At 54.7% G+C, this 137462-nt stretch overlaps 6 protein-coding genes across 16 annotated transcripts; 1 reads left to right on the top strand and 5 right to left on the bottom strand.

Moving 5' to 3' along the window:
• The first annotated feature begins 17461 nt into the window (after positions 1-17461).
• DNAJB5 (DnaJ heat shock protein family (Hsp40) member B5) lies at positions 17462-31047 on the top strand. Of its 4 annotated transcripts, none has more exons than XM_050328901.1 (4): positions 17462-17614; positions 21766-22010; positions 24265-24863; positions 29019-31047. In XM_050328901.1, the coding sequence occupies exons 1-4, from the start codon at positions 17577-17579 to the stop codon at positions 29250-29252; spliced, it is 1116 nt and encodes a 371-aa protein (XP_050184858.1). In that variant the 5' UTR covers positions 17462-17576; the 3' UTR covers positions 29253-31047. The 4 variants fall into 4 exon arrangements, with proteins under 4 accessions (XP_050184858.1, XP_050184856.1, XP_050184859.1 ...); XM_050328899.1 differs by lacking the exon at positions 17462-17614 and adding an exon at positions 18223-18789; XM_050328902.1 differs by lacking the exon at positions 17462-17614 and adding an exon at positions 18911-19439.
• Positions 31048-37410: 6363 nt separating this feature from the next.
• On the bottom strand, positions 37411-59148 carry VCP (valosin containing protein). The gene is made up of 17 exons (XM_050329070.1): positions 58993-59148; positions 54046-54157; positions 53505-53677; positions 51543-51685; positions 48298-48428; positions 46839-46970; positions 46338-46440; positions 44478-44611; positions 44143-44278; positions 42984-43096; positions 42197-42361; positions 41970-42092; positions 40672-40884; positions 39694-40002; positions 38681-38836; positions 38242-38396; positions 37411-37872 (listed from the first exon to the last, which is right to left on the bottom strand). The coding sequence occupies exons 1-17, from the start codon at positions 59007-59009 to the stop codon at positions 37767-37769; spliced, it is 2421 nt and encodes an 806-aa protein (XP_050185027.1). The 5' UTR covers positions 59010-59148; the 3' UTR covers positions 37411-37766.
• Positions 59149-60739: 1591 nt separating this feature from the next.
• On the bottom strand, positions 60740-70743 carry FANCG (FA complementation group G). Its single transcript, XM_050329852.1, has 14 exons — positions 70567-70743; positions 70376-70472; positions 68719-68850; positions 67708-67901; positions 66929-67082; positions 65675-65805; positions 65176-65322; positions 64227-64387; positions 63917-63983; positions 63141-63478; positions 62931-62986; positions 62253-62390; positions 61274-61397; positions 60740-60986 (listed from the first exon to the last, which is right to left on the bottom strand). The coding sequence occupies exons 1-14, from the start codon at positions 70741-70743 to the stop codon at positions 60869-60871; spliced, it is 2034 nt and encodes a 677-aa protein (XP_050185809.1). The 3' UTR covers positions 60740-60868.
• A 444-nt stretch (positions 70744-71187) lies between these two features.
• PIGO (phosphatidylinositol glycan anchor biosynthesis class O) lies at positions 71188-88601 on the bottom strand. 3 transcript variants are annotated; one of them, XR_007630549.1, is made up of 11 exons: positions 87251-87821; positions 85263-85406; positions 84051-84174; positions 82666-82825; positions 82095-82268; positions 78729-80301; positions 78044-78247; positions 77577-77779; positions 76740-76810; positions 75532-76146; positions 71188-71336 (listed from the first exon to the last, which is right to left on the bottom strand). XR_007630549.1 is itself a non-coding variant. In XM_050329348.1 (11 exons), exons 2-11 carry the CDS (start codon positions 87741-87743, stop codon positions 76026-76028), a joined length of 3267 nt encoding a protein of 1088 aa, XP_050185305.1. In that variant the 5' UTR covers position 87744; positions 88579-88601; the 3' UTR covers positions 71376-76025. The 3 variants fall into 3 exon arrangements, 2 of the variants coding, with proteins under 2 accessions (XP_050185305.1, XP_050185307.1); XM_050329348.1 differs by lacking the exon at positions 71188-71336 and adding an exon at positions 88579-88601 and having other exon boundaries at positions 71376-76146; positions 87251-87744; XM_050329350.1 differs by lacking the exons at positions 71188-71336; positions 75532-76146; positions 76740-76810 and having other exon boundaries at positions 77597-77783; positions 87251-87823.
• A 699-nt stretch (positions 88602-89300) lies between these two features.
• Positions 89301-94720, bottom strand: STOML2 (stomatin like 2). 3 transcript variants are annotated; one of them, XM_050329582.1, is made up of 10 exons: positions 94429-94720; positions 94234-94284; positions 93835-93934; positions 92794-92852; positions 92448-92549; positions 91685-91819; positions 91017-91161; positions 90610-90689; positions 90270-90398; positions 89301-89579 (listed from the first exon to the last, which is right to left on the bottom strand). In XM_050329582.1, the coding sequence occupies exons 1-10, from the start codon at positions 94498-94500 to the stop codon at positions 89448-89450; spliced, it is 1005 nt and encodes a 334-aa protein (XP_050185539.1). In that variant the 5' UTR covers positions 94501-94720; the 3' UTR covers positions 89301-89447. The 3 variants fall into 3 exon arrangements, with proteins under 3 accessions (XP_050185539.1, XP_050185540.1, XP_050185541.1); XM_050329583.1 differs by lacking the exon at positions 94429-94720 and having other exon boundaries at positions 94234-94394; XM_050329584.1 differs by lacking the exon at positions 94429-94720 and having other exon boundaries at positions 94197-94298.
• Positions 94721-95986: 1266 nt separating this feature from the next.
• On the bottom strand, positions 95987-134123 carry ATOSB (atos homolog B). 4 transcript variants are annotated; one of them, XM_050329577.1, is made up of 11 exons: positions 134087-134123; positions 128970-129066; positions 105702-105794; positions 104896-105097; positions 101995-103274; positions 100382-100440; positions 99964-100060; positions 99314-99472; positions 98817-98885; positions 98098-98303; positions 95987-97789 (listed from the first exon to the last, which is right to left on the bottom strand). In XM_050329577.1, exons 5-11 carry the CDS (start codon positions 103087-103089, stop codon positions 97636-97638), a joined length of 1839 nt encoding a protein of 612 aa, XP_050185534.1. In that variant the 5' UTR covers positions 103090-103274; positions 104896-105097; positions 105702-105794; positions 128970-129066; positions 134087-134123; the 3' UTR covers positions 95987-97635. The 4 variants fall into 4 exon arrangements, with proteins under 4 accessions (XP_050185534.1, XP_050185536.1, XP_050185538.1 ...); XM_050329579.1 differs by lacking the exon at positions 128970-129066 and having other exon boundaries at positions 134087-134109; XM_050329581.1 differs by lacking the exons at positions 128970-129066; positions 134087-134123 and adding an exon at positions 112479-112706.
• Between the last annotated feature and the right edge of the window lie 3339 nt (positions 134124-137462).

Raw genomic sequence — 137462 nt, 5'->3', positions numbered from 1 at the left:
CTTTGCACCCCAGGGTTCAGGGTAGCACCCTCCTCTGAGGCTGGACACCTCTTCCTGTCCCCAGGGCTCCCCCAGGCTTGGCCAAGTGCCATCAGGTCTGTTGTGTCCCAGAGGGGAAGTGACCACAATGTGCCCTGCACTAAAGCCAGCCAAACTTTAGGAACATGTGTGCAGAGCTGTGCTGACACAGGAGGGACAGAGGTGACCGGGGGGACCCACTGGGCTACAACAGTGTCACCATGAGCCACGGCACCTGGCTGTCACTGGGGCAAGATGTCAGAGCCCCATCCCATCACCGCCACAGGACTGACAGAGACCAGTGGCAGGAAAAGAGGTTTCTCTGGGCAGTGTGTGACAGCAACAGCAGCAGCCACAGCCCCCAGAGGCAGCTACACCCTGCAGGCCCCAGCTATCCTTCCCCTCCCAGGCCAGAGCAGAACTGACCATCCAGACCAAGGACAAGTGTTCCCATTTAGCAACATCCTCCCCAGATGTGAGCAAGGAGAGGAGATGGGAAAGCTGAGGAGATCTTGGGGCACAGAACTGGGATGATGAGATGGGACCACTCAGAAGTGAAACCCTCCCCACCCGGAGCCAGAGTGCATAGGGGCACTAGAGCCCTCTGGGGAGACTTCAGGGAGGACTGGGGGGTGAAGGGGCTGGGAGAGGGTGGTGCAAGGGGCCACCAAGTAAGAAGTGTGTGTGCCCCCTGCAACAGAGAGGTGGCCACGGGGTGTCGCCGCTGCACCGCGCCGAGAGTCGGCGGTGCCGCTTGGGAACCTGCACAGAACATGCAAGAGAGGGAGGATGCAGGGACTCATCTCTGTACCCAGAAATCATTTTGTATTCTGAGTTGTGACCCCCTTCCCCTCCTGCCCAAGCTCTGATTCCAACCTCTGCCCCACAGCACCCTCTTCCTCCCCGGTTATGTGCCTGTGCCAGGTGAATGGAGAGCCATACACACTGCGTGGGCAAGCGGGACCCAGCCATGGCAGCCACAGGGTCCTGCAGGGATGGGCTCCATACTCTGCAGTCCCGTGGAGCTGGGACACCCTGAGCTTTTGGAGAAGAAGCACCAGCCTAGCAACATCTCAGGTCAAACATCCCTTCCCCATGAGATGCACGGGGATTCAGAACCCACTCCTCCCTGTGTCCCCTGGTAGGAACCCTGAGCGCCCGCTCATCTGCACAGAGCCACTGCACCCCCCAAATAGCCACAGGGTCTGACCACACTTGGCACTGCCACTGGGCTTGGAAGGATGTTCAAGTGATGGAAATGCAGCCCAGCACTAGATGTGGTAGCAGGGGTAAGGACAGAGATGCCCACCAGCGCCTCCTGCAACCAATTACATGCTGCTTGGATCCACAGGGAAGTCTGGAGGGAGCTGTATGGGACTTCAGTGGGGAAATGAGATAACTTCCCAACATGTCCCCTAGTATGCTGTCAGCCATGGGATGAGCTGCCTCAACAGGACACAACCCCACAGGCAGTCCAGCATGGAGGTGGTGTGCTCCTCTCCCAGAAGGATGGCCTGGGCTACTCACAGGAGTCCATGCAGGAGCTGTGCATGGCTTCCCAGAGGCACACCTTGCCACTACTGGCTCCTGCCACCCCCACATTGCTGGCTCGGTGGCCCTGACAGTGCAGGGCTGACAGACACTGCCTCCTGTTCCAGGCAGGCTCTCTCCCACTTCCCTCCCTGCAGCACAGAGGAACACGGGGTTCCTGCATGGTACAAGGGGTTCAGAGGAGGCCCTGGGATGAGGGGGGCACAGAGTGGTGCCAGGCACTTTGATCATCTTTTTCCCACAGCAGCTTTGCTGTGACTCATCCTGGCAACCCACGCAGCACTCGGGCAGGGTGTCCAGGTCCTCTGCTGTCTCAGTGCAAGGCCATGTGGGAGCAACACATTAACAGCAGAAGTCCTGGGTGCCTCCCTCTGTGTCTCTCTGCTCCTGTTGCCCCAGCATTGCAGTGGACTGGGAGGTGGCATCAGGGCCACTGGCCCCAGCCCTGGACTTCCATGTTCCTCTCTGTGGCAACCTGGATGCCACTGACCCCTGAGCAGCTGCTAACAAGCACCAGCAGGGCTGGTGTGGCAGGGGCCATTGGCTGACAAATAAAGCAGGGAGTGAAATGATTCGGGGTACAGCAAAGGGCAGTACCTGCCTTCCCACTTTGGCTATGGGTATTCAAGTCCCGCAGCTGGAATTGGAGCAGATGTTGATGGTCCCTCTGAGTAGCACAGTGGATAGCTGTACAGTGCCATGCATGTCCCTGTGTGTGCCCCAGCATCCCCCCTCATATCACATGTGTGCTGTGCATCCCAGCACCCCCTCTCCATTTGGGAAGTGACCCTGGACAGCACACACAGTCCTCTCAGCTCACCCCCAAGCCAAGGGACATGCTGGGGACACTAGCAAGAAGGCATCAGTCCAGGACTAATGTGGGAGCTCAGTAGGGCCAAAGCATACCCTGGCTGGCCTGGGAAGGAGGAAGGCAGCCAGAGTACCTGGAAAGCAGGGATTTGGATCCGAGCCACTCCAGAAAGCCAGCACCGTGCTTGGCACAGGCAGATGAACCCAGCCGATCAGAGACACAGAGATCCATCTGGGGTATCTGCCAACCCACGCAGCATCAGCCGGGCCACTCACTCCTCAGGTGCCTCTGGCAGCAAGGATGGGAGTAATAAAGGGGGGAGGCACCTCGTGTTTGGCGTGGGGCACCCCATGACCCATCAGTGAAATGATCTGGGGGCTGGAGTGACTGATCCATGAGGAGCTGCACACAACTATATCTGTCTCACTTGGCTGAGTGATGACTAAGGGGAGGACAGGAGAGCAGTCTGCACACCACCAGGCAGAGGAGGAATTATTTAGGCTGGAGCGTGGGGGTGGAGGGAGGGGGGCTGGAAGGAGATGGGTGGAGGGAAGGTGGAGGCTGGGTGGGATGCTCTGGCACAGCTCCCCCTCTCTGCCGGAGGGACACCATGTACTGGTGAGGAACAGCACAGGATCTGGGGGACTGGGAGCTGCTGCTCACTTTTGGGGAGAAAATACATTCAGCCAAGGGGATGTCCTGCTCTGGCCCCAACCCCACGGATGGGCATTGACTGGGAGACCTACCCCAAGCACGGGAAAACACATGGCAGCTGCCTGCACAGGGCGGGCCCCAGAAGGTGGAGAAATTACCTCATTATGTGGCATCTCTCCTGAGCCCCAGCCCACAGTAGTGCTCTCACATAACCACCTGACTTACAGTAAAAATCAAAGGCAGGAGAAGGGGACGCCAAGACCAAGGGACTCAGAATCCTCTGGGACCAATCCCTTCTCTCAGGAAGGAAGGGACCCCACCACATAAGCCGCTCCCATGGCCAACAGGTACCAAATCTATTTCCTGGGGTCATCTTGTGTTTTAGGGCTGGCGTCAGGAGGAAGAGCAAATGAAGCAAAAAGAGCCACAACTCCTGCTGATACTTTGACTGGGCCACCCTGCCTCATTCACCTGCAGGTTGCCACTCTTCTCTCCACTCTCCAAAGATTTTTGCCACAGAACTGCAGTACAAACATCCCAACCCAGCTGACACATGAAGCTGTGTGAGCCTGTACCTGCTCCGTGCACTGGGAGAACATCCAAGTGACCTGTGTGCCCTCCAGACCATCCAGCCCAGGAGGATATTTGCAAGGGAACATCATCTTTAGGCTAGAAAGTCCCCCAAACTTACAGCCAGCACTCCTGTCAGTTGAACATATATAGGCTACAAGAGTAGGACCATGTCCCAGGATGGTGTAGGAAAATGAAGAAGGGGCTATAAACCAGCATGATTTCGTGTCCATATGTTCATCATGGCTTGTCAAATAATCCTAACTTCTTTATTTGATGACTTTATAAATTTGGTGGCTAAAACACCACCATGGACATACCAGGCTGCCATCAGCTGATCCCTCCATCACCCTGAGCGCCAGTGCCAGGGGATCACTGAGCAATGCTGGGGGCAACACTGGGCATTGCCAGGGGAAGCACCAAGCAATGCCAGGGGATCACTGAGCAGTGCCGGGGAGAACACAGGGCAGTGTCAGGGAGTCACTGAGCAATGCTATGAGTCCACAAGAAAATGTGGGGTGAGCACTGGGCAAGGTCTGGGGAGCACCAGGCAATCTCAGCAGAGCACTGGGCAATGTCAGGGGAGGACCAGACTACTGGTGAGCTGCAAAACCAGTGACTCGCCAGAACCCAGCCCTAGGGACCTCCACCCATCTTACCAGCTCCCCCAGGGAGCAACAACTCTTGTCACTGCTTGGCCCCTCTGAGCTGGCCTGTGCCCAGCAGGTCCCTGGGCTGGCAGCAACACGGGATTCAGAGGCCAGAGCATCACCCAGGCTTCATCTCCTATCTTTTCATCCTCAAAGCAACCTGACATCCTCTTCTAATACCCTCAGCATAGCATGGCAACGGCAGTACCAGCATGGAAACAGCTGTACTGGCATGGAAACGGCAGTACTGGCATAGCAACACGGTGGTGGAGAGATAAAAATGTCAGGCAGATTCTCCCCGTTCTGTTTCGCGGAGTTGCAAAGCTGCCCGGTCTCCCTTGGATACATCCAATGGGCTGTGGGCACCGGGATGATGGACCCTCCTCCTCTTCCCATTGCCAAGCATTGCATGAGATGAGTTGCTGGGACTCAGCCCAGGTCTCACGGGTCCTGACATACACAGAGCCACAGCAGCAGGCAGATGTTCTTTGTGGATGCCCACGGGGGTAGACACAGAGCCCGCCTTACCACTTCCAGATCAAACACCTAGTTTGAGGTGCACAAATTTGTGAGACCCGGCAAAATTGTTCCTGGTATTTTGGCTGCCAAGGGCTTTTCCTGCAGCAAGTCCCTCTGTCTGCTGGGGCAGACCTGCCGTTCAGGGATAGCCCTGCCCGTGGTGAAAAGACAAGACGCTGGCATCCATAAGACATTAGGACTGCCCCCCTCATCCCATGTGGATGTGGGGAAGTGTTCCCGGCAGCAGGCAGGGAGGGCAGCCTGAGCATCCCCCTCTGCCGGGTAAGGAGATCCGGTGGGGCATCGGAAGTTACACAACGCTGCGCTATGCAGACAAGGCAGCGAGCTCTGCGGGGGCGCACGCCAGCCCCCACAGTGAATTCCCTGACGTGGCAAACATCTCCCGAAGCCCCCTCGATGCCCACCTGCACACGCAGGCAGGAGCCCACGCACATACGCAGGCAGGAGCCCACACGCCGGCACACGCCTGCCTCTAAAGGAAAAGCCTCGCCAGAGCCAGAGCTGAAATAGTGAATTGCCTCATTCATTCACCCTCTCCGGAAGCTTTGCCCGTACATGCAAACATACGCGCAGGGAGACATGTGTGGCAGACACGTGCGACCACCCCTAAGCCCTCCAGGAATTCCACCACCACCCCCTCCCCCAGCCACTCTCTTCACCACCCGCTTCAAACTGAAGTACAGTCTGTACCCGTGTGTGTCCTGCCAGGCAGACCCCAGCTCCGCAGTTGGGGAACCCTGACTGGAGCAGATTCATGGCACAGTGAGGTGTCCCATGTTCCCTGGTGGGGGCAGGAAGCCCCCAGTCCCAAATCAAGGGACTTTCGCATGGGACATTCCCCCTTAGCACACACATAAGCATTCCCAGCCCTGTTTGCTCCCATGAAGGCTCAGTGGAGGCCCTTCTACAGGGATGCTACTGGAGCAGAAACCCCTCTGGAGTGGCCAGACAGACCACTCCACCCCCAAAACCTTGAGCCAGCCCTGGCAGGAGCTGAGCAGGGCCTGACACGTGCATGGCATGGGGTACATATACGTGCAAGACATGCAGTGTGCGAATGCCCAGCGGCAAACCCACGTGGGAGGTGCATGGACAGAAGCCTCTATTTCTGTGCTGGAAGGTCTGGCCCAGGTTTGTCACCCAGCAAACACTCCCCCAGAACACACAGGCTCACAACACATACCTGTGTGTAACCCCGTGCAGATGCAACACGCACCCCATTGTGTGCGCACACACAGAGCACACTCCACGATGACCTTGACCCCATTTAGGGGTTCTCTGCTGACCCCATTTGGGGGTTCAGCACACACGGGGCACACACAGGCATGGCCAGGCAGCAGTGGGACAGAGCAATACCCTCCTGTGCCCCAGCATGATCCTGCTCCGCTGGCGTGTCCTTACATAACTCCAGCTAAGTGTAGAATGAGCCACCGCACCAAGGAGGGAGATGGAGCGGATTCAGCTCATTTCTTTTCCTAGAATAATTTCTAGAACTGTGAGGTGCCCAAGAAAACATCCCATTTCCACCCTCCTCCCACTCGCTCAGCAGCACCCAGCTGCAGTGCAGCGGTGGCAGCCAGAACAGTGTACGCTGCAGCATCCATGAGCATGGCTTCATGCCCTGTCCTGAGACCCCTTCCCAGCTCAGCAGGCAGGTCACAGATCCTGGCATCCACAATGCTCAGCTGTCATGACACATCCCCAGTCCTTTTCTCCCTCCCCTTGTACAAGAGGGAGACACTGATGCACCTGCAACTGCCCCAGGACCTGCAGGGCAGCTGCCCAGATCAGTTCCCCCTCTAATTCCACAGACACATGCCAGTGTCTGTGTTGGACAGGGAGTACTTCCTGTAGTGTTGCTCACCTCAGAGTGACCCAGGGATTCTGGCACTGGACACATACCTAGGGAGCAAAAGCACCAGCACCTGCAGTGCGGTCTGACCCTACCTGCCCCCTCAATGACTGCTCTTCCCATTTGACTTTGCGTATTTGTATTTTTCCTCAACCTTACCTAGAATGTGATATCAGACACAGTGGCTTGTATCTGCCCAGACTGCCCTTCCTCCTCCACGAGCACATGTCATTCAGTACCTCTCCAGCCTGAATGGGGCTTTATGAGGATGGTGGTTTGCCAAAGAAGAACCCTGACACCATCATTGTGTGGCAGCAATTGCGGGTTCCCATGGTGCAGTTCAGTCCCTCTCCCCAGGCCCAGTACATTGAACCTTCTGTGGTTTTGTTCCTTTCCAGTAGCAGCAGCCTCTCCTCTCCGCCTTCCTCCCACTCCCCATCCTCCAGGCTGTACTTTCAGTGCCGCTGCCCTTACTGAAGGTTGAAGCAAAGCAGGGAATTAGTTTGGGACTGATTTTCTGAACATTAATTCTTCCATTCTCATGTGGAGACGCTGCTGCTCTCCTCATTTGCTCCCTAATTACACAGCACTGTAACTTTTCCTTCTTTGTGTTCTCTCTTTCAGCAGATCAGAAGGGAAGGGAGTTGCAAAGTCTTACTTTCACCATAAACCCCCACCATCCCTGACCATGCTTGGATGTATTTGCCTTGTGGTGGTCCTGACACAGACAATCCTAAATGGCTCTATATTGGGGCCTGGCACCACATGCCAGGCTGAATCCTCTCTGCTGTCCTTAGCATAGGAAATGGGATGTGGCTTTGGGAATTGGAGCCCCAGTGCTCCAGATGTGGGCCACATAGCTGGCCAGCTGTGCAGGGCTTCCAGGCATCTTTGCATCCCTGGGAATCTGGCCTCTCTGGAGCCCTGTCTCATGGGGCTGCTGGAAAGAGTTGGTGGGTGCTGGGGAAGAGTCAAACCCCCTGCTCAGTCCGTTGACCTGGGCTGAGAGAACACAGGGGTTGTGTCCTCTGCTGTGCTCCTGGGGTATCCCCTCATGTCAGCGTTACAAAGGGGGATGTTGCAAGCACAGCCCTGAGCCCAAGCACTGCAGCCAGACCTCTGGATCAAAGAGATGTGAGAAAGCCACTTGACTTGCAGATGGTGACCCATACCACAGTGTTAACTGCCAATTTCGTACACCACCCCCACCTCCTGTCCCATCTGCCCATACTCTGCCTCCAAGCAAGACACAGGCAGACAGGAAAAGTCTCCTTGCTCCAGCCTCCAGCCAGGGGCACAAGGTGTTCAGCCAGCCCCTGCCAGTATCCCCAGCTCACTCACTACCGCATCCCCTCCCAGTTCAACCTCAACACTGGGTTGCATCTCAGACTCCTGATGAAAAGCTCTAGGCAAGACTGTTCCCTGCCAGCAGCAGGCAGTGACCTGGAAATCTGCAGAGCCACCACAGGACAGGCACAGTGCCAATACAGCAGGTCCAAGGACTGGGAAGCACAAAGGCCCACAAGATTGAGTCGAGATGAAGGCCAGACAAATTCACATGTCTCCATTTGCTTGTGAAGACAAGACAGGGCCATGTCAGTATCCTCCAGCACTCCTGTGGGGGTGCTTGGGGATCTCCAGCCTTTCCTTTCTCCTGTGTATAGGGATCCTTATGCCTTTACCCACCCACCTCCATTATCTTATTGGACAAGGACATGGGATACTGAGGAAGGAGCAAAATCAAAGAGGTTACTATTTAGGGCTACAGGAAGGGTGGGAAGCAACCCAGCACCACTGCAGCACCAATGGATTCTTCTGCACTCAGAAAAACATTGCCTGCATCCCTCTGTGCACCACCTGCCATGGGCCAGGGCAGACACAGGGAAGGAGGTCTGAGAGGCAATGGAGAAAATCCAAGACCAGAATAAAGGCAAGCCAGCCCACTCTTTCAGAAAACTCTTCTCATAGACAACCCCTGGGACATTTTTAGTTTTATTTTAGAGGTCACACATTTGGTAGCACCACAGAGGTATGAAGCTTCCTACAGCAGTCAACTGCACACCACTTTGTGTCCTGATGATCTCATCACAGCTTACTTGGCACATTAAGAATTAGATGCCAGGCAGAACTGCAAAGGGAAAGCATCACATGGACACACTCCTAGTAAATGTAGCAGGGTTTGTCTCCAGCCTGGACACTACCCACCGCCTGTGACCTTCAGGGATGGCATCCCTGCTGGGAACACCTGGGGATGCCCTTGTTGTGGAAAGCATGGACTCAGGAAGTTTCCAAACTTCCCTAAATGATGGGGTGGCTGGAGAGACTAGAAGGGCTCATCGTGCTTGGCACCCAAACGCAGACTAGAAATAACTTGGTCAAAATGTAACTTGGAGAGTGATATCCCCAGGAGGAACCAAGTGCTGCAGGACGCCTTTGCTGAGGAAAGCAGGGCAAAGGCTGGAATCTGAAACGAAGCCAAGCCAAACTTCAGCATGCGTCCTCTACAAGCAGACGGGTCCCCAGAGGTGACTGAAGTTATTTGGACTCCCTGGCATAGCTGGCCTGCCTTCCAGGGGGATGTGGAGGTCAGAGGTGAGTGGCAAGGAGGATGCCAGGGCTGGGGGAGTGCTGCCGGCTCTCAGTAACCATTGCCCTGCCTCACTGGGGAGCATTTCAACCAGAGTCCAGACTCTCCAGATTTCAGTCCATAGCCTCCTGCTGATTTCCACAGCAACCTGGGACAAATTGCCACATTCCAGCATCCCAAAGGTGGGGGGGGACACTGCCTTTCCTTTCTCACCAGCTTGGGCATGGGGCTGGCATTTCCCATGGGGGGATTTCCCAGCCCACACACCCTGCATGCCCAGTTTAGACCTGTGCATCTGTGGTTCAGCAAAGAAGACAGTGGGACAGGGCAGGACAAAGCACGGTATCCAGAGGCAGGATCTGCCTAGTGGAATCTTGCTCTTCCCCGAGCCTCTGCCCCAGAAAAAGCACTGCAGCATCTCCCAAGCTGCCCTTTCCTCCCACTCACTCCTGCCCTCAGCCACTCCAGCAGAGCCCAAGCACAGGTGGGGATAGCAGGGGACTGGAGAGGACTGAGTCCTCCCACGCACTGCTGCCCACTGCCACTCAGAGCCGCTTGTATCCCCTGCGTGGGTGGCAGGAGAGCCCCGCTATGCTCATCCGAGGGGGTTGGCAAAGGTCAGCTTGGGAGGAGGTCTCCAGCAAGGGCTGCCTGCCAGCACTGGCTGGGAACCACTTGAGAATAGCGGCAGGAAGGGAAAAAAAGAAAGAAAAAAAAAAAAAGGGGAAAAAAAAAAAAAAAAAAAAGAAGTAAAAGAAAAAATAACCCAGCTGGCAGCACAGACGCTGCCGGGAGAGGAAGCGGCAGGTTGAGACAAGGACATGGCTCATTATGCCACCCCCGCAGGTGCGGAGCCGCCGAGTGGAGCGGCCGGCTCGGCTGCCGCCGGCGGCGCTGGCAGGGGACGGGCAGCGACCACCGTCCTCATCCTCAGCCCCAGCCCAGGAAGGACAAACCGAACACCATCACTGTGGCTGAGAGCGGCTTCCACCCCCTTCCTCCCGCACGCCCCGGGAGGCCAGGCAGGCTCTGGTGACACACAGCACCACGAGGACGAGAAATGCTGCTGGAACAAGCTCTTCCAGTGGTGCAACAAGTGTCCTTGGTGGTTTCCAAGGTCAGCCTGGATAAAGCCCCAAGTAACATGCTCTGACCTTGTGGCTGATCCTGCCTGCAGCACAAGAGTGCCAGGGGACCATTCCTATCTGGATTATCCCTTGCTCAGAGCTGGGCAGGCACAAGACCCACCACGTGCTGGGGCTACCAGCACAGCCAGGGCACTTGGGAGCTCGTGGTTTCCTCAGGGGACAGGCCAAGGGGCTGGATGAGCCCTGAGGAAGAAAATCCCCATGTCTCCAGGAAGGGCTCACCTGCACAGACAGCAGGAACTGAGAACCAGGCCTGTCCTGGAAGGTGATCCACCAGCATCTCCTTGGAGATGCATCAACCTCAGATTATAGCCAGGACCCCAGCAGACAGGGAACAGAGCACTAATCCAACACAAAAAAAACTGGGCATGGATTTTTTCTTGCAGCCCTTTTCTCCTCCTGCAGCTCAGGGTGCTGGAAAAGGCGGGCGACATCTCCAAGGATGGGAACAGGCAGGAAGGAGAGACAGCACCAAATGCGTGGGCGCTGCTCTCACCGTGGAGAACAGAGCTCAAACCCTGCTGCTGCCAAGCCCAGTGTCCTCAGATGCATCTCCCCAGCTCCCCCAGCCACAGCCACTGGAGACTTTCCCATGCAGTGCTGAGCGGGGGAGTCTAAGACAGACAGGGGAGCAGCACAGCGAGGAGCCAGCACCTCGCTCCTGCCCCATGCACTCAGCTGTGGGAACATCACAGTCCAGCTTGGAGAAGGTGGCAGCAACGTGGGAAAGTTTTCCCTCGGAGTGATATGGCAGGCAGGCAGGCAGGAGATCACAGAGCTCAGTGGCCTTGACCACTGCTCCGACCTTCAGATACCAAGTAACAATGTTTTAACACAAAAACAGCCCTGGCTGCAGGTTCCTACCTCCCCATGCCCTCTGGGACAAAGACACACAGCCAAAGCACCTGGAAGAACTGAAGCTCCAGGGCAACACACTAGGTTGCTTACTCCTGCATCCTGAGGATTTCCCACACCAGAACCACCATCACTGGGCTCACCAGCCCTTATGGATTTCTCTTTTCAGGAATTTGCTCAACTGTCTCTTGACCCCACGCAAGTTTCTTACATCTTCCCTCTGCCACTCAACCTGAGTGCCTCAGGAAACTCGATCATGTCCAGAAGGGTCACTATCTCTTCCCACACAAGGTGCCCCCTACACAAACTTGAGCAACCCTTTCCTGCTCACCTTCCTTCCCCCCTGCTGCACAGGATTTTATTATTCCCCATCATGCCTCCCTCAGTCATCTCTTCCCCCAGACGGAAAAGAGCCAGTTTATGTAATTGTTCCATCTATGGAAACGGCTTCGTACCTTTAATTATTCTTGCCACCCCTCCCTGCACTTTCCCGTCGTGTCTTTAAAAGGGTACGGATGTGCCAGCAGGGAGACGGGCTGCGAAGGAGGTGCAGTTTTGCTTAAAACACCCTCTGTGTCCTGGAAGGGAGGCTGTAGTCTGCCCTGACCCTGCTCCTGCCTAGCAGGGCCGCAGCCAGGCCCTGGCCCAGAGCCCTTGTTTGTCCCTGAACAGGCTGCACACCAAGCAGATCATTTGTGAGCACGGGGACGGCCAGCACCAGCTCCCCCACCCCGGGGCCTCCAGCGCTCCCAGCGATAAAAAGGCTGGAACAAAAAGCATTTGCAAGGCTAGGGCATGGGCACGGCGCGGGACACGCAGCATGGGCCCCCCCGCCGTGGGTACGGGGACAACAAACAACTGACAGCAAAATAGATGGGCAACAGTAAGTGCTGGTTTAGTACCACAATGACTCAGCCACTGCACTGGGAGTGTGGAGAGAACTCCGAGGCTCCCAGTTCGCAGGAGGTCCACAGGCAGTTCATGGTGGGAAAGAGGTAGGCAGCCCAGGGACTGCTCACATCCTGCCCAGGGACTCCAGAGAATCAGAGACCCTCACCCAGCAAGGACAGGGAGACCAAAGCTGTGATCAAACCACAGGGGACAGACAAGATGTGAACTCAAAGCACCCTGTTCAAACAGGGGACGTGCACAGAGGTTACAAAAGGACAAACATCTAAACAGCCTCAATTGTTCACTGCAGTGCTCAGCTTCACCTACAAGCTGCAGCACCTGGAAGACCACCTGTTTCCCCCCTTGGCGTATGGACAGGTGTGCAGGCAGGATCTATGCCAAGGGAAACCATAGTTCCACACCAATGGGCTCGCTCGACAGGTGCATGAGATGGGTTTTCTTCTAGAGACAGGCAGGTTTCCTAGCACAAAATCCAGGTCACAGGGTCCAGACAGCTCCTCCCACCAGGAGCCACCTTGCTCCAAGTCTAACCCATGCTGGGATGCGGGAAAGACCAACGGGAAGACTCACATGGCAAAACCCCAAACACACCCCCACCTCGGAAGGGGGCACATGACAGGGCTTTGCAGAGGGACAGCACTGGCAGCGTCTCTGGCTCAGCTACACAGCTTCCCTGGAGCTGGCCATGGCTGCTGAGGAGCTGGGATGCACCAGTGTCAGATCAGAGGCTGTTTTAAACACAGCCCCTGAGCCTTGCACAGGACCCAGGCTCTGGAGTCCCATGGCTTTTTCATGATGAAAAAGCACAGCACAACATGAGCCTTCACAGCCTCACACAGCTGCCCCAGTGAACCTTCTGCAGCGTAAAGAGAACAGTCCTGTCGTGTTGGGTGTTTGATTCAGGTGTGGCACTGTCCTTGGGGAGTGGACACTCACCCATCATCCCCCTCAGACTCCTCAGACCTCCCTATAGTATCACAGAATCAATTAGTTTGGAAAGGACCTCTGAGATCATCAAGTCCAACCTGTTGCCACTGTGGCAACTAGAACCAACAGCCTCATCCAGTCTTTCCTTAAACATCTCCAGGGCCGGTGACACCACCCCCCCCGCCCCGGGCAGCCCATTTCAGTGTGTAAGCACCATTTCTGTGAAGAAATTCTTCCAAATGTCCAACCTAAACTTCCCCTGGTGCAGCTTCAGACTGCATCCTCTCATCCTGTTGTCAGTTTCCTGGGAGAAGAAACCGAGCCCCACCTGGCTACACCCTCCTTCCAGGTGGTTGTAGAGAGCGATAAGGTCCCTCCCGAGTCTCCTCCTCTCCAGGCTAAACACCCTTAGCTGCTTCTCATAGGACATGAACTTCAGACTCTTCACCAGCTCCCTCGCCCTTCTTTGGACACATTCCAGCACCTCAGCACCCTTCCCGAGTGCCTTCGGGGCCTCGCTCTCCCTTCTGCCCCTGTCAGGCACACATGGAACGGAGCACACAGGGCTCTTGGAATGCCCACGCTGCTCTGCAGCCCCACAGCACAGCCCCGCTGGGGCTCAAACCACGCAGCACCGGGGCAGCTCCAGTGCCTCCCAGATGCCTTCTCACATTTTCCGCCCTGGGTTCAGCCTTCCCAACCCTGAAAAGCACTTCCAGGACCTTGAACCTATTTCTGCAGAGAAGGGCGAGGAAGCTGGGGAAGAGACTGGAGCACAAGTTTTGTGACGAGTAGCTGAGGGAGATGGGGGTGTTTAGCCTGGAGGAGGCTGAGGGGAGACCTTATCACTCTCTACAACCACCTGAAAGGAGATTATAGCCGTCGGTCTCTTCTCCCAGGTAACAAGTGACAGGACAAGAAGACATGGCCTGAGGCTGTGCCAGGGGAGGTTTAGGTTGAGTATCAGGAGGAATTTCTTCACAGAAAGGAAGATTAGGCACCGGAACGCGCCCAGGGAGGTGGCGGAGTCACCGCCCCTCGGGGTGTTTAAGGGAAGACTGGGCGCGGCACTCGATGCCACGGTCCAGCTGCCATGGTGGTGTTGGGTCACGGGCTGGACTCGATCACCGCAGAGAACTTTCCCAACCTAATTCATCCCAGCCCTGGCTGTGCCTGCGCCCCGGCGGACTGCATGAGCACGGCCCCCGGCCCCACACGGTGTGTGCAGTGCCCCCCGCCCTATGACGGTCCCCCTGCCCCACACGGTGTGTGCAGTGCCCCCAGCCCTATGACAGTCCCCCTGCCCCACACGGTGTGTGCAGTGCCCCCCGGCCCCATGACGGTCCCCCTGCCCCACACGGTGTGTGCAGTGCCCCCGGCCCCATGACGGTCCCCCTGCCCCACACGGTGTGTGCAGTGCCCCTGGCCCCATGACGGTCCCCCTGCCCCATGACGTTCCCCGGCCCCCTCACACTCCCTCGCCCGGAGGGCGTGAGGGGGGAGCGGGGGCGGGTGTGTGAGGCGCGGCGTCCCGGTGACGTCACGCCTTTCCAGAAGATTCCCCCCGGGGATCCCGCCGCTGAGAGCGCGCGCCGGGCCAATGAACGAGCGCCGACGGGGCGGGGCGGGCTTGAACCGACCAATGGGCGGCGGCGGTTGGGAGGCGGGGGAGGTGGGCGGGCACGCGGCATGGCCCCGCCTCCCTGGTGGGGGGACAACCAATGAGCGAGGCGCGTCGCGGCGACGGACAGCCCCCCGGGCCAACGGGGGCGTGGCGCGCGCGGGCGGGACTCCCCTGACGTGGCGGGCGGGGGGCGGGGGCGGGGGCGGCCCATCGAGCGCGCGGCGCCCCGGGACGGCGGGAGCGGGTGAGTGCCGGGGAGGCGGCGCTGCTCCCGACCGCCCCCGCCACACCGACCCCCGCAACCCCCACAGACTCCTGCCCCCGCCGCGCAGCGAGCACGGGGACCGGCGGGGTCCGTCCTCTACCCCGGGGGTGTCACTGTGGGCGTGGGGCGGGTCGGGGCGCCCGCCCTGGCAGGGGTGACGCTGTGGGGAGGCGGGGTGGGGGGAGCTGGATCTCTGCCCCCGGAGGGTGACAGAGTGTCCCTGTGGGACTGGGTGAGGGGGACAAGCCCCCTGCCCCCGGAGGGGTGACGTGTCCCTGTGGGATTTGGGGCGGACACGCCCCCTGCCCCCGAGGGTGTGACAGCGTGTCCCTGTGGGGCTGCCGTGGGGGTGACAAGTTGTCGCTGTGGGGGAGATTGGTCACCCTGCCCTTTGGGGTGACAGGGTGTTCCTGTAGGCCTGGAGGGTCATGTCACCCTGCCCTGTGGGGTGACGGGGTGTCACTGTGGGGCTGGGGGAGGGGGTTCAGCCTCCCTGCGCCGTGGGGTAACAACTTGTTGCCGTGGGGTTGGGTGGGGGGTCAGTCCCCCTGCCCCCTGGAGTGACAGGGTGTCGCTGTGTGATGGGAGGGTGCAGTCCCCCTGCCCGTGATGGAGTGTCGCAGTGGGGTCAACCTCCTGCCCAGTGGGGTGACAGGCTGTTGCTGCAGGACTGCCGTGGGGTGCCGAGTTGTTGCTGTGGGGCTGGGTGGGGGTCAGTCCCTCTACCTGTAGAGTGACAGGATGTCATTAAGAGACTGGAGGAGATCAATCCCTCTTCCCCACAGGGTGTTGCTGTGCGGCTGGGGGGATCAGTTTCACTGCCCCATGGGGTTATAGGGTGTTGCTACGGGACTGGGGGCATTGGTCCCTCTGCCTGTGGAGTGACAACATGCCCCTATGGGCCTGGGAAGGGGCACTAATCCCCGTGCACCCATGGACTGAAAGTCTGTCTTGATGTGGGGGTTAAAGCTTTGCTTTATGAAGTGACTCTCTGTTGGGCTGGCAGGATCAGCCCCCCTTGCCCAAAGGGTGACAGGGTTTAGGTGACAGGGTTTTGCTGTGGGGCTGGGAAGGAGAGCTGACCCCCTTTGCCCCTTCATGGGTGGGGAACAGGGGCTAGCCACGCTGTCCTGTCACCATGGGGTGACATGGAGTCTCTGTGGGGCTGAAGGTGGGGGAGGAGGGATATCTCTGCCTCTGTGGGTTGACAGGGTTTCTTGGTGAGGCTGTGGATCAGGGTTAACTGCTCTGCCCTACGCAGTGACCACATGTCCTTGTGGGTCTGAAGGGGGAGGCAGGAAGGGGTTAATCCCCCTGCCCCATAGCAGTGACAGTACATCCAAGTGAGGCTGGGAGAAAGCGATTAACACCTCCACCATGGGGCTGCAGTACAACCGGGTGGGGCTGGAGAGGGTGATGAGGTGAGGATTGATCCCTTTCTCCTGTCCCACTTTGAAGGTAATAATGTGCCCTGTTTGAGCCACGTGGTGTGGCCAGGAAGGGGTTAAGACCCGTCCCCTGCCCAGCGGGGGTTCCAGTGTATCCCAGCGGGGCTCAACTGGCTGGTGAGAAAGTGGGTAAACGTCCTCCCCAGGTGTCAGTAACGGGATCGACGGAACCAGCATGGAAGGGGTTAACCCCTGGCCCCAGTCGAGGTGACAGTGTCCCCCCCGGAGAGCTGGCATCGAAGAAGGAGGGGTTATTTCGCTTTCCTCTTGGGACAGACAGCGAGTCCCGGTGCAGCTGGACAGTGGCAAGGGGTCACCCCTGGACACATGTGGGTCAGTGCACTCGATCGCACTGCAGGGTTGAACCCCTTCCCATGCAGGTGACAGCTCCTCACCAAGCCACTAAGTGATCCAACCCTAAAAAGGACAACGCCTGTGGGCTTGGGAGTGAGGTTAATCCCATCTCTATGAAGTTCTTAGCTCCCCAGTGGGGCTGGACAGGGGACACGGGGTGGTGGTGTGTGCAGTGAGGGGGCTTAACCCCATCCCTACACCATTGTAAGTACCCTGGTGGGTCTGGAAAAGGGGGTACCCTAAATGGGGGGGCTGTACGGGGGGGCTTGACCCCATTCCCACACCAATGTGAGCACCCCAGTGGGGCTGAAAAGAGGGGATCCTACTTGAGGAGATGCTGGTGGGAGAAGTTTGACCCCATCCCCACCCAGGAGCCAGCACCAGATAGGTCTGCAAATGGGGGACCCTGTTTGAGGGGATGGTGAATGGGGCTTGACCCCATCCCCACGCAGGAGGCAACGGAATGGGGAACTCTGAGTGAGGAGACGCTGAGCGGGGGTCCTGGTCTGTGCCCACGCAGGAGGCAGCCGCCGACGGGGCTGGCAGTGAGGGCTGTGCCGACAGAGGCAGCGAGGGGAGGGTTAACCCCGTCCCCACGCAGGTGCCGGCACCCCAGTGGGGTTGTCGGTGGGGAGGGGGAGGCGGGCGGTGCGTGTGGGGGCTCGGGGAGGGGATGATTCATTGCGGGTAGTCATGACATTGCTGCCTGGTTGCCTACGGCTGCCATCCAGCACGGGCACGGGTGCCTCTGCCTGCCCCGGCACGACAAGATCCCCTCCAGCTCCCTGACTGATCCCGGGATACGCTGCCATGCCGGCCATCCTGCTCTTCTGGAGCCGCGCCGAGAGGTATGCGCTCCCTCGGCACCCGAGCTCCGCCGATCCCACCCGGCGCTCGGAGCGCAGCGGGACCCCCGGCAACGCAGCGGGATGGGGGCTGTCGCCCGCCCGGCGTTTCACTTCCCGAGGGTGGGATTCAGGAGTTGCCTGGTGATATCCCGGCACGGCTGCCCGATTTCGGTGTGGAACGTCCGGAGAGGATGCTCTCCGTGGCCCGCGAGTGGCGGTGACGGACGAGGGGACGCGGTGGCACTGGCTTTCCTTGGCGCGCCTGAAGGTGACTTCTCAGAAGTAGGTTTTTGCGCCGTGGGCTCGGGGGACGCACCGTCCCCCTCCCGCTGCGCTGCCGTCGGTGGGAGCCCTGGTCGCTCCTGGGCGGGAGAGCGGCACTCAGAGCCTTTCTACCGGGGGACCGGTACCGGCACCCGGTGAGGGGGGTACAGGGACCCCCGCACATCCGAAGGGGAAAGCTGGGGAGGTGCACATTGGTTAACGTGACTTTTTTCCATATCAACGCCGCCCTACTTTTCTCCCTCCCCGATTCGCCTGGCGGGTGCACAGCCCTGGGCGTCAGCAGAGTCGTTTCTGGGGACACCGAGGGGCTCCTGGCTGCGCTCCCTGCTCCTCGGCGGGGGCTGCGCGGGGGACGTGCCAGTACCGGGGCGGCCGGGCGCCTTGCGGCAGCAGGGAGGGAGGATGCAGGAGCTGAGGGATTAAGCAGAAGTGTCTTAATCCGTCGGTTTAGCAAGAAAGCGTCGAGAAACCAATTAAAGGGAAAATCACAGCACAGCGAGCGACTCCATTGAAGGGTCTCTCCGCGCGCGGCTGGGAAGCGCACAAAGGACGGCAGCTCCCCAGCAGCACCGCGTCGACCAGAGCCCTTTCGGAGCCACCCTGGGAGCGAGGTCAGAGCCAACCACGGCCGCCGGTCTGGCGAGGAGCTGCCCTTTGGGTGTGCCTGGGGAGCTGGAGGGGAAGGCTCGTCACCAGAGCATCCCTTGTCGGCGGCGGCATCCCCGGCACGAGCCGGCACCTTTCTCCCCGCCGCCCTCCGCCCACCCTCCAGCGCCTCCCGGCCGGGCGCGCAGCACCTGCCGGCGCCTGCGGACAGCCGCGATGTTTAAAATAAAACTAGAGCCCTTAAAAATGACAGCTTGGACTATGAATGTGTTCGTAAAGTTTCGGTAAGTGGGTTTCCGCCTCTCGACCTCGTGTCCTCATTAAACCATCAGCGCCTGTCTCCGGCATCCCGCGGTGACCTTGCACCCCGGGATGGAACAAAAAAACCCTGGCCCCTGGCCGGTGCCGCTGCCGGGCTGGGTTTGTTCCCTTAGATGACTGCCGAGCGGAGGGATTATGTCAAGCGATCGCTATTCAGCTGGCGCGCTCACCCAGCGGTTGCTCGGGCTGATGTCATGTGCGGGGCCGGAACAAAGATTTATTCTTTATTTAATTATTTTTTTTTCTTTTGGTGTGGTTGCGAGAGGAGGATGGAGGCTGGGCTGGCTCGGCAGTACCAGGGGATGCCTGTGGTTTTCTAAGGCAGGGTTACCGTGGCTTATCTGAAGGGAGGGAGAGGCAGGAACGGCTTTTCCTGGCTGAAACCCCCCACCGCTCCCGAGGGGGTTAAATGGGAAGGCAGGAGAGGATGACTGAGCAGAAGGGGGAGAGGAGCGGTGGCAAGGCGCAGCTGATCCCAGAGAGGTGGGAGGGAAGGAGGGAGGCTCTGCGGGGACAGAGTCGTGTTTTACCACCATTGTGCATGTGAGCTGAGCCTCGGGAGCGTGCCTTAACCCACCGGCTCACCTGGCAGCACCTGGTCCTCTCCAGCACGGTAAACCGCGGCATCGGGATGCATTTCGGTACAGGAATTCCCCCCTCCCTATGCCCAACCGGACAGAGGGCTCTCTGGTCAGGAGAATGTCCTCAGCAGGCATTCCCACCCCTACCAAAGACCCCTCAGTGGGCAAGACCATAGATCTTTCGGGGGGCAACAGCATTTTGCCAGAACAGGATGTATTTTCATGGGAAGCCTATTTTAATGTAATTTTATGTTTTCTGTGGAGTTTCGGCTGGGTGACAGGGTCCCAGTGGTGCTTCTGAGTTGGGCTGCACGGGGTCAGAGCTGAACGTTGTGGTGCTTGTGGGGGGACAATAGAAGGTTTGTCACCTCTTGCTGGAGCCGGGCTGTGACAGGGTTGCCTTCGGTGCTGCTTGGTTTGCCCTCGCTGTGGGAGGGTCGGCATCAGCCAGACAGGGCCAAATCCTGATCCCAGTCCTGGTGCTGGTCACAGGGAGCCCCTGTCCTCCACTGGAGGCTGCTGTGGGGAAGGGAGGCGTTGGAGTGACCTTTGTGGGGAGGACATTGACAAGCTCTCGGCACCACTGCCTGTTGCTCACCCCAGGGTCTCCCCCAGCCCCACAGGGAGGGCAGGTGGGGGTGGGCAGGGGGCAGAGATCCCGCAGCCCCTGCGTGGGCTGGGTGCTGCCGGCGTCTCTGCGTGCAGGAGCTGCCACGGGAGACGCTGTCGGATGCTCTTTACGCCCCCGGAGACCTCCTCCCACCTCTTCTGTGCCCCCTGAGCTGCTACACGTGTCTGCAGATGCCCCCATCTCCCCTAATTTGACCCTAGCCCCCCTCACCACCTACAGCAAAGTACCTGCTCCATGGCTGGGGCAAAAAAGAGCAGATGTGGATGGTTTGAATGGAGGTGACCAAGTGTGGGACGATTCTCCAAGCCCCTGTAGGTGGTCATTGTCCAAGGCGTGGCCCAAGGCAAGTGTTGGGTGCTTGGTGTGGATGCTAAGGGCTCACTGTAGCACTGTGGGGATGGATCCTGGGGGGAGCACAGCTACCTTTGAGCTGCTGCGGTTGAGAGCTCCAGCAGGATCTCATGGATAGAGTAAGGGTGGGGAAGATCATCTGGTAGCTTGCATGGTGGTGAAGAAAAGGACCAAGGCTCACACCCTGTGCCAAAATCCATCTGCTGGAGGGGCACGGTGGGCTGAGGGTGCTCAGGGGTGTTTGGACAGGGTGAAACCTGGACTGTACCAGGGAGCAGGATGCGAGCAGCAGGAGAGCAGGGGGTCTGCTGGGGCAGTGCCTGGGAGGAGCAGGGCCAGCAGCAAGCAGTGAGCTGTGGTGTGGGGAGTGGGGGGGGCAGGGGTTTGCTGTCAGATAGCCAAAGGTCGAGGAGCAGTGGAAGCATATTTGGACGAGCATGGGGTTTGCTCAGCTTGTGCCTGGAGGAGCAGCCCTCCCCTCTCCTGTGGCTGCTCCCTGGGTCGCTGCCACTCCAGCGGCGTGACTGGGGGATGAATTACGGCCACTGGGTTTTCCATGCCTTAGTATAGGCATAGGCATGGCCACGGCCTTGGCCTCCGCACGATGGAGCGAGTGAGCCCTGGGTCCCTGCCTTACTGCAGGAGGCAGTTGGAGGCTCTCAGGGAGTGCAAGTCAGGCTAGAAAGTGTTGGGTTTTTTTAAAACAAAAAAATAAAAAAGCCCTCCCACCATCACAAGATGTTTCTGTCTAACGGCTCCTTTCTCTCTTCGCTAAATACAAATTACGGCTCTGACAGCCGGAGGCGCTTATCTCCAGCTGAATGCCAATTGCTTTCAGGAACAAAATGTTTGAAGTTCCTTTAAGGTGAAGGCGCAGCACGGTCCCTGCCACTGCTTTCAGTCTCCAAAAACCTGCTGTCATCACCCCGACTTGGGTCTCAGGTCCCCAGCTGGGAGAGAACCGGGCGAGGGGGTGGACACAGGCCGGCAGCTACATTTAGACATAGCTCAGCCCTCCTGACTCAGCCAGGGGGGATGGACAGGGACACGGTCCTGGCCTGACGTTGGCAGTGGCGTGGCCCCTATAATAGCACCGTGCCTCGACCGGGGCTCTCTCTCCCTGTCAGCCTCAGAGATGAGTCTGTCTATCCCTGCCGTGGGGCTCAGAAGGGTTGAAGCAGAGCTGGGGCACCTTCTGGCACCGGGGCTCTGACCTCTGGTGGGAAGCGTGGACTGGAGCCGGCTGTGGTGCTGCTGGCCAGCGGGACACAGGGAGCGTCGGCTCCGCGATAAGTGTGTGCCAGAGTGTGCCAGCCCCGTCCCTGGCTGCCCCAGGGCGAGAGTCACCTTACGAAGAGCTGTCTTTCTGCTTTCAGGAATAAGTACTCAGCTCCCGGCACTGTTGCTGTCATGGGGAAAGACTATTACAAGATTTTGGGCATCCAGAGCGGCGCCAACGAGGATGAAATCAAGAAAGCCTATCGGAAAATGGCCCTGAAATACCACCCTGATAAGAATAAAGACCCCAATGCCGAGGAGAAGTTCAAGGAGATCGCAGAGGCTTATGATGTCCTGAGCGACCCCAAGAAACGAGCTGTTTACGACCAATATGGGGAGGAAGGTAAGGAGATGAGCACTTCCCACTGGGAGGCAGGAGTGTGGTGTTCAAATTGGTTTTGCAGGCGTGGGAGACTTTTCACACACAGGTGTTCCACTGTTCCATGCCTGCTCCTGAAATGGGACTGATAGCCACAGAATGTGGGAGACTCAATGCTCCACAGCTGTCAGAAATCACCTCTCATCCCCCTCCTCCCTGGGCTGCTACACTTTTCCAGCCTGCCACCTTGCTTCCTGGGGTGGCTGGGCTCCTCTTGCCCTCTCCCCCAAAACCCCAGGTGCGGGCTGAGAGGTGGAAGTGGAAGGAGCTTACCTCCTGCGTCATAACTGGGGTAATTCGTTAGCTACTTGCTAATTGACCTAAATAAAGCAACAGAGAAGTATTGCTTATGCCCACATGCCCCCTGCATTTGGGCACTGGTCCCGCTGTCCTCCTCGGTACAGGCTGACCTACTGGATTCAAAGCTATTCCCAATTTAAGTAATAGGCCCTTGTTTTGAAACCAAGAGGCTGCTGTTGTCTGGTGGTTGGCATGGAGGAGGAGGAGGAGGAGGAGGAGGAGAGCTGCTCCAACGCAGGCAGCCTTATTAGTCGAAGATGGAAGAGCACAACCCCATTTGAGGAGAGTGCTGAATAGCATCTGCATTAATCAGCCCAGGACTTGGGTGCTTAAAAGAGCAGCAGGTCTGGCAGGAGCAAGCTGCTGGATGGAAGAGACAGCCCCTCTTTTGGGCAGGTGTATCCCACTCACAAGCCACCAGCAGAATTAACCAGCGATGGGTTAATTGTCTACCCTTCAGTTATGTCAGGGCTATAATGGATCCACCAGGCACAGTGATTTTGCCACCCTGTAAAATGAGAAGTGACTGTCTCAAGTGGGAAAACAGCTTTTCCCGGGAGGCCTCGATGAAATAGGACCCCACTCATGCTGGCGTCATGGGATTAAAGGTGAAACCTCCTGGCTGCACAGTCCATTAGGGACAGGGGCTCGCTGGGGATTTGGCGAAATCCCCGTCACCTGCAGTCATGTGAAATAAGAGTGAGTTAAGGAAGGAGGGAAGAGCCCACCCTCATTACCCCATCAAGTTAAGGACCATCTCCCCCCCTGCCCCATCAGCGTTGGACCAGTCATGGTTCGTGACCCCACACACCTTTTGTTTTCCCATTTTTTGGAGCAACATGTTGGTGACTGGTGTTTTGGGGAGCTTCTGAGTCCCACATGCTGTGATGGGCAAGGCGAAGCAAAAGCCCCTCTGACCCACCCCAAATATTAACTTCGTCAAGCAGAAGAGACCCCCAAACTTGTCCTGCTGTGAAGGGGGGTGGGGGGCTGGCACAAGGGACAGCCTGTCAGAAATAGCCCTTCACTGTCACTGGCATGCCCTGAAAATAGTCCCTGAGCTCGGCTTGGCTTAACCCTTCCCACCCCTCATGGTCAAAAATAGCTTTGCAGAGCATGCGTGACCTCTTTTGGGGGGGCACTTCACATGTGCCTTGGGACCTTGGGGGGAGTTGCAGTGATATAAGGCTCAGCCTGGGACCCAGCAGGAGAGTTTCCCATGGGAAGGGTTGCCAAAAGATCCAACCTTGGGGCTTACCTGGCATTTTATACAGCTGGTATGCAGGAGCTGCGTGCCGACCTGGAAGGTTGCTGACCTCCAGCTGCTCATAGTGTCACGGAGGTTGGAAAAGGTCTCTAAGATCATTTATTGTGACACTGCCATGTTCACTACTAAACCATGTCCCCAGGGTGCCACATTCACACACCTTTTGAACATTTCCAGGAATGGTGACTCCACTCCTTAGGCAGCCTCTTCCAATGCCTGACCACCCTTTATGTGAAGATTTTTTTCCATATGTCCAGACCAAGAGGCACGGCTATTGGGGTAGACAAAAGCATGCTCATGGGTAAAAATGGACATGGACTCATCAGGTTATGTTTTAAATTAAAATACTCTGAATTGGGTGGAGAAAGCCAAAGAAGCCCTTCAGTAGGGATAGAGGGGCCAAAACCCGAATGGATTTTGAGCTTGCTGGGTGTAGGGGCAGGACTGTGTGTTGTGGGTAGAGATGGTGCCTTCCTGGCCCATGGTTTTCACAAGTGGCTAAGTTGGAGGGGGTGACCTGCACACCCAGGAGATGGTGAAAGAACTACCTGGAGGCCACAAAGATTGTCCTCCCGTCTGGAAAGTGAAGTGCCAGCACAGCATCCCCCGGCAGATGAGCCTTCATGTCTTGTATTCCCACTTCCCTTCCAGGTCTCAAAACTGGAGGTGGCTCTTCGGGTGGCTCAGGGAGCACTTTCCACTATACCTTCCACGGAGACCCCCATGCTACCTTCGCATCCTTCTTCGGAGGCTCCAACCCTTTCGACATCTTCTTCGCCAGCAGCCGCTCCCGGATGTTCAACGGCTTTGACCAGGACGACATGGATATGGATGACGACGACGACCCTTTCAGTGCCTTCGGCCGGTTTGGCTTCAATGGCATCAATGGCGTTCACCGGCGGCACCAAGAGTCCCTGCACACGCGGAGGAAGGTCCAAGACCCTCCTGTCATCCACGAGCTCAAGGTGTCCCTGGAAGAGATCTACCACGGGTCCACCAAGAGGATGAAGATCACACGCAGAAGGGTCAACGCTGATGGCCGGACCATGCGGACTGAGGACAAGATCCTAAACATTGTCATCAAACGGGGTTGGAAGGAGGGAACCAAAATCACATTCCCTAAAGAAGGGGATGCCACCCCAGATAACATCCCTGCCGACATCGTCTTCATCCTCAAGGACAAGCCTCACTCGCACTTCAAGAGGGATGGGACAAACGTGATCTACACAGCAAACATCAGTCTTAAAGAGGTGAGTGTAGGTGGTAAATCCCCCGGGCTGGGAGGTGGCACTGGGTCGTGGCATTTGGGGTCATGATGGGAGTCAGTCCCTCTCCCACACTGAATAGGAAGGACCAGGTAGGTTGTGAGAAAGGAGCTGCAGAGGCCAACTCACTCTTGGTTTTGGAGATGCTTGACTTTCATGCTGGGTGTAGGAGGCGGATGCTGTGGTCCCTTGAGCCAGTACAGGTTGTATTTATCCATTTTCTCCCTTCTCCATATGTCTTGCTTTTCTGTTTTAGTGTAGGGTATTCACGTGTGGAACAGAGCCCAGATACTCTGTAGGAACAAGGGAAAACCCACGTTGGCTGGCAAGAGTCTGATCCCTGCTCTTCTCGTAACTGAGCCTGCTGTGGCTTAGTTACTGCATGGGATGGCACCAGTGCCTCTCCCTCTGGGCAGAGAGCAGGGTCACGTGGAGAAAGGTGATCCCTCACCCTCCCTGAGCAGTGCTTTAGCTGTTTTCCTTGATTATGGCTTTTCTAAATAGGGAACAAAATAAGTGAAATATCCAAGCAGTGAGTAAAACTCAACACATCCAGGCTGCCAGTCCAGGAGGTCATGGCAAGGCTGGGTGCATCAGAGCCAGCAATCTGTGGGAAGGTGGGAGAGGAAAGGGGAGATTACCTCAGTACAAGATGTGCTGTTCACTGCTGCTGCTGCTGCTGTATAACTACCTTATAATAAATCCCAGCTGGCAGCTGCATTTAACATTGACGTTTTTGGCAGCTGCCATTTGCTATTCCTTTCAGACGGTAGACGCTGTCTGTCTTCTTAATGAGCTGATATTTTTTTTCCTTCCTGAAGGCAGATTTATGTTCTGAAGTGCATTTAATAGAAATAAGCTCAATGGGCCAGACCTGAGGTAGGGAAACGTGAGCTTGCAAAGTGTGCCAGCGCGTTGGGAGAGCTCTGCGGCGGCTCTGCATCCCAGCTGGGGCTGTGACAATGTGTACTGGGGGCAAAGAGCACCCACGTGGGTGCAGGAACTGGGCACTCTTGGAGCAAACTCAGCTCCAGTTAAGCTGCAAGGCTCAGGAGTTCAATTTCCATCGTGATGTGAAGTGCACAGGTTTACTCCTGCAGTGGCTGGTTCCTGTGGCTGATCCAGAAACACTTGGGAGAGACTACCTTATTTATGGAGCCATGCGTGCCATATCTCAGATGTTTCCTTCTGTTTGTTCCCCTTATCTGTAAAATTAACCCTGAGCTGGCTGTGCTGGTGTCCAGACCGTGTTAGCCCAGGTTTGTGCACTGCCCAGGCTGGAGGGACTCTTGCCTAGAGTTGACCTTTGAGGAGCAACTGGAGAAACCTATTCCAGCCTCACGTGCTGTGTTGCACCAGAAGTGTCGGACACCTGTGATCTCTGTGAGCCAGGCCTGCGTGCTGGCATTGGGTTTGCACAGTGCAGTCACAAAGTGGAAAATTTCTAGTCCAGGCAAAATTCCTCATCTCTTTGAGCTGGAATTTCTGGTCTCTGCCCTTTTCTCACCGCAAGCCCAACATCCTGGGTATCCTCATGGAGCTACTGGCCTGGCTGCCATCCCCAGCCAGGGCTATATTCTGCTGCTTTTATCTTCTATGAGAAGAAGTTCCTTAAGTTCTCTGGAGCACGGGCAGGTGCTGAAACCTCCCCAGCTCTCTATGCTACTACATCAATACATGGTAAGAGTACGACCTCTTCATCACCTGAGCCTCTGGCCATAGCCTTGAGGACTCTCCTTTCACCCTTCTTCCTTGCAAGGCTGCCTTTTTTTAGCCTGAGCTTTGGTCCCTGCTGCTGCCATGAGGGAGCACAGTGCCAGTGAAGGTGGCAGGCAGTGGGTCCTGTGAACCCCACTCACTGCCGTACTGAAGGCCCCTCCCAGCCCCCTGCAGCCCCGCTGGGTGCCTGGCCAGGGCAGTGCAGGTTGTTTGCCGCCTGTCTGCTGCAGAATCAGAGGTGTATGAAGGCTTCTCCAGGGACTCGTCGTCTTCCTTCCTAAAATTACAGGCGTGTGCCGCAGCAGGAAGCCGCGGGAGGGAGTAGAGGCGTCGCTCCACCAGCAGCTGCCTCTGGCAGGAGGCGGCGCTGCCGGCAGGGCCTTGTGCTTGCCTGGCTGCCAGGCTAACGCCTGCCCTCGGCACCGTCCCGCTTTGCATCCTTTACCTGGCGTCACCTTCCTCGAAGCATCCGCGCGTCAGCGCCCGGCTGAGACGCGGCCGATGGCGGCGTCCTCCCCGGCAGCTCCGCTGCGAGCGGAGGAGGACCCGGCGCTGACCTAGACAGAGCTCTGCTCGCACAGCACGGCGCTCAGCTATCAAACCCAGGGTGATTTCATCCCTAGGGATAAACCAAGCCTCTTTCTAGGATGCGGGGTAGCTCCCGCGGTGACTGGTGTTACTTCAGCAACCGGTTTCCCAAATGCCAGCGAAGTTGAGCAAGAGGAATGAAAAACAGGGACATACGGCGGAGGAACGATCGCCTCGGATTCTTGTATCTTGGCTCTGGGAAGGAAACATTAAGATCCCGTCTGCCTTCGCTGTTACCGCCCGCTCCTGCTCACATCCCTCTGCTTTCCCCATCCACGTGTTCCCATAAGGAGTTCTTGTTCTCCTTTCCATTTCGTGGCTGGAGATGTCCTTTCACTGGCACACGTGGAGCTGTGCAGCCCTCCATGGCACATGGCGAGTGGGCACCAGCGAGCAGGAGGGCTCTGGCCTTGGTTGAGCGCAGGGCAGAAATTCCTTGATGCTGGGAGATTGTCCTTTGTTTCCCTCCCACAGCCTGCTGGAGATCAGCCAAGCACCTGCTGCTCCCACACAGCTGGCGCGATGGCATCCTCCTGCAGGCAGAAAAGCTAATCCCTGGAGGATACCCTTCCCAGGAGGAGGCCTGTGCAGATGAGCCGTGCAAGGAGACAGCACCCTCCTTCCTGTTCTCCCGGCCAGCTCTGGCACAGATCCGTCTGTGAACCCCCGTGGTGCAAAGCCCCCGTTCAGCTGCAGAAGCCATGTCCATCATCCCTGAGCCAGTGACCGGCACGAGAAGAGATGTTTCTTCTGGTGCCTGTTGCTGCTCTGCCACTGGAGGCTTTTCCTGGGGAGGGGAATGCAGAACATTCCCCCACCTACCCCAGAAACAGCAACTGCATCTTCCTCCCCTCCCCTTGCAGGGTGTTTTGGGAGGACTGGGACTCCCAGGACCCGGTTCAGAGCGGCAAACCTGTGCCAGCCCCCACTTGGAAGCTCGAGGCTGTAGCTCAGCAAACCACCCCCCACTTCCAGAAGCATCGCTCCGCAGTCCTCTCCATCAGCCTTTGCTGAAAGCCTGGAGATGATCCTGCCCACATGTACGCCAGAGCTGTCTGAGTTATTTAAGGACACAAGGATTTTCTTGCTGCATTCCCGCGTCACGTGGCTCGCCAATGCAGGCCGGCGTGTGCCTGCCGCGGCGCCCACCACCCCGGCTGCTTCCGGAGGCTGGGGTACAGCGAGGTGGCATCCCCGGCACCGGCTCCTGGCTTTGCCATGGGGATGGGCGACCATTGGCTGGTTTCCTAGGAACCAGCCCCTTTGGCAGCCTGGCTCCTAGGAAATACTGGTACCATACCACGGCCACACCATCACCCTGCGTCGGCGTAGCCGTGTGGGGGCTGTCGGTGGTGGGGATGGGACGCGGGCTGTGCTATAGATAACCCCAGCGCCAGGCAGAGCTGCCGTGCTCCAGAGGGTGACAGCTGATGAGCCGTGGTGGCATCCCATGATCTCAGCTGGATTTTCGGCTGCCCGAGGCTGGACAGGTGCTAAATTTAGCCCGTCCTGTTGCTGTGGGTGGCTCGGTGCTTGCTGGTGGTGCCTCCTGGGCAGCCCAGGAGGAGGGGCGGGAAGTCCTTCCCCCAGTGAGGCTGGGGCACCCCTCTCCTGCCCGGCTCCTGCAGCCCAGTTCATGGTGGTTTGGCTGGGCTGGCACCATCAGAGCACTGGGCTCGCACTGGTGAGCATCACCCCGTGTTCTCGGGCATCATCCAAAGGGACCTGGGTGGTTTAACCCAGGGAGCAGCCGGTGAGGGGATGGGGTGTGGCTGTTGGGATGCTTTGGGGTGTCAGCCCTGTCTGATGGCGTGTCCCCTCTTCTCCCCCCAGGCCTTGTGCGGCTGCACAGTGAACATTCCCACCATCGACGGAAGGGTGATCCCACTTCCCTGCAACGACATCATCAAGCCGGGGACAGTGAAGAGACTGCGCGGGGAGGGACTGCCCTTCCCCAAGGCCCCCAGCCAGCGAGGAGACTTGATCGTGGAGTTCAAAATCCGGTTCCCGGACAGAATAGCTCCCCAGACGAGACAGATCCTCAAGCAGCACCTCCCATGCTCCTAGAGCCCTGGGACTCTCCTCCAAAGCAGCAATACTCCAAACGCATGTGCCACAGCACCTGGCCCGCACAGAGCCAGGGTGCCACAGCACTTTTAAATGCAAAAAAAAACAAAACAACCACCCCTCACACTACTTTCCCTCCCCAAAAAACCCACCCGACCCACCCCCCCATCCATCCTTCTTGGCCGGTTTTTTACTCCAACAGTGGGGAGTCTCCTGTCTGCCACAGGCTGCCAGACTTTTTTCTTTCTCCCCAGAGGTCCAGCTTTCCTCTGCCCGGGGAGGTGCGTCGCGTCGTGGGTTTTTTATGTCACCTGCTTTTCAGGCCACTCTTTCCACAAGAGGCTGGACTTGTCGGGGTCCAGCACACTGTAAATAGGACTCCACAGGATCTGGCATCCCCGCTGCTGGTTTTTCTCTTCCCCTCTTTGATACTTGCTGCTGTTCGGGGTCCCGGCTGTCCCGTGGTGCCGATCGCTCCTGCCCGCGGTGGCCCCCCCAGTAGCCGGACTATTTCTCACCTGGGGCCGCGGTACCGAGTCCGGCCGTGGCCCACTCTCCTGTGCCAAGCCTACACCGAGCCTCGGCTGTGCCAAACAACGGAGCATGTGGGGATGGTCCATCCAGCCTCCTGCCCCTGCCTGGGGATGTCCCCGGTGCCCGTGGGCACGACCTGCCTGCACCTGCTGCCCACAGGGCCCCAGCCAGCAGGAGGAGGGGGGAAAACCCAGGGTGGAGCTTTCTTTTTTTCAGATGTGTTGAGTTTGCGTTGCTGCTTTTTATTTTTTAAATACATATATATAGAACTCATTAGATAAACTTCGTAAGGGTTTTTTCTCTGCCTGTTTTGGGGATCCTGGCCTGACGCACCCAGGCTTTTTTGAAAGGGGGATGATTCAGCCACACGAACAGCAGCCCCCCGGAGTTGGGGGGTGTGTGTGCGTGTAGCACTAATCTGGGTGCAAAAGCAGAGCCAAGTGTGAGCAGAGCTGTGGGTTTCACTAGAGTTTCAGGTCAACCTTAGGGATTCTAATAAGAAGAGAGAGGCGTGTGTATATATTTTTCTACAGGGACAATTCATTCAGGAGGTGTTTCTGGACATCAGGGCGGAGCTGGGAGGTGCATGAGGCAATCTGCTCGGTGGCTCCATTTTCAAATACTGTATTTTTTTAAAACCTTTGGATTTCCATCAGGAGAATTTTTATATTTCTTACCTTTCTCGGCCCACTCTGCCTCATGCCAGTTTTTTTTCCCAGGAAAAGGCTGCTATGGAGCGGGAGGCGCGTTCGACCTGGCTTTGTACAGCTCCTCTTTCACCGCAGCACCGTCGGGAAAACCCCCCCGCCAAAATATTTCCCTCCGCCCCGGGAATCCTTTTAGTTTGTTTGTTTTGTTTTATTTAAAAAAAAAAACACAAACAAAAACTAATTCAGTGACTTGAAACGGGGTGTCCTCGGGGCGGGGGGGTTGTGGTGGGGTGTCCGTGGTGTACAGCTGTACAGTGTCATCCTGCGGGGCGAGGAGACGCGTGAGGCGCTGATTTTATCAGTCGCCCGCTTCGGCCGGCGAGGGGATGCCACTGGCTCCCTCCACTGGTCCCTGTGGAGTTCGACAGTAGAGAAATCTGGTGGACGCCGTGAGCGAGAAGACAGGCCAGCGCGCAGATGCAAGCTGATTTGTTTTACTCGGTTTCAACGAGACCTGAATGTTTTATAGTGGGTTTTTTGTAATTTTTTTTTTTTTCCTTTTCCCTCCCCCCCCCTTTTTTTTTTTTTTTTTTTTGTAATGTCAGTATTGAGAGGAATAAAAAGGTATTTTGAAAAATAACACTTCCTCGAGGGTGTGTTGTGATGGGAGATGCTGGGCTGTGCTGCGGCGGGGCCGGGGCTCTGTGCCAAAGTCATCACCCCCGCCAGCCGGGGACCTTGAGGCTGGCAGGGACGGGAAGAAGAAATTTGTTTGCAGGACCTTCAGGGCCTGGTAACGAGGGGGATGGGAACAAATACATGACCTGCTTGGTCACAGAAAGGCTGCTCCCCTTTGTACGTGGCCTTAGTAGTGCTGACCACACCACTGGGGGCGGGAGCAGGGGGTGAGGGGCTCAGTGTCCCCTCGGGGCTCTGGGTTGTGGTGACACGGGCAGCGGGAGGGTCAGTGAAGGGGGCTCCTTGCTGCCTGCACGGAGGGGCTGGAGAGACAGCTGTGCCCATCTCCTCTCCTGGGACAGGGAGAGAGGCACAAGTTGCACTTGTGGCACAAGTTGCACAAGCGGCACAAGGCCTGCTGATAGGTTTTGCACAATGTTTGCACAATGCTCGCACGAGGATCAGCACACAGGGACAGGAGATGCGACCAAAATGCATGTGCCCATCTGTCCAGTCCAAAAGGATTTGATTTTGGACAAGAACAGCCAATGATTAAAACTGTATGATGCCAGTTGGTGTGTAGCACTGCCTATTATCATTTCCATGGCCACTATACTCCCATCACCATCAGTGGGCACTGGATTTGGGAATTTGAACCCAATTCCCCTTTCACTGCCACATTAACAAAGTTTTGATGAAACCATCCAACTTTTGATGGAAAAGTTGCTGACAGAATCAGAACTGGCTTCAGCATGTGACATCACCACACCTAATGCCTGGTCTTTCCTGCCCTGAAAGACTTTTAGGACAGATGGAGCTCCAGGTCATGAACTGAATGAATTCCTCTTATAGGAGTGGTCCATAGACAAATGGAATGATGCCTGTGTGTGTAACACCGTCACAGAGTCAGAGAACAGTTTGGGCTGGAAGGGACCTCAAAGGTCATCTTTTTCCAACTCCTCTGCCGTGGGCAGGGACACCTTCCACTAGACCATGTTGCTCAAAGCCCCATCCAGCCTGGCCTTGAGCACTTCCAGGGATGGGACATCCACAGCTTCCCTGGGGCAACCTGTGCCACTGCCTCACCACTTTCACAGTAACGAATTTCTTCCTGATATCCAATCTAAACCCACCGTCTTTCCGTTTGAAGCCATTACTGTTTGTCCTGTCACCACAAGCCCTGGTCAAAAACCTCTCCCCATCCTTGTAGACTCCCTTCTGGTACCGGAAAGGGATCAGAAGACTGATATCAAAAGGCAGGAGAGGTGATGGGGTATTGGGAAGTAGGGGACCTGGCATGATGTAAATTGTATGGAGTAAGTAAGTGGTTTCAGCTGGAAAAGAGTTAATTTTCTTCCTAGTAGCTGGTTCAGTGCTGTGTTTTGGATTCAGTATGGGAATAATGTTGATAACACACTGATGTTTCAGCTGTTGCTCATGAGGGCTCACTCTAAGTCAAGGAATTTCCGATGTCTCATGCTCTGCCAGTAAGCAGGTGCACATGAAAGTGGGAAGTGAGCATGGGTGTGAGACCTGACCCAGACTGGGACAGGCAATATTCCATACCATGGAACATCATTCCCAGTGCATAAACTGGGGGAAAACTAGCAAGGGGCTGTGGGGTATGTAGTTGCCATCTGTGGTTAAACCACAATAGTCCTTTTTGGAGCCCAAGTGGGCCTGGAGGGTTGAGTGACAGCAGATCTGAGCAGAGCGTGTTAAACCATATTTGTTGTGAGCATTTGTTGTACCACTTTAATAGTTGCTGGTCACAAAGTTGGTTGATTTGCACTCGGAGTGCCTATGTGTGTTCTCACAGGCACACGATGGACCACCTTGCTTGGTGTGAGTTCCCTATGCTGGTGTTCATCCTCCGTGGGGCCTGGGTGGGCTGTTCTTTGCGGCAGTAGCTGATAGATGTCTCTAAGCGACACATGTTGCTGGAAGTGCCCAAAAAAACGTGCAGGTATGGTGCTCAGGGAGCACAGTTTAGTGGTGAAAACGGCAGTGCTGGGTTAATGGTTGGACTCAACAAGCACAGAGGTCTTTTCCAGCCTAAAGGTTCTGTGATTCTATAATTCACACCTTTTAAACTCCCCCAGGGACCTACCATGGGGCAGCCTCTTTCAGTGCTTGACAATCCTTTCTGTGAAGAAAGTTTTCCTAATATCCAAGTTAAACCTCCCCTGGCACAACTTGAGGCTATGTCCCCTGTCACTTCTTACCTGAGAGAAGAGCCTGACCCCCACCTGGCTACAATCTCCTTTCAGGTGGTTGTACAGAGTGATAAGGTGCCCCCTGAGCCTCCTCTTCTCCAAGCTAAACACCTCCAGCTTCATCAGCAACTCCTCACAGTGCTCCAGTCCATTCCCCAGCTCTGTTGCTCTTTTCTGGACACACTCCAGCACCTCAATATCCTTCCTGAATTGAGGGGTCCGAACAGGACACAAGATTAAAGCTGTGGTGGGAGACAGACACTGCCCTGGTCCTGCTGCCCACACTGCTGCTGGAACAGGCCAGGGGCCATTGGCCTTCTTGCCCACCTGGGCTCACTCTGGCTCATGTTCAGCCACTGTTGACCAGCACTCCCCAGGTCCTTTTCCACCAAGAAGATTTCCAGCCCCTCTACCCCCAGCCTGGAGCACTGCAGGGGGTTGTTGTGACCCAAGGGCAGGACCTGGCACTTGGCCGTGCTGAACCTCACACAGCTGGCCTCAGCCCATCATATCATCAATGCACCAGAATCTCTGTTTGTGAGATACATCTGGTACGAGCGCTCAGCACTGCCGTCCCCCTTGTATTTCGGGAGCCATCTGTTGGGAATTGTTAATTACTGCACCCTTGGCCTTTTTCCTTGGAGAGTTGAACTATGGGAGTAACATCTCCCTTCCTTCACAGTCACAGAAAGCCCTGGGCTGGAAGGGACCTTAAAGGTCATCTCATTCCAACACCCTGCCATGGGCAGGGACACCTTCCACTAGAGCAGATTATTCAAAGCCCCTTCCAACCCAGCCATGAACACTTCCAGGGATGGGGCATCCACATCTATCCTGCCTTCCTGCCTTCCATCTTCAGAAGCTTTCCATTCCACAGGCTAATAAGAGCAGGTATCCTCTCACTGAAGAGGAAGGATATAGGAGAACCCAGCGGTTTCACCTGCAAGACCACAGGGAGGACACAAGGATGTGGGATGGAAAACTCACCTTGACCCTAGAGGTACAGGTATGGGAATTGCAAAGGAAAACAATCACAAATGAGGGTTCTTCCAGAAAAGTTGCTGCCTGGTCTTATTTCCCAGGCAGAGCTGAAGGGCTGATTGTGTCAGAATAAAGGATTGTATAGGAATATAGGATCCTATGGAAAGAATGGCATGAAGCTGAGTCAGGAGAGTTTAGGCTGGATATTAGGAATACGTTCTTCACCGAGAGGGTGGTTGGACACTGGAACAGGTTTCCCAGGGAAGTGGTCACAGCACCAAGCCTGACAGAGCTCAAGAAGTGTTTGGACAATGTTCTCAGCCATATGGTGTGACTCCGAGTGTCCTGTGCAGGGCCAGGAGTTGAAATCGATGATCCTGATGGATCCCTTCCAACTCAGGATATGCTGTCATTTCATAAGAAATTTGAATCCATTCCTACAAGAAATGAGTGGAGAATCCTGTGAGCAAGACTAGAGGGGCCCTGCCTCTATTCAGGAGGAGTAGAGGACAACTGTGTTTACTGGACCATGTGGATCCCATGGCCTGGAATATCAGACCTACAGGAGCATAATGCTCTAGCGGGCAGTGGTGCGTGGTGCACCCTTATGCCATCAAACTACACAGGGAAGAACCCCCCACTATTTCTGGATGGACAAAGGAACTTCCCATTTTCCCGTGCTCTTCCAGAGAGCAGGTGCACAAGAAGCTGGGAGGGAGCATGGCCAGGAGAGCTGACCCAGACTGGCCAAAGGGATATTTTATACCACAGAACACCATGCCCAGCACGTGAACCGAGGGAGAGTGGGGTGTGAACGAGCAGCTGTGAGGTACGTGGCTGCCAGCTGGGTTTAAACCTCAACAGGAGGGGAAGCCCTTGAGGTAGGAGCACCCATGAGGAAAGGAAGCCCATGGGGCAGGAAATGTCGATAGGGAGGTCTCCCTTCCTGTACCCGGAGTGGCTGGACTCTGTCCCCTGTGACGTCCCACAGTCCCCACGGGGCCTGGCTGGGGGTGGGACATACGGCTCTGGGGCCCCAGGCAGAACCCAGGGGGCACAGGGAGATGTCAGTCATGGTGACAAAGAAAGGGGTGCCCTCGGTTGCCCCCTCATTAATCCCATGGCACCCAGGGCAAGCCCGAACCAGCAGCCTCTTCCTCCCTCCAGCACATTTGAGGGCTGCCCAGGAAGGAGCTGGGATGGAGAGGAGGGTGCTCCAGAAAGGCTCTTGCCAGGGGTCTCTGCTGAGGTGGGGGCACCTAGAAAGGGGCACAGGATGGGGACAAACCCAGTCCCCGATACCAAAGAGCCCTCCTGGGGCTGCTGGGGTTCAGAGGGAAGGGTGACCAAGCCAAGCTCCCTGGCTGCTCCTAGTGCTGGTCTGGAGGACACCCTCAACCCCCCAGCAGGGTTACACAGTATGGGGGCAGATGCTCTCGGAATTCCTGCGGGTGCTATTCCCCTCAGGAGCCACGTCCCACAAGTGGCAGTGAAGAAAGATGAGGGTTTCCAGCCCTCTTGTTGGATTAAATTAGTGTTTGTAATTAGGCAAGGTGGTAGGGAAGATTTGGGCTGCCGGGAGCTGGGGCACTCACCCCAGCATCCCATGCATTCCCTGCCCCAGCCTCCACAGCACAGAGATGCCAAGATCCATCTTCCCCTTCACTTGCTGGGTGGTGATGTCCCTACCCTGGCAGGGAGAAAGGCTTTGGGAAGTCACAGAGAGCTCCTGGCAGAGAATCCCTTTCCCCCTTCCCAGGTGGCCAAAAGCTGCTGGCTTTATTTTCCCTGGGGGGTGCAGCTCCTTCTCTCAGGACAGGACAGCATTTGTGTCCCTGCCGAGCTTGGAGGGGATGAACAGCCCTGGGTGATACTTCCAGGTGATATTTAACCCAAAATCGGAGTGGGGCAGGGGAAGCACCAGCTCACCCACCCTCAACACCGCTGCCAGAGGCTTTCCCGGCAGGAGCGCTCTCCCCGACAGAGGTGGTGTGAGGACAGGGAGAGCGGTGCCGGCAGACAGCTCCCAAGTAGGACAGCGCACCTGAGCTGCCCCCGCAGGAGGTTGAGCTATTTAAACAAGTGCTCCCAATTTCAGTGTTTATTCCCACTGCTATGAAAGCCCCCGCTCATGCACATCTCCTTCTGCCGGTAAATCCCTCCCCCCTTAAATGGAGCTGGTTTGATGGAGCCCTCCAAGATCTGACAGGCTTTGGGGCAGAAAGCCCCCAGCCCAGCCCCACACAATTCCTGCTCTCCCCATCGTGGCTCAGCCCCAAGGGCCCAAGGACACATTCTGACACCCAAACTGTGTTTTACCCTCTTTGCAGAAACCCTCAGCTCCTGCAGCCCCTAAAAGCCGACAGTACAGGGCTGCTCTGTGCATGCCACAGCCACTGCCTCAAGACAGGGCCCCCCTCAAGCTGAGGGCAGGGCTGTGTCCAGCCTCCCATTCTGCTCCTGCTCCCTGGGACCAGACCCAGGGCTTCCCTGACATAAAAACACCAAATACAGCAGTACCACATTCTTCAGTTCAGAGAAGGGAAAATAAACCAAGCAGCAAGGCAGCAGAGGGGGGTAAGAGGAAGAAAAACCCTGATCAGAACCCAACTACGGGGTCTGGGACACCGCCTAAAGCCAGCTGACCTTCCGAGAGCAGTGCGACACGTGGAATGTGCTGAAGCTCCCCTCTCCCCTAACCACAGTGGTGTCACACTGCACTGCACAGCCCAGAGGGACCCCAAGTGCCCCTTGTGCCTGGAAGAGACAGGGATCGCTGGAGAGGTCCTTTGCTGCAGAGCCAAAGCAGCGGGAGATGTGACAGCTCATGGCCAGCCTCACAGAAGCAGCACCAGGTACCTGCTGCCAGACGCTTACCTGGTGCTTCCCATCAGAGAAGGGCCAGTGCAGGGCACAGACCCTGCCAAAGCCATCTCTCCCAGTAGCAGAGCTAGAACTTAAGTATGCAGAGCAGCCCTGAGCACAGCAGGAAAGTACATGTACAGATGGACTTCACTGGAGAAAGGAGTGCTGGGACAGCACCAGAGACACAGGTTTAGACAGTGCCAGCACCACACAAAGGAACTGCTGGGGCCTGGCTAGAGTTTTGTGGGATTTTTATTAATTTTTTTTTAATTATTTTTCGTGGGGTTTTATTTTTTTAATACAGGCTAGCGTTGTACCCTTTTGCTAAAGCTGCTGATTCTGCCACATAAACTAGAACAGAAATTTCTCAGAAATTAAGTCAGTTCCCCTTCCTTGTTAATTCACTGTCTGCCTTCCCAACTGACCACCACTCTGGATTTGTGTTTGCAGAAAACATCCCCTGTACAAAGTCTGACGTGCAGCTACACTGTTCTGACTGAGGAATGAAGAAGCCAAGAGTCCACTGAACATTGGATTTTTCCCTGTACAACGTGGCCTGGTGTGGAGTTTGGTCCACCAAGGACAGCGAGTTAACCGTAGAGATCGTCGTCATTGTCTTCGCTGTACACGTTGCCCCCGCTGCCACCTCCCGTGCCTTGGCTCGGACCGGCGCCGCCCTGGTTGCCTGAGGGGAACCTGTGTGCAGCAGAGCAGGAGGGGAGAGATGATGTTCAGAAGCCTCCTCGCAGCTCAGCACCATCCCCTCCCTCCGCACCAACCCCTGCTGACGAGTAGGACAGGCAGGAGGAATGGGATGAAGCCTTAGGGCGGGTCAAAGGGCTCACAGCTGCTGGCTGTTGCTTGTGTTAGAGGAAAAAGGGTTGTTGGACTTGAGGAGCACTAACAGGACCTGCAGCATAGCTACACTTGCCACGCTGTGGGGAACAGGAATGTGTGCTGTACACACTGGGGAGAACAGGACCTCGCAGTGGAAAAGGGGATTGTTGCCCAGAACCCATCAGAAAGCTGCCTGGGTGCCACCCGCCCCTCACACCCCAGGCGTACCTGAAGCTGCCGAAGCCACGGCTCTGCTGTAGGGTCTGTGCAAACATCTCGTATTTCCTGATGTCGTTGTCACTGACAGAGCGGCGAGCAAAGCGCATGGCCTCCTCAAAGTGATCCCTGCGGATCTCGGGCACCGGGTCATCCTCCTCCACCTCCTGCAGCAGGACAGAGGGACCAGGTGAGTCGTGTGCCCGAGGGACACCCACAGCCTCCCTCCAGGCCAGGATGCTCCCACACCGCCCACCACGGCAGGGGCTGGGGAGGCAGGCATGACTCAGGGCTGCAGCAGGTGCCTCCCGTGAGCAAGCGCTGACCACGAGGCACCCGAGGAGGGTCCTCAACCTCCCACGGGATGAGAACAAAGCGCTCCAGCTCCGTGCTCTGTGCGGGAGCCCACTCATCCCCAAGGATGCCAGAGGAGTGCGTGAGCCCCACTCACCATGGCAGAGGGGTTGGTCTGCCGCTCACGCTCTCGCCGGATCTCGCTCTCGATGGATTCACGGATGGCCAGTTTGCAGGCACGCTGGCAAATCTCTGTCAGGTCAGCCCCCGAGAAGCCATTGGTCATCTTAGCCAGGAAATCCAGGTCGACATCCTAGTGAAAAAACACAAAAGCAAGAAAGGTCTTTCCTTAACACCTCACATCCTCAGGTGACAGAGGTGTCTTCAGATCCCAAGGTGCTGCCTTAATTATGGACGATTTTGGAAAGATCAGCTGATAAGATTCTTGGTTTTGGGAAAACTTAATCACACATGAAAAGCAGGCTCTGCTCCTCACACCCACTAGGAATCCACAGGGTGGCTGTAAATGCCTCTGCACTTGCAGATTTAGGATATGATTTGCTCAGGTCTCAGCATGAGGAGTCAAACAAAACACCATCAGACTGGAAATAGAGATGGGGCGCAGGCAGACCAAGACAACTGAGCTCTCCTCCTCCCCCTCAGCTGAGAGGGTAGTACAGCAACCTCCTTTGCAACCTTCCTTCCCAACACCACCTAAAAAGGTACGCTAGGCATAAACAGGCTTGGGCTCTCATTTCATGCCTGCTTTTCTCTGAATAACTCTCAGGTGCATTATTCCTTCTCCCCAGGCAAGGGACACTGCCTATGGCAGGGTTCAGCAAGAACTCCCTGCAATGGCTCCTCTTCAATTTCAATTTCCCAGCCATGTGTTCTATGTGAATTTTTTTCACAGTACCAGAATCTTTTCCATCTCACCATAACAGGCTTTTCTGACCTTGCACCATGAGCAGAATCCCACTATGTGTGAAGACCTGCTGTGGTTGTACACCAACACCTAGCTTTGCTAATACCTAAGCTCCAAGTTCAAGCTTCTTCTTCCACCCTACCACATGGATCAGCCTCCAGGCCCCTGAGCTGTCCCCAGCCTGTGAGGAACACAAGCACCACACAGCAAATCCAAGCCAGACGCACTCAGGGCACAGATCCTACCTTGGCAACTGGTGATTTTCTCAGATTGGCCTTAAGAATTGCAACCCGGGACTTCTCGTCAGGCAGGGGGATGTAGATGAGCTGATCCAGGCGGCCGGGGCGCAGGATGGCTGGGTCGATGATGTCTGGCCTGTTGGTGGCACCGATGATGAAGACATTTTTCTTGGTGGACATGCCGTCCATCTCCGTCAGGATCTGGTTGATGACACGGTCTGCGGCGCCACCGCCGTCGCCGATGTTCCCACCTCGGGCCTTGGCGATGGAGTCCAGCTCATCAAAGAACAGCACACAGGGGGCTGCTTGGCGAGCCTGCAGAAAGCAATGGGAGCCATTATTCCATGCTAATGCCACCCAAAAAGGAGCACACCGACTCCACACCAAGCCTTCTCTACCACTAACACAGCTCAGGAGTACCAGAGCGCTGCCCCCACAAGGAGAGCTTGGAAGAGCTGCTTCAGAGCAGTTCCTGGCCACACAAACCCTCCGTTAAATTGTCCTGAACAAGATGCATTTTGCCAAAGTGGGAGGACTGTGAACCAGGCAGAAGAGTACAAACTCCAATGCCTAGAGGGAAAACTGGAGCCATTTTGCTGAAGTAGAGCTCTTCCTGCAAGACCTAAGGATGTCAGCTGGTTATTCAGGCACACAAGCAGGTGGGAAGTCCAATCGTTGTCTTCGGCTACCTAATGCATAGCCATTGGGAAAGGGAGCTGGATCTTTCTTCACAGTGTGCAGTGAGAGGAGGAGAGATCACAGGCACAAAGAAAATCCCAGTGAGAAATACAGAAAAAACTGTTCACAATGAGAGCACTATAACACCAGCACACAGGCCCAGGGAGGTCAGGGATTCTCCAACCTGCTCTCAGGGCAAGTGGGAAAAACACTACAGACACAAACAAGAACCAGGCCAGTAAGACAGATGCAGTAGAGACAAAGCTCTGAGGGAACCTCAGCACAAGGAGTAGAAGAAACACTTACCTTGTCAAAGATCTCACGCACGTTGGCTTCAGACTCGCCAAACCACATGGTGAGCAATTCCGGCCCCTTGATGGAAATGAAGTTTGCCTGGCATTCATTAGCAATGGCTTTGGCCAGGAGTGTCTTACCACAACCAGGTGGCCCATAGAAGAGAACCCCTTTTGATGGGGTCATGCCAAATTTGAGGAACTTGTCTGGGTGCTCCACAGGATACTGAAGGAAAACAAAACAAAAAAACCTCTTGTGATGAGCCAGAACAGAACAGGCCTGAAAGTTGTAAGGCTTTGGGTGGGAAAGGACCTTCAGAAGATCATCCAGTCCAAATCCACTGCCATGAGCAAGGACATCTTTCCCTGATTCAGTTTGGGTTCTCTGTCTACCAGAAACACTACCTGAGATGTCTGGTGGGTTAACCACAAGAAACTGCCTGGTGCCATTGCAGTTCTTAAGCAGACACTGATCTATTTTTTCAAATGCACCATGGCTAAGTTGGAAAGCTGCCCTAAATAACCTATGTACCTCTAGGAACTAAATACCTGTTCAGGTAGTTTTCCAGCACACTTAACCTCAGTTTCACTCTGCCCTGCAGAAGCAAAAGGGAACAGCTCATTACCTAACCTATTTGTTCTCCTCTCAAGAGACAGGCAAGGTGTCTGATATGAGCCTTTATCCTCAGCAATGAGGTCAGACACAGACGGGTGATTTTAACATCAGAAAATTAGACTGAAAATTTAGATTCTTTTATTCACAGAGAGGATGTTTCTGCAGTGCCAACTGAAAGCAAGAATGTATCAAACCAAATCATGCCCATGCATGATTCCACAGACCACTCATGACTTTTTGTCCCAATCTTTCCCTTCGTAGAGGGCTTCACAATTACTTCTCACCTGTCCCTGTGCTAAGGCTGATGGGGAGCCCTTCAAAGGCTCTCTGTAGGAACACTTTCATCCACTGCCTGACAGATAAAGCCACCACGTGAGATGATTCTCAGCAGTGGTCCCGCTCCTGGTCTCCAGTTAGGAGAAGCAGAACTGTGGCTTTCTGCATGTTGCACAACACCCACCCAAAATGACACTGTAGGCTCAGCTCAGGGATGCCTGATGCTGCTTCCCCACCTTCCTCTCCAAGTTGACTAAGATGGAACAGCATGGTATTTATAGTCCATTACAAGCAGATACCATAAAGCCCCTGCATTTACCCTGTTCTCAGTCCAAACAGGAAACTGAAGACATTCCAGATTTTATTATCACAATTATTTTTCAAGCTGGCTAAGCAAAAAATCTTTCATAAAGCTTTACCTGTACAAGCTCCTGGAGTTCTCTCTTTACATCTTCTAGACCACCAATATCTTCCCAGGTAACTTGTGGCACCTCCACCACAGTCTCCCGAAGGGCAGAAGGGTTGCTCTGGCTCAGAGCCCACTGCCAATAGACAAAACAGCATTATATAAATTCTAGCATGTTATGTTTTACTTGCTTCAGAGAAGCAATTGCACCCAGAAGAAAGGGGGGCACTCCTGCATTACCCTGAAGTCATCCATGGTCACAGCCAGCGAGTTCATCACTTCAGCATCAATGGTTTCATCTTCCAAGTCTATGAGATCCATCTTCTTTCTGATAGCCTGAAGAGCAGCTTCTGAGCAAAGAGCAGCCAAGTCAGCACCAACATGGCCATGGGTCTCGTTTGCCACCTGAAACAGAGCACTGACTATGACTCACAGGGATACAAGCAAGGTCAACGCTGGGAGGTGCAAAGCTCTGGATGGAGGACAGCAATACCAGGGCTTTCCTGAGGATCCAGCTGCTACCACATGTTTAACAGGCAAAGACACTGCTGTTCCACTGCCTACCAGAGATTGAAACTGCATCTGGCATTCAGATGGTGTGCAGAAAGATAACCCTGAGGACTGCAGTTCTTCACTCAAGACAGAGATGACAGGCACTATCTGGCTTACAGATGGGTGTCCAGTTGACACCACAATGCTCACCCAACTGTGTGAGAGCTGTTTCAAGCCTACTGTCCTTTTAAACAGAATGCTACAGCAAACAAACCCAGGAGGACAGTGGCAAGGCACTTCCAGATTGGAATGATACGCATTTGTTTCACATAGCCACACCATTCTTTACTAGTGAGCGAGGACTTTTGGTCACTGGTAAATCAGTCAGAAGTAACCTCAGAGATCACACATTCATGCAGTTTCATGCTGCCCTAATCGAAGACCTACATGTACGTGGTCAAGCCCTAACAACTCTCCCACTACGAAACAAGAGCACCAGGAACGAGACAAGCTTTCCTAATAGCACACTACTCACCTGTTCCAGATCCACATCATCAGCCAGTTTCATATTTTTCGTGTGGATCTGCAGGATCTCCAGGCGCCCAGTGGCATCCGGGATACCAATATCCACCTCTCTGTCAAAGCGACCTGGGGAGTACAAACACTTGTTGAGCTTCTGATTCTGCACAGTAGAGGAGCTGCAGTTGCTGCCTTCCTCTGACTGAACAATGTGATGACAGGCCACAAACAACTTGAGAGAATACCAGAGCTTTGGGTTTCTCTGCAGCATCTCTCAGCGCAGTAGCAGAGACAGGTCAGAGGAGAAGGAAAGGCTTTAGCCATTTAGGGTAAGTGAGACTACTATGGCTTTAGCCATTTAGGGAAAGCTAGTGTTCAGGATTCTATGACACACAGCACTGCTCATTTAGTAACTTTTACTAAGCCTCACTTTTAGGAAATTATGCTTCCCCAAACCAAGATACCATGACAAATTTTTGTTTATTTCTACCTTTGTGCCTTTATCACAAGAGTTCATGATTACTGGGAGACTTAATTTTTCAGAACTTTCACAGCAGTACCCAAACAGTCAAACACATGAACCCAGAGGGGCAGGAAACCAAGGTATCACCACAAAATTATTAACTTAGCTAGGTATGTACACCTGTATTTGTCCTCTAGCCATGGCTGTGCTTCCAAAAGGCTCACTACATATTTAAGAGGCTGTTTGCCCCTGCACACTTGACAGACTTGCTATTAGACTCTATCAAGTGGTCACACCCCAGACATTCATTCCCAATGCAATGTTTTGAACACCCGAATCTCAGAATCTACTGTATTTCTCATTAATAAAAGACAGAGAAATAGATCATTCAGAGCTTTCTGCAGTCTAAGCCATGAACGTCCCCTCAGGCATTTACTCCTTAAGTGTGTCCTGAAATAGCTTCACCTAACAGAGGCTAGCACACTTTTCCACTTCAAAGTATTATTTCTACAAGCTCTCACCTAACGTGGCACAGAAAACGGCACCAAAGGCCGGAAGCCTAGAAATTAATTCCTAGCAAGCAGCCAGAGACAGGGCAGTAGTTTATGTAACACACAGAAAGTGTTTAGCATTAATTTCTGCTCAATCCTCCCAGGGCCCCTGAGGCACGGCCTGTAAGAAAGTACGTGGCACAGGAGAAGGGGCGTGTTACCGAATCGCCTGAGCGCCGGGTCGATGCTGTTGGGTCTGTTGGTGGCTGCCATCACGATCACGTGCGCTCTCTGCTTCAGCCCGTCCATGAGGGTCAGCAGCTGAGACACGATGCGACGTTCCACCTCTCCATGTGTCTGCCCAGAGAAAAAGCAGTGGTTACACAGACAGCTCTACGAGGAGCAAGGGAGCCAGCACTGCACCAGGGCAGGCAGATACAACACGATGGTAACAAACATCATGAACTGTATCCGATCCTTCTCACCCCCAGCCCAACTGTTGACCAGCTGCTACCAAAAAGGACATGCTGCTTTACCTCCTACAGGCTCTCTTTACCTTCTCTCTTTTAGGAGCAATGGCATCCAGCTCATCAATGAAGATGATGGCAGGAGCGTTCTTCTCTGCTTCCTCAAAGGCTTTCCTCAAGTTGCTCTCAGACTCACCAGCCAGCTTGCTCATGATCTCAGGACCTAAAAAAATAACAACACTGTGGCAACGAGAAGAGAGGCAGCTAGCCCCAAAAACATGCAGCTGAATTTTTTTAGTACAACAACCACATGGGACAATCTATATTTCAAGCCAAAGCAAATACTATCAATCAAATTCACTAAATCTGCAGCTGAAAGGCAAGACCAGCATGCAGAATTACTTTCTATCATTATTTTGGTGTTTTCAGTTTAATCTAAGAGAATGCAGCACTAGTCAATGAGCTACCTTTAGCTGCCTCTTTCCTTACCCTATTTCACACTTGGTGAGCTTCTCTGTAATGTGCCACCACACACAGTTAATGCCAGTCCTAGCTTGCAAGAGAAGCAATCAAATTATATGGTGACGAATTATCAGGGTAGGGAGGGTAAAAGCTCTGTGAAGCCACCTTTGGCTTATACTACACAGATACACATTTACCTTTGGATGATCCTATAAATGAGTTTAAAAAATTAAATCAAACAGACACAAACAAACAAAAACCACAATCCTCATCGCATCTCAAAGGTTAAATAAAAAATCAAAATGTGTAAGCACACTGACCCCAAAAGCAAGGACAGCATTCCCCTGACATCTACGACTGCTGAAGACTAATGAAGGTTTACAGATTTTTTGCATCATGCTGACGGGAGTGGTAATGAACAGAAAGTATGCTCCTAAAGGACGCAAGAGAAAGAAACCTGATCCTCAGGAGCACTAAGGTTCCAAGCCGCAGCACCACAGGTGCAGGCAGGTACTCTGAGTGTCTCATTACAAGTAACTCACACGTTCGCACCAGCTCTGTCTACAACACTGCCTGCAGCTCACAGTTGGGACCAGCAGACAGAGAATGCATCGCTAACTCTGACAATGTTATTTTTATTATGCGATTGATGTACCAGTGTCTGAAGAAACGGGTGGTGCATTAGCATTCAGTGACAGCTTGCACACACTTGAGGAAGTAGATGACAAGGGTGACATATGGCTAAAACAGGCCCATCTACATCCACTATCTTGAGATACAAAGCAAGTCACTTCCCTGCTGCTGGTCACTGCTGTGCTGTGTTATATTCTCCTTTGCTATCGTTGCCACGGGTCTACGTGACTGAAATCAGAGAAGAAAAGCTGCACTCCTTCAGTGAAAATATTCAGTTATTCCAGCACTGACTAAAATAGGACAGAAAAGCAGTGCAGAAAATTCAGAATTTGGTCCTTACTAGGTATCAACCAGTAGCCACCTCAGCTGCTACAGGGGAGTTATCAATAGGAGTTCCACCACCTGTAGCAACATCCCAAGGAACTCATTATAGCTTTCAGGGAAGTTCCTTTCAACTAATGTTACATGAAACAAAATAGGTCTTATACTTGAGGGGAAAGAAATGTACAGCCACAGCAGCTTCTTTTCTGAATGGAACATGATGAGAGCAACAGAAACCTTCCCAGCTCTGCCCTCACCAACATAAATGGACAGACAGACAGACTCCAAATCCCTGTGTCAGTGCAATCTTCCAAGCATCCTGCTACAGCAAATCAAGCTTCAGGGAAGTGCCACTACAGATGCTTCCACACAAATGGCCTTCAAGTGTCCCCAGAGGCCCACTTGAAAGAGGTAAGGAAGGATGTCAGGGAGACAACGTCGCTCTAAGCATGCCCTATTAACATCATTCCATACCATAAGATGGATGAATGAGCACACAGCAGATCTGGGGCCAGAGCAGCCACAAAACTTACCATTGATCAGGAAGAAGAAAGCCCCCGTTTCATTGGCCACCGCTCGGGCAATCAGTGTTTTACCAGTGCCAGGAGGACCATACAGCAGGATCCCACGTGGAGGCTGAGGACAAAGGCCAGCAGCTTAGGTGGTGAGTATCTGAATGCTTAAGTAGCTTCACAATGAAATTTTAAGCATTTGACAAAGCCAGTCTGAAATTGTGATGCAACAGCTGCCATCCCAGTATTGCTATCAACACCCTTACTACTTTGCATGACACACAACAAAAACCTTGCCAGTAACTGGCAGCGCTGACTCAAAGCATCACTCCCTTTACAAGCTGCCAGCGCTTCAGTCTGTGTCCAGAACACATAAGCAAATACTCTACTAACAACAGCATTAAAATAGGGAAAAAAAAAAAAAAAGCCCAACACAAATTACTTATTCCCCTCTCCAGTGCCTCCTAAACCCCCCTATCATGGGGAGATCCACTCATCCACCTGGTGAACACAGGGACACACCTTCACTCCTATGGCCTTGAAGAGAGCAGGGTGTCTGAGGGGCAGCTCCACCATCTCTTTGATCTGAGCCAGCTGCTTCCGGCAGCCACCGATGTCATCGTAGCCCACTTCATTCAGTGACTCCTCTTCATCCTACCCAGAAGGAAACACATTAAACGTTTCAGTGAAAACAATAGTTCAACAACCCCTCCCAGTCCACAGAAGCCAAGAATATGGATTTTTTTCTCGTAGACATTTCTTGCCTGTCTTGAGATTCTGACTTTCAAGTCTTCCTGGTGTCTTCTACCATTGTTTCTTAGCTCTTTCTTCCCAGACATACAAAGGGAATTGCCTGCACGTACTCAAGACTTCACTGAAGCCCACCTTCTGGAATGACAGCCTCTGCTGCCAGGTTCCCTACAGACTCTAGCACAAAACAAGCTCTGTGACCCTTTGATGGGGCTAACAGAAGTAACAAGATACAACATCAGTATAAAATATACTTCCTCCTTAAACAGTAAGTGCTATGTCTAACTACTTGACATGGTCTGTCTGAATACAGTTCATGTCTGAATACAGTTCACAGATGCACCACTGTCTTTTGGGACTGACTCCAATTAGCACAGAATTTAAAGATCCAGACATATGGATAAGATCAACTGCAAACCAACCCTTTCTTCACAGCATCCATTCATTCACTGGCCTACACTGGCCTCAGTTATCTGTAACATTAGGCCACACCAAAATAATAAAATAACAGTCTGGAATCTCAGAGAGGCTCAGTCCAAGCCCCACCTACCTAAAGCAGGCCTGGACCTATCAAGCACTGAAGGTCTCCAAGTTTAGAGAGTCCTGCCCTCTCTGGGCCCTGCTCCAGGGCTGGGGGAAACATTTTTCCTAGTATCTACGGGAATCCCTTGGTCTAGCTTGTGTCAGTGCCTCTGGTCCTGTCCCTGGGTACAGCACTCAAAAGAACCTGGTCATCTGTCTCTTCTCACCAGGTAGCTGTCAGTAAGCCTGCCCTATCTAGGCTGCATCATTCCATGACCCCAGTCCCTCCTCATTCATTCCGACCTCCAGCTCATCATTTTGGTTGCTTTGGCTGAACTTTCTCCTATCTGTCACTGCAACATTTTAAGCTTTCCCTGCTAGGGATCAAGGGAACACTGGAATTAAAAGAAGCATCTAAGTCCAGCCTGAGGTATCTGGAAGCAGATGCAAAAGAGCTGCTGCCAAAGAATGGCTTCTCATCAGCAACCCTGCACCCTGATGTCTTCAGCATGTGAGGAAGGACACTGGAAGTACATTTCTCTGACTACAGCAGCTCATCTCCTGAAAATGCAGGTTCTAATCATGAAGTTAAATGCAAAAAATGGCAAAACAGGAACTCCGAACACTGCTGCCCTCAAGCACTGCCACGGAAACAGACTTTGGACAAAGGAGATTCAGCAGGAGAACTACATGGCAGGGTTCTGCTCACCTCTCGTTTGATGGGCTCTCCTTCACAATGGATCACTGTGTCTGGAGCCACTATGCAGTAAGGGCTTGGATCTGTCTCCACCACTTTGAACTCCACTGCACGCATCCCTCCACGCACCAAGAAGATGTCACCTGTAAAATCCCACACATCAGTGGCCTCCTGCAACCCACATCTCCAAAAGGTCAATCCCTGTACTGTCAGCAGCTCCAGAGTTCAAGGAAATGGGTCACACAAGCAGACGCTGCTGGCATTTGTAACACTGCTCTGTGTGTTAAATTCCAGATCTGCACCTACTGTGACCACCCAAACACTGCTTAAGTTCTCAAATTTCATCCAGTACAAAACAGCAAACAATAGAAGAGAATACCCAGCCTAAATACAAAACACAAAGGCAAGGAATCACATTTCTTTTCCATTCAGTTTCAATTTAAAATTTCTAGAACAGGCAGAAAGCCCTAACTTAATAAAAATTTGTTCTGAATTTATTACAACTACTTGCTACTAGTTATAATTGTTCGTATCCAGAAACAGAATAACAAGTAACACTGCCCTATGACTCCTGGCTAAACTGGGGTACAGACCCTGGATAACCTCAGCTTGTGTCTATAGTATATTTGGACCTATTTGTTACAGCAGAAGTGCCACAAGCACAACTCCAAAAATGCATTTGGTTTTCTACACACCCTCCCAGTTATTAATTACTTTGCAGAAGTGGATTTAGTCAGGGTGCAAACTGGTATACTTGTTTTGGTTTCAGCTGGAATAGAAGTAATTTTCTTCTTAGTAATTGGTAAATACAGTGCTGTGTTTTGGATTTTCTGTGAGAATAACATTTATAACAACCTGATATTTCAGTTGTTGCTCAGCAGTGCTTACCCTGAATCAAGAACTTATCAGTGTCCCATGCTCTGGCAACGACCAGGTGTACAAAAAACTGGGAGGGAGCATGGCCAGGAGAGCTGAACCGAACTGGCCAAATGGATATTCCATACCATAGAATGCCACGCCCAGTATATAGAGTGGGGGGATTTCACTGGGGAACACCAAGCACTGCTGGGGCATAGGATGGGCATCAGTCAGCAGGTGGTCAGCAATTGTGCTGTGCAACATTTGCCTTTCTTGGGTTTCATCACTACCCTTTTCCATTACAATTACCATTATAATCTTCATTATTGTTCCATTTTACTTTGTTTCAATTATTAAACGAATTTTTATTTTTTTCCCCCATCTCCTCCCCATCCCATGGCTGGGTGGGGAATGAGTGTCTGTGTGATACTTAGGTGCCTGCCGGGGTCAAAGCACAACAGTCCTTTTGGGCACCCAACAAGAGCACAAAGGGTTCAGACAAGGACAGACCCGAGCAGGGCACTTAAACTAAATTTGTTACAAGCACTCTTTGTATCGGTGCAATAGTAGCTGGTGACAATGTAGATTTTGCGCTTGTTCTCGGGATGTATTTTTAACACCTTACTGTACCTGTTTGCCGGTGTGATATTTATGGTCCTTGGGGCCTGGGTAAAGGTTATCATTGGCTTGTTCTTTGCAGTAGTGGCTTATGATACAATGGAATCGCTGGTCGGGAAGCAAATCTGGTACCTGCACTGAGCACTGCTGCTCCCTGAGTTCTTCGGGAGCCATCCACTGGGAACTACTGGTAATTGCACCTTGGCTACACCTCCTCCTCCCTCCCTCCGATGTCTTCCTTTTCCTCCAGGCTGACTAAAGCAGCATTTGAGAATTTGAAAGATTTTTAATATCCTTTCAAAACACCTGAAACCAAGCTGGTCCTTAGCACTGAGTCATGGAATATCCCAAGCGGGAAGGGACCCACAGGGATCATCATGTCCAACCTCTGGCCCGGCACAGGACAGCCCCAAGAGTCACACCACGTGCCTGAGAATTGTCCAAACACTTCTGGTTTCTGGAATTCTGTCACAGCTGGTGCTGTGAACCAGCATGTTGTTGAATGTGTTTTCAGGTCTTGTTTAAGGTTAACATTATTTAAAAACATCATCCAGAGGTGTGTTTAGAGCATGGACAGTTACGAGTGGCTGGGTGTGTGAAACAGTATGGGAAAGCACCTAGGACAGTGGTTACCTCCAACATTTTGGTATTTCAACCCTGAAGAAGTGTACAGTCCTGAAAAACTAGTAAAATATCTGGAAAAAGGTGTGCTGCCACGTTGGTAGTTTGAGGGAGACTCAAATCACTGCAACACACTGAGACCTGGCCCAGGCCCACGGAACCTCGTTCAACACTATTCCATACCCTCAGGGGAAAAGAAGATCTTTGGATCTGACACTGAGGTTACTCCAATCCCAGGGACAGGCAGAGCATGGCACTGAGAGGCTGCATTGCATTCCTTATGGTGCACTAGCCTCTCGAAAATCAAATTATTTAGTGGATTGTTCAAGACCACACCAAGCACAAAGCGTGGTAGGACCAGCAAACATGGATACACATTTAGCAAAAGCCACCTGGTGACTGGCACTGCCCAACTAACATTTCTGTGTACTGGAGAAGGGGATAAAGTTCATGTAATTCACATAAAAATTAGGTTGAGGAAAACACTCTTGGTTACTCCTGCCTCAGGCAAAGACAAGCCCATCCGTGGTTCTGCTTTTCCTCAAAGACCTGGGTGCACTTGGTGGGCAATGTGGGAAGATGGAGAAGCACTATGTATGGCTCAAGATGATTTGATTTTGGGTGAGAGTAGGAAATTAACTAAATTGTATTATGGTAATTGCTACATAATACTGCATATTATAACTTCTATAGCAGCTCTACACACATCACCACGATGAGCACCTTGTAGCAGCCATCTCCACCACTCCACATCTGGGGATCTGAACCTGATTCCCCTCTGATTACCCTATTAATTGAGGATGAACTTTGACGAAACCAGGCAAGCACAACACATACCCAACTATGCAGGCAACTCCCCAATTTCATCAAACGGTAGCAACTTAAGTTTCATGACATTTTCTCCCAGGTTCCACCTGAGCCTTTTCTGATGATCCTTCATTTTACATAGGTAAAAAAAAGCAGATCAATCTGCTCTGCCAGCCAGCAGCAGCAATCACTCCTTCTGAAGATTAGGGCAAATTTGAATCAACACCAACAAACATCACTCTACAGATGTCAGTCTAACCTAACCTGTGCAAGCTTCTAGAAATTTTCTGTATTCAGTTTTAGGACTAGTTCACACTTGCTGCCGTGAGGACTTCAGTGACAGGCATTATTACCTTTCCTGATGGGTCTGTAGGCTTCCAGGAAGTAGGGCTTGAGATAGACCTCAAATAGGTTCCCCGTGATCCCCTCTACTGTGTCATCAATTGGCAGCACGTGGATACGTTTGCCATATTTCACATCTGGGCAGGGCTGGATGCTGCAATGGAAAAAAAGGTCAGTTAGCCACATTATGCTGGACTTGCACCTGGGTCTGGAAAAGGTAGTGATGTCCCTTCCCAGAAAAGTACATTCGAAGACCATACAAAGTCCTGGTGAGACCTCCCACCTGCATAAGAACATTTCAGTGCTGAAAACGCAAAAATCATACCACCAAGGGCTGGTCTTCACAGCACACACTTGCCTTCACTCCTCTCAGCCCTGTCCAAAACCACTGGGGAGTTTCATACTTTCCTTCTACCCTTCTGCCCTCCTGCAGCCCCACTCACTGTCCCCCAAGGCACATTCACACATTACTAATGCAGCCTAAAGACCTGCAAGAGTCACAAGATAACTTTTATTTCAATAACAAGCTACTGCAGAACCAGCTGCATGGGAAAGTGAGCTGGGGAAAAACTCTTTGTTCCTTCTCTCTCTCAGTTACTACAGAGACCAGAGTTCCTGTTGCTGACAGACCTGATTTCTGAGCAAAGGCTCTCACAGTATCAGTGAAGGGTAACCATCTTTGCAGCCAGGTGTTTGCCAGTCCCACTTTGTGGGGGCTGACAATTAGGTTAAAGGTTGGAGGCCCCTTTCCCCTTTCTAAATCCATGCTACTGTTATTATTGTGAGACAAAACAGTCTACTGTAGCCACAGCTCAGAGTATCAAGCTATGGCAGAAAGCTCAAACTGGCTTTGCCAGCGAAGAGAAGCCTGTGTGGAACTGTAGCTAAACACACAGATTTGCATATGTGACTTTTGTCAGAGGCTCCCAAAGGATTCTTTTACTACATGCTTTACAGAGAGGACACAGCAAAGGGGTGAAGGAAAAGACAGACTATCCCAGAAGGAATGACAGACCGCAATCAGGAAGCGATTAGCACAAATCTGGATCTTGGCAGAAACAAGGGCATAGTAAGCAGTGAAAGACTGGCAAAAAAAACTTTGAGGGCAAGAGGTGTGAAAGTCCCTCACCTCACAACGAGTCAAGACAACTGTTAACACATTTGGGAGGCTGAGAACCACTACAGACACAGTGCCAACAGAGGAGAGCACAGGCTGTCACACTAAAAGGGACGCCAACAGTAACCTCACATCAGTTTAAAGTAAGGATTCATCTCTATTTTAAATCCAGAGACAGGCACAAAGCACCACTGTGTCCCAAACTATACCAGAGTTTAAAAATTACATTTTTTAGTGGTAGAGAGATGGGTGGAACAGGCTCATTTCTCTTATCAGTGAAGTTTGTATGAAACACATTTTGCATCTAAAAATTATTCCAGATACCACCTCAAAAATTCTAGTGTCAGAAACCAGGCTCCAACTTGCCCAGAAAACGCAGAATATTCCATACTGGGAAAATGCTCAGGAGGAGGAGCTGTTAGCTCTCTCATATTTAAGACTGCAAACTACCATTTTTATGTTTAGGAAATGCTCACATGCTCCTCTTCTCCCCTCTCCCATCACAGAACGGAACCTGTCTCCCTTAAGCCAAGATTCATACTTCTAAGCTTTCCTACTTACTACTTTTAAGGTCCTTCCAACCCAAACCATTCAGTGATTCTGCTTTCTGCAAGTGTTGCACAACAAAATCCCTGCAACGTTTTTTACGCACTCCTAATTTTAAAATTCCTTTTACAACAGAAAACTGGAAAATAAGCACTCTTGGGAGATTCTACTCCCGCTACTTGATTGTTTCACTTTTTTTGCCACTCATTTCTAGCATGCTTTAACTTCTTTTTGCCATAGGGCAGCTCAGATTCTACAAGATCAACTACCGTGTTGCTAATTCCTTCCACGGGTAAAACTGTGTCCTCACCTGATCACGTCACCCAGGCGCACCCTCAGGTTGTTGCGAACAACCCTGTTCATGCGAATCTTCTCATCTGAGCACGTATCATCTGATAGAACAATGCAGACTGCTTCTCTCCTCTTCTTCCCTTTTAGCAGGACAGTGTCTCCTCTGAACAGCTGCAGTTCATCCATTTTTGCCTGTGAACAGCGAGAGTGTCGGAACAAGCTTTTGGCAAAACAGGAATTCAAGCATTTTAAGGAGAGTTACTCAACTTTGGAAAATGTACCTTGGAAGTGACATACTGAATACACAATGACAGAGGCTCCCACTATCCTGCTATAGAACTAATCCTGAAACCAAAGGGCACAAGCCCAACCCTACAAATTGAGACTCAAAAAACATTTTATCACTGAAGAGAAACAAGACAACCCTCCCTCCCTTGCAACAGCTGTAGCTTCCGACACAAATACTTGCACTCATGTTGCAAAAGTTACATTTCAAGTTAATAGACAGCAACAGCTTGCAAATTACCAGATTAAATGCTTTGCCTCTACAGATGACGCACCTGGGACAGTGACACAACACTGTTGTCTTCGTTGATGGCTTCATCAACAATTAACCGATTGGGCCTGTTCTTCTGCTTCAGAATAGCAGTTGATAAGTCATCCGCTTTAGAGCTGGGAGAGAGAACACAACTCATGAGACTCAGTGACACTGGCGCTGTCCAGCCACCCTCATATTCTGCAAGTTTCTTTGTTGTCTTGCCTTTTAGGAATTACACTTGTTTGTAGGACACACCAGGGAGTAGTTGCGGGAGTTTAAAGGACAACGTTTTCTGCCAGTAAATATAACTATGAGCCTTAAATGAAAATAGCTATGAAGTTACCTATGAAAAGAAGTGGCCAGTGAGATGTTGCTGACTCTAAGATGTTCTACCTCAAAGAATTAGTCAGACTCATCTGAAATCACATGTAACCACTGCCAACAAAAGTTCAAGTCTATCTGGTGTGAAATCCCAGATAAATAGGGGAATTAAAGGACAATGCTGCAGCTCCCCTAACAGGAAGAGTTGTAAGAGTTTAGCCTGTCGAGGCTTATTAGTTAAATCTAGCAAGCTAATATAAATATTCAAGTGCTCATGGAAAATTGTTCTGGGTCTTTTTTTAGGATATAAGCACCTTTCCGTAATACCTTCACAGGAGTCACTGCAGCTCTAGCCTGTGACTGACACCACAAGAAATACAAGAGATAATTCATTCACCTTGATAAAACAGGGCAAGCAGAACACCAAGGAAAGGGAAGAAAGGCAGATTATTAACTGTTTTCCTTCAAAATCTAATACAGCAAATAATCACTCTATGAAAGAAGAGGAATTTGAACCAACTGACTCCAGAGGAGTTCTTGGAAGTTGTACATGAGCCAGACACAATAGGGGTGGACTGTTGTCTTCCCCGGGTGGGCATCTGACTACTTTCTCCAAGTATTCCAGACGTGCTGGTGTCCAAAGCCAGAATAGAAAACTTCACACAGTTTGACTTGATTGTAACAAAGAAAACAAAGTCTTCCTTTGCCCTAAGCAAGCAGCAAGCCCCAGAGAGCAGGGAGCTCTGTGGGCAATGGTGACAGTCACACACTTTGGCTCCCTTTCGCTCTTTTAGGGACAGAATGACCAGAAAAAAACCCACAAACTTTGAGTGGAAATGGCAGCTGGGGATCACTTGGCATGTTCACTGCATTTTTAAAAGTCCGTCAGCAAGGGTTGACATATCTACGGTGTGATGTTACCCAGGTCACCCCGCCCCTCAACACAGAGGCTCCTTCCAAGTCAGGCTACATGGTCTTGGGTCTTCCTCCAACACGCAAAAAGGGGAAATAATACTGAGCAAGCCTGTAGGGGGAAGCCAGCTTGTTTCCAAGAGGCTCTCAAACTTCCCGTAAATCAGCGCAGCACAGGAAACATGTTACAAATGATAGGCAACATTATTTTAAGTGAACAAAAGGGGAAGTTGCAAAACATCTTTCCTGGACTGCCAACACTGGGAAAGTTGCCTTTTTCTCCCTCTTCACTGGAGAGTGAAAGAGAGAAGATATTATAGATCTAGTCTCTGAACACAAAAGGACACAAGGAACGGTGCTGGATACATCCTGGAAGGAGCTTATCTTCAATCTAAAATGTGGTCTTCCTAGAGTCCTAAAAAGTCTGGGATTTCCAGCAAAACCAAAAGAGCAATAAGAAAACTGGATACATTTTCAGGCCAGGTTGTGGTTAAACAGTGCATAAAGCCAACAACCTACTTGTAAGGACCTTGCTCAGCATTAGCTCCTGGCCACTGGAAACTAATTTAGCAGGAAGATTTAAAACTCTGACTAGGTAGACACAATGCCCCTATTTGGCTTGTTCCAAGCGTGAATGTAACTCATACCCCCCTAAACACGAAATGTGGATCCAAAGGCCTTTTGATAAGAAGTCTGCTGCCAGACTTCGGCTACGTGAGCTGTCACCGGAACCGAGTGGCTGTCCCTGGGGACACAGGGACTACCACACAGCCTGGAAAACAGCCTGGGACACAGGATCAAAAATAAATGGTAAAGGAACCAGCCAGCAAGTGGAAGCTTTTCAACCAAAACTGTCCACAAACCAAAACCTGTAGGAAACTGGAAAAGAAGTTCTGACACCTCCTGACACGCAGCAGTGCTGAAGAACACAGCAAGACTCCACTTGTTTCTGCTGAATGCGAGAGAAAAGTTTTGGCATGGAAGAACCGGACCTACAGTTCCCTAAGAAGTGAGGGCTGGATCAATGTCAGGCGCACTTAAGAGTGATCGAAAAGCCTAGAGGCATTAAAAATGGAATAAAAGTCTCCGAGAAACAGCATGGAGGGATCTAAATGTGCGGGGTCAGTTTCAGTGCTCTGACCCGACAGTTCTGCAGAGACAAAAACAAAGGTTCTACAAAATTACAAGTCAGCTAGGCAGCACACTGATGTTATTTCTCCCGCAGATAAGGGTAAACAATTGGATAGACAGGCACTCCCCATCTTCCAGCAGTAATCTACAGTGTTGTACCATCATCATTTACCCTCATTGCATCTCTCTGCAGGTTCCTCCTGCTGTAGCTGAAATGACAGGGCAAAACAGATCTGTGCACCTCAACCACACTCAGACAAACCCTGACATCTGTGGGAAGGACAGCATGAACAGAAAATACCAAGCAGGAAACCCCACGGCATGGGTTGGGGCTCTCTCCTGACAACTTTCCTGCTCCTGCTGGCAAGTTTCAGCAAAGGGTAGAGACAGACAGGTAACCTGGGCGATTTTTACAGTTCCTCAGTGAGCTTTCTATCAGATAGAGCCTAGTGCAAACCCTCCAAACCATCTCCCTGATCCACTCCTCTTGTCAGCTCACTCACACACTTTTCCTCTTGTTCCTTTCTCTCTCTGGCTCAACAAAGAGACAAACTGAACACAAACTGCAGCTTTAGAGCTGTTTTGGAATTAAAAGGAAATTCAAGCTGCCCCTAGACAGAGGCCAGAAGAGAGGAATCAACGCCCAGCACAGTGAATGGCCCACCTTGCACACAAAGTGCAAGACATCTATGGAACTGAATCAAACGTGTGTTAGCACTAAAGGCCAACCACAGAGGGTTCCCTGTTCACATCTTCAGCCCCCTTTTCTCTCTCAGTAAAGCAGTTCAACAGCCCCACTAGACACAGGGAAGGAGCAGAGGGACTTTCTACAACTTAGAGAATCACAGACTTTCCTGAGCTGGAAGGGACCCACAAGAATCATCGAGTAAAACCCCTGGCCCAGCACAAGACTCCCCCAAGAATCACACCATGTGCCTGAGAGTGTTGTCTAAACACTTCTTGAACTCTGTCAGGCTCCTGGGGAGGCTGTTCAGTGCCCACCCACTCTTTGGGTGAAGAATCTTTTCCTAATATCCAACCTAAACCTCTCCTGACACAACTTCATGGACTCACACCACTCCACAGTTTCTCTCTGTGTCAGAGCTCCCCTCATTCAGCACAAAAAGCCCAGAGGCATCACAGGGCATGGTATGAAGAGCCAGAACACAAAGTAATTACTAATTAGTGATCCTCCTGAAAAGGACAATCAACCTCCAAAGCCTCGTTTAGAGTAAGGAAACAAGCTGTTCCTCTAAGTCTGTGCTAAAAATAAGCAAAAAGTCACTGTCTCAGAATGATTCCAGATGCAGAAACAAAAGTGAAAACTGCCATGCCTTCTGTGTGTTGGTCTGGCTTTTTATAACCATCCTTATGAAATCACTTCCCAGATAAAACCCACGAGCAGTTTCTTACCACCCTGAACATCTAAGTTACAGATTAAACTGCTTTTCCCAGGCAGGTTTTCAAGAACAAAAAAAAATTCATAAAAAGTTTGTCCATGAGCGAGGTGCCTGAGGTATGTGGTGACTGCAGTCACTTACTGGAATGAGACAACCACGGGGTGAGCTCAGACCCGTGCTGGAGACCCCAAGTTTTCAACACTGCTTCAGACAGGTTGGCACAGGAAAACAGGAATCCCTGGAGAACCCACACTCCCTGAGCTTCTGGAATGCCTACTTGCCGTGCTAAGGCTCGGCTCAGCAAGATGGCTGCCAGCAACAGGGACAAAAAATGGCATCTAAAAAGTAACCCCGTCCCAGCTGCAAAGTAACTTTTGCTGGTTCCTGCACGGGCGAGATGGACTTTGCTAACGTAACAATCCCCTTTTAAAAACACTGTTCACCCCCCTCGGCTGCTCAGCAGGGCTCTGGGAATGCCACTTTCACCACAGAATGCCTGGCCTGGCACACCTTGCTGAAACTGGCCCGGCAGGACCAAGCAGGTCCGGATTCCAGGAGTGGCGAAAGGAAAGGAAAACGCACGCAAAGGACATGAAAGGGATCAAAAGCGCCTCTGGCGAGGCCAAAAAAGTCACTTAGAGTATCCCTGCTTTGGGGAAAATTTGTCTTTCGGTTCTATTTCACTCCTTTCGAGGGGCGCCTGGGCTGCGAGCAGGGGCTGTTACTCATTTTTGAGGGGAGTGTAAGACAATTCTCAGCCTGGAACTCAGCAGAGGCTTCAAGAGCGAGGCCGGACACTCGAGAGGAAAACACCGCCAATCGCCTCAGCCGTGCCCGGCACAACATGTCGGCCTCGGTCAGCGCCAAGTCCCTCGCCAGCCCCGGCCCGGGAGCCGCGGCGAGCCCGCGGAGCCCGGGACGGGGCCGGGAAACAAAGCCCTGGGCGGTGCGGGGCCCTGCGGCCCCGGGCCCGGGCAGGGCCCTGCGGGAGGCCTGGCCCGGCCTCGCCCCCCCGCCATGACTCGACACTTCCCGGCGCGGCCCGGCCGTGGCGGGGCGGGCAGCGGGGGCGGCCCAGCCCCATCCCGGCGCCGCCGCTGCCCGCCCGGGGCCCGCGGGCCGCTCCGGGAGAGGCGGGCGGGCCGCAGCAGGCCCAGGCCGCGGTAGGGCCTAGCCCGCAGGGAGACGGCAGGCGCCGCACTTACTCGGATCCCGAGGCCATGGCGCTGCGGGGAAAGGGGCGAGGGGCGGCGGGCGGCGGGTCCGCGGGGCGGGCAGGGGGTCCGGAGGGTCGCGGGGGTCGCGGGCGGCGGGCGGAGGGTCCGGGGCGTCCGCGCTGGCTGAGCCTCAGCGCCGACTCATCGGCGGCGGGAGCCCCGCCCACGCCGCCTGCCCTGCCTAGCAACAGTCTGCGCCAGCCAATCGGAAATTCCGCCCGGCCGCCGCTGCGGCCAATGGGCGGCGGGGAAAGAAAAAAGGGCCAGCGCTCCGCCTCCTCCCCGCCCCCTGCTCGCACTCTGGCCAATCGCCTCGAGCCAGGCTCCCCTCCCCGCAGCCAATCGGAGCGCGGCGTTCGACTGAGTGACAGCGCCCGGGCGGCCAAAGGCGAGGAGCCACCGACGGGACCATGCGGGCGGGAAGTCCCGCCCCCGCCCCCCGATTGGGCGGAGCCCCATGGGAAGACCAATCAGGAGGGGTGGGGGGCGCACGCGCAGTCGTTCCCGCCACCCGGCGCTCCCGCGGTCCTGCCCCTGGGATCGCGGAATTCCCTGGGATGGGAGGGACCCTCGGATCATCTGGTTCCAACGGCCTGCCGTGAACAGGGACACCTTCCACCGGAGCAGGGTGCTCAGAGCCCCGTCCAGCCTGGCCTTGAACACTGCCAGGTGTGGGGCAGCCACAGCTTCTCTGGGCAAGCTGTGCCTGGGGGAAACCACCCTCGCAGGAAAGAATTTATTCCCAATACCTCATCTAACCCTGCCCTCTGGCAGTTTAAAACAGCCACCTCCCCCCATTCTGTCAATCCATGTCTCTTTCAAAAGTCCCTCTCCAAGTCTCTTGCAGCCCCTTGAGAGTATGAAAAGTCTCCCTGGAGCCCTCTCCTTCAGGCTGAACAATCCAAACTCTCCCAGCCTTTCCTCCTACGAGAGATGATCCATCCCTTTGATCATCTTGGTACTCCTCCGCTGGACTCACCCCAGCAGGTCCGTGTCCTCCATGTGCTGGGCCCCCAGAGCTGGCTGCAGTGCTCCAGGTGGGTCTCACCAGAGCAGAGCAGAGGGGCAGAATCCCCTCCCTCCCCTGCTGCCCACCCTGCTTTGGATGCAGCCCAGGATGTGCCCAGCTGTTTTCCCAAAGGCACTGCAGGACAAAGCCCACCCAAAGCCCCTCTGTCCCTCCAGTGCTGAGGCTGCAACAGCTCCTGCCTCCTGCTTCTCCTGAGCTCTGTTTATGTTCTCTCCCCTCTCTCCCAACTCATCCTTTGCATGCAGCTCCCAAACATCCCTCTTCTCTTGTGGGAGGCAAGGCTTGACAAAGGCTGGGATTATGTCACTTCCTCACCTGAAATAAACTGCACCAAGTGCTGGGCAGGGGCAGGTGTTCCTTCAGCCCTGATCACTTGTGGGGCCACAGAGCTGGGACACACAAGGGGTACACAGGCACGTGTCCAGGCGCTGCTCCCATCCCTGTGAAATCCCATGTGGAATTTAGACCTTGGAGCTGCATGCTTCAGCCAAAACCCCTTCTCTGAGCTCCAAACTGCAGCAGCTGAGCAAAACACAAAGCAGAGATAGGACAGAATTCCAGTGCTCTGGAGCCTGGAGCACAGAGCTGGCACAAAGGATGAGGATATCTCTGCCCTTGGATACACCCAGGATACAGCTCCAGGCAGCGAAAACGCCATAACTGCACTGTTTCTCTCTGGAAAACCGGCACAGAAAAGCCTAAAACTAAGTAGAGCTGAGGCTTTTATTACAAAATATCTGTTTCAGTCCTTTGGGAATCAAGTCAAATTCAAGAGTGATTCTGAGTCTTGAAAGAGTGATTAAAGACCTCGTGCCAGCCCGGAGACCGACCAGGTCAGCTTGAGGTGTCCTGGGCTGCTGTCCCGAGGTAATCCTGTACGGTGCTGGCAAGAGTTTCACTGTGTGGGAACATGGCCTGCTCCAGGCACAAAACCAGGTACAAAGGGAGGGGCCTGAAAGAGAAGGGGACATGCCTGACTAGGGAGGTTGTCCTGCAGAGCCCCCTGCTCTGCCCCAGCCTGTGGTCCCTCCCCATCTGGCCCCACATGAGCCCTTTTGTGCCTAGGGGAGTCCCCGCAGAGCCACAGCCTGTGGTCCCTCAGAGCAGCTGTGGGGAGAAGCTCCTCAAGCACATCCCAGGTGTGGGCACAGGTGAGGAGGAGCTGAGCTAAACTGTCCCCACAGCCTGGCACACCGTTTGTGCTGCTGGAGGTGGAATCCCACTCTTCTCTCTACACACCTTCCCTTTCCTTTCTGCTCCCCAGGGGAGCTCTGGGACAACTTCTGCCACTGAGCAGCTGCCTCCTGCTTTCGGTCCAGTTTCCACAAGGCCTGCACCAGGTAGGAGGCAGCAGCTGGGTCACCTGTAAGACATGAAGGAGGATCAGCCCTTAGCAGGGGAGGAGCACGTCCTCAGCACTGCTGTGACCTGCAAGGTGTTGCAAAAGAAGCTTGGAAGCCAGACGAGGTGGGTGAGCTTGAGGAGAGCTGGTGTAATGTGGAGGAGACTGTCTTGCTGTGTCATAGGCTCTAATTAACCCCGGGGCTGGCAGCCAAGACAGACAGATGGCATCAGCCCTGCAGCACAGCATGCCACACCTCTCCTTGGACACAGGTTGGGGTTTTCCCAGCAGGCATGTCTGCACCCCCAAAGGGAGGGAGCCACAGTCAGGACAGGGACCAGCAGGTTTGGCAGATTCTGGTGAAGCTCACACCTTTGCCGCACAGCCGGAGCACTAACAGGGGAGATCACCCCTGGGAGTGGCACCAGCTATGCTGCTGCTCGAGACGTGTGCTGCCCCTCACAGGCCTCTGCACTGCCAGGCATGGACATGCTGCTTCCTCAGAGGGAGCACAACTCCAGCTCCTCTGCTCTGGAAAAGCAGACCTGTCTGGGAGAAAGTTGGCTGTACCAGGCTGGGGTTGGGGCAGGAAGAGAAATTTCCAAGCTGTCTCAGGGCACAGGTTGTTGCCAGGGTTCTAATATACTCTTCTGACAATAGTTTTGGTCTGTTCCTCCAGGGCAGAGCTTGCCAGGCCTCACAGAAGCATCTCTAGTATGTAACATTGCTAGTGGCCCTACTGTAGTCCTTGGCACCCGAGTAAGTGTGGTCTAAAGCATAAGGACTTCCTGCTGAAGACAGCAAAGCAAGCCAGGAAAAATTTGTGGAAATCCCCTCTGTTCCTCACCAAAATGAGGAAGAGGAAGAGCCTCTTACCTGGAGAGACCTGCAAACCATGTTGGAAATCCAGTAGGGCTTCTTTGTGCCTCCCCAGCTCCAGGAACTGCGTACCTCGCCCGATGAGAGAGAGCAACCTGATCTTCTGGAGCACCTCCACCTCTGGTGGGAGATTCTCTGCCTCAGAAAGACATGTGCACCTGGAGACAGCATCCTCCAGGCATTCCCTCCCTAGTCCGAGCAGGCTGAGCCAGGTTAGCAGTCAGGACAACCCAAAGATTTACTTGGGCTGCTCATCTTCCAGCTCCCCAGACAGATGAAGCTCAGCCTCTATGCCAGGCTGGAAGAGGCTGGGAGGCAGCAGAGGGGGAGAGTGAGAGTGCCAAAAGCTCAGAATGTTACATGGCTGTGGTGGACAGTGACCTCAGCAGCAGCCTGACCTTTGGCTGCCCACCTGCACAACTGGCACAAATCTTTTTCCTGAAATTTGGATTGGACAGGCTTCCCAGTTCACAGCCCATTTAACCTTTGTCTAGACAGTGAAGGAGACAGAGCTGAGGCCAAACCCTGATCCAACCAAACCAGCCAGGCTCTTCAGAGGATTCAGCATGGCATAGAGCTCAGCACTCTGGGACAGAGGTGATGCTGCTTGCTCCTGTACCCACTGCTGACAAGCACACGGATCCTGACCCAGCCAGGTCCCACACAGGCCCTTACCTGTTGGTTCAATGGCAGGTCCACGAAGCTGGACTCGCAGGAGATCGCTGAGGCACCTGTGGGAGGGAGGACAGTGGAGATTTGGAGCCAATTCTGGACTGTCAGGAGTGTTGCCAGGCCAGCCCTGGTGCAGTGCTATGCCCTGGCCTGGCCCCACCAGCCAGTTGCTGCCTGCTGGGGAGGCCCTTTCTCCCAGCGAGGCTTCATCACCTGCTGAACTGCGTTATGGCCTCCTTGCTCTCGCCCAGCTTGGCCCATGCCCAGCCCTGGAGCAGGTATCCAGCTGTTCTCCAGGCAAGGCAGCACAGACTCTCCTTCTTCTGGGACAGGAGTTCCCCTGCCAGCCCTGCCCCTGGCAATTGGCACTCCGGCTGCTCCAGCCTCTCCTCCACTTGTAACATCCGTGGGATCAGGTCAGTCGTCCGTCTGATGACCTCTTCACACACGGTTATGGCGTCCCGGTGCCTCCCAGCCTGCTCCAAGGCAGATGCTGCTTCCAGGAACACCTCTGGGATCCTTGGCAGAGCTGAGCTACCATCCAGGGGCACCTGAGAAACAAAGGCAATGTCAGTGCTGCAGAACTGTGGAGTGCCCAGCCAGGCACAGTGATCACACCTGGGAACACAGAGCTGCTCCCAGCAAAGCTCAGGCCCATTCCCACAGACACTGGAGCCTGGCAGAGCAGGCAGAAGCTGTGTCAAGGCAGCAAATCCCTACTCTGGAAGTGAAGGACATCCAAAATCAGGCCGATGGCTTTAGGGGAAAGGGGAAGCTGTTTCTCCAGATAGCAGTGGCAAGTGCTCTCTGGTGTGAATCCAAAGGCAGACGTGCCACAGGCCAGGGGGGCCAGTCCCCACTTAATTTCTTTTACATCTCAAACTAGACACTGAAACCTGGAGTCCAGGGGTGACACCTGGGCTGAGGCCTTGGGATGGAGATTCAAACCTCATCTACCAAATCACCAAGGGAGCTCACCAGGACCCTACCTGCTGCTGGAGACCCTCCTGAAGCAGAGCCAGAAAATCCAGGTAATGTTCCACTGCATCAGTCACCCTGCAACAGAGACAGGACATGTGGTGGAAGGAGCAGAGGGAGCCCCAGAAGTGCCAGCAGCCAGGTGGAACCCAGATTGCCAGCCCACTGGTTTTCATGCACCACACTCGCTCTGGTCACAACCATCCATGCTTTGAGCAGACCTACAACAGCAGTGCTGAACTGGACCATTTCCCAAAGCACAGGGAAAGCTGCAGAGCCCAAACAAGCAGCATGCTGCAAGCTCACCAGAGGCACTGTTACCTCCCATCCTGGAGACACCGCTGTGCCAGCAGGTACTTCACTTCAGAGGGGTGGCAATGGCGAAGGAGAGAAGTGAGTGTGGGTGTGTGGACAAGCAGCTCTGTTCGCATTAGGAAATAGGGACTGGAGGAAGCAACTGCTGGAGGGTTTTTTTCCAGAGCCTGTGAAAACAGGAACAGAGAATATGATCAAATCTCATACACACCGGTCAAATCTCATGCAGCTGCAATCCCTTGTCTCTTCTGGCATCTGGAGATGCACCCAGGTGAGCACAAGTTCTGCACTTCACAAGCACAGCTGCTTGTTCTCACAGCCACTTCCAGGTAGAGCCATCAGGATCACACACGGATCAGGCAAACTCCTGATCTCCACACGGTGCCAGAAGATTTACAAGATCACCCAGACCACCTCAGGTGTTTAGTTCAGCACTGCAGGGAGCACCATCTCCCACTGCAGCCACAGAGCTAGTGAGATCAGATCTCAGGTCATTCTAAGGAGAGAGTCCCCTCTCCACAGCTCTCTTTGTACCTTACAGATCTCAAACAGCTGAAGAGAGAACTCATTGTCTGCTGCTGTGACCTGCTCTCCCAGACAGGTTGATACAGCTAATGCACACCCCCTTAGAGCCACAATCTGCCTGTAAAGGCCTCGTTACTATCATTTACTTTTTTAAGACACTGATACTTTCTGACCTGAGACTATAACCACTTCTCCCAAGCCACCAAGAACATGAACTGGGACACAAGATCCAACCATATCCAACTACCAGGTGCTGAACAGGAATTTCAGATTTCGCTAGGCTTCTTCCTGCCCACACTCTGAAGGCAACACCATGCCTGGATTGCTGTAGCCTACTTTGGGGACCCCGAGAAAGCAGAAGCCTGCTTGAAGCTCTGTGCAGGCTCTGCTGGGCAGAAAAACAACCAAGAACTAGAGGAATCAGACCAACCTCATAGAGCAGAGCCAGGGCCTGCAGCTCTGTATCTGTCTCTCCCAGTTCATGGTACACTGCTGCCGCATGGGACAGGGCAGGGAGACACTGGAAGTCGACCTGGAGGGCCCGTTTCAGGTGCTGAAGGGCTGTCTGAGGCTTGCCCTGGTTGGATGGGAAGAGAAGCATGTTGCAAGCACATCTTTACTTATTTAGTGGGATCCAGATCCCTGCTCTGCTACCCCAGAGATCCCCACTAAGCAAGGGCAGCACTTTTGCCAAGGGCAGCCCTCCTCAGGTTGGTTTTTGAGCTTCTCTCTCTGCAGCCCTTTGTGCCCAGCCAAAATCTCTGCTTGGATTTTGCAGCCTGTCCAAGGAGGTTGGGGCCACGAGGGCAACTTCTGCTCAGGACCCTGCCACCCTACAGTGGCCTAGGACCATGAAGAGGCAGTGTGGGCATCAGCCTGATCTTTCCCGCCCTGCTCTGAGCTGCTTTTCCCCTCCCTGCTGTCATTACCATTCGCTGGGCGCAGCAGCCGAGGCAGGTGTAGATCTGAGCCAGGACCTTCTTGGAGCAGAATCCTCCTGCAGCTTCCTGAAGGAGGGAGAGGGCGGTGGGGAAGTTCCCAGCCTCCAGCTCCTGCAGCCCTAGGACAGACCCAACATCTCTGTGGCCTGCCTTCCCGCCCTCCCTGGTCCCCAAACAAGCATGGTGCCCTTTTCTTCCCAGTGCCACAGGGACCTGCCTGACCCCCTCCAAACCCAGCAATGCACAGCAGGATGATCCAAGCTGCCATCTTTGCTTTGACGGCATTGCAAGAGAACAAGTCACTCGGTGGAAATGTCCAGCAGAAATAACAGCAGCTTCTAAGACCAGAAACCAAAATATCTGCCTTGGCCCAACAATGACAGAGGTAGGTGCTGGGCAGGTTCACCTCCACATTCATCCACAGTGACAGTTGGGAAGTACACACACAGGATCTCACAGTCCTTCCAGCACATCTGGGCCATTTCCCAGCAGGATGCTGTGGGATCTTAAGTCATTAATACTTATCACAACTGGTTATTTGCTTTTCTTTTAATCCTCTTTTCAAGCTTCCCTGTGAGGCTGGTCTCACATACTCACATCTGCCACCTCCCTGTTGGAAGTGCTGGTGCCACCCTAGAGCACTTTGGCTCTAGGTCTGTGGGCTTTGCCTCGTGGCAGGAAGGTCCCGCATGAGCCTGAGCACAGAGAGGCAGCACTGGCTGCCCCCAGAGCTGCTGGGGTTGTCAAAACAGTGAAGAGAAAACAACAAGTGGGACAGAACGCAGCAGTCAGATGAGATCCTTTGCCTGCTGTGACACCAGGCTACAAAGCCTCACGACAGCTTTGTGCAGCTCTTGCAGCACCACAATCCGACAGGAACAACGTGCTTGCAATGAGGCGGGTGCAGGAAGACAGACAGAAGAAAGGAAAATCCTTACATGTCCCCTGCCAGCCTTCTGCTTTAAGATCACTGCAGGGCCCAGACACCTACGCTAAGTCACAGACAGGCAGCAGAGCCCTGTGACAGTGTGGAGAAAGGATCAGCTGGGGTAAAAGCAGCGAAGCTCTTAGAATATGGAATGGAAAAGTTGAGACTCAGAGGCTCAGCCCAGACTTCTAAAGGAACAGCCCAGAAAACCCCAAGGGCCAGTTTGCTTGGGAAGAGAAAACACGATAAGGACAGGACAAGGGTGTCCTGGGACAGGAGAGCAGTGGGAAGCTGAGCACCTTTGCCACACAAACCTTGCAGGAACGCTGCTGCAGTGCAGAGGATCTCCTTCAAGTCCTCAGCACTCTGTACCAGGCGCAGGGAGGCCTCCTCAGCAGGGACTTGCCAGGCCTTCAGCAGGGACAGGAGCTCATTCTGCCCCTTGCTGCAATGACCTCTTCCTGTGTCCTGTGAATGCAAGAGGACAGAGAGCAGGGAATGCTGAAGGGAAGCAGTAAACACTGATCCAAGAGCACAGGGAAAGAGAGGTCCCACCAAACCCTTTGACATTGCACTGGGAAGCAATGTCCTACCACCCACTCATTTCAGATACAACCCCCTCACTGCACTGATTCCTGCCTGGCCTGGGCAGCACCTCCCCACCTCAGAGTGGGGTGCACCTCAAGGGGCTCCTAGCAAGCAGATCCAAGTGCTGTTGGAGTGCCTTCAGAAAGGTGGGACCCCCCCCAGCAGACTCTCAATCAGCAGGAAAGGTTCCTCTGCATCCAACTGCCCACAGAGTGTTCCCTACAGAGTCTACAAGTCCATCTGCAGCCGCGTTCCAGCCTGCCCAAATTTCCTGTCTCACACACAGAGGTCCAAGGGCCCCAACAGGCAGAATATTCTGGGATTCATTAATGCACTCAGGAGCATTAGGGTATGCTGGAACGCCAGGGAGAGCATTACTCATGCTGACTGGGCAGCACTGATGGTTTCAGGTGTCCAAATGCCACAACAACATTTTGCAGAGTGGGTTTTATGACAAACACAATATTTATGCCAGCTCTGCCAGCATCTGCCCGTGTCCAATTACCTCAGCAGTGCTCAGGAGCTGGAAGAGGCCAGCAATGCTTCCCAGCCGTCCGGCTGCCAACCACCAGGCTGCCTGCAAGGCCCCCAGTCGGTGCAGAGGTGCCTGCAGCTCCTCCACTGTTACCTCCTGCAGCACCTTTTCCCACAGCTCCTCCATGCTGAGATCCTGTCCACAGGCCCCACAAGCCTCCAGAACTGAAAAAAAAAAAACAAAAAAACAAGCAAAAAGGTTCACAGCCGTGAGACAAGTTGGACACCTCCCACGAGAGGGAAGAAAGCCTCAAGTAAGCATGGACTCCCCACAGCAAGGGAAGGAGTGGGGTTGCAGGGCTGGCCTGGCCTCAGCAGCACAGAAACCAAGCTCTCAGAGAGTGGAGTTGACAGCAGCACACTCAGGAGACAACACATGGTTCAGAGCTACACTCCAGCTCTGCCGAGTCCTCTTGAGGTCACTTGCCTTTGGGTAAGCGTGTGCCAACACTGCAGACCCACCTCTGACCTGCAGCCTATTTCAGTGGGTTTTCTTTGAAGCCAGCACACCACAATTAAAGAAAACAATTTTCTACTGTCACCAAAGCTTCGATAGTGACTTGGCACCTTACACCTTGAAAACTCTTCTCTCCCTTAAAACCTTTGGCCCATCCCTGCAGGCAGCAGCAGGCAGGCAGGCAGGCAGGCAGCTGCACATCATCCCTGGCCGCAGGCCACAGGCCACCTCACCTCCAGCCCCTCCCGTTGGAGCCAGGCCTGGCTGCCCACCGCTCCCCCCATCTCCAGCTCTTCCAGGCAGAGCCAGGCATGTTCTGCTCACAGTTCCACCCATCTCCAGCCCTTCCAGGTGGAGCCAGGTGTGTTCTGCTCACAGTTCCACCCCACCTCCAGCCCTTCCAGATGGAGCCAGGCTGGTCTGATCCCAGTTCCCACACCTCCAGCCATTCACCACACATCTCCAGAGCACAGAGAATGCTCCCCTTGCCCCAAGGAGTCCCCATAGAGAGAATCACCTCCTTACCCCTGAGGAGCCCCTGGCGTATTCCATCGGCTTCTCCCTCGATGGCAGAGTCAGATGCTCCCACAGTGAAAAGCAGGGAGTTGTAGAGGACGGTGAGTTCCAGAGGAAGGGTAGGGAGAGCAGCCGGCAGCCCTGTGGGCACAGCCAACCCGACAAGAAATTTAGCTGGCTGGGAGAAAACAACACCTGGCTTGGTGACAGCAGAAGTGGCCTAGCAAGAATATTTTTTGTGATTGTGATTTGTGACTGTGGTGTGATTTGGCCACCTGGCCACTGCCCAGAGACAGCACGTGTCACCACTCCAGGTGCCAACTGCTTTATACATCCATTCCCCAGATATCCAGGTGCTGCAGTCCTCCAGGACTGAGACCTTTCAGCTCTCTCCAAAGAACATCAATACCCTACTCTCTTCCAATACACACACATCCTTTCATACATTGTGTCTCTCTCCTTCTCACAGTATGGGTCAGGTTGGAAGAAACCACCATGGCTCATTTGGTTCAACTTCCCTGCTCAAGCTAGTCCATCCTACACAGGATTGCATCCAGATGCTTCCTGAATATCTCCAGTGAGGGTGACTCCACACCCTCTCTGGGGAACTTGTTCCAGTGCTCAGTCACCCACACAGTAAAGAAGTTCTTCCTCATATTCTCAGGTGAAACTTTCTGTGCATCAGTTTCTGCCCATTGCGTGTTGTCCTGTTGCTCAGCACCACCGAGCAGAGCCTGGCTCTGTCCTCTGACACCCTCCCTTAGATGCTCATAGACATTGATCAGGTTCCCTCTCAGCAGTCTCTACTCCAGGATGAACAGGCCCGGCTCCCTCAGCCTTTCCTCATAAGACACTCCAGCCCCTTAATCATCTTTGTTGCCCTCTGCTGGACCCTCTCCAGGAGCTCCGTGTCTCTCTTGCACTGAGGAGCCCAGAACTGGAACTGAGGCTGCTTTCCATCAGGCTTCCCCTGCACCACAGCCGTGGCAGGGAGCTCCTTCCCTGGCTCCCCAGGGCAAAGACTGACTCACTTTGTTTCCAGAAACCTCAGAGCTCTGCCCAGCAAGATCAGGTGGAGGTTGGGGCTGGGCATTAACCACTTTGCAGGCCTAGTTCAGTACAGGGCAGGGGGACTGTTTCGCTCTGCTTTGCTTCCAGCGCTGGCATGCTGGAGCTGCATTCCAAGGGGCAATGGCCATAAATTAAGACACAAGAGGTTCCAAATTCAATTTATTTACATCGAGGGTGGCAGAGCACTGGAACAGGCTGCCTTGCTCCAGATCATGGAGTCTCCCTCTCTGGAGACGTTCCAAACCCACCTGGGCGCGTTCCTATGTCACCTGCTCCAGGTGACCCTGCTCGGGAAGGGGGGTTTTTGAAGTGGGTGGTCTCCAGAGGTCCCTTCCACCCTGACGACTCCGTGATCCTGCGATTAACACCTTTGCAGGCTCAATTCAGCACAGGGCAGCGGGGACCGCTTCAAACCCCTCCCATCCGCTCCACAAGTTTGTTTCCAGCACTGGGATACCGGAGCAGCATCCCGGTAGACAGCAGTGTCCGGGGGCCCCGGTGCTGCCACGCCCACACCCCCCAAGGCCTGGGGAAGCAGAGGGAGGCGCCGGCCGGGCAGGGGCAGGGGCAGGGGCAGGGGCAGGGCCTCACTCACCGCGGATGCCCAGGAGCAGCTCCCCGAACGCGTCTCGCTGCCGCCGCCGCAGCTCCCGCGCCTCCGCCGCCCCGCCGGGTCCCGCGGCCCGCGCTGCCTGCAAGGGACGCACTCACCGCCCGCCCGGATGGGGGCCCGCACCGGCGGCGAGCCCGGGGAGCGGGGCAGGGAGGGAAGGGGACATGCCGCACCGTCCAGCGCTCGGCCAGCGCGCAGCTTTGGGCGGCCCAGAACTGCAGGCAGCCCCGCTCCTGCTCCGTGTCCCGCTCCCGCTCCGTGTCCCGCCCCGGCCCCGGGGCCTCCCCGCGCCGCCGCTTCACGGCCGCCGCCATGGCCGGCCGCTTTCGCGCCCTTCCCGCCGTCACCATGGCAACGCGAAGCGGGCGTCCCGCCGGGGAGGCGGCGGCCGCGGAGGGACAAACGTGGTGCCAAGGCGAAGCCGCCGGTCGCAGGCATAGCAATATCCCGATTTGGAAGGGACCCACAAGAATCCTGGACTCCCAACTCTTGGGCCTGCGCACGACACCCCAAGGACCGCATCGCGTGTCTGAGGGTGTTATCCAAACGCTTCTGGAACTCTGTCAGGCTTGGTGCTGTGACCACTTCCCTGGGGAGCCTGTTCAGTGCCCAGCCACTCTCTCGGTGAAGAACCTTTTCCCGATACCCAACCTAAACCTCCCCCTCAGCAAACCCTTAGGAAAAGGCTGATTCTTGGGGAATCCCGAGGGGTTGGACTCTATGACCCTTGTGGGTACCTTCCAACCTCGGGATATTCTGTGATTCCGTAATGTCCAACCGAAAGCTCCCCTGACACACCTTCAGTGTCAGCTTCCCACAGTTCCTGTCACTGATCATCAGAGACATCAGCGCCTTCCCTTCCACTCCCGCTCACGAGGACGATGCAGACTGCGTTAAGGGTCACTGCGAAGGAGACCTGGGACAGGTCCTGGAGGGTCGTGCACTGGGAAGAGGGATGGAAGGAGAAGACGACACCGCCGCCCACCTTGGCTCTCATGGTTTTATTTGCAGACATCATCAGTTTCACAGCCACGCAGAGCCCCGTGCCACCCTCGCACAGCAAATCTCCACGCACACGTCCCGAACTCCCTGCTTAATTAATTCATTAAATAATTTAACAACGGAGTGACCCTTCCCTGGGTGCCCCCCACGGTCGGTGGGGCCGCATCCAGCACTTCTGGACGTGGGACACCCATCCCGAGGGCTGTGGCTGCCGGGCGAACAAGCGCTACCCAAAACTGGCCTGTTTTGGATGGGTTTTTGGCAGAAAAAAGGCTCTGCCTCCCAGCAGAGACTCAAGCATCGCTTCCACCTTCCAGGTGTAGCTGCTGGATGTGAATGAAAGTGTTGACAGGCAGATGTGTAGATACCCAGGAAAGTGTAGCACCACGCTGCATGCAGAGCTCCCAGGGTGCTTTCCACAACTGGGTCCATCCCCTTTTTTTTTTTTCTTTTTCCCCAAATGAGGGACTGAGGCACACAGAGGTTAATAAAAAATAAAACAATCTTGCTCCAAGCCATGTTACGTGTTGAGTTGGGGTTCAGAGGAGAGAGTAGCACCCTCCAAGCCCTGCTCCCCACTCACTGGCACTGCTGCTTCCCAAGGGGAAGAGGGAAGATGCACACTGAGACTGGGACTGTGCCTTGGCATAAAAAAGCAGCCTGAAGCATCGAGGGAAGAACAGAGAGAGATGGGACAGAGGAATGGGTGTGGGAACAGAGCCCTGGCCCCCCCAAAGCAGTGCCATCCCTTGGGATCCATGTCAGCCCCACGGATCAGAGCAGTGAGATGCTCCCAACACCCACAGCTCTTCACAGCGGTAGCAGCTTTCAGTCACTCTTTTCCAAGCAGCACAAAAGAGACACAATTCAATCGCTTCCTTGTGCCAGGACCATGGGACACACTGTCCACCAAGGGCCTGAGCCAAGGGAAGTGTCCCAATGGAGCTCTCCCCTGCCAAGGAACACATGCACAACACATGCAAAGCCCAAAGTGCAGCAGGATTGCGGAGTGCAGGATGGAAATCGCTCCCCTGAGCACTTTTGTCCCCTGTCATGTTCAGCCAAAGCACATAGGGACCAGAAACAAACCACTTGGAATAACTTCTCTAGAAGAGACGAGCAGGCTCCTGTGACAACCTCTTTGGAGGGATGTGGGGCACAGCCTACTCCCCAGCATGCCAGGTTTCCCAAAGAGCCCTGGTTTGGACCAGCAGGCAGCTTCCTCTTGTGATTTTACATCAGCCCTGTCTGCTCGAGCATCAGCAGCACGTTCTGCTTCCAAGGTCGCCAAGCCCTGGACCCGCATTAACTCTGTAATCCCCCGCAGGTTCAAGAGAATGGCAGACCATCCATCAGCTCGAGGGCAGCTAGGAAAGGCTGACAAAGACTGAAAGAGTCAATGAAGGGAAGCAAGAGCATCTCCAGCCCTTGGAAAACTCGTCTTCGTGAATCTGAAATCTTTGGTGTAGCAGCCAGTCTTGTCGTGGCCAAGCAGCAAGCACTCCGTGGCATCTCTGCAGTGACAGGAATGTACCTGCAGCTCTGTTACTGCAAGTTTTGTTTAGTCTCTGGCAAGATAAGTGTGTGTGCTTCGATGATGCTACAGCACTGCTGCTCCCCCTGCTCTCCCTGGTCTCCCAGGAATGTGAGCCCACAGCCACAGCAGAGAGGTGACACGGAGGGGTGAGAGAGGACGCCCAAGCACCCTGCGAGTGTTCCAGCCATGAACAACGGGCATGGGAAGGCTCAGCTGCCTTGGAGTGGCCAGTGAAAGAGGAACTAGTCCCAGAGATGGAAGCCCAGGGGCCTGGGTGGCAGCAGCAGAGACGTCAGGGGCCAGTTCTACACTATCAGTGACCACAAAGATTCCTACCAGCACAAATACACTCAGGGCAGCAAGCTCCTGACCAGGTTACGAGCTCACAAGATGACCTATTTGGGCTCCAGCCTTGGAGTTTACCAACATGTTATCCAGACTAAACTCATACTAAATGAAAATTCACTGGGTAGCTGCTACGTCCACCCCCTTCCTCCTCTGCATTTGGATGTGTACCCCTCGCCCCTCAGCACAGAGAGCATATGGCCGAGGAGTCACAGTTTACAGCAAACAACCTACTTTTGAGGGTGGGACTGCCTAAACCCATCTAACTGTGGGCTGATGTGTTTCTGCAGCTTCCAGCTTCCCCCGCTACGCTGCTAACCCTTGCCTGTTCCTAGTTCCAGTGTCGCGCATCCAGGCAGTGAGGCAGCCCAGGGAGCGATGCCAGCTACAAACCAGTCCCTGGCTCAGTCAGGTGAAACTGAGCAGGACAGGCCCACAGAGCAGGGCAGAGGAGAGGCTGACACAGGAGAGCACAGGCAGCAGCTCAGGAGCAGGCTAGGCAATGGAAACCCAAAATTAGAGCCGTTTAAGCCTGGTTGGAATTGTACCCCAACAACCGAGCAGGCATTTTGCATGGGTAAAATACAAAACTCAACCTGCCCTCAAGAGCTGTTTTCCACAGCAACTGGGCACTTGGGAAAAATGGCAAGAACTCAAATTATGAGAGTGGTGACAAGACACTTTCCCTGGGACTCTCCAGGGCAGAGGAGAGGAAGAGCCTGGAGTTACACTAACAGTCTGCAGTAAGGAACTGAAACAGGGGCAGTCATGGTGCATGAGTTAAAAATTAACGGCATCAGACAAACACCAATGCAAAAATCCCAGACAAGCAGCCCTCAGCTCCTTCCAGTGGGGAAAGAGACAAAAGGTTTCATAGCATCAAGTAATGCCACACAGTGGTTCAGGGCAGTAAGGAATCCCATCTCCAAGGAAAACTGCAGGAGGAACTTGGCTGGGATGTGGCCAGTCACCATGGTCACTGTCCTCCACCTGTGCCCATAAAGAAAGAAACACTGTGCAGCCAAGGGCAGTTTGGGGTAGCTCACTTGTGGCATGAAGTCCCACACAGAATGCCAAGGCCAAGAGGGAGAGAAGTACCAAACACAGGATGATGGATGCAACTGGCTGCAGTGCCTGGGGCCCATAACCCCAAGCACATACACAGACACCAGTGAATTAAACCACCTCCTACAAGAAATGGTGCCTGCTCAGGGCTTTCAAGCAGCTGTTCCCAGGCACTGGAGCTCACACCACGGCCACTCCTGCAGCTGGGACAGCTACTCTGGGCTCCTCTTTCCTCCTGGCCAGGCCCAATATTGGGATGAGCCCACCCTGTCACTACATCCTCTCCATCTTAACCATTCACAATCAACAGCCAGCATTCAGCAGCACAGACTTAGGAAAAGATGAGGAGCCTTACCTGCCCATGGGAACCCTGACAGGCTGAGAACATGAGTGGAGAGTTTCTTGGTCAGGGACACAGTTCTCCCTGCTACCATTGCCCCAACATAAGCCCTCCTCAGGCTGTACAAGGCAGCCCAGAGTGCTCTCCACCATCCATGGAGCACCAGGAAAATAGGAGTGAGTGTAGGGCAGGAGAATCGTAGAATTAACTGGGTTGGAAGAGATCATCAAGTCCAACCCTTGATCCAACCCCAATGTGATTACCAGATCATGGCACTCAGTGCCACATCCAGCCTCATCTTGAAAACCTCCAGGGATGGTGAATCCACCACCTCTCTGGGCAGGCCATTCCAATGCCTGATCACTCTCTCTGTAAAGAACTTCTTTCTAAAATCCAACCTAAACCTCCCCTGGCACAGCTTCAGCCCGTGCCCTCTTGTCCTACTGCTGATTACCTGGGAGAAGAGACCGACCCCCACCTGGCTTGATCCTCCTTTCAGGGAGTTGTAGAGAGTGCTGAGGTCACCCCTGAGCCTCCTCTTCTCCAGACTAAACAATCCCAGCTCCCTCAGCCTCTCCTCATAGGACTTGTGCTCAAGTCCCTTCACCAGCCTGGTTGCTCTTCTCTGGACCTGCTCCAGCACCTCAATGTCCTTCCTGAACTGAAGGGCTCAGAACTGAACACAATACCCCAGGTGTGGCCTCACTAGCACTGAGTACAGGGGAAGGATCACTTCCCTCGTCCTGCTGGCCACACTGAGAAGCCTCACTACAGAGCACCTGACTGACTTTACAGAGGAGCAGCTGCCACCAAGGCCCTGGGAGCCATCTGCACATGTTAATCACTTACACTTTGATGTGAAAACAAGGGGTGGCTGTGGGACATTCCCTCTCCTTCCAGCCTCCTCTTCCATCCTCAGCAGGCCCGATCCCATGAGTTTTTGCACAGGCAACATGACATCCTGCTGCCCACTGAAGCCTTCCAGCTGTACAGTGGAGACAGTTGTCAGGAAAGCAGCAGCAAGATCCCCATTGGTGTTTCTCCAGAGGAGCGCTCCAGGACGCTTTGTGCCTTGGGCTCCCACAGCAGAGTCCTCCTGCTGCCAGCAAAGGCCCAGCAAGAGCTCTGACCTCCCCTGCTGAGAAACACCCCCGCCGTGAGCGAGGAACAGTTGACTCCGGTCCTTTTCTACAGCGCAGAGGCAGGGAGCAGGGGATAATCCCTGACTGCTGCCGGTAGGCACTCATTGCTGGCGGCTCGTGTACCCCTCCCAGCCCGAGGGAGGCAAGGGGACAACCACAGCCTGGGCCGACGAGCAGGTCAGGATCCCCGTGTCTCCGGCGCTACCTGAGCCGGAGCTGGCTGAACCAGGCGCTGACGGCGCAGTCCACACGCATCACCAGGGAGATCCCCAGCAAGAGGCAGATGCTGCTCACCACAAAGCCCAGCGACTCGAAGAGGAACCTGCAGGCGCAAAAGAGGCAGTTAAGGAGGTCACAGCCAGCATGCCAGCAAACACAGGCTGCTCCCATCGCTCCCAGCACAGTGGTTTTCCTGACAGTGAGTAGCTGGTAGCGCCCCACAACCTGCAACCTGAATTACATTTGCTCCCTGGCAGTTGATGCCTGTAGCCTGGAAGACAAGCATGCCCCTGTTTTAGAGGTGGCTCAGGACCCGACTCAGGTGGGATTTTGAATCCCTCAGAGGCTGAGGCCACCTCCCACATCTACTGTTCCAAAGGTTTGCTAGTTCAGCATTTCTGGATTTACCACATCTAGTCTGGTCCCTCCCTTTGGCTCTCTGAGCTGAATATTCTTAGCTTCCAGATGGGCCCTGTGGGTTCTCGGAATTAAGATGAGGAGAAATTTCTAGGCTCTACCTTAAGTCCAGCTTCTGAATTTCAAGCAGGAATTACTTAAGGACATTCCTAAAGTCTCTGCTAGGTAAGAAGTCAGAACATCAATCACAGGGTCTGTTCCAACATTACTGTCTAGGAACTCCAGTTCATGTCAGGGATATGAACCTTACCCAACATCAGAGCAACTCCTGGGACTTACTTGGGGGCAAAGACCTTCCAGACCATGAGGTGCCTCCTGAGGATCATAGCTGCACAAACACAGGCTAGAAGCTGCGAGGAAGATCAGGAAAAACATGTTACAAGTGACTCTGGAAAGATCTCCTGGGGCACTAGTCTCACATCTGAAGATGGTACTAAACTGCACACACCTGAGAGGCTGGTGCAGTGCACACCAGTTATGAGCATCCCAAACAGGACTCCCTTCTATATCCTCAAATCAGGAAACATGAGCAGCTTGGGGTACAGGCAGGCCCTCATGGGACCAGGCTGGGGCAGCACAGAGGACTCACACCGTGCCTAACCTGCTGTTTCACTGAGAGGAGAATTCCTGCTCTCCTGCTGCAGGGCCTGCCCCCTCCCTTGCACTGCCTCTGGTCTGACCACACAAGAAAGTGATCTGAAAGGATAAACCCCAGAAAGCTATTTGCTCCTTTCACAGGATTAATTTTCTAGTATTTAGCTCCCAATATCACCACATATGAAAACCAGAGCTGGTGTGAGATAGGGATGGTTGGGAAGAGGGGGAGCAGGATTATGGCCCTGCAGTTCCTGAACAGACGTTCCCACTCTGGGCAGATGGGTATGAAAAGCAGCCTAATCCATACAGCGGCTTCCATGCTGGAACCCTTCCCAAAGCACAGAGGAAATAGCATAGCTGAGAAGGGACCTGTTCTTCCATCTGCAACCAGACATATCACCCCTGCACTTGTCTGTGTCCTGGCTGACCCCTTTCTCTCATCAGTGACCCACAGTCCTCATAGCACACCAATTACTTCCTAGACAGCCTCTCCCACAGCCACCCTGCCTCTGTCCGTACCTGTGTCCCAAGCACAAAGAGGTACTTCAGCCCCAGCTGCAATAGAGCAGTGGAGAACTTCTCTGGAGACTCCCGCAGCCTCATCTCCATCATGCGCTCCTCCACCTCCCGCAGCTCCTCCTGTGACTCCTTCTTGGGCTTCTTCCTCTGTGAGCTGGGCATCTCACACACAAAGGGCCACAACAGGAGCAGGGGGCAGCCAACTACCTCAAGGACAAAGGCACATGAAGTTACTGGAGCCCAGGAGGTGAGGAGCAGTCTAGGCTCTGCCATCATGCCCTGGACATGAAGGAAGCAGATATCCAGGCCAAGCTGCAGGCCACAGGCAGAAGGGGACAGTGAGGATGCTGCTGCTCAGCTGGTGCCCGAGCCTTCATTGCCTTGTGCTCAGCTTCCATACCCCCAGGCAAGGCACAGCAATGAGCTGTGTCTGCTCAGGCACCACAGCCAGGGAGAAACTGATTTACCTGCAAAGAGGATATGGGAGGCAAAGGTGTTGGCGCCCACCAAGACAGCAGGCAGGAGGTTTGTGCTGTGGTCAAGGTGGAAGCCGACAAAGGCTGCATTCCAGTGGATGGCTGGGAAGATGGGCTGGTGGCCAGTGGAATAGAAGAACTGGGAAGCAGCAAGGAGCCAGGAGATGACTGCATACCAGGGCACTGAGAAAGGCTCTAAGGGACAAAAAAGATAAAAAAAGAGGTGGGGGGTGGATATCAGCATCAAGGAACAAGACAGATCCATGATAAAAAAAAGCCTAGTGACCTTTCTTCCAGGTTCCCCTTCCATGCTGGCTCTTTAGTGACAGGAACTAGCCCAGATCCCATCACAGATGCAGCAAGGGGCCAGCATTCGCTCTGCTGCCCACCCTGCTACTGGGCTCTGTCAGTAACAACAGATTTGGTGATTGCTCACACTCTGGGCAGAAGAAATGGGTGTAGAACTTCTTCCCGATTCTTCCCATGTACATGTCCTTGCTGCATGCATCTTTCTTCTACTAGAGGATTTATGCAGCTTTAAAAAGGCTAGGTGTATCCCATGAGGATCAGTGCACCACCATTCCCCAAGAGCAGAGACTGGGCCCTTCCTCTCCCACTGGAATTAAGGCAAGGCGAGGACCAGGCCACACACCCAGAGGTTGCTCTACTGACTCACCAGCATCTCCAGCAAGGCCTCTGGCACACGTGTGGATGTGCAGCAGCACAAAGGCCTCCACGAAGAGCAGCAGGAAGGCGAAGCTCAGGCGCTCGCTGTGCAGGAGCATCAGGAGGAAGCCCAGGAGGGTGAGGGCTATGACCAGGGCTGCTGAGTACACGCTGCCCAGCCCGTACGCCGCGACCGTGGCCCTGCAGCTGCCCCGCTCCAGACGGCTCTTCTGGGACTCCTGCATCCTCTTGTAGATCTGAGGGATGACGTGGAGAAAGTCGACTTCGGAGCTGGGAACCCCCAGGTAGGGAGTGACGATGGATCCTGCCAACTCCCGCGTGTCCTTCGCAAACACCGTCATGGGATTGCACAGCAGGAGCAGCAGTCCCACAGACGCCAGTCCATAGACAGCCCACGGAAAGGCAACAACTGCCACCTGCACCAGCTCCTGCAGCTTGCCCAGGGAGTCGTCAGTGCTGGAGGCCACAGCCCAGTAGCAGGCAATGCAGAGCACCACCAGTGGGAAGCCCCAGCGCACAAAGAGCACGAGGGGGTTCGAGCTGTTCAGGTTGCCGTAGTGCCGCAGCCAGCTCCGCACTGCATACACCAGCCCGGCCAGCAAGGCCACGCACAGGAGGTAGAAGAGATTCTTGGCCCGTGTGTTTCTCAGGCTGGCAAGGGGGGAGAGGAAAAGAGAGGGCCGGCACTGAGGAATTTCTTCACGGCACTGGTGGAAGAAGCCGGAGAGGCGGACGCAGACCAGGAACACGGCCACGAGGCACAGCAGGTACCAGATCTCTTTCCGGTAAGAGGAAAAGCCAAGGAGCTGCTGCTTGGGGCTTTCTGGCACAGTCAGGCGACCGTCCCAGTGGAGCTTCCCAACCAGCAACATGACCAGTGAGGCCAGCAGGAAAGGGGCCACCCTCGCCTCAGCCACAACAAAGCTGTCTGAGAACATGGCTCCACAGCGGAAGAACAGGATGCCCATGGGGAATGCCAGCCCCAGCCAAGCTCGTAGCTTCTGCCTCAGGCCACTGCTGGCCAAGGGTGGCTGACTGCCCATCAAACGGGCTCTCTTGGGATGCTGGCCCCACCAGTGCCAGAAAAATCCCATCTGAGAAGCAGCAGCTGCCCATGATGACACCAGGAGAAGGTCCAGCCCCTCCTGGGTGAAAATGTGGGCCAGCCCAAGCAGAGCAGCCCCCACGAGGCCCCAGAGCAGCGGGTACAGGAGGCAGCGGCGACAGAAGGAGTCCGAGGATGTGGGCAGCTCTGAGGCCATGTAGCAGAGCAAGCAGGAAGCTGCAACAAGGATGCAGCCCCCCACCATACGCAGGGGATGGAAGCGGGCCCAGGACTGGGTGCACACGGCCCGCGCCTCCCGCAGGTAGAGCTGGAAGCGACCGATGAGGCTTCCCAGCCTGGACTCCAGCTCCGGAGGCACCAGCGTTGTTCCCTGCACCTGGGCCAAGAGCTGAGTGTGCTCCTCCACGGTGCTGGAGAAAAGCTCCCGCAGGTGCTGGAGCTGCTCTGCTGGCAGGTCCTGAGCCACCAGTGAGTAGGAGTGCAGGAAGCGATCCACCTGCGGGAGAGGGGACACAGGATCAGACAGCAGGACTTGGACCACTGGGAACAGGATTCATGGCCTCACACAGCCCCTTCAGAATGGAAACAGCCCTAATGTACCAACCCCTGCCAGGGCAGACCCTTCCCCAGCCACATCATCCTGGGCTGGTCACACAAATTCAGGATGTCACTGGCAGGAAACACAACCCCTCTGCCATCCTGACAGCCACACTGACTCCACTCAGGTCTTCACCTGCAGCTGCACCTCTGCTGACACTGGGCATCACTAAGGGCTTTTATACAGTCTTTGGCAGCAATAAGGCAAACGTGCTCCAGAAGCTCAGATCATTACTGGCTCTTAATCTGCACCTGATGTCGAATTTTACGGTTTTGTCTGAAGACAAACATCAAATTAAAAAGCCTTTAGTGGATCAGACCTAACTGCTTCCCCTTCTTCAATGGAGGCACATTAAACAACCGCACTGTAGGCTTCTTGCTTCCTACTTCGAGAGTCATAAAAGAAGTCTTACAGGGGGATTGGCAGGGCAGGGCACCTGCACATACATCCAGCCGCTCAGCAGTGTAGATCTGCTCAAGCCCTGAAACATACCTGTAACTCCACACACCTTCCAGCCACCTCAGAGCAGAGGCAGGATCAGTCTGCCCTGCCCACAAACGGCAGACGTGTGCACCAGCTCTCTTACAGGCCTGCACAACCCCCCCGTGGAATGCCAGAACGCCTTCAACACCAACATGACTGAGACAGAAACCTCCTCAGACAAACGAGTGCAAATATTTAAACAGGCAGGACTGGATAATGCTGATTCCTAACAGATGATGATTGATATCCTCAGTGACTAATGAGCATGAACATACAGTATCATCTTTAAATGACAAAGCACTCTGCTGCTCTACAAATACAGAGCTGAGAGGCTGAACATTTCCATCTTTCCATCAGCAGTTGTATTCTCTCCAGCTCCTCACTGGTTTGTACCACTGCTATACAACTGGCACTCCAAGGAGCTGGCTGGGCACTGGAGGAGTTATTCCTGTGCTCCTAGCAATCCAAGGACCCTCAAAGGCAGACTGGCCCTAGGCTGAGACAAATGCCTTGCAATGCCTATGGCAAATCTGGCTCTGTAGCATGACCAGAGCCCTAAGAGACAGCCCTCACATCCTCCACAGAGGCTCTGACTTGGCCTGCTCCATTTCCTGGGCTTCTTTTATTTCTCCCTTCACTTTGATTCAAATTTTGTAATTCAGATCTTGGGGTTCTGTATTTTGTGCTCGGTGTAAACTGCTCCTTCTGTGACCCACTTTACTGTCACCTGTTACATAGTATTTATTTAGTCCTTCATTACTGTTCTCCTTCTGTCACTGATCTAGAATAGCTTTCTAGTTAACACTTTTTCTCCTCCAAAACTGAAGCAGCATCAAAACCCCAATTTTACTCTTGAATCTCCATTCACAAGACTTGCCCCTGGTCATCTTCAGCCTTGAGGAACTGGCATCCCCCATTTCCAAATCCACCTGACAATCTGGGGCCAACTCTCATCCTGAAAGGAATGCTACCTTCCCAGGCAGTATTTTCTGCACCGCAGCTCTAATGTATCTTTCATTTTAATGTGGGGAAAATGGTGCTGCCCTTTTAATGGAGCAAACACTGCAAGGAGGTAACACCTCAAAACTGGTGCCCTTTGAAGGTAACAGCATGTCACTACCCCATCTCCACAAAACAGAAGATGTTTGTGCTTAAAAAGCCATTCCTTCTCCCCTCCAGTTCAGTGGGGATCCTGCCATAGGCCGTACCTGCTTGGCGTTGATGTGATAGACCGAGAGCTGCTGCAAGGCTGCAGACACAGTGTCACCGTCCCCAGAGAACAGCTCGGCCATCACCTCCCCAATGTTGCTGTAGGGGATGGGCACACCCAGCAGCAGGGCCACAGTGGGCACCAGGTTCACCTGGGGAATGGTCTCAGGCTCCTGGAGAGACAGGAGAGGAATTGCAAATTCAGAAAGAACAGAGCAGTGCATCATTTCACTCGTGTCAGAGGACGATGGGGAAGACATCCCCATTCAAAGGTGAATCCAGGCAAAGGCACAGCTCTGCCCTCCCCGAGGGTCCTGTGGAGTAAAGGATACCTGCTGAAAGCTGCATGTTGATGGGTACAGCCCTAAACAAGCATCCCTCAGAGCTGGAGGGCCTGAACATGGGTGCCAAACCCTTTGGTCCCCTGGATCCTGCATCAGCTATTCTCTCAAGACAAGGTGAGAGACTCCCCCGTTCCTCTCAATCGAAATGATCCCAATCAAACTGTCACTCTCTGTAAACCCAGCATGCAGTTTTCACCCCAGATACCAAGGGTCAGCTTCTTCTCACCTCTGGAGGGCTACTGCCAAACAGGGGTGTCCTGCTGTACACAAACAGTGCTGCATTTACTTCCTTCTCGCTGTCGCCACCGTGGTCTCCAGTCTCTGTCATGCCATGGTCCCCAGCCACCAGAAGAAGGGTGTCATTCCCCAGGTGATCCACCAAGGACCTGTCACCAGGATAAGGAAGGTCAAGTCCTCCCTGGGCAGGAGCCCAACCAGCCTAGGTGCGTCGTTGTTTGTGAGGACGACCAAGTAAATAAAACTGGGCATTCTATGATGATGGCCTAAATTCAGCTTTATTGCTTCATCTAGAATATTACATCTTGTTCTTCACACAGCTGCACTCACACACCGTCTCCTGTAGAATCTTACATACTAACGCTATTCTTAGCTCTATTATCTATATTTACCGCTAGCCTTCACATATGATTGGATGTTCACCTCTTATTTACATTCTTTTCCATGCTGCCAGGCATTGCAGTCTTGCTGCATCCTCCGACATAGCTGTCCCCACCAAGCCTGCCTGCAGCACAGAGGTGAAGCCCACAAATGGGTATGAACAAAACTAGGTGCTTATGAAGAGCTGCAACACCTGAGCCGAGGACCATGATGCTTTAAATGGGTGCTCTAAAGCCAAACTGAAAATTCAGAGCCCTGAGACAGAGTGGACTAATATTCCTTGGATTCCCAGCAAACAGTGCCTTCACAGATCTTGACAAAATGCAATTCAGAGGACAGGTTCCCAACAGGAACAAAATTTTAGGCTGCTTCTGTTTGGGTGTTATGTGAGCCACCTCCCACTTTGAAGAACAAGAGAGGGGATTAGAAGGATGCAGTAGGTGGTGGATATACACTGTGCTCTCAGATACAGCAGAGTAAGTCACATCTTGTAGCAGCAGAACTTAAAGCAGTCCCAAGAGTGACAAGCTGCAGCGTTTTGGGCTGAGACATATCTGCATGACTGAGATTTCTGGATCCCAGATTTCTGGATCCCAATTGCACACAAAGGTGCAACTCATGGGCCTGTGTGGTAAATGCAGCAATCCCCAACCAGGGTCCTCCATGTGCTTCTCAAACATTACTAAACCTCGTGTTTGCTCAAGTAGCCGTAACTTCCATGTTTAAGGATGGGAAGACTGAGGCTCAGCTGTATTCCAGCTGCACTGTCACCTGATGGTTTGGTAGAGAACCAAGGCTCCGACAGGCAGCCTTACCTCTGAAACCAAACCTCTCATCAACATGCACCTACTCAAAGAGACTGCCCATAGCTGGGCTTCCAGCTGCTGCTGGCCAAAGCTGTTTTGCATGTTAACAGGGTCAGTAAGCATCCCCTGTTGTCCTCTGCATCTCCCTGGGAACACTCACTCAACCCATCCCCACTGCATTAATCACCTGAGCATCTCATTCATCTGGGTGAGCTTCTTGGCCATCTCGGGGTGGTCGGGTCCGTGTTTGTGCCCACAGTGGTCCACGCCAAGGAAGTGAGCAATCAGCATGTCCCATTCTCCACTATCCACTGTGGAACAAAAGCAGCCTTATCACACACCAGCCTGGGATTCTACACACCTGGACCCTCCTGCCAGAGCTCTCTGACTGCCTCTGGACACTGCTGTTTCTTCCTCTCCTGCCACTGTCACTGCCAGCTCTCAAGCAGATCGGTGCAGGTTTTAACTGAGGCACACTCTTGGCTGCAAGTGCCTGGGTGTAATGGCACAGGGACATCAAAGCCAGTGTCCCTGGTTTTTCCTCACCACCGCTCAGGGTGGGAAAGGCCCAGTGTCACCAAAGCCATCTCGAAACATCCTTAAATCAAGCTGGCACAAACTGAGCTAAACCAAGGGGATCATCCGGAGAAGAAACCCCCATCCTCCCCTGGAGATACTTCAGGTCCGGACCCATCAGTGTGCCCCTCTGCACCCACCTGACACACCAACACTGCCCCTGGCTAGAAGGTTTCCCCAGCCTCTCCCCTCTGCTTCAGGGCATTGACACATGGAAACCAACATATTTGGAGTCGATGAAGAGCAGCTCTGCCACAAGGCACAAGGACTTCCCTGTGAAAGGCCACTGCACCCTTGATTCAAAGTCAAACTCAGAAAAGGGAAGAGGATTTCCCTCAGTCCCAGGAGCTCAAAGAGTTGGAAATCATTTAAAATTCACAAACTAATCTCACACTTCACCTTCTTCCCATGATCAGGAGGCACTCAAGCTATGCTGAGAGCAGTGCTGCGTCCCAGCCTCCTGACTTGTCTATTTCCCAGAGCATTGTGTGTCTTCCTGGGCAGCCCCATGTCAAAATTTAGCTGCTCCTCTTGCTCCATCCTGCCAGTGTGTTTCTACGAGAGATGTAGAAGCCTAATCTCATCCAAGAAGCTGAACTCCCTCCCAAATGGTGGAAAGGTATTTAAAGAAATAGTCTAGGGGCTCCAAGAGCTGGCTTATCCATGGAAATCCAGCGAGAGCACTGTAATCCTTGGGCAGTAATTTGTCACTGCTCAGTGCCACAACGTAACAGAAAAAATCTTTCAGTCCTACCCCAAACTTGAAGTAGAACTCCCACATAATGTCAAGGGTTATCCAGGGCCTGGGGAAAGGGCTTTTTACCAGTTGGATAGAGATGCTGCAGGATCCCATCATCCACAGTGTGAAGATCCTTCACGTTAAAAGAAGGGAAGAAATACGAGCGGAAGAACTTCTTCGGGAAGAGTCCTTCCCATGTGTCATCACCCATGAAGACTACTCTCCTTCCTGTGAGAAAGGAACCAATGAGAGACAGAGCCCACCTGAGTCATGCTGTTACCCACAACAATGCATAGAGCCTGGGAAGACCCAGGTCAGGGTCTGGAGCAATGGCCCCTCTACAACCCACACCCAAAAGTGACCTAAAATTAAAATGACCATCTGGCTGTAAATGATTTTGAATACAGGGAGTGACCAGCCCTGTCTCCAAGCCCAGGAGTGTCCCCCACACCAAATTCACCTGCACAACCCTCAACATAGGTGGGTGCATGAGGTGCAGCACGAAGCACACAAACCCTCACCCAAGGCCTGTGACCGCACTGCAAAACAAGAGGCAGGAGGTGGAGGTTGAGTAGAAGCCATGAGTCCCGGGCTTTGGCTTTCAAACACAACACTGGTGGTGTTTCAGATGTGGAAAAGACAAGGCAAAAGCACTGATGCTTCTTCCCTCTACCCTCGCTCTGCTTGCCCTGCCTGCCAGCAGCCCACTGTGTCCCACAGTGCCTCTCCAGCCTGGGAGCAGGAACCGTTTCCTCTGAGGCTGCTGCTGTGGCACAGATGTTTTGTTGCCTCAGATGTTTTACTGTATTTGCCCACCTTGCTCACACACAGTCCCGTTGCTTCAACCCAGGCACTGGTATTGGGTGCCACTCCGAGCCCTGGGAGGAAATCTCTCTGGAGAACAACCCACTGTGTCCTGTCTCTTTCCCTCTACTCTACCATCCCACCACAACAAATCCTTTACAGCTGCACTGAACTACATCAAGAATACGATGAGGTTGCTGCCTAAGAGCCACAGGCAGCTGGCCAGGCAGGCAGGCTCACCTGGCACCACCTGGCACACCTGGCAGCACCTGGCTCCTCCCTCCTCACACGACATGACCGATTGCCCTTGGCTTCGTACAGCCACTCCGGGGGGTGACCTTGTGACAGTCACCGTCAGAGCAGCCACCTTCACCTGCTCTCTCACCATCTTCGAAGATGATGAAGATGAAGCCACGGTCGCAGCTACTTCTCAGTCCCAGCACAAGTTGGAGAAACCCCGCCTGCACGGCAGCTCTGCCTGAGAAAACTGTCACTGAGCAGGGCAAAAGAATTAGCTAACAGGGTGGAGGTGTTGTGAGCAGTTCCCTTCCCAGGCAGAGAGGAATCAAGGTTCTGAACAAACATTAAACTGAGCAGGGATTTGCAAGTGCCCCGTCCCAGTGGGACACTGCTCTGCCCACATAGGGTCATAGAATTAGAGAATGTTAAGGAGTTAGAATGGACCTTAAAGATCATCTAGTCCCAACTCCCCCTGCCATGGGCAGGGACAGCTCTCACTAGACCAGGTTGCTCAAGGGCTTATCCAGCCTGGCCTTGAACACTGCCAGGGTTGGGGCATCCACAACCTCCCTGGGCAACCTGTTCCAGCATCTCACCACTGTCATAATGAAGAACTTCTTCCTATTATCTAACCTAAATTTCTCCTCTGTCAATTTGTACCTATTACTCCTTGTCCTATCACTACAGCTCCTTAAAAAGAGTCCGTCTCCAGCTTCCCTGCAGGCCTCCTACAAACACTGGAGGGTTGCCACATAGGTCTCCCTGCAGCCTTCTCCAGGCTGAACAGTCCCAGTCATCAAATCATCAAGGTTGGAAGAGACCTTCAACATCATCCAATCCAACCATCCACTTACCACTGTAACCCCTAAACCACTAAACCCAGTGCGAGATCCAGATGCTCCCTAAATACCCCTCCAGACATGGTGACTCCACCACCTGCCTGGGCAACCTGACCACTCTAACAGTGGAAAAAACCCCGTTTCTAACATCTGACTGTCCCCTGCCTCAGCCCAAGGCCGGGAACCCACCATTCTGCACCAGCTGTGCCAGCAGGTTGTCCTCCTGGATGGCGTAGGAGGCGAAGTTGCTGCCCACGTCAATGAAGGTGGGCAGTGAGCCGGTGGTGAGGCCCTTGATGCGCTGCATGGTGGCGGTGGGGGGGTCGGCCCGGAAGCGGTAGAGCCGGGCGTGCCGGGGCTGCGAGGTGGCCAGCTGGTGCAGCACCCCCAGCTTGTTCTCGTAGGGCAGCGGGCTGGCCTTGCCGGGGTCGAAGCGGGCGAACTCGAAGCGCAGGGCGTCGATGATGACGAGCACGGCCTTGGAGAAGCGCTGGGGCGCCCAGCAGGAGCCCGGCGGGAGGCTCTGCCCCTCCCAGGGCGGCGGCACGAGCGGGTCGGAGCAGGAGCTGCTGCTGGCGAGCTCGATCCGGGTGAGCAAGAAGCCGCTCATGAAGAGCCCGATGCCGGCGAAAAAGAGAAAGCAAACCCAGGCCAGGAAGAGCACCACTGGCCACCGCTGCATCCTAGAGGGAAGGACAGGCAGGCTCAGGCCACGGCTGCTCTACAGGGGCCGGGCACCACTCCCTGCCAGCACCCACCGCTGGCCCGACACCCCTCACACCCACCTCTCCCCCACAAACCCCCCGTCAGCCCCAACACAGCCCTTTAACCGGCGCCACACCATGTCCCGACAACCATCCTGTGCACCTCCCCGTGGCCTCCCTCAGGGGAGCCGTGTCCAGCTCCCTACCGGCTGCCCAGCGCCCCCCCGGCCCCTCTCTCTGACACCTCCAGCCCCCCTCACAGGCCCTCAGCCCCGCTCATGCCCCCCAGGGCGTCGCCCTGACACCCCCAGTTCCCTTCACACAGACCAGACCCTTCTCTGACAACCCCAGGTCCTCGCCGGCACTCCGCCGCGCCACCTCACACTCGAGCCGCCCTGGTGCCTGGCGCACCCTCAGAGTCCCCTCTGGCCCCTCAGAGCCCCCGCCCCTGCTCCGCTCACCTTCGCAGCCCCCGGCCCGCTCCCGCTCCCTCAGAGCCCCCTGTGCCCCCAAGCCTACCCGCTCCCTCAGAGCCCCCGCGCCCCCCGGCCCCGCTCCGCTCCCCAGAGCCCCCGCACCCCGACCCCGCTCCGCTCCCCAGAGCCCCTGCACTCCCGACCCCGCTCTGCTCCCTCAGAGCCCCCGCACTCCCCCGACCCCTGCTCTGCTCCCCAGAGCCCCCACCCCCGACCTCCGCTCCCCTGGCCCTGCACTCCCGACCCCCGCCTCTGCTCCTCAGAGCCCCCGCACCCCCTGACCCCGCTCTGCTCCCCAGAGCCCCCGCACCCCGACCCCGCTCCGCTCCCTCCCCACCTGCGGTCCCCGCCGACCGCCGCCCCCGGAAGCGCCGCGCGTGGCGCCCGCCGCGCTAGAGCGGCACCGTGCCGAGGCGGGGGGGCGGCAGCGCCCTCTGGCGGCCGGGAGGCCCAACCCGCGCACGCGCCTCCCTCCCGGCAAGGCACCCCGAGCAGGCCAGAGGTGGATTTTAATTAGTCAGTTAATTAATTAATCTGCAGAGACTTTCCCCGCCCTGCGGTGCGCGCTGTGAGGAGCCCTCTGCGGAGAACGAACTCTCGTGTGTTGTAGGGGCAGCTTCTGAGAGATGACAGAGGAGGGGACAGTGACAGGAGCTCACATTCCCAGAGGGTTCTCCCTGGGAAAGGCATCCTTCCCAAGAGCAGAGTCCTGAAGTTCACAGAATCATAAAACGGTTTAGGTTGCAAAGGACCTTAAAGATTATCTTGTTCCAAACCCCCTTGCTGTGGGCACAGTCACCTCCCACTAGACCATTCAAATACCCCATCCAGTCTGGTCTTGAACACTTCCAGGGATGGGGAACCCACGGCTTCTCTGGGCAACCTCTGCCAGTGCCTCACCACCCTCAAAGTAAAGAATTTCTTCCTAATTTCCAATTTTTTTCCTCTTGCAGATGACTGCGTGTCCATGGGAGCTCCTGGCAGGAGACTGTTGAGCATGGATGGTCCCCCTCTGGCATCAGAGGGTAGGGTCAGGCCCCCGAGCACAAGGGAACGTGCTGCAGCAGCACCGGTACCATTTATTACATGATTTAAATCCAAATACAAAATAGGGACTAAGGGAAGAAGAGCATCTGACCGTGGCAGGACAGGGCTGCCATTTGCGGAGCAGACCTCGGGACAGGGAGCGGGATCCTTCCAGCCCCGTTAGCTGGAGCTGCCCTGCTCTGCCTTCAGCATCTCCATGGAGGCAGGTTGGGGCTCCTCGTGGGCTGGGGGAGTCTCGTCCTGGTTCTTCACAGCTTGTGGCTTGGTCAGTGTGGTGTATATCCCCAGGGCCTGGAGGGAACCAGACAGTCATGAGGAGGGGAGGAGAGGAGAGGGTCAGGTCCCAGCACGCTGCCACCTTCACCTCCCTGGGGCAAGAATCACCACAGGGTTTAACCTTGGAAGAGACCTCAAAGATCATCTTGTTCCAACCCCTCTGGGGGTTGGGCAGGGACACCTTTCACTAGACCAGGCTGCTCAAAGCCCCATCCAACCTGGCCTTGAACACCTCAGTGATGGGGCATCCACAGTTTCTCTGGGCAACCTGTGCCAGTGCCTCATCACACTCCTAGTAAGTAATTTCTTCTTAGTATTTAATCTAAACCTACTCTCTTTCAGTTTGAAGCCATTCCCCCTTGTCCTATCCCTAGGTGCCCTTGTACAAGTCCCTCTCCATCCTTACTGTAAGCCCCCTTTAGGTATTGGAAGGCTCTCTCTGGAGCCTCCTCTTCTCTAGGCTAAACAATCCCAGTTCTCTCAGCCTTTCCTCACAGGGGAAGTGCTCCATCCCTCTAAGCATCTTGGTGGTCTCCTCTGGACTCACTCCAACAGGTCCATGTCCTTCCTGTGCTGGGGATCCCAGAGCTGGATGCAGTGCTCCCGGTGGGTCTCACGAGAGCAGAACAGAGGGACAGAATTCCCTCCCTTGACCTGCTGCCCACTCTGCTTTGGATCAGCCCGGGACATGAGTGACCAACTGACCTGTGCCACCATGTTGGTGACGTCGCCGGTGTTGGCGGGCAGCAGGACGGTGTTGGAGTCTTTGGCAATCTTGGAGAAGGCGTTCACATACTGCTCTGCCACAGACAGGGAGGCAGCAGCACTGCCGTGCTGGGGAGAGAGGGATGAGTCATGTATCACCAAGAGCTCATCCATGCCCATAACCGCAGCCCACTCCAGCTGGGACAGCAAAGATCCTCATTCCCTGCTGCTGAAAATGCCAGGGAGCATCCAGGAGAAAGCCACGTGCCACCCCAGCCATGTGTCACCTCCCCCCGTGCCGGCATCAAGGCAGTGGCTGCCCCAAGGAGCTGTCACTCACCTGCTGTGACAGAGCAGCTGCCAGGAGTTGTATTGCCTCTGCCTTGGCCCGGGCCTTGACCAGCATGGCATTGGCTTCTCCTGCAAGGAACCACAGCAGAGCACATGTCAGAACTGCCACAAAGCACTTGCCAGGAGCAAATCCAGAAAATTTCAAGGAGTGAATCCAGACAAGTCCATGCATGCATAGTCTTCTCTTCCCCAACAGCAGCACTGCCACACACCTCCTGCTGCCCAAGGCTGTGGCGGGGCAGCAGCACGAGCTGGAGCTCAGCACAAAGGCCTCAGCAAGGAAGAACCAGCACGGCTCAGGACACCTGGCCCACAGTGATGTGGTCTCTCCCCAGCAGCATCACCCCTCCGTCCAGATGGCTACAGATCCCCACATGTTCTACCCTAAGGCATTACCAGCAGCTTTGTTGATTTGTTCAGCCTTCTCAGCTTCTGACGCCAGGATCTGGGCCTGCTTCTGGCCCTCAGCCACGTTGATGGCAGATTCCCGCGTCCCCTCCGACTCCAGCACCGTCGCCCGCTTCCGCCGCTCCGCCTCCACCTGCAAACACAGGTCAGACACCAGCCTGCCATGACTGCACTGGGGCAAGGACACACTCCCGGGTCCCAGAGGGGCAGGCATGGCTCAGCAAAGCATACGAATGCAGCTGCAGAACACTGCATGGTCCTGCTGAGGGCTATTTCTGCTCCTCAGGCCTCACAGCCCGCCCCAGCCCCATCCACGCCCAACTGGACAGTTGCTTCCCCCTCCTTCCCTTCCAGCCTGGAGATCTCGTGCCCAGTTTTTCCCAAGGAGAGACCTTCAGCTATAGGGATTTTCTTCCCTACAAAGCCCAGTAGGGATTTTACAGGGAGCTGGTAAGGCTTGGGTGTACCAGGCAGGGGCCACCACGGCCAAAATTAGGACAGGAATTATTCATTCAGTTCACTAACTGCATGTCTGCAACCAAAGTGCCCCTCACACAGGAAGAGCCGGTGCTGCCAGCTGTGGACAGGTAACGATGAAGCTGTGTGGAAGAGGAGATTTCCCTCTTGTTCCAGACCTCCCTCCCACAGAGCCACACCTGCATCTGCATGGATTCCTTCACACGTGGAGGCACGTGGATGTCCTTGATCTCGTAGCGCAAGCATCGGATGCCCCAGCAGTCTGAAGCCTGGTTGATGGCATCCACAATGCTGGCATTGAGGGACTCCCGCTCCTGGGAGGCACAAAGGAAACGGCAGAGAGCAGAGAAGAGGTGCTTAGCATGAGACAGTGTCAGGAGGGAAACAGACACCCCCTGGCACAGGCCAAGATGTGACAGAAAAATAACATCTCCAAAGGCATCAGGCAGGGTCAGGTGTTTTCCCGCAGCTCTTGAAGGGGTCACCATCTCCTAGGGAGAACAGGGCCCCCAACTGAAACTGATGGCATACAAACATCCAGTGTACATCTGGACACAACAGGAATGCCAACACCTTCAGGTTTTGCCCAGCAAACACAGCACAAGGATTAGGGCACCCCATGAACCAGGTCAGGGACATTCATCACTGAGTCTGAGCAACAAATCACCAGCTCAAGAGAAACGCAGGTGGACCAGCCAGGTCCGGGCACACACCACCCATCACCCCTTCCAGACAACCCAGGGCAGGGCAAAAAATAGCTCCTGTTAAAAAAACAATGGAAACAAGACCCATCTCCATGGATTCACCAATACGTCAACTGAAACAGAAGCCAGAAGCCCTCTCAGCAAAGGCCATTTTGCTGGTAAGTGTATCAGCTTGGGGCAGGCTGCCCCAGGGCCTCCAGAGAAGTTGGCAGCTCCATGATCTACCTCCCCAGCTCACCCGGAAGACTCTGTCGAGGGAGAGTTTGCCAAGTTCAGATCTCATGGTGGTCTGGGCCAGCTGGGTCACTGCATACTCAGGATCTTCCACCCCATAGCTGGCCTGGAGAGCAGAAGCACAAAACAGAGTGGATAGGGGTGCCAAGAGGGACCCTGAAGGAGGCAGGAGGGACAAACACGACAACAAAACAAAACATCCCTGCCAAAAACATGGAGTCTGGAGCCTCAGGAGGGGTCAGGGTGCTAAGCCCACCCACCAGGCAGGGCACAGAGGCTAAAGCACACATTTTGGGGAGCAGGGAGCAGGCAGAGCCAGGAGAGAGGTGCCTGAGGGGCAGGGATGGTACCTTGTAGGGGTCCATAACCCGCAGGTAGAGAACACCATCGATCTGCAGGGTGACATTATCTGCCAGGAGAGAACAACAGCTCCTGTTTACTGAAGCAGTAAAGAAAAAACGTGGACAACCCTCTCTTCCACAACACAGCTGGGCAGGGTTGCCCCTTTCCTTCCTTTTATAGCAGCATGGCACAGAAGGATTGGCTGAAATGGATCTCCTCGTCTAAAGACTTTGTAAAAATGACTTTAACATTCCCCAGAAAAACACTACAATGTTTTAATACAAAACAAGTCTCGGGTTTCCAAATAGAAACATTTCACACTGTAGTTCTTGTAAATAAAGATGTAAGGGGGGAAAAAATGAAACAAAACATTGGAAACTAGAAATGTAATGGCTGTCCATTAGCATTAGATCCATTAACCTGATCTAAAATCTTTTTTACAGAGGTGTTTTTTGGGGTTTTTTTTGTGGTTCAGTAAAAGAAGACATCTGAAAAATGTGTTCCTGGTCAGGTGCATTCAACCCAGCAAAGGGCAGCTGCAGGACCTCCTGGGGTGCCCCCTGCTTACAGCAGCAGCCTTCCAGCACCTAAAGGTGCTGGAAAGGAGATGCAAGAGAGCTGAAGAGGGACTTTTTACATGGCTATGGAGTGACAGGACAAGGGAAAATGGCCTTAAGCTGATGGAGGGCAGTTTAGGTTAGATATTAGGAAAAAAGTCTTTACTGTAAGTGCTGTGAGGCACTGGCACAGGTTGCCCAGGGAAGCTGTGGATGCCCCATCCCTGACAGTGTTCAAGGCCAGGCTAGATGGGACCCTGAGCAATCTGGTCTAGTGGAAGGTGTTCCTGCCTATGGCAGGGGAGTTGGAATAATGTGATCTTTAAGGCCCTTTGCAATCCAGCCATCCTGTGATTTTATGCCCAAGTCTGGGTGTCAAGAGATGGGGCTGAATGCAGGAGCCTGAGTCAATTCCACTCCTCCCCACACTGCCCCTTGCTCACCCCAGATGCAGCAGAAGGGAAGGGGCAAGACATGTAAGCTGTTCCTCACCCAGTGTGACAGCTGACTGCTCTGGGACGTTGATGACGATTTCTTTGAGACTCTGCACATAACGAATCCGATCCAGGAAAGGGATTAGGAAGTTCAAGCCCTGGGAAGAGGGCAGGATTAGATGGGTGACAATCAGACTAGGGAGAACTGTGCAAACAAAGACCACGCCACACACTACAGATGCTGCAGGCAGAGCGAGCACACTTCACACACAGAGGGAATTTTGGTTTCTCAGTGCTTTCAACACCCCCACCAAGGGAAATGAGTTCACAGGCAGCCAAGAGGATTTCAGCCCAGGAGAACGAGCCCACCACCCCTCGGATCCTCGCGCAAAGGACGCGCCTCGCTACAGCTTTAGGAACCTGCTGAATCCAGAAGGGGAGAAAAGCTGCTCCTTACAGGCTCGAGGATTCGGTGGAACTTGCCCATCCTCTCCACCACCCAGGCCTCCTGCTGGGGCACGAAGAGCACCCCGATGTTGACGGGCAGCCCGGAGTTCCAGCGGCACGGAGCCGGGGCCAGCCGTGCCGCTCCCTTCAGCTGCTGGGAGTGCTGGGGAACGGAGAAGGAACGGGACTGAGACCAGCACTACACCTGCTCTGCTCTCCGGGATCGTGGGCAGCGCTCCAGGGCAGGAAGCAGCTCTGATGCCCCAAACAAACCCATTCTCTAAGAGGACACAGCTGCTGCCACAAGGATGAGGCCAGGGCCACAGGGACAGCCTTCTCCACAGTGCAGGGCAGCTCACTCCCATGCCAGAGCTTTCTGCACACCTCCTCTCACATCCCCCCTGGAATAGGCAGTAAAGCCTCCCTGCCACCATAAGGGCAAGGAAGGTATGTGTGGGGCAAGGAAGGGGTGTGTGTGTGTGTCTCTTCTGCCCCATCAGCCCCCTATAACCTGGTGAGGCCTGTTCCCCCCAGCCCTCTCTGTCATCTCAGTCTCAGGCCACCCCTCTTCAATAACCTGTCCCTCAGCACCCCACCACCACATGAGCACTTCCCCAGACCCCCAACACCCCCTCCACTGAGCCACCCCCCTCAGTCCCCCTGTACCCACTTGTCCTCTGCACCCCCCTTCCCGGGCCAGCTCCCACCCAAACCCCAACACCACCGACACTCCACCTCCTCAGTCCCCCCACACCCATTTGCCCTCTCCACCACCCCCCTCACCTCCTTACCCTACACCCCTATATCCCTGCCCAGCTCCCCAGCACCAACCCAGACCCCCAATGCTCCCCCAAGCCTCCCCTGCACCCCGGCCCTCACCCCCGTCCCTGCCCAGCTCCTCTGCAGACCCCCTCACACCCCCAGCACTTCCCCGAGCCCCATCACCACCCCAGTGAGCCCCCTCAATACCTCCTGTCCTCTGTGACCTACAGAACCACCCCCTTCCCTCATCCCTGCCCAGCTCCCCCTGCAGACCCTCCACGACCCCAACACTTCAGGGGACCCCAACACCCCCCGCACCCATCCCTCCCGTGCACCCCCCCTGCCCTCGCACCCCTACTCTCGCCCAGCACCCTCCCACACCCCCAACACCCCCTCTCTCCTCAGCCCGGCGCACCCAGCCCAGACCACCCATATTCCACCCGCCCCACCCCGGCCCCTCCAGCACCCGGGCACTCCCCACGTGGGCAACCCGCCATCCCCCTTCCTCCCGTCACTCCCCGCACCTGCAGCGGCCCGAGGCCGGCCCGGGCCCGCAGCCCGCCCGCGACAGCATCTCCGCTCGGCCCTGCCGCCCCGCTCGGCCCCTGCCGCCGCCGCTCCCGCACCCCGCCAGGCCCCGCACCGCCCCGCTTCCGGGTGCGCCGCCCGGCCGGCCCCGCCGCCCGCGCCCTCCCGTTCCGGCCGCCCGCAGTTCCGCCCCCCCAACCCAGCACCACCCCCTCAGTAGCGGCAGCACCGGGCTTGTTCTCGGGCTCCAAACGGTCGTTTATTAAAATAGAAACGAACACGAAAAAAAAAACACCGGCACGGCCTTCGCGACCCCCGCGGCGTAAAGGGCAGCCCCGATGTCGTGGGGGCGAGGGGGTGGGTGTCATGGCGGCCCCCGGCGCCCGCGAGGGGGGAGGCAGGCCCGCTGTTTGGGGGTTCAGTCCCCTGGTGTTTGGGGGTTCAGTCCCCAGTGTTTGGGGGTCAGACCCCGGTGTTTGGGGGGTTCAGTCCCCCGGTGTTTGGGGGGGGTCAGACCCCGGTGTTTGGGGGGGGTCAGTCCCCTGGTGTTTGGGGGGGTCAGACCCCGGTGTTTGGGGGGGGTCAGTCCCCTGGTGTTTGGGGGTTCAGTCCCCCGCTGTTTGGGGAGTCAGTCCCCCGGTGTTTGGGGGGTTCAGTCCCCCGCTGTTTGGGGGGTCAGTCCCTTGGAGTGGAGGGTTAGGGCCCCGGGTGTGGGGGAGCAGCCCCAGGGGGAGGGGGTTCAGAACCTCGCCGTGTGGGTGAGGGGGTTCAGGCCCCCACTCTCCTCCCAGCCTGCGGCAGGGGAGAGCAGAACCTCCCCCTCAAACCTCCCCTTGTCCCGGCCCATCCCCACGCCCCAGCCCGGGATCCGTGGGAAGCGACGGGATCCCAGGAGGGCCCGGGGAGCCGGTGGGGGACGTGTCTGGGTCTGGGGGGGTGTCCCCCAGCCCGGGCTAGCAGGGGGGAGGCTTGCAGAGACTCCAGGACAGAGGGGGGATACACACAGGGTATGTTCCAGCTTGTTTTACCCTCTCACCCCTGCCCCTCTCCCCTCCCTGGGCTTGGCCTGCAGCTCCCCAGAGTGCTCCAGGTCACCCCCAGACCTCCTCCTGAGGGCCCAGCCCAGCCCAGGCCCCAGAGTTTGATGTCCCTGCTCCTTCCCCTCTTCCCAGGGACTGAGCTGCTGCTCATCCTCCAGACCCTCATGGTGCTGCTGGCACACCCCCGCCCAAAACTGCCTCCTGGATGGGATTGGCCCCACACCTGCAGATGGTGCAAGTCTCCTTTTTTTTGGCAATCTTCTCAGATCCGCGGCGCACGTGCTCTGGAGGCTCTTGCCCAGAGAGGGCTATCCCCAATGCTTCTGCAAAGAGCCCCAGATCCCCATCCACGTGACAGCCGTGTCTCTGAACCTTAGGAACCAGGGCAATGGCCACTTCCCTGACTGCCACAGACCGCATGGGGTCTGCCTTGCCCTAAAGGAGTCAGAGGATTGCTTGGAGTGGGGCTGGCCCCACCTAGCTGGTGCCCAGCAAGGCCCAGTCTCTCCCAGTCTTTTAACAAACATAGCCTTGGCCTGGGAGCTGCACCCTGGCCAAGAGGTGGATCACTCTCCCTTCCCCAGTCACCCTCCCAGTTCCCACAGCCCTGCCCCAACAGGGGCAGCCCTGTGCTGGTAGGGTGAGGGGGAAGAACAAGCACAGCACCTCAGGTCCTATGCACGAGCCTCCTCTGCGCTCCCAGCAACAATAAATACTAATAAATACAAACTCTTCCACACTTTCTGCTCCCAGCCCCAGGACCAGTGTGGGTAAGTCTTACCCAGAGCCCAGGCCCAACTCTTCACTTCCCATCCACCTCAGCCACAGACAAGTCTCCAAGCTGGGAGCAGCACCAGCAGGAGGCTTGGGCATGTCCCTGCAGTGCTAGGGCTGCTCCCCAGCCCCTACCCCTCTGGGTAAAGCCCCCTGGGTGATCCCAGCCCTGCTGCAGGGTGTGGTGTCCGTGCTGATCGGGAGGATGTGCAATGTCTCAAAGCAGTGTTTGCTTGCTGGCCTGTTACTCATCTCTCCCCAGACTGCTGGGCTGGAGTCTCCCCAGCAGCCCTGGGGGGTGAGGAAGGTCAGGCCCGGGGCGAGTAGCAGGGGTTCCTGGGCATCTCTGTGAAAGATTTCAGTTCGTAGGGGATCCCCGAATCCACCTCGATCGACTTGCGGGAGAAAAGCAGCCGAATGTCGTCATGAAGGTAGATCTTCCCTGACTTGGAGCTGTGAAACCTGCACAGAGACAAAAGCAGGGTGGAGGGACCTCAGGCTCCCAGACAACGGCAGGGCAGCCTCAGTGCACGTCACAACCCCCTTGACTTCTCTGGCCTCTGGTCAAGGTGGCCACGCTCTGGTTGCTTTCAGGAGGGACAGAGACAGCTGCCCTTGGGCAGGGTGGCAGCTCCAACCTCCCTGGAGGAGCAGCTGGTCCCTGCTCTTCCCCAGGGTGGCAGGGTCAGGCTGCCACCTTTCCTCTGGTGCAGCAGGCTAGGGACACTTGGGAGAGGAGCCCAGGGATGACCCTGGGGCAGGTGCTTTACCTCAGATGCATCAGGTAGCAGAGGACCCTGCGGGGTGGACTGGTGCCCAGTGGGTCGCTGGAGGCCGTGGTGGCCCCCTCCTCCTCCCCCACGGGCACCAGGAAGATGCGATGGCGTAGGAAGGTCATGTGGTTGGCTGGCATGTCCTGGAAGTCGTACGTCACCAAGAACATCTTCACCACAGTCTTGTTGGGGTTAAATAAGGTCTGGGGGCAGAGGGGTAGGGAGTGAGACTGGGAAAATCGACAGATGGATCTGTAGAGAAGGGATGGGGCACCTGGGAGCAGAAGCAGCCGACCCAACGATCCAGAAAGCCCCACACCAGCCCCAGAGGGCTTAGCCTGGAGGTCAGAGGTCAGTCTTTTGCACCCACCTCCACACATCCCATCCCATCCCATCCCATCCCATCCCATCCCATCCCATCCCATCCCATCCCATCCCATCCCATCCCATCCCATCCCATCCCATCCCCACTGCATGTACACACTCTTTTCCCATCTCTCCTCACCAATCTCTTCCTTCCCTGCACCTCCCACCACCTGGCACCCCTGGGACCTCATGCTCCACTCTGCTGTGCTGTCTTGGTGGCCATGTACCCCCTCTGCACAAGCTTTCTGTTGCCTAACAACATAATGGTGCATACCCAGCCCAGTGAAGGATAACCAGAGCCCACCCAGCCCTGTCCCCATGGTGCTCCTGGAGGTCAGGGAATGACTCACCACTTGGATGGTTCCAGCTTTGGGGACACTGTAACCCTTCTTTCCCAAGGCCTCCAAGTCAATCACTCCCTGAGGCAAAAGAAACAGCACGTGAGAGAGGAAGAAAGCCCCGGGAGAGCCCAGTTGGGACGCACCACGAGGTTGGGCCCCACCCCCCTTTTCTGGGAACACCTGGCACAAGTCAGCAAGAAGACGCTTAGCTCAGTTCCTCTCCAAACCAGGGAATGAACAAGCAGCGACAGAGAGGAGGTGACAGTGAAGCCACAACCATGAGGCATCGGGGCAGCAGCCTGCCTATGCACATGCTCTCTTTATTTCCCTCTTTGCTTTTTGGGTTAAAGACTGCTCCTGGCACAGACAGTCATCTGCACAGGTAGGTGGTTGATTGAGCCACGCTCTCCGCAGAGGGGCCGTGCCCAGGGTGCCTCGGGGGCCAGGTACAGTCCCCCTCATCCCCCCCCACCCCGCAGAGTGCCAGCCCTCCCTCATCCACGCACCAGGAAAGGCGAGGGCACGCTGTGTTCGGAGATGTCGAAGTAGGTGACGTCGACAGGCAGGGTGACATGCTGGGGACAGTAGGAGCCACTGGCACCAATCTCGGCCGTGAAACCCTCGATCCTCCCCGACGGGGCAAAGCGCCCTTTCAGGATGGACTCCTGAGAGGGGAGGGAACCTTTAGGGAGCTTCAAACATCAGTCCTTCCCCACCTCCTCAAAGCTCCAGGTGAGATCATCCCCACCTCCACTGCACCCACCTGTCTGACTTGCCCTCACATGTCCAAAGACCACCCATGAGGGGCCCTGGCTCTGACAGAGACCCACCCTGAATTGGAGGGATAAAACCAGCCATCTAACACAGTGAAGCAGCAAGAGTGCCTTGGCTGAGCCTCGCAGCAACCATCTCAGCAGGATCCAGTTTTGGTGCCTTCCCCAAGGATCTGGCTGAGCCATCCTGCTGTTGGGTGGTGACTGCATGATGGCCACTGCATGCCACGCCTTTTGGGGGCAATTGGCCCAGCCGCAAATCCAGGCTTCCATCAGCCCAGCCCCTCAGACAGGTGCCCATCAGGTTCAGCCTCTCACACCCATTGCCAGTCCAGCCAGGAGTCCCCAGGACCCACCTCCCCCTGTTAGGTGGGCTCTGTTACCTCAAAGTTGCCCAGCAGAGCATGGCTGACAGTGGTGGTGGCCCAGGGTGCTGTGGGAGACCTGGTGCCCCTCCGGAGGCTGCTCCGGAGATGTCGCCTTGGAGAGAGAAGATTGGTGTCAGATTGGAGAGCACGCAGCCCTAGGCTGTCAATGTTCCTGATAACGTGGATCCCTCCCCAGATCTCCCATCCCTTTCTTTGCTGGGGGGTTGAACCCACTTTACTACTCCCCAGGTGCTGAAGAAACCCTCCCACTGCCACACAGCCAGGGGTCTTGTGGAGGGGAGATGCTTGGGGCAGGGCAGGGCAGGGAAGAGGACTCAACCCAACCCAAATTCCCCATGAGGCTGCAGGGTGCTGAGCTGGCCAGGCACCCTGAGCCTCTACGTCCATCCCACAGGGCTGCCAGGACACTCACGATTTGAGGCGCAGCCCGCTCTTCAGCCTCCTCCCGACTGCAGTGCAGTCTGCAGAACTCTGGAGGGGACACGAAATGGAGAACCGTGTTAGGGCAGCGACCAGGGACTGTGCACCCCTTGCCCTGTCCCACAGCCCCACGAGGGCCCCAGCAGATGGAACTGGCTCCTGTCCATGAAGAGTCACCATAAGCCTCTGCAGGGGTAGCCAGCAGGGTAGCATGAGAACTGGGATGTCTGGTGGGGACATGGGGCTGCCCAAATCCCAGAGTGACTCAGCTGGGGATGAGGGTGTTGGTACCCAAGCTGAGAGTGCAGCACACAATTCCCATCTTGCAAAGCAGGTCTCGGGAACAGCCCCAGTGATAAGACACCCCTAGACAGAGCCATGCATCGGCACCCCCTTGAACCCCCCAGGGACCAGTGACACATACGAGGAAACTCCCCGACCAGCCTGGGAAAAGTTCCGTCCCCTGGTGATTCATGCAAAGTCCTCAGCAGTGTCACTGGGCAAAGGAGCTCGATGCCCACCCCTGCCCACAGCCAGGATCCTACAGCTGTGGGGTGGGGGGTTAAAGCCAGAGCCAAACTGCAGCCTCCTTTTAAAGATGTCCCCTTTTCAGGGGCTTTCCCTTCTGGAAGCCACACAAAGGGCAGCACAACACAAAGGGATGATGGAGCTGGCTTGCATGACCGGGCGGGAAAACCCAGGGAAGCTGCTGGAGGGCTTCACTCTGCAAGGACAGTGCTGGGGGCAGCTGGGCTGGGGGACAGTCATGAAAGAGGCACGCAGGAATGCAGCTGTGCCCCTTGGATGGTGTGTCCCAGCTCCGAGCAGCAAGAAGCCAGGGTAGTTCTGCCATCAGTTCCTGCCATGGGATGCCCCAGGTAAAGAGAAGAGCATGCCAGGTATGGCGTGAGCCTGCTGCAGCTTCAGCTGGCAGGACAGGGTGAAGGCAGGGAGCTGGTCAGAAGGGCAGGATAAGAAGGGAGGAATTGCAGGCAGCTCCTGAGCTGCCAGGGTAGTTGCAAACTACAAAACTGGAGGTCTGCCCCATTGCTGAGAGCTTCTGGCACCCCAGGGACAGGCCACAGCTGCAGAAAAGCCAGTGGCACCTCTGCACACTGCACTGGACCCCTTGGTCAGAGCATGTCCAGTCCCACTCCCTGCCACCAGACCCTTGCTCTAATGGACATCACAGCCAGGAGTTCAAGCCATCCCACACATCTGCCTTCCTGCTCATCAGGGAGGGAGAGGCAAGATGCTTTTCCCAAGCTTGCTGGTATATCCACCTTAACATGAAGCCATCACACACCACGTGTGGCCCCATGCCATGTGTCCAGCTTTCGCTGCCATGGGGATGTTGTCTCCTGTCCAAGCAAGGCTCTCCAGGAGAAAAAGCTGGTTGCAAGCAGAGTGTCCAGTGACTACAAGATGTCAAGAGCTGGTTGAAACATACCATGTGTCCTGGGGCTGGCTGTCAGCTCCTGCCTTGCTCACACCAGTGCTGCGCCACTGGGACAGAATAGGGCACAGTGGACCACATTGCCCACAAGGACAGTCCTGAGCTCTGGGTCAGGCCATTCCCTGCCTCTCCCCATGAGCAATGCTCACCTTGGCCACGGGAAGCAGGTGGTTCCAGAAAGGGGCCCCCTTGGCATCAGTGCTGCGACACGCTGTGGGCACGGGGTGGCACGGCAGGACCCTCTTCTTCCTTGCCGGTGGGGACAGGCTCTCATCCTCAGAGCAGGAGTCAGCCACAACCTCACCAGCAGGCAGCAACTTCCTTTTGGCCGGGCAGCTGCTGCTGCTGAAGTGGCTGCTCCCACAGGGTGTCGTCTCCTGGTGGCTCAGGTTGCTGGGCTCAGGGCTGAGCGCTGTCTGCGGAGCTGGGGGCTCCTTGCACCCGTTGCCCACCACTGACCCTTCATCTTCTCCACCAGCCCTGCTGCTGTGAGCTGGGCTGCTCCCTGGCTTCTCTCTCTGCCCACCAGAGTCCAACTGGGTTGTTTGTGCAATACTGTGCAATTCAAGGTGAAGTACATTGTGGCCACTTGCTGGCTCCCCATTTTCTCCATAGTCTGTGCGATGATCCCCCGATGAGACAGAGCAACTGTCTCTCATGTGCAAAGTACTGCAAGCAATGTGCTGGGGCCAGAAGGAGTGGGAGGATGAGGACGAGGAGACATACTGTGACTTGTCCTCTCTGCTGGCTTTGGGGCTGTGGCTGGGGCTGCCCTCACAGCGGTGCTCCACCACACGCAGCCCGCTGTGGGAGAAGTGCTGGGCAGAGCCGCACAGGGATAACTCCTCCACCAGTAGACCATCCTCGAAGGAATCATCATCGTCCAGGGAAGGCTGCCCAGGGCCCCCATCGCGCTTGCTCTCCACCCCCCTGTCACCCCAGTGAGTTCGTTTGGGATCTCGCCCTGCCTCCAGAGTTCGCTGCTCAGGGTATCCTCTTTTGACAGCAGGCTGGCTGCCTGCCCGCTGCTCCGTGCTCTCAGAGGAGCTGGAGAGGTGGGAGAAGATGGAGACCTGGTAAACCTTCTGGCGCTTGATCTCTGTCTCGTTGTAGCCCATGAGGATGCTGCGGTGGGTGCAGCGCTGGGAGGAGGGCTCCAAGGGCGTCTCTCCACTGGGCCGGGACAGGCCAGGGTCTGCGCTGCGCTCCGGGGGCAGGGACGTCTCTGTGTGGATGTGCCGCATGGAGCCTCACTTGCCTGGACTCCAAGCGGAGCCAGAGTCAGAACAGCCCATGCAGCAGCAGGAGTGGGACTGTAAAGTGCCACAGGTCAAGGTCAGCGTCCAAGGGTGGGGGGTGGAAGCTGGAACCCCCTCGCTCAGTTTCTCTGTCTGAGCTCTCCACTATGGGGTGGTCTGCAGCACAGCATCTGAAAAAAGAAGAGTAGGAGGATGGAGATCAGCCCGGGATCCCCACCCTCATCCAGACTTGTGGCTGCAAAGAATTTACCGGGATATGAGCAGCTCCTCACACAGCCCCACTTGAACCTCCTGCTCCAGGGATAGGAAGAGGAATCAGGCTGGTGTTGCTTTCTGGGGAACCCTGAGGCATCACCCACCTCCAGGTTCAGCACTTCCTTGCCAGCCTGGGCAAGGAGAGAAGTCTCCAGCCAGGCAGAAGACTGCTGGGGACAAGCCTGGACAAGTGGGGAGGAAGAGGCCTGCCCTCTGCCAGGGACTTGATGTGCTTGTGCTGCTCTGGAGCACAGGAGTCAGGCAGGTCAGACCAGTCCCAGGGGGACTCAGGCCTGTAATCACCCCTTTGGGCAACAGCAACAAGATCTCCCAGCGCTGGCCAAGACAATCTGTCTTGGCCACGTGCACTGAATGGGGCAAGGCTGGTGCCCTGCACTGCCAGCCCCATGGGAGGGACAGCAACCTGGCCTAAAATCCCCATTACCTCTGCCAGCTTGGACCAGGCAACCTCCAGCACCTCAAATCAGCAGCTGTGTGGTACCAGGGTCACCATCCACCCACTCCTGCCAACCCCAAGGGCCTGACCTCCTCCATGCTGCATGGCACCTTGCTTTTGGTTCAGCCCAGCTTGAGAGCTGTGAGAAGCCTGTCCAGGAACTTTTCAGTTCTGGCATGATAAATACTGAAATGGCTGCAAGAGCTGAGGAGATGCAGGAAAAGTAACCAGCAGACTGAGGACAAACTGCCCATGCCTGGCAGCTCTGCCTGATCTTGTAGAGCAAGGGCTTAGGGGCGAGTGACCAAGAGGGAAATCGGTTCTGCAAGTGGATCAAGGCTATCTGGAGAGCAAGGCTGCATGTGGTATTTTGACCCTGCCAAAATGGGGAAGGGAAAGCAGCAGGTGAGGGTGGTTGAGCCCAGGAATTTTATTTAAAAGGAGTGATAAAAGGTATAACCATGCACCAGGATATGCTGGGGGGCTGACTGGTTGGAAAGCAGCTCAGCAGAAAAGGCCCTGGGGGTCTTGGTGGGCACTAAGCTGACCATGTGCCCTTGCAGTAAAGAAAAACCAGTGTCCAGGGCTGCACTAGACACAGCATTGTCAGCAGGTCAATGGGGATGAGGTCAAGGGAACTGATCCTTTGTCTCTGCTCAGCACTACTGAGGCCACCTGAGAGAGTGCAGCAAAGGGACACTAAGAAAAAATTAAGGGACTGGAGCATCTGTTCTATGAGGAAAGCTGGGAGAGATAGGAATGTTCAGCTTGGAGAAGAGAAGGCTTGAGGGTATCTTATCAAATATATATATATATATGAGCTCCCTCTGAACATCAGGAAACACAATTTTTTTTGTTACTGTGAGGGTGACTGAGCCTTAGTTGCCTAGAGAGGTATTGGAGTCTTCATCCTTGGAGATATTGAGAAGTCATCTGGACACAACCTTGGGCAATGGCTCTAGGTGGCCCTGCTTGAGCAGCAGGGTTGGATCAGACAACCTCCAGATGCCCCTGCCAACCTCAGCCCCTCCAGGTAGCCCACACCAGTGCAGCCTGTCCTGGCTGCCCCCCACACTCACCCCTCTGCAGCAGAACCCCTCTTATCTCCGGATTAACTTCCCTGTCCCGCAGCAGGCGGTCGTTGGCACAACCAGCTGGAGACACCTGCCAGTCAGGCACCCCCCAGAAGCGCCGTGGCTGCCGTGGAATGGCTCCCACCATCACGGTGTGCCTCCGAGCCTCTGCAACGTCCTCTCCAGCTCTTCAGTGTCCACAGGGGCTCTGGGGGGATGAGAAGTGGGAGATGCAGGGCTGCAGTGACTCAGATGCTTTCCAGGAGAAGGGCAGGAGGCTACTGCCCCTCCAAAGGGTCACACAGCCAGGGAAGGCAGCTTTTAGTCTCAGCCTTTCCCCACCACCCAAACCAAAGGCCACATACATCTTGACCATCTCAGGCAGTGCTATCACACTGATTGACATTTAAACCATAAATACTTTAAGCTAAGCTGTGAACTCTCATACCTGGATTGTATTTTACACCCCTTTTGCGTGCCTTCCTGTATGAAACCCTGTGCATGTGAACAGATTCCTTCTTCTTTCCGGCGACCATTTCCATTTCATGCCTTGCTTTGCAAGACACTGCAGCAACCTCTGGGCCCCCAGCTAGCTCCTGGTCTCACGTTCACCTCCTCCCCCTTCCACCCACAGCACAGGACCTCTTCTGGCCCTACAGATAAGGAGAAGAGCTTGGAATTGTTTTCTTCCAATAAGAGATGACTGTCAGGGAAGGCAGAAACGAGGAGCCTGACAGCCCTGAGCCATGATGACCCCCCACCAGCTTTCCCCAGCACAAAGACAACAGTCCTTTCATGTGCACAGCACTCACCTGCTCAGATGTGCCCTTGATGCACAGCTGAGATTTGCAGATGCAACACAGCTCCCCTGCGGTCATAATCCACCAGCACTGCAGCTTTGATGCCTGGAAAAGGGCACAGAGGAGAGTCAGCTCAGGCAGCAGCTCACGTTGCAACACCTTCAGAGTGGGCAGGAGCCCTTGGACACCTCCACCCTCAGCACATCTGTGGAAGGGCAGCTCATGGGCTTTGCCAGCCCAGGAACCTCCAGATGAAGGAGGAAACAGTGCCTATCCCTGGGGACCCTGCTCTCCCCACTTCCCTCACCATGCATCCCTCAGATGAGGGCTCACTGCAGCAGCCATCCAGAGGGAAGTCACCACCTGGGCATCCCGTGTCAGCAGCAAGCACTGCTCTGAAGGCTGGAAACAGCAAGGCCAGACAAATGAAGAGAAACCTCAGATGGATGTTCAAAAGCATCAACACTCAAGTGCAAACCCCTTCTGGCACCCTGGTCTGGCAAGTTCTGCATCCCACCATCTTGCAGGTGGGAAGGCAGCTTCAGCAGGTCACTCCCTGTGCTCACTGACTGACCTCACCTGCCCCAGGAAACAGGCTGTTCTTTCATTACATTTTCAATAAGATTTGTAATTACAGCCTGTCAGGGCCAGTCCCTCAGACTCGGACAGCCCAAAAGCCACTGCCAGCAACCAGCCAGAACAGGACTTGCTGAGATACAATACACCAGCACCCAGGGAGCACCTGCAGTGGGGCAAAACAAAGCTGCAGCATAACAAACCTTGGGTCCAGAACCTCACAGAAGCTTTCTGTAAAGACCACCTCCTCCTGCACCCCACATGAGGCCTGCACCAAAGCATGTAGGAAAGCAAGTGAATGCCCTCATTTGTTGGTGGATGCTGAGGTGGTAACACGCTGTGCTCTGCCTGCCTTGAAGGTTGCTGTTTCCCTCCTCCATCTCTGGGGGAGACTTTTACCATGACTTGCGTGGCAGAGTCAACCACTGGGAAGCAAAATCAGCAACCAACAGCAAGAATCATTGTGGTGCAGATGGAGAAAGTGTGTGTCCATGCCAGAACAATACAGTTTCACCTGAATCCTTTCTTTCTCCTTCCCACTGCCCCTCTGAAGTCACAGCCATTTGCTCCCCAACAGCAGCTGCCTTTCAGGAGAACAGTTCCATTAGGAGAGGCTGATCTGCTGACACCACAAACCTACCCCAGCTGAGACCTAGAACACAAGGGGCTGCACCATATTTTGCCAGCTGAGATGCTGTTGCTTGAAGTATCGTGTTGGAAAATGCCAGAATTCCTCAGCCCACCCAAAAGTGTCTTCAAGTACACCGTGGGATCTTCTTGTACATCCCCCTGGAGGGATCATCACCCTGGGATGGAGAGCAGCTGGAGCACAGCACTGCTTCTCACCCTCTTCAAGATGCAAGGCACTGTGTCCAGGGGAGGTTCTCTTAGCTGTGTCTCTGCCTCCCAGGGCACTTCCAGCCAGCTCTCCGTAGGGTTCAGCCTCTGACTGAGGAGCCCACCACCTCCCCACAGAGCAAGACAACAACACCAGGACCAGGGACTCCTGCACTCCAAGCAGGGACAACAAGGAGAAAGCACCTGGTCATCTCCCCTTTGCCTCCCCTTCAGCCAGGCATGGCCAGAGCCCCCCTTCTAGCCACACAAATGGGACAGAGACAGGTCCAGGTCCAGCGCAGGTACCATCCCCTGGATGCAGCACATGGTACTCCATGGGCCCAAGCTAAGGGCTTGGCCCCTCCAAGCCCAAGGAATGCGGATTTTGCCAGTGTTTCAGCCTGGTCTGGTGCTCCGACCACAAAATAAGACTTGAAGGGCTTTGCCTCTTGAGGAAAACCCAGCCAGAGCTCCTCCTGCTCTCTGAACTGCTCCTGTCAAGCTCCTAGGCCCCCTCACTGCTCAGAAGGAAGGAGGGGCCCTGTGCTTTTGCCAGGATCTCCCAGCACCTGGATCTGAAGCTATGCCAGGCACAGCTTTCCTCTATTTCTTTGCCTGGGGAAGGGCACCACGCTTCAGCAGCCAAGAAACACCCCCTGCCAAAGCACCTGCAGGGAGTGTGTCCCAGGCACTGGGGCAGAAACAGTCTGTTCCCTGGGGACACTGAGCCACTGGATCGTGACACAGAATGACACAGGGTGGGTCACGGGACTTGGCTTACCTGCTGGTTCCATTCCTATTAGCACATCCAGGGGAAACCCAGGATTAACAGGCCATGGTCTCAGCCTGGTGGCAACAGTGCAGGATGGTAGGTGAGGAGGGGTCCCTGTCTGGGCGATGCAGCAGCTGTACCACATGCCTGCAGCCTGCAAAAGGATCTGTTGCTGTTTCAGCTGTCCTGTGCCAGCCAGAAAGGAGGTGGGATGGGTGCAGGGCAGCTCTGCCAGCCAGGGAGGTGTCTGTCATGCAGAGCCCTTGGAAAGGGGAGCCCGGCAGAGCTGGCAGCATAGCACTGGTGCAAGGAAGAAAGCTAGAGCTGTGCCTGAAGGGGCCACTCTTGCCCAGTGGGGATCCACTTGGCTTCCCAAAGCAGCACTGCCAGCCAGTCAAGGGGACACATGGCTAGTGGACAAGAGGTTTTGGCCTGGGCACTTCTGGCTGGGGCAGAGCACTATGCCTGGGGGCTGGCAGAGCCAAAAGGAGTCCTTGCACCATTTGGACTAGAAAAAAACCCCAAACCAACCCCTAAGTGGCTTTTACTGCCTTCCTCTCTCCTGCTTCCTTTCCTGGGAAGTGCTAAAGAGACATTTGCAGCCTCACTGGGGGTGAAGCAGGAACCACACAGCCAGGAAGTAGAAGGGCTGTCATTAAAAGAGGGCAAATAGTCATTCTCAGAACGAGCAGAGCACAAGGCAAGAGAAGAGGCAACAGAAACTGCTGGAAACAGACTCTCGAGGATAAATCACAGCTCCATTGGTCCTATCTAAACCTGGGGAGAAGGGAGGAAATCTAACCAGTGCAAACGCTAACACAGGAGCTCCCTGGCACAGTCTAGAGCAGAGCCTGCAAAGTGCCAGCAGGCAGAAAGTTTCCGTCACAACCCTGAGGGATGGCAGCACTAGCAGTAATGCTGCCACCAGAGAAGGGTTTCTGCACAGTGTGACAGACCAGGCACATCACCATCAGAAGAGAGACAGACCACCTCCAGCACTGTCCACAGGAGAGGCAATCCTGGGGAGAAGCTGGCTAGAGAGATGCTAGAGGAGTAAAGTGTGCCTGAAGGGAAAGATGACCAGTGGCCATGGCTCTGGCACTATTCTGGAATTCAGGTTGGGGTTGAAGGAGCTCACACTTGGCGGAAACAAGGGGAAGTGAGGAGGGGAGGGAGGGAGAGAGGATGCAGAAGGAGGGAGCATCCCTGTCCCACTGCAAGGGCAAATGCTGCTCTTGGGGGTCCTCAGGAGGCCTCCTGCCATGCCAGATTTATGCAGCTGCAGAGCCTCACTCAGTGCTGGCCCCTGCTAGTAATGGAGGGGAAGCCCGAGCCCAGAGGGGGAGGATTGGGCAAGAGGCAGTGCCTATGTTAGGAGTGCGAGCTCCTCAAAACCACCAGGCACAGCTTCTACAGAGGCAGCCCCGACACCTCCCTCTGCCCACAGCACGGTGTTCGTGAGGTGCTGCTGCTGCCCTTTCTCCTTCCCATCCCGCAGGACGGGGCACTGACAGGGGTGCAGAAGCCCCTGGGGACAGAGCAACCCTCTCTGCAGGGCACCTTGTTGGGGGTCCAGCCTTCCGAGGAGCTGAGGTCTGGCCCAGCAATATGCGACGCCTCCCCAGCCCCAGCCCCACACACAGGTGCCGCAGGGACCGAGCAAGCCCTTCAGCTCTGCTAAGTCAAGATAACACAATGGAACCTCTCCTGGGAGGTAGGGGAGCAGGAGCAGAGCTCCCACCCAGCCCAGGGACTTACCCCTTCTCCCTCCGATGCCCCACGTCGTGGCACGGATCGCCTCCGCACACCTTGCCCAGGTGCCTCGCGTGCAGCCAGCGATGCTGACAATAGCCCGCGGCTGGGAAGGGGGGCTCACAGGGTCTGCAGGCAGATCCCACTATGCGACGGCCACCTGTGTATAGCTTCCCCCCCCACACACGTCCAACCTCTCCCCGCCAGCCTCCCCTCCATGCACGGCTGCCCCTCTTCCCAGGGAAGCACAGTCAAAGAATGAAAAGCAGCTTAAAACCCGGCAGGACAATCGGGCAGCTCTCCAAAGCCGGCAGCACCCCCTGCCCACCCAGCCCAGCAGGCTCAAACCTCAGCGATACAGCCCCACGGCTGCCCAGCTCCAGCGTTCGACCGGGAGCCCAGGAAACCTGCAGCAGGCAGGGCAGGGAAATCCCATGCAGCAGCCGCTTACAGGGAGGACAGCCCAGGTTGAGGACAGACCTTTGTCTCTGCCTGCCTGTCTCGCTCGCTCGCTGCCGGAGGAGGAAGAGGGGGGCGATGGGGGACAGCGAGCAAAGATAACACCCCTAGGAGGGATGTCACAGCCACGTTAATCACTTGGAATTCCAGCCAGCACAGACCCGGGCGCCGCAAATATGGGCAGCAAATGGAGATGCTCAAAGCTCTGAAATAATTGGATCCTTTCACAAGAGCCGAGCCCAGAATCCAGCACAGGAATTCAGTCCCTGCTGGAAGTCGAGAGATCAAATACACGGAGAGAGGCAGGCGCAGCACAAGCAATCCTCAGCCACCGCTGTATCCAGCTCTAGAGCTCCTGGCGCTGCTCTAATCTCAGGTGCCTTCCCAGCGGGAGCGAGGGAGGACCACAGCGGAGAGCACGAGTGCCCAGTGGAGCCCAGCTGAGGACTGGCCCTTTCCCATCCAACTTACTCTACTTGTGGCAAGGTGCAGAAGCGCTGCCAGTGCGAAAGAGGGTTTTGTGGAGATGACTGGCGGCCTCGGAGCCCTGCTCGACCGGAGGAACAGTCCATGGGAAGGAGACCCCGAAGCTGCCGTCTGGCCTCCGCAGCCCCGCAGGGAAGATGCCTGGCCCGGCAGGCTTCCCAGCCCGCATCACATTCCCGGCGAGACGCACACACGGCACATGTAGGCTCCTGCTCGGCGCCTCAACGGCAATGAAAAGGCACAGAGGCTTCTGCCAGAAAACAAAGAGGCAGCGGCAGAGCTGGGGGTGGGGAAAACTCTCCGCTGCCCAAGAGGATCCCTGCAGAGGCAGCAGGATGCTGCTGGGCTCTACCGCGGCTATTCAGCCCCACCAGCCCGAGGTGGCACCCACTCGCCCGGCACAGGGCGCCTGGAGGGTGAGCAGCCCCCATTCCCCTCCCCGAGGCAGTGCCGGGTGGGAAGTGCTGGAGGACGCAAGCCAGGCCCAGGACAACAGCTGTCCACAAGCAGCAAATTCCTCCGGGCTGGCTCTGCTTCATGAAAAGCTGCGTCCTTTCACCTCGGTGTAGCTGCCATGCACCACCACCCACAGGCAAAGGTGCAGCCGGCACCATGCCTGCAAGCCTTGGGGAGCCTCAGGGTGCTGGCCTTGCAGCACCACAGTGGCCTCAGCTGTCACCCTGAGGCAACAAAGAAAGTGCAAGCAGTGAAAGGAAGCCCCTGGCCACCCAGGCACAGGGACATGTCAGCCAGCTCCCTTCCAGTCTGCTTGTCCCTCTCCAGGGGCGGTGGCCTGAGGGACAGGGACCCTGGCCACTGGGTGACTGTGCAGACTGGCTGCTCCAGGCCAGACCTTGATGCCAACTGCAAGCAATGGAAAATTTTCCACCACTGGTGACTACAGTCACATGCCTACGTAGCCGGTCACAGGATGGTTGTGAAAAGGCAAGGCCCCTTGGCAAAGGGGCCACTTCTGCTCTGTGCTTGCATGACACCTGAGGTCTCTGGCACCAAAGCACTGCCACATCTCAAGTTCAACAAGGGTATCTGTCCAAGGGAGGCATCCCCCAGGTCCCAGATGGACTGGGCCCTCACCATTCTCAGTAATGCACAAATGTCAGCACTAATAGTCCTTTTTACCTGACCTCCCAAGAGGAGGAATAACACCCTGGGGCTGGTGTTATCAGAAGCCCTGCAAACCCTATTCCAACCTGTTTAACTCAATTCCAGTGGTAAGGCTATAATTTACAGTGACTCCCATCCTGCCAGCTCCCTGTCCTGGGCTGTGCACTGTGGAAGCATGATCCACATGTGCAGCATGAACAGTGCAGCCTGTTCTCCAGTATTACTAGCTGAGTAGGAGCCCCTGACAGGAAGGTCTGGTAGTGGGGTGACAGTTTCTGAGCCAGGAGAAGACAGCATAGAAATCAGCGGGTGACAGGATCCCTTTTGCTCCCACCTCTGCCCTCACCTCTCTTCTCTCTCTGTTCACCACTGGATACAGCCACAGGCATCCACAGACCTGTCTTTGCTCCTTACCAAGCCAGTTCCTCCTGCACCCTGATGCCCTGTAGCCATCCACACTGCCTGAACCCAGAAGCACAACACTTCACCTTCCCCACATCCTTCACATGGCAGCTGGGCTCTGTATCCCCACAAGTGTGCCCTTCTTCATAACCCACCTCAACCTCCGCCACTCACAGGTCCTGTCTCCTTGAACCCCCAAGGAGACACCCAAGGAGTGTCCCCAGCTCTTTACCTGTACTCTGCTGCCTCCTTATTGCTGCGGCCCATACCTCCACTTACCCCAGCCTCCTCCCACCCCTGATTGCCACATACCTGCAGGCCCACTCCACTGAGTCCCTGGACCCACCTGAGAGAACCACAGCAGCATCACCTTTCCCTACCTGCTCAAATGGTCACTGGGCACTGCAGAGCAGAGGAGAGAGTCCCAGGGATGATGAATTACTCTGATCAGCTCTGGACACAGGCGTCAAAGCTACACACCGGGAGAGAGAGCAGGCCAAGTGCCTGCAGTGGGGAGGGCAGCAAGGGTTGTGCACACAGGATTTGCCCCGTGGGAACTGCCCATCCCCACTGCAGCCCCTCTTGCAATACACTTCCTTTTACTGTAAGAGCCCGTAAGAGCCCTGCAAGGGAGGTGCTTGAGCACAGGCACTCGGGCCTCCCTCTTGGTTACCAAGCTGCAGCCTGCAGATAAGGCTGCAGCAGCTGTGGGGACATTCAGCATCTTTTCCACTCCCAGTGTTAGACATGTACGTGGCACAGGGGGAGGAGATACCACACACAAACACACACACACGGCTGTGCATACCCACCCAACTCACCCTTATCCAGCAGCGATTTAAAAAAGCTCAGGTCTAGCCCAGGTCAGAGCAATGACACGGGCTGGGCAGGGATTCGGGCCATAAAGGTGGGGCTTTATCCATCTTTGATTGTAAAGGGCTGGACACAACCAGGGCTACAACAGGAAAGGAGGATTTGTACTATGAATTCAATGTCCTGCCCCTTGTCATGGAAGAGGAAAGCCTCTCCTTCCTGTAGGACTGCAGGTGAGAAACACCCTGCTGGAATTAGGAAAAGGGTATCACAGTTTTCATCTTTAAACACTCATACTGTTGCCCATAATGAAGTCAAACACGTGAGAGCACAAGAAGGGAAACGAGGTGGTAGGAGGACTGTCATATCTGACCGCAGGCATATCCATGCACAGGGCAGTGGGAGACACAGTCTAGCTCCTATTACATCCTGTGAAACTGGCAAACCTCCTAGTCCATACACATTGAACCACCCGTGGGGTCCCACCGACAGCAGACCCGTCTGCCCAGTGCACCTGCCACCCCCTCCATGGGGGCTGGGCTCCTGCAGGGCTGCCAGGACTCTGAGCAATGCACATGGCCAGGGATGCCCTATGGATGGAAGGGGGAGTCCTCCTGGCACCTGGCTGTTGCATGGAGATGGAGGAAGCCAAGCCTCAACTGGTTCAAATCAGGAGGAGGCTGGAGAGGATGTGCCCTTGGGGCTACCTGGCAGGAGCAACCTGCAGGGAAGGGGCGCTGGCATATCAGCATCCTCCATCTTCATGGAAGCAACAGTGAACAGGGACAGGCTCAAGAGGCAGTCGCATCCCTAGACAACCCTTGTGTGCAGGGCACGAGCCCCCACATCAGTCCCTGCAAGAACCCTGGGCAAACTCTGCCAGCTGCCACTGTTGAACCCATATTTTGCTCCGCTGCTTCTGTGGGAACACACAAAGCTCAGAGACCTCATAAACCAGCCTAAGGAAACTGGGTCCAAAACACCTTCAATCCTCGTGGCAGCCATGCTGTTGAAGGCAGAGATATCCCTGGAGACCTGATCCTGCCAGGGGGACAGAGCCTGTGAGGTTTCCAAGAGCTCTCCAGGTGCTACCAGAAACCAGTTCATCTCCAGCTGAGCAGCACTTGCAGCTGCAGCTCAGAACAGACCTCAGGGGCCTCTTAGCCCAGACCACCAGATCCTGCTGCTCCCAATGCTCACAGGTGTTGTACAGGGATATCCAAGTGATGCCAGAACGCTCAGAGCATTACTGAGTAACAAGTGGACTGCTGAGGAAGTGAGAGCCATCGCAGCCCAGTGTCAATGAGCCCAAGGGAAAGGCTGAAAGGAGCAGCTTGAGAAGGGATCTGGGGACTTGAGAAAGGATTCATGGGAATGTCCTAGACATTGAAAACCCACATAAAAGCATCTGGGGAGCCTGGACATTCACCCAGGCTCTGCCAGACGAGAGGGCAGATGCAGCTCCTGCTGCAGGCCAGCTCGACCCAGGCGCCATGGCTACGAGCAGACCCCTTTGCTCTGGTTCATTACTCTTGCAGACAGGATGGGCCAAACACTGTAAACACCCTCTGAGCACTGACACACCAGACACAGACTTCTGCAGCATCAGACCGGGGTCAAAGCTTGGAGATACAATAAATTGCGGAGTGAGATCGTTTCTGAACACAAGGCTGATAAGACTGCCAGCAGCCTTCTTGCGGAAGGACAGGATCAGGAAAAGAGCAACCGTGAGAATAAAAGGTTGGCAAAGAAACAGAAAATACTGGGAGCAAATAATTCTTTCCAGACAGTCCTTTTGGGCTCATCTCATCTTCCATCTGCTGAGGATGGTCAGGCAGCTGGAACCTCTAAAAAGGCTACTGGTGACTTCCCTTCCAATCACCACTGTCTCTGGGACAGGCACCATGGGGAAGATAAACCTGGAGCCCGTCCAGCCGGAGGGCTGGGGGCCAGCATCCTCACCAGCCTTCCAACAACATCAGCACTCCCCTACAGACCATGGCTCTGTGCTGCCAGCAGAGCAGGGAGGATGATTTACACTCTCTGCTTCACTGCCCACTTGCTTCTTGTGCTCACATGGGGAGGAAGTAATGCAGATCTTCAGAGAGATGGGTGCTCCAGCTAAGATAGGCTGGGGCAAGTCAGTGAGCTGAGCAATGCTGCTGAGGCAGTGCCTCCTTCTCCTGGCACAGCTAATACTGTATGGATGAGATGAAGAGAGGAGAAGGGCTTGGACAGAACAACACCCTGACCCCTCCATTTGCCTCCAAGCCAGTCGGTCCAATAGGCCATGAGATGTGACATTGCCAAGTACCCTGAGAACTGCAGAACTGAGAAACAACAATGGTGGGAAGGGCCCTCAGAGAGTTTTGGCCCAATCCTGCTAACAGTAGGGCCAAGCTCAAGCAAATTGCTTGGGGTTTGCCCCTGGCAAGGGCTGAAAGTCACCGAATATGTAGATGGCATCCCTTCTCTGGGCCCTACTCCAGAATCTAAGTGCCTTGAAGGGAAATATTTTTCCTAATATCTAATTGGAATTTCCCTCGTGTGCTATCGCCTCTGATCCTGTCCCTGGATTTGCTTCACTGCAAATCCACAGCTTCCAGCAGCAGTGAGAGCCCATTTTGCTGCCTCCCCTCTCCCATTAGCCCACTGCTTTCAGCCTCTGCCCACTGCAGCACACAAGAAAACAGAGCTCACCTCTGCAGGCTGTTGGAGCCTGCTGGGTTTCTTTCTGCCCAGCCAAGGGTGCCGCTAGGGAGGACAAGAGGCACCTGCACCTGTACACCTGGGGGATGCTGAAAAAAGACTCTTGCCTCAACACTGAGATTAGTAGGGGCTGCTTTTGTTCAAGTATCTGATCCTTGCTCTGGCTGGTAGCAATACCAGTGCCTGCTGGAACACACCTAGGTTATCCTGAGACAGGAGCCCCAGTCAGCTGTTCCAAGAAGTCTGGCCCTAGGCAGAGAGAGCTTTGGTTTTGCCACCGTAGCACTGATACCAAGCCTGCCTCCATCATACCCATGAGAGACCTCTCTTCAGGAGAGATGAGCAGGACAATTAGGAGTCCAACTCAGCAGAGACCAGCTGGGCTAGATGGAAACTCAACAGCTCAGAGCAGGTCCCTGGATGAGGGAAGTGGCCATCTGTTACCCCTCCAGTACTCTCAAGGGTCTGCAGCAGAGCCCAGATCACACAAGGGGTTTTGGAGCCAACAACAAGCCATGTCCTCAAATCTCCAGCACATCATCCACATCCCAGCTCTCCTTCCATGCTGTGTTCCCTCAATCCAGAGCTATCTGTTCCTCACTCTCTGCCCTGGCAGATATCACTCCTTTTCCATTCTGTACTTGCTCTCTCAGACAAGATGTGAAGGTTACTGGGCAGGATCTGACCAGCACAGAGACCTGCTCAGCTTGCCCAGAGCTGCCTGGACACCCCATGGCCTGCACAGGGATGAAGATCCACCCCGTGCCCTGGAGGCAGGGATACCTGGTTTCTGCACTTCTCCCTTGCAGTGCTCATCTCTGGTACCTCCTGGAAAAGCCTCAGCACCAAGGATGCTCCAAGCCTTTCCAGGACAGCAGCATACCCACAGTTGGAGATGTGGCCAGGGGATAGGTTCAGCATTGTAGTTAAGATTCTGGCCTGTTCCCAAGCCACAGGCATTGCCTCCACCTGCTAAGCCCTGTGGCTTTCCCAGTTCTCCTCCGGCACCCTCACCCCATCTCCCAGCGACCTGGCATAAGCTGCCAGGCCCTTGGGCTCTTGTAAAGCCCTGTCCTGGACAAGCACCTGCCTTCTGCTTCCTGCTGACTCATTCCCCTGTGATTCACCCCCTCCTGACTAACTCACCCATTTCTGCCACAGCACCGTTCATGCAAGGCACGTGTGTGTTTGTGTGTGCAACACGGGCAATGGCACAGACTCTGCAAGGCAGCAAACTGGGCAGGGAGCCTGTCCTGGCCGTGCCAGAGCCCCCTCCTCCCACAGCACCCAGTGGCAGGAGGGGTGGAGGTGACACTGCTGGCTCAAGTCCACTCTAGGGAGACGGCAGAGAAGCAGGCCGGGAGTGCTGTCCTGTGCCAGCACTGAGATAAGGAGTGACTGGGGGAGGGCTTCCTCCAGGTTCTGAGGCTGCCTGCCAGCAAACTCACTCCGTTTATCAGCCCTCCAGCAGCCTGACTCCCACCGCTGGCTGTGGGAGGGTTACCCAGTACTGCCACAGCTCAGATCCACAGGTGAGATATCTGACAGCCAACCTGCCTTTGGGTACAGCCAAACATGCCCCCCCGGGCTGTGCCTCTTCCCAGTTTTACTTTCTGGGGTGGAGAGATTCACAGGAGCCACAAAAGGACTTCTTCTAAGCCTGGTTGTGGTCAGCTGGCATCACCTAATGCCACTGGGCATGCAGGGCCTACAGGCTTGGCCAGCTCCTGAGTCTGGACAGTAGGAAATATGCACATGATCTATGCATACACATCTGCAGGCTGTTCCTCTGACTGGCAATTCCCTAATCCTTGGGCACGAGGCTCAAAAAGGCTTTCCCCCACATCCTTTCCCTTCCCTTTTCCACGGCATCACCCCTTCGGAGTGCTCCCCAGTTAACCTGTTTTCTTCTCAGACAGGATCAGAGCAGACAGAGGTGACAGGAGGGAGACGGCACTGTGCAGCTGTGCCAAGCCCAGTGAGAGCTGTGGCACACACCTCCCAGCAGGCAAAGTGAGCAGCTCTGCACATCCATCTGTCAAGGAGCACCAGAGACCTTCGGTGTGGGCAGAAGATGCTGGTCTGTGCAGCACACCCTGTCACAGGCCTGCACCTCTGTGGATGTGGGTGGAGGCTCCATTTTCCATTGACTACAGGAGAAAATTACTGGGATTATACAGGCTCTTCTCTCCCCCTTTCCTTTCCCATCCCCCAGGTCAAAGTCACACTGACAAGGAGCTCTGGTACCTCTCACTGAGGAGTGCTTGGCGAGCTGCAGCATTTTGACACACACAGAGGTTACTGAGGACAAGCCTTGCTGGTGCTGCAAGAGAACAAGTCGGTCAAGCATCATGTCTCCAGCAGGGTCACACAGCCCCAGCCAGGAGAGAAGGCCCTGACACCCTGGAATTAAGGCCAGAGTAAACCATTCTTTGGCCAGGGAGCAACAGACAATAATTTGGGCTGGGATGTCACATACTAATAGGCACAAAGAACAATTCTCTGCCAAAGCTCAGGACTGCATGCCAGAATTGCTGCTTCTCCCTGGATTTTTAAATTTTTGATCCTTGCCATGCATGTGCAGAGCCTTTTCTTCCTTCTCGGGGCAAAGAAATTTAAGTTTTTTGTCCCATAAGGTCCTGTAGGCTCCAAGAGCTTCCCCTGCACACCCCTTCTCTTGTCAGGATGATACAGTTCTCGGAGTTCACAAAGTTGATGCTTCTGCTGAAATGGTTCCTGGTTACAAGGACAGACACAGGGACAGCCTGAGAGTTTTAAGGACTAACCACCTTTTCTGGTTGGTGACACAAATCCAGGCTTGCTAAAATTGGAAAAAACACTGTGTGGCTCGCAGCTGGGGCTCACTCTTCCTGCAAGCTAGAAATCCCTGTTGTCTCAGCAGCCCGTAATGCCCCTCACCCTCAGCAAGGGGATGCTCCTGCAGTTCTCCGTACACATCCTGGGTGGGTTGGCTGGCTGGCTCATGCCACCTGAAGCTCGAGATGGAAACTAGCTGTGTCCTCTTTTCACCTTGCTGTGAGAAGGGAAACAGAGGTTTCTGCCATCCATCCATACCCAAGCTCCTTTTGCTTGGACCCTCTGCTACTCTGCCCCATGGGGCATCCTGAGCAGACGACATTAAGCAGAGGAGCTAGGAAAGCAGCTAGAATTGTGCTTTCCTGCTTGAATAAACATGAAAAATCCAGTTGGAGCTTGGGTGGGCATGAACCAGGGACTGTCTTCTATTCTGCATTTTAGAAAGATCCTCCCTTGCAGGCACAGACTTTTACCTTCTGCTGCCTTCAGCGGCCCAGAGCAGGTTGGAGAAGCCCAAGTGCTGGCTACATTAGTGATACTGCCAATTCAGGTGCCTTGTGTGGGGGCGGCTGCAAATGCAATAGGGGGAAGGGGGCAGAACAAAACCAAACCACCCAAAAATCCCTGGGCAGGTCTCCAGCCTTGTGTTAAATAACAATTTTTCTCAGGATACAGTTCCAGTTTTCATCTGGTCTTAAAGCTCTCCACAAAGTTGCTCCCAGTGACTTTCACAAATTCTTTCCTCTGCCCCACTTCCAGCAGGGACCTCGATCTGTGCTGCCTCCCAGCAAAAGGGTCTCCATGACCTTTGTAATTCAACACACTGGGAAAGGCTCAATCCATTCCCTCTATTCCTAGCCCAACACAGACCTTAAAAGCCCTCTTTGTTCCTGTTACAAACCCTATCCCACAACCATGGCTTAACCCTTAGGGCACTGCCTCAAATGAAGAGAGTTTCACAGAAGCAAGGCAGTTTGCAGCAACGATGGGAAGCTGGACCCACCCTCCACTTACAAAAGAGCCGTGTAACAATCTGCTGGTGGCTTGCAGGATGCATAAGATACACAGAACAGGGTGGGAGGGATGTCTGGCTGTGCTCATCATCATGACAAACTACTGTGCCCCACACTGATGCAGTGACATGGGCAGGGGTCGGGCTCCCAACTCTTCAGTTTTGCTTTGCCTGCTCTCAGTTCAGCAGGTTTATTACAAAAAATGCTCCGTGCATGCAGATCCCGGGCCACAAGGAAGGAATAGGGATGAGGAAGGAAGCAGCTGGGACTGGGTACCCCTGTTTATCACTCTTGCAAGGACTCCTTTGCTCCTGCCCTCAAGCAGAGCCAATGCTCCATGAGCAGGAGCAAAGGAGAGGCAGCAAGGGATGCCTTGCCATTACCTACACAGTCTGCACGCTGATTCTTGCCTTGTCTGAGGTAAGCTCAGACCCACATCCTAATCAGCAGTCCACAGTCACACACTGGAGGGAGCAGTGCCATAGGACTGTGAGTAATTATACACCCTGCACATGGAAATGCAGAGGGGATGGAAGGTACAGCCAGCTCTCCCTTCCTGGCATGATCCTTGGCACGGGAGAAGGCAGTATTGAGCAAGGGCTGCTTTGCAGCACCCGAAAATGCCAGATCTGCAGCTGGCACAGAGCTGCCCATTAACACTCTGAAACACCAGCTCCATGGCAGACAGAGCAGCCTAGTACCACTGCACCCCAAAACAGCATCTCTGCAGACAGGATGGGGTAGGGCCACCTTGCCAGTACCCAGAAATGCCATTTCCTACCAGCTGCTGTAACTTCCCCTCTGCCCCTTTCCGGTCCTGCTCCACCCTCTCCTTCTCCTCAGGCCACAGGGAAACTGAGTCACAGCTGTCCCTACCCCTAGGAAGGGTGGGCAGCCCCCAGCCCCTGGCACAGCATGTGCAGTAGGGCAAGACCTCTGAGAACCCTAGTGATGGGGAGAGTTAAAAGTACCCATGTGTCCTACTTTGAGTAGCTATCCTAACTGTTAGCCTCCTCTGTTCCCATACCTCTTGAAGCATAAGTTGGTCCCAATCTTCTGCTGGCCATATGGACTGCACCCAGCTCTGCTGGGCTACATCTGGCCCCACAAACTTACCCATGTGCTCTCTGGCACCACAGGGGACCAGGACATTCAGAGCTCTGCACCAGATGCACATAACATAGCATAGCTCAGAAAAAAAAAAATTAAAAAAAAAAAAAATTAAAGAGCCAGTAGAGTATTGTAAACCAGAGGAGTGCCCTATGTCCCAAAAGGCTGGTAGGGGGCTGGATATTTCCTTGACAGCAGGTCATGGCATTCTTTATTTTAAAAGATTCAAGTGTTTTTGTACAGACTTGATTCTCTGGTTCAGCTCTAGAAGCTGAGAGGTTTCCAGGTACTGATTTCAGGCTGTTTTCACCACACACCTACAGTAACCCTTTTTAGGACCTGCTTACCAGTTAAGCTTCCTGGGCTCAGGTCTACAGCAGTGTTCACCCACAGCAGAATCCTTTAAAATCCCTGCCTGGTGCAGTAACAAGCCACCACCCATTATTCTGCCTTGTAGAGAGAGAAGTTAAAGATTTGTTCATTCAGGCTCTGGTCAGACATCTCACAAATGTTATTGAAGTTATGGTTTCTTTACTGTGTTTCTTGAGATTGCAGTAAGGTTAAGAAAGAGCCCAGCACTGTCCAGTTCAGCTGGGCCACAGAATGGGAAAGCAGAATTTAGGCTGCAAAAAATGCACAGCTATTAAGCACTACTCTTCTGCAAATCTCCTGGCATCTTTTCCCAGGCTCCTGTCTTCTTGGTTGCCTTGCTCCACCTTCCTGGGGACTCTGTGAAAACTGACCCTTTCACCTCTCTCCAGGGATGTGTGTTAAGGTGGTATTTGCTGTTGTTGTCATGCAAAGCATAACATTATTGCAATATCCCTGCCCCAGCTCTATCTCCCAGGACGACATAATAGTAGATGAAATTCATTATCCCCTATCACTTTATGGCACTATCTTTTCATTTCTCTGTTAACACACATCAGAGACGTATCGAGTTTCAGGCAGGCTCACTCCAAAGGAAATTCTCTCTCTTTCCTTACAGGGATTTGCACAAGCAACACCATTTCTTTTCAGCACCAGAAAAAGCCCAAAGCAAACCACCACCACCAAAAAGTAATTTAAAAAAAAAAAAAAAAAAAAACAAACCAAAAACCACTCCAAAAATAGCACTGAGGTTCACTTAAGGACAGAATTTGACTTTTCTTTCCAGACCACCACTTTGGTCAGACCTTTCCCAGGCTCTGGAGGGCAGCATTTTCACTGCTGCTCAAAGAGGTTCATCAGCAATGTCTGGAGTCCTGTAGTGAGGAAGTTTTAATGGTGAGATGCCTTTTACTTCCCAAAAGCACCCAACACATGAACACAGGCATTTCCTGGTAAACTGTTCCTCCTTGCTTCCAGCCTCTGCTACAGGGGTGGCCTCTGATAGCAGCCTTCCTCCGGAAACACCACTGCGTTTTGCTCAGTTACTCTAACAGTGTAATATTGTAGGGAAACAGAATTAAACAGAGCTGAAATCTATAATAAATCATTCCTGCTGAGCTGCCAGGGAGATAGCTGCACAGGAGAAAGAGAGGAGCTGCAGTTCTGTTCTCTTGACAAATCTAAGCTATGAAACAGCCCTTTGGTTACCGGGAACAGGCACAGCAGCAAGAGGAGCACTTTTTGGGTGGCAGAGTAATGCCACTGATTTTTCTGTTCTCTGCTTCCAGATTTATCACATGGCCAGGGCAGATCATTGTAAATACCTTAAGATCCCAGACTCTCAGCCTAGAGGAGAGGCTGGTGGACCAGACCCAGACAAAAAGCCTGAAAATATTCCAGTTTCTCAAAAACTGCTCATATTTTTAGCTGTTGCTGCTGTTAGAAGATGAATTGAAAGCAAAGCTCAGACTTGCTACTTGATGCCATAACTGCTTCATTTTGCTGGCAGCCACAGCAGAGAGGATCTTGAGAATTACCCTCTTTGTCCACTGCTGGCCCAGCTATGCTAATCTCATCAGCAATGCAAACGCTGGTATAGAAAGGCACTGCTGAGTGGCAGTGCTAACCTGACCGTGCTGTGCTCTCTCTGCACAGCTCCAGCAGTGCTGACTGGCAGCAAGAAAACCCTGGTGCACAGTGCCCAGGTATTTTCTCCAAGTCTGAGCTGAGCACGGAGGTGGCTCTCACAAACTGTCCTTTATGCATCTCCCAGACAGGGTAATCTGTACAGCACTGCTGGACTCAGCTATCTTCTCACAATTTAGGGAGTGAAGGTAGAAACACCCACTGAGTCAAAGTTTCCTCTTGGTCTCAATGATTCCTCATCTTTCTGATGAAATCCCCAGTACTCCTCCTGCAGCAGCAGCTGCATTCAGGTTGCTCCTCGTGTCCCAGAGACACCAGGCAATTTTTAAGAGTGATGTAGCTCAGGATGGTGTCCCCATCTCAGTAGATACGCATGTCCTGGACTTGCCTTAGGCAATGGAAGTAGCACGTAACCCACACAGTACTTTCCAAACTTCAACACCAAGGCTCAGCCAGGAGGAAATCTCTTTTGGCTGCCTCTCCCTAAATGCTTATTCCAGCACTGGCTGCCTTAACTCCTCCCTAAATCAGGAGCAGAGTATGTGACCCCACCGCCTTTGGGCTTTTCTCATGCTTTGTGCTGTGCTTAATAATGTGTAGTATGGGCAGGCAGGACAGAAAAAGAGGGAGCAGCACTTCAAAGATGACATGGTTGTAACTCATGGGGTCACAGCACCCCAGGGACTGAGCCCTGGCCTGGGATCTTTGCGTGCAAGGTGCTGTACAAATCGCAAAAGAGAAAATACCCTCTTCCCTAGAAGTGGCAATTCCCACCCCAACACACACACACATAATCCAGAGCCTCTTCCGCTGGGCTCTGCATCACTCCATGATATTTTATAGCACATCTTGGGGCCTCTGTCCAGAGGAAAGACGAGAAACTACAGGCTGTGAAAGTGGGCTCAGGGGGAACAGCAGTGTGGCTCAGGGGATTTTGACCACGCTCTCACATCTTCTGCACCCATAACACAGTCTAACGCCAACTCTCACACAGGTCACATGCATAGAAAGGAGTGCTTGAGCTGCTGATCCAAAATGTCCTACAGTGTCAGGTACCAGTGTCCCAGCTTCCTCCATGGGAAGGAAGCTACAGCTGCAAGCTGTTCCCATCTAGAAAGGGAAGGAGCGTGTTGGAAGCGAGAGGGAGGAAGCACACTGATGTCTGCTGCAGGTGGCTTTCCAGAGTCTCCATGTCCCAGCTTCCACCTCCTTGTTTGCTCTCCCTTGGGAACACTAGGGTCTGGAGTCCAAGAGACATTTTTCAAATAAGTCTGGACTATTTGGGAGTTTTAAGATGACTGGAACTGTAGCACTTGACAGTGGTGGGCAGTCTATAGAGAGCTTACAGTAACCCTAACTCAGAGGACACTATGGCAGATTGGAAATGATGAAATGGTTTTCAAGGCAATTTCTGTTGCCTTGTATACTGGTTCAGAGTTGGATGGAAGGGTCACAGCTCAGGCAAGTATTGTGACATTTGTGAGTGCGGGGCCATTTGGGTAGCTCACAGACAGGCATCCTTTCCTGTCCATTTTTGCTTGAACATCCTAGTCCCAGACAAACTCTGGCCACTTCATGGCAAGCCCAGACATCTGACCTCAGAGCATTTTCTGAGAGCATTGTTCTTGTCTCTCTCTGGGCTGGGTGCAGAGCTGTGGGCAGAGTGCTGTAGCTCACTGCAAGCAGTGACCTTTGAGAGGTATAACGAGAGAGGTTTACAGCTCACACAGCCCTCCACACTGACACAGGCAAGTTGTGCTTGCTGCCAGCAGGTCCCTTCCCCTGGCTCAAATCCACGCCTTTAGGTATATCATGGATGACAGGTCAGGTCTCAGTCAGGAGATCTCCAGGCTGGAGATTTGCTTCCTGAGCCATTCTCTCTGTGCAGTGAGCATACAGCATTCCCAGCTCCCTTCAGCAACAGGAGCCAGCTCTCTACCGGTAACTGGGTCTATGCAAAGGCAGCTTCAAAAATGTTTAACCTCTCCTTTACCTGTCCCAGAGAATGGTCTCAGACCATATCAGAGGGCACATGAGAGAGTCTGCTCTCCCTCAGAGTACGGATACCCTGGAGTAAGGCAAACTGGCCTTGCGAGGTGAACAGTGTGGTACAGGACCAGCATCCTGGGAAGGAGAAGGCATGACTGGAGCCACTTCCACTGATCAACTGAGGATAAGCAAGGGCAGCAGAATGACTTGCTTTCCTCCATGGTACAGTGACAGGGCTCAAGAGATTGGTAGCGTGAGAGGGCCTGCTCTGCAGCTCAAGGCTTCAAACAGAACAGGTCTGCAAACAGGAGATGCCTGTCCATACCCGTGAGGGGTTCAAGAGGGGAGAAGATGGACAAAAGACCCCTGGCCACCCACCCTGAGGTGGCTGCCTGAGGAGAATGGCTCAGGACGACAGATTGTCAGGCAGGAGCCCAGTAGTGCTGAGCCCATGCCACTGCTGGGACGGGGCTGCATCGAGGGCTGTGGCAGCTTGCACATTTCCTCTGGCTGCTCTTCTGCCACTCCAGCGATGCTGCCAGTGGCAAGTTGCCATAGCAATACCCTCCAGCAATACCCTCCAGCATTCTCCCATCGCACTCACCTCTGTTCCCCCAAGCCTTGCTGTCTTCTCCCCGCTGCCCCACAAACAAAACCTGCTGCACAACACCCCAAAATTAAATATGCTCCTAAAGGGCTGTTCATCACCCCAGGGAAGGAAAGGGGGCAGAGGTGGAAGCCCACTCCCATGAACCATCATTCCCACCCACTTCATTGGCAAGGAGCCTACTCTGGACCCAGGTGCATCACGTCTCACCTTGCCCAGTCTCAAGGTGCAACACAGGCTGTCAGACTTGGGGAATAGAGGCCCCTCTAGCTGCACCCCTTGTCATGCTGTGGCAGGCAAGGATACTCACCTGTCCCACGGTGCCTGCTCCATGGTGGTGACATGCACCCCTTGCCCAGCCCAGCCCAGCCCAACATTGCTGCCTACACGTCAGAAATCTCCATGAGCTCTTCCTACATCGCAGCAGTGCCAGGTTTGATGGGAATGGTGGTCCCAGACTTTTCTCGCTGCATCCTGGCCAGCATCTCCTAAGTCTCTGATCTTCAGCTCCAGCCAGTTTCCACTTCAGGTAGGTCTGCTCTGCTGCACCAAACTCACTGTGGTTTGAATCAGAGAAAGGATCCCGCTTTGTTTCCTGTCCTAGAAACTCTCCTCCACTGCTGTGATGTGCCACTAAACAGCTTCGCAACCCAGGGGGCAAGCAGAGCTCCTCTTCCTTTCATCTCTCTCACACAAGATGCAAGGGGAAGACAAAGGACCCTGTTGAACCACACTCAGGTGTGATACCTGCCAATATCTTTGAACAAATGAATTTAACAACTTCCCAGGCAAGAAAAAAAAAAAACAAACTTCTAAAAGCTCTGCTCCCCTTCCCATTCTGCCCCTTCCCAGATTTAGTATGGCCCACCACAACCAGTTATATCACTTGAGGGTTATAGCAGAAGCTAGCAAAGCCTCAGTCGTGATCCAGGATGAGTCATGGAGCTCCAGAGGCCGTGCAACTTCCTTCTGATACCATCAACCATGTCTTGCACAGCTAAAAATAAAGATGGGCCAAAACTGCATAGCCATATCTTGCCTCAACACGAAATTTAGCAATGCTCAGTGCTGCTGAAAAATCACCTGAGCAGGTGGAAACCAAAAAGTGCAGAGAGGCCAAAAGTCTTGGGTGTACTGAGAAGGGAGAGGCCAGGAGGCCTCACCCTGTGCTGTGCTGGGAGATGGCAGTGCCAGATGGCAAAGAGCCATCCAGCCATACAGAGATGGCCAGAGCCAGGCTCTCATCTCACTCAGCTGTGAGCTTTGGAGTATTTCCACACCTAGAGGATTCATGGAATACTGTTTTCTGCAACGTGTGCTCCCATCCAAGAGAACAGGAATTGGCTGCTGTGAACAGGAAAGATGTTGCATTTTTGGCAGGAAAAGGTTGGAAAGCTGCAGCCTGCTTCCCACCAGGCAACACATGGGCACCCGCAAAGCAAGGTCTAAAGGGTGTTTTGAGCTAATGCTAAAGAAAGGGGGCACAGATACACCCGATATGGCTGAGACGTTTTAGGTGAGTGAGGAATTCAAAGTTCTTCCTAGCCCCTGGGACACGATGCCCCAGCAAAACCTTCTCACATAAGGATACGGGACTCTCACACAGCTCTTAGCAGGGAGCTGCAGGATCACACACACATAGGAGCTCAGAGGGGCACTGGCAAAGCTCAGGAACCTAAAATAGCCTCAGCAGATGATCCTCTGCTCCATTCTTGGGAGCAGCAAGAACCGAACAAGGATCCAGCTGTCCCAACGCTCCCATGAACAGGATCTTTGAATGCCCAACCTACTTGCAACAGAGATGGTAAGGCAAAAAGGGGATTCCTTGCATAACTTCAGTCCAACACTCACAAGGAACCAGAGCTCCACCTCTGAAGGAGGGGGCAGCATTTTCTTCTGATTTTCAGTGGAAAGATGACCTACTCCTAAATCAGTTGGTCAGACCAAGGGCCAATGGCAGCCCACACATACAAAAGAGCAGGCTGAAGGATGTTAGGCTGACTGCTTTCTGTTGAAGATATAACCTCCATTTTGCCCAGTCTTTGAGTTTCCCAGCAAAGCATTCCATCCCATTCCCAAGAGAGGCCCTGTGAGTCTGTCCAAGGGTCTGCAAGCTTTAATGGCTTCCAGATTACTGCCAGCTGCACTAAACTAAACTAACACCATTAATTCAGCTCAAATATAAATTCACTGATATCACCTGGGTAATATAAATATAAATACATAAAACAATGTAAAACCCAGAGAAGAGATTCATGATATGGGCAAGTAACAGGAAGAGCTGCTGCTCTACACATATATGGGAGATTCGCTGCCCATGAAGATATCAAGCTAGTTGGTCAGCAAGGGTGGATGGGAGAAAAGTGTGTCAAACACTAGCCCAGAGTGTGGTGAACCACTGGGCAGGTTGCTCAGAGAAGCTGTGGATGTGCCATCCCTGGAAGTCTTCAAGGCCAGGTTGGATGGGGCCCTGAGCAACCTGGTCTAGGGGAAAGTGTCACTGCCCATGGTGGGGGTTTGGAACGCAGTGAACTTTAATGTCCCTTCCAACTTAAGCCTTTCTATGATTCTGTGGTGAGCCCTGTGTTAAAATGCCCCTCGTCAAAAGGCACCTGAGAGGGTGCTGCAAACTTGGTGGACTGGGATCTTCAAGCAGCTCCAGCAGAACTGAGTGCAAACCTTTTCTCTGGTCTTTGCCACATAACATGTCTCTTTTCCATCACTATGAGAGATACAGAGTCCTCCCATCATGGAGCAGGTATCAGTTATCGCCACAACCCAGCTGGATAAAGGGACTGTTGCTGCATTGTGCGATCAGGAATCCGCAGCACAGAGCACTGACATGAACAAAGGACTTCTTCCTTCCTTCCTTTCAGCTTCACAGGTACATTTATCCCTGCCTCACTCGCTGTGGGTACCACTTCAGCATCAGGCTGAAGGGTGAGGTGGCCTGAGGCCCAGTTTCCAGCTGTCTCTGGGCAGGGCCCAGGTTCCCTGGCAGACACTTCAGAGGAAGAGCAGACGATCCTGGGCAGCCATGCATCCTAAACTCCTGCTTCCCCATATAATCCCTCCTGGCCAAATCACACCTGAGCTCCAGGGCAAGAGAAGGGCTCAGCCTGACCTGTTGGAGGCACAGTGCTGATGAGGTGAGAGCTTCCAGGTGAGAGTACACTGTGCAGGTGGGGCAAGCACTGCTGGATCCAAGGCAGGCACAAAGCCCACAGCCATTCCAGGCTGGTTACCTCAGAGCAGGTAACGTTTCTTGCCACTGGCAACACAAAGACCACTGTTACTCTAAGCCTCATATACCAAGGCCAAGCTACAAAATCCTGGGAAAATGCAGCAGAGCTCAACTGCTTCTAATAGAGAGCACGATTATGTCTGCCACAAGCTCTGGGTGAAGTCTCAGCTGGGTTCAGGTGAAGGACAGTAGGGAACAGCAGCTGGAAAATGCTCACATTCAATCCTGCTGGCACACAGAAGGACAAGTGCAGCAAACAGCACAGACTGCCAGTTTCCAAGAATTTAGAATACACCACCCTCGAGCTCCTGACAACCGTGTGCAGGGTTCAACAGTCTTAGCAGCACTGGTCACACATATCCAGGTTCCCTTTGCCACACTGGCAGCCAGGTGGGAGGCAGGAGTACCCAGCAAGCTTTGGCTGTGGGAGCACCTCACTGGGGTGACACCTACACTACAGTTATCCCTGTGAGCCAAGGGGAGGAGGGCATGGGGTTCCCTGCTTCAGCCCTGGTGAGGGAAGGGAAGTCAGTGGTGATTGAACGGAGCTAACCTTGGTGTAGGGCTGAAGCAGACAGAGAAGGCAGCTCTCAGCTGTCAGCACCTGCAGTGTGGTCTTGGGGTTTCTTGTTCCAGCTGTCTTGGGTCACCTGGAAAGACAAGTGCACAGACACAGGTTCAGCTCAGCTGGGGAATACCCTGCCCACGCAGGAACACTGGGCAGGCAGTAATTGCTCATCTGAGCCAAGTGAGTTAGTGGCCCATGCACTGAAGTGAGAGACCCCAAGCACCCCACCAGCTCAAAGACTCTGCCATATCTTTAAGCAGAAGCCATCCTTCCAGCTGCAGCCCTGACACCCTCCTGGGATCCAGCTATCCCCCAAGTTCCCTGTGTGGTTTGTTCTCCAGAGAGGGCTGCTAAGGTCACAGCTACCATCCTCCTTCCCCAGATTTCAGTGGGAAGTACAGGCTTCTGTGTGCCCTTGGCTTTGTTCCTCCCCACCCACGCAGCTGTAGGTTGCTCCACCACACGGGCTGTGCTGGTACCCGAGTGGGTGAGCTGGCATATGGTTTATCTGCAGGAGCAGGCGCTGGCTGTGGTCCCCACAGGCCACCCGCTGAGCCACCTCATGGGGACACAGAGCCAGGGCAGGGAGGGACAAACTCCACTGCTGGAGAGACACCCCTCCCAGCAACCCAAACAGACCAAGACAAATCCAACCTCGCAGCTCCAGTTTCCCAGGCTACAGCGAAGGGGGAAAACGACAATTGCTTAATAGAAATCTCCGAGAGGCCTGCCAACACCATCACAAAGATGTTGTTTAAGTCTCCTCCCCAGGCTCCCAGCGCTATAATTACAGACCACTGGAGATCGCACTCTGTGGGGGCTAGGTCCTCATGCCTAGCAGGTCCTGAAAACCAGGGCGATACTGGCCTCTCTAAGATCAGGTCTGACATTCCCCTGGCCTCAGGCATGATGAGCAAAAGCTGCTTAGGGGCAGTCCCTGCTCCCCATCTTGGCCTCCTGCACAGGCAACCACCCTGTCACACCCCCAGCAGCACAGCCCAGCTCCGACCAGAGTGGAGCACCGCGGGCAGCCAGGCTGGCAGTGCTCCAGGAGCACATCCCAATGCAGGGAGGCACTGCCACACTTCCTAGGGCATCAGCCTTAAAAAACTCATGAAGGCATCCAGAAAGTTTGTGCTTAATGCCACCTGCACCAACATCCCAGGAGACGTCTCATCTGGAAGCTGCACTAGCCAGTCACAGGGGCTATCTTTTTGGACAGCTTATAAACAGAGCAAGCCTCAGTAAGTGTAGCTTGCATATATGTAAATATTCATATATTTAAAACCCTCCACCAATTCCCTACTCTCTTTCAGAGAAGGCTAGAAAGGCTCTAAGCCTGAGCAGTGACAAGAATTGCTTTGGACATGGCTGAAGTACTGCCACCCACATAGTGCTGCAGCACAGGAAGCGATGGCAATGTATCTGACAGGGATGGGTTGAAAACACTCCCCAGGAAGAATGCAATTACCCCAAATGGACTGAGGCCAGGAGATCTGGATTATCACCTCAGCTCTTGCATAAAGGGCTTTGCATCTTTGTTCACTTCCAACAAGAAGAATCACAGGGTTGACATCAGCCCTGGCCCAGGACATGGATTTGTTACTAAAAAGCAATTCCAGCTGAATCACTAACTTCCCCCTTTGCAGCACACAGGACTCCTTTGAAGGTTTCCCATTCAAGTATTGTTCTACCATCACGCTGCTTAGTTGGGGGGTTGTCCAGGCCACAGCACAGGCAAGTATGACTGCAAACCACTGGCCAGTCCTGAAAAAGCTCTCTGAAATGCAGAGCATGTGAGCTCAGCTGCTCTTCATTCAGGATTCACAACCAGCTGAAGATACAGATGGAAACAGGGGGAAAACATGTTAATTGGCAGCTGGGCATTCACAGGCCAAGCAAGGGAGACTGTGAAAGACAGGAGCAAGGCCAAAGTGAGGATAAAAACTTGCAGAGAAACTTCCCAGTCAGAGAAAATAATTTTTAAAGCAGGCCTCAAACTCTGTGAGACCAAATTCTCTAGCGGTTATATTCACCTGCTCCACCAGCTCATAAGCAAAAGCAAAATCTAAAAACAAAGGAAGATAGCTGGTCAGTGAGCAGAGGTGCCAGGTGCTGCAGACAGAAGGAAGAATCATGATAACATGGTGCTACCAGGACACAGGGACCCACACAGCCTGCTGGAGGAAGGGGGTACCTGAGAGTAACGCAAGATGGAGAGGCATCAGGCAAAACCCTCTCACATAAGACTCTAAGTAACATGCAACAACCTCACTAAGTAACCTGCAAGTAACCTTTCCTGAGCCATCTGTTGACATACAAATGTCTCCTTTCAGGATCTCTCCCATGCTGCCCTTCACACCCGTCCTGCTTCAAACCCGACTGATTAATTCCTCCAGCTACCAAAGCCTCTGATAATTTGATTACAGCTCCATTGACAGTGTGCTGAGGACACCACTTTTCTAGCTATATGTCTTCACTTTCTCCTTTCACATCTGTGGTCCAACCTACTAACAACAGGTTTTCTTGTTCTGCATCCAGGAAGCGTCCTGGCCCCCAGGCATGGTGCATTTCCACACAGCACACAGTGGTGCCAACCAAATCTAGCAGAGGACAAATGTGGGCAGGCCCAGAGCAGTAAGGGCAGGTAAAGGACTCAGAAAGAGTTGAGAGTCATTAACTTTGAAGAGTCAGATCAATAACTATCCCCTTGAATCAGCCTCAGAGGCAGTGAGCAAAGTCCAGGTATCTCTGGCCTCTGTTACTCAGCACAGCCCTGAAGAAATGTGCCAGGGCAAGCAGTTGGCAGCAGACAGCAAGGAGGAAGACCAGAGGCACAGATGTTCTTCTCTGCCCTCAGAAGTCCCTTGAACTCAGGCAGGGAACCACCCTTCCTGCTCCTGTTCCACATGCTCAGAAAACCTGAAACAGCTGAGGGAAGAGGGGCTGGGAAAGCTCAGCACCACCACCTGAGAGAGGATGTACAGACTGGGGGCTTCAGCAGATTTGGAGGAACCCACAAGGAGTGAAAGACAAATTAAAATTATCTGTAATTCCCTAAAGGCCATTTCTGCAGAGGGCGGACATGAAGAATGGAGCATCTAGAGCTGCTCTGCTCAGCTTGCTGCAAAGGCAAGGAAGCAGAAGAGCCCCTCAGCAAGCTGTGTCTCGAATAGCAGGGTTCCTGCTGTCCCCACACATCCTGACCAGCCCAGGCTCCAGGGGAAGGGACGTGTCCAGGCCCCACAAGAGCCAGCAGGAATCCAGCGAGGGGTTATGGGGGCAGCGGCTGCAGGTCAGGCGAAGGCAGGTGCCGCGTCCTCTGCAACAAACCCCGTGGCAACAGCGTCCCTCGGATCCAAGCCCTGTACGAACCCCCTGGCCCTCCCAGCTCCCGCCAGTGCCCTGCCCTCCGCACAGGGAGCTGCATGCTGGGACATGTAGTCCTTACCAGGGCCCCGCCGAGACCCGCACGGTGGGAATTGCTGCTGTGAAAACAGGGCGATGACGAGGCTTTACAGGATGACTTCATTCTCCCCGTCCTCATCCTAAAGCCCGGCCCTGCCGAAAGCAACTCCAGCGCTATCACACTGGGAGTTTTCTCCTGTTCCACCTGCCAGACCTTGTTCACCTCCTCGTGTGTTACCAAGTTCGCCAAGACACTCCTTTGCGTCAGGGTTCAAGCCTGCTACGCTCTCCACAACTTCCCAACTTCCCCTCTTTGCCAAGGCTGAGAGACATGATTCAGGGAGAGGAAAGGTCTGCAAGCGAATCTTTGCTTGTCTGAGGTTTTTAAAAAGGCACTGAGAGTGGAAGTGATTTTTAAAATACTCCTAAACACAGCACAGCATTCCTCTACCATACCCTTTCCCAGTAGCTGCAAATACCACACACCTTCCTTAAAAAAAAAAAAAAAAAAAAAAAAAAAAAAGGGGATAACTGATGGATCATGTTCACGGGGTGGGTTGTCAATAAGCCCACCTCCCCAGCTCCCACCCCGCAGCGAGTCCCTGTGCCTTCCCTGGCACACGGCTCCTTCCCAAACGTGACACCCGGGACGGCCAAGCGTGCGCTGCCCGTGCGGTTCCCGCATAAAACCAGCCTCAAAACCTCGCCAGCTCGGCAGCCGCCGATTTAGGGTGGGTGACTGTCCCCGCCGGGCCCTTCCGCCTGCGGCTGGCTGTCACCAGAGGGCGGCGGATGCCGGGGTTCACATCCGCCCACCCCGCACCCCCGGCCGGGGGCCGGCAGGGACCCCCGGGGCAGGGGCCGCAGCCCTCCTCCTCTTCCTCCCCCGGAGAAACACGACCCCACCGCCCCGAGGGACAACAACCCACCCAGTCCCTGCTGGGTTTGGGCTGATGCCCGGGGGAGGAAGAGGAGGAGGAGGAGGAGGACAGGGAGGCCCCACGGTGCAGGCAGAGCCGCAGTCAGGCTGTCCCATGCCCCTGTCACAGCGCGGAGGACGTGGCCTTTCGGTGGGCGATTCCAGGGGGCAGCGCAGCCTCCCTGAGCTGCCGAGGGCTGTCAGCCAGGACGAGGGACACCCCCCAGCACAGCCTGCACCCTCCGGTCCCTCCCTGCCTCCCCCCACACCCACCTCCTGATAGACACAGCCCTCCCGAACCCACAGACACCCCCCACCCCTAGACAACAACACCCACCCCGCGTCCAAAGCTCTACCGTCACACCCCTGGCCCCGGCACCTCCTGCCACAGCTTCCCCCGGTGCCAGGCCCCTCGCCGGTGACAGCGCTCCCGGCTACATCCCGCATCCCGGTCACGTCCCCCCAGGTCCCAGGCCCCATCCTGCCTCGCGACCCTCCAGATCACAGCCCCCCATCCCGGTCACGGCCCCCCGGTACTGCCCGGTCATGGCCCCTCCCGGCCGCGCTCCTCCCACTCCCGCTCGCCCCTGCCGTTCAGGGCCCCCGGTCTCAACGGCACCCCCGAACCTTCGGGAACCGGGAGGAGGGCGGCGGGGCCGGGGCGCACAAACCCTCCCGCACGGCGCGGGGGCGGCCCGTCCCCGGCAGTGCCCGGCGGTGCCCGGTCGTCGCCCGCGCCCCCCGGCCCTGCCCGCCGCGGCCCCGCCGGACCCACCAGCGCCTCCTCCGCCGCCGCCGCGGCCCCGACTGTGCGCGGCTCCCTGCGCTCCTTCCGGGTGCCGCCGGGACACGCCCCCCGCGCCCGCCCCCCGCGCGCTGATTGGTGCGCTGGGCGGGGCAGGGCGGGGGGCGGGGCGAGCGGCGGCGCACCGCGGCCAATGGGCGGGCGGATCGGCGGTGACGCGCAAAGCTGAGGGCCCGCCCCCTCCACGCCCCCTCCACGTGCGGGTGTGTGATGACAGCGGGGGAAGGGGCGGGGCCGGGACGGACGGCTTCTCATTGGTCAGCGGCGCGAGCGGGGGCGGGGCCTGGCCCGGCCCTGGGCGGGGCTGCGCCCCTCGACCCCCGGGAGGAGCCGGGACCCCCGACCCGACCCGATCCGAGGGCACGGCGTGTCCCGGACCCACGGCACCTCCACACCCACGGGCACGGCGTGTGCCACCCCACGGACACACCCACGGGCACACCGTATCGCGGCTCCACGAGCACCCCTCATCCCCACGAGCATGACGTGTCCCACCCCACGGACACAGCCAGGGGCACGGCTCCACGGGCACCCCCTCCAGCCTCACAAGCGCGCCGTGTTCCACCCCAGAGACACGATCCCCCACACGCCCCTTGGGCACAGCTTGTGTCCGCTCCATGGGCAGCCCCCAAATCCACAGGAATCCCCCATCCCACAAGCATGGCATGTCCCAGCCCTCTCCTGGTCCCAAGGGCACAGCCTCCCCTAGGTGAGACCCACGGGGTGGCCCTTGCCCCCCACAGACATGGCCTGAGTGGGACTACCTGGGTGACCCCCACCACCCAGGTGGTGCCAGTGCCCCCCTGCATACAGCCAAGCTGAGAAACAGCAGTGCCAGGCTGTGCCAGAGCCCACCATGGGTGCCTGACCTGTGGAAGCAGCTGCCCCCTGGGATATGGCTGCTCAGGAACATCCTGCAGCCATGAGAAAATGGGGCTCTGCCTCAGGGACCCTGGCAGGACCCACTACCCCGAGGAGCAGCAGCCCACAGCTCAACAACCTGACCTCAGGCCATTCAGGTCAGGGAAGAGTTGCCTTGACTTCAGGAATTTTGGGTGAAACTCGGTAAAGACCAGTCCCCCAGCCGACTCACCTCGCTCCTCAGTGAGCTGCAGCTGCAACACCGCTCTAAAAATAGTGGGGACCAGCACCGTCAAATGATAAATATAACCAAGATCTCGTCTTCTGACTGTGCTAGCGTGCAGCGAGCTGGATGTGAACCGGCAGCACACTGGCTGCTGAATCCCAGTGCCCCCCTCGCCTCTCTGCTGATCCCAGGGCATTATTTTCGGAGGTGCCGTCATGGATAAAGCTGCGCCGGTGCTGTCTGGGAATAGCCAGGAGCAGGGGAACAGCAGGACAGCCAGTCCTTTCACAGCCCTGTCCTGCGCGTGCCTCTCTGCAGGGAGAAGTGGCAGCTCAGTGAGCTGCTACGTGGCCATGGAGCAGCTGCCAGCACAGGACCTCATCTCCTCCTGGGGCCTCAGCCTGTGGCTGTAGGAGATTTCTTGCTAAATAACCCCTGCTGTCCCTGAGTTCAGGCTGTGGGCCATGAAAGTGTAGTTAAAGTATAGAATATTTTAATTTCTGAGTTTATTGACAGGAACATGAGACCCTCCAGTGCTCCTGGTGATTTAGGAGCCGCTGCCTCAAACCACACGTGTGCAGGTGCTTGTCTCAGGAAGAGCCCAGGAAGCTCAGTTTCCCCACACCCCTGTTTGTCCCTCACAGCGAGGGTTCCCTACAGACTGCCGGTGCAAAATTTAGCTTTCCTGCTCCTTGACCCTGTGTGCCATCTCTTCTGAGCTGGCAAGAAGCTCTGGTGTCCAACCAGGACAGGAGCAGAGGCCACAGAAAATAGAGATGGGCACAAAATGGCTCAGTCCCCATCAAACAACTGCTTTCACAGCCTGTGTTTTCCAGCGAGAACTGGCTGAAATGAGTTCAGGGTTAACAAATGGTTAATGAACCTTTATTGGCCTGAACAGGAACTGAGCTGGAACAACTTCAGTCACAGCTGAACCCACCGTGGAGCCGAAACCAAAAAATTTGCTGGTTCAGCTCCTCGGCTGTGGGGAAATATGGGCTCTTTTGTCCTTGACAAGAATAATGCATTTCTGTTTATTGTGTGGGCAGCAAAGGATTAATAATACCCCAAGTTATTTACCTCCTGCTTTTGAGTGCCGAGGGTTTGTGAGGGATGTCCCTGCTGAGCACACTGTCCCTTAGCAACCTCCCCTGATTTTTAAAACATCTTCTCGTTCCAGAAACAGGATCAAGGAGTGGGACACAGAACTTCCTTTTAACAGTCTGATGGGGTGAGGGTGTTCCCACTTCTCTCCCCTCTTCCCGGGGCAGCTGTGGCCATTTGACAGGAAAAGTAACACAGGCAGAAGACTGTAGTGGTTCAGAGATAATCTGGAAAAAACTTCCAGAGGCTTGGAGAGGTTTGGGACTGCAGGAATTTACCGCACAAGCCATACTGGTGCTTTGCATAGGGCAGCCTACCTTAGGGCTTGCCAGAAGTGGGCTATGCCTACTCCTTGCACACCCTGAGGACTTGCCAAGGGCTTCACAAGGGTTGGTGAAGGCAAACAGGGAGGTTTAAGCATGTTAGGTATGGCTCTGCACCATGGCTGGCCACCTTCCAGGGTCTTGCTTGCTGGGAGGGCTGGGAGGAGGGTGTTTCCCCAGGAAGATGAGGTGTCCCAGGCAGTGAACAGTGGAATGACGTCCTTCCGTCATGAGCTCTGCTGCCCGCGGGGCTTCCCTTTGAAGGGTGCACTGGTGAGGTGACTGGGTGCTGGTGAGTTCATCCCTGGGTTAGCTCCCTCCCGGAGCTGCCAGCGCCGCCCCAACCCTCCAGCTGCAGGCTGGGGCTGCTCAGCCTGTTTGCCAGGCTGGCTGCTCCCACCGGAAAGGCTGTCAGGTGCCAAGCTCCAGGAACCTGAGGAGCTGACAGCAGCAAGGCTCCTGCAGCAGTTTTAATTTAGTTTAATGGTTTTAATCACTTAAGGGTGACGTCCCCATGCACACGCTTGTTTTGTTGGTGTGGGCAGGTTTCGCAACGCAAAAGCACCTTCAAAAAGTACATGTATCATCTCCCAGAGCTGGTGGGGCAGGATATGCCTCTGTAGGGGTGATGCCACCACTGCATCACCTGTGTGCTGCGTGTGCTGGCAGACTGGCCCATGCTACACAAGCCTCATCTGAGTCCTTGTAGGTAAAGCAGTAAAGGACAGAAGCGAGCCTGGAAAGACCTGGAGTCCTGCCAGGGAGAGATTGTGGGGAATTTTAAAAGGCCCTTGGAGGAAGCTGGTGGAAATCAGCTGTCACATTGCTTGGG

The sequence above is a fragment of the Myiozetetes cayanensis genome, unplaced genomic scaffold (genome assembly GCF_022539395.1).
Source record: "Myiozetetes cayanensis isolate MyiCay16 unplaced genomic scaffold, myiCay2020 scf4, whole genome shotgun sequence".
Lineage (NCBI taxonomy): Eukaryota > Metazoa > Chordata > Aves > Passeriformes > Tyrannidae > Myiozetetes > Myiozetetes cayanensis.
The sequence above is the reverse complement of the archived record's forward strand: the minus strand, read 5'-3'. Positions and strand labels throughout refer to the sequence as shown.

What these genes read in the sequence shown, in the direction of transcription:
- DNAJB5 (XM_050328898.1), top strand. Translation starts at nt 20,311, where the DNA reads ATGGAGGTGACCAAGTGTGGGACGATTCTCCAAGCCCCTGTAGGTGGT. An exon ending in TGTCCAAGGCGTGGCCCAAG is followed by an intron (nt 20,382 to 21,765) that starts GCAAGTGTTGGG and finishes TTCTGCTTTCAG; the next exon opens with GAATAAGTACTCAGCTCCCG. An exon ending in CGACCAATATGGGGAGGAAG is followed by an intron (nt 22,011 to 24,264) that starts GTAAGGAGATGA and finishes CTTCCCTTCCAG; the next exon opens with GTCTCAAAACTGGAGGTGGC.
- VCP (XM_050329070.1), bottom strand. An exon ending in GAGAGCCCATCAAACGAGAG is followed by an intron (nt 46,971 to 48,297) that starts GTGAGCAGAACC and finishes CCTTCTGGGTAG; the next exon opens with GATGAAGAGGAGTCACTGAA. An exon ending in CGTGGCTTCGGCAGCTTCAG is followed by an intron (nt 37,873 to 38,241) that starts GTACGCCTGGGG and finishes TGCTGCACACAG; the next exon opens with GTTCCCCTCAGGCAACCAGG.
- FANCG (XM_050329852.1), bottom strand. Translation starts at nt 70,743, where the DNA reads ATGGTGACGGCGGGAAGGGCGCGAAAGCGGCCGGCCATGGCGGCGGCC. An exon ending in CCCTGGCTCTGCTCTATGAG is followed by an intron (nt 64,388 to 65,175) that starts GTTGGTCTGATT and finishes CTGTTTTCACAG; the next exon opens with GCTCTGGAAAAAAACCCTCC. An exon ending in GCCATAACGCAGTTCAGCAG is followed by an intron (nt 62,987 to 63,140) that starts GTGATGAAGCCT and finishes TCCCTCCCACAG; the next exon opens with GTGCCTCAGCGATCTCCTGC.
- PIGO (XM_050329348.1), bottom strand. Translation starts at nt 87,743, where the DNA reads ATGCAGCGGTGGCCAGTGGTGCTCTTCCTGGCCTGGGTTTGCTTTCTC. An exon ending in GGCACAGCTGGTGCAGAATG is followed by an intron (nt 85,407 to 87,250) that starts GTGGGTTCCCGG and finishes CCTTTCTCACAG; the next exon opens with GAAGGAGAGTAGTCTTCATG. An exon ending in CAGATGAATGAGATGCTCAG is followed by an intron (nt 82,826 to 84,050) that starts GTGATTAATGCA and finishes TCCTGGTGACAG; the next exon opens with GTCCTTGGTGGATCACCTGG.
- STOML2 (XM_050329582.1), bottom strand. Translation starts at nt 94,500, where the DNA reads ATGGGTTTGTTTGGGGCATCAGAGCTGCTTCCTGCCCTGGAGCGCTGC. An exon ending in GGGTTATGGACCCCTACAAG is followed by an intron (nt 92,550 to 92,793) that starts GTACCATCCCTG and finishes TCTGCTCTCCAG; the next exon opens with GCCAGCTATGGGGTGGAAGA. An exon ending in TCACCAACATGGTGGCACAG is followed by an intron (nt 89,580 to 90,269) that starts GTCAGTTGGTCA and finishes GGTTCCCTCCAG; the next exon opens with GCCCTGGGGATATACACCAC.
- ATOSB (XM_050329577.1), bottom strand. Translation starts at nt 103,089, where the DNA reads ATGCGGCACATCCACACAGAGACGTCCCTGCCCCCGGAGCGCAGCGCA. An exon ending in AGCGGGCTGCGCCTCAAATC is followed by an intron (nt 100,061 to 100,381) that starts GTGAGTGTCCTG and finishes TCTCTCTCCAAG; the next exon opens with GCGACATCTCCGGAGCAGCC. An exon ending in GCGTGCCCTCGCCTTTCCTG is followed by an intron (nt 98,886 to 99,313) that starts GTGCGTGGATGA and finishes CTTTTGCCTCAG; the next exon opens with GGAGTGATTGACTTGGAGGC.